Source organism: Molossus molossus, unplaced genomic scaffold, assembly GCF_014108415.1.
Source record: "Molossus molossus isolate mMolMol1 unplaced genomic scaffold, mMolMol1.p scaffold_m16_p_14, whole genome shotgun sequence".
NCBI classification, from domain to species: Eukaryota; Metazoa; Chordata; class Mammalia; order Chiroptera; family Molossidae; genus Molossus; species Molossus molossus.
In genome coordinates, this window is record NW_023425349.1 from 56,974,058 (window position 1) to 57,109,111 (window position 135,054).

The 135,054-nt window shown below is 39.4% G+C and overlaps 3 protein-coding genes across 15 annotated transcripts; 1 reads left to right on the forward strand and 2 right to left on the reverse strand.

Moving 5' to 3' along the window:
- Positions 1-7,745: 7,745 nt before the first annotated feature.
- Positions 7,746-92,107, reverse strand: LOC118629888 (prorelaxin-like). The gene is made up of 2 exons (XM_036261599.1): positions 92,020-92,107; positions 7,746-8,149 (listed from the first exon to the last, which is right to left on the reverse strand). The coding sequence occupies exon 2, from the start codon at positions 8,142-8,144 to the stop codon at positions 7,806-7,808; it is 339 nt and encodes a 112-aa protein (XP_036117492.1). The 5' UTR covers positions 8,145-8,149; positions 92,020-92,107; the 3' UTR covers positions 7,746-7,805.
- PLGRKT (plasminogen receptor with a C-terminal lysine) lies at positions 33,983-96,063 on the reverse strand. Of its 5 annotated transcripts, XM_036261593.1 has the most exons (5): positions 95,950-96,063; positions 92,020-92,106; positions 41,823-41,953; positions 40,411-40,520; positions 33,983-34,376 (listed from the first exon to the last, which is right to left on the reverse strand). In XM_036261593.1, exons 2-5 carry the CDS (start codon positions 92,098-92,100, stop codon positions 34,255-34,257), a joined length of 444 nt encoding a protein of 147 aa, XP_036117486.1. In that variant the 5' UTR covers positions 92,101-92,106; positions 95,950-96,063; the 3' UTR covers positions 33,983-34,254. The 5 variants fall into 5 exon arrangements, with proteins under 5 accessions (XP_036117486.1, XP_036117488.1, XP_036117487.1 ...); XM_036261595.1 differs by lacking the exons at positions 92,020-92,106; positions 95,950-96,063 and adding an exon at positions 60,627-60,789 and having other exon boundaries at positions 34,222-34,376; XM_036261594.1 differs by lacking the exons at positions 92,020-92,106; positions 95,950-96,063 and adding an exon at positions 53,184-53,305 and having other exon boundaries at positions 34,222-34,376.
- An 8,658-nt stretch (positions 96,064-104,721) lies between these two features.
- On the forward strand, positions 104,722-125,027 carry CD274 (CD274 molecule). 9 transcript variants are annotated; one of them, XM_036261587.1, is made up of 8 exons: positions 104,722-104,937; positions 107,199-107,276; positions 111,001-111,060; positions 112,479-112,820; positions 119,105-119,389; positions 122,060-122,164; positions 123,252-123,311; positions 124,629-125,027. In XM_036261587.1, exons 2-8 carry the CDS (start codon positions 107,249-107,251, stop codon positions 124,649-124,651), a joined length of 903 nt encoding a protein of 300 aa, XP_036117480.1. In that variant the 5' UTR covers positions 104,722-104,937; positions 107,199-107,248; the 3' UTR covers positions 124,652-125,027. The 9 variants fall into 9 exon arrangements, with proteins under 9 accessions (XP_036117480.1, XP_036117478.1, XP_036117477.1 ...); XM_036261585.1 differs by having other exon boundaries at positions 107,203-107,276; XM_036261584.1 differs by lacking the exon at positions 104,722-104,937 and adding an exon at positions 105,001-105,129.
- Positions 125,028-135,054: the final 10,027 nt, after the last annotated feature.

Genomic DNA, 135,054 nt, shown 5'->3' on the forward strand with positions numbered 1-135,054 from the left:
CTGGGGCTGGGTGTACATGAACACCAAGGTCTGGGTTTCCTAGCCCAGGGCACAGGAGCAGGCAGGCGAGACTGAAAGCACCCAGAGGTTCACCTCCACCTACAGGCTGACTTAGTCTTAGCCACTTAAGGAGCCTCAGGTTGTAGTCCTCAGCCAGGCATAAACTCCACAGGGCAGGGTGAGAGAATTTCCAATGGGTGGGGTATTTGTTTCCCCTGGGCTAAAGCTGCTTTGATGGGAAAACTCTGCCTGAGAAAGATGGCTTCTGCAGTGTGGGGGAATGACAGCACAGGCATCTTGGCGGCTGCCTTCCCATTTCTCTCCCAAGATCCATCAATTCCAGATTTTCCTCATGCAGCTCTAGTCCACTCTGCCCTCCCTCTGCAGGAGCCCAAGGTGAGTGGCTGCAAATGGAATTTAATGTTTTGGCCATTTAAGAGGGTGCCTGTGTTTCTAGTCATCTCTCCCTGCCCGACAGACCCTCTAGTGCTTTTCACAGCCAGATGTTATGTAAGTACCTTTCCCAGTTTTGTTACTCTGAGCTAGGGAGCCCAGCTTGGGGTTAGCCCCTAGCCTTCTTAGGGGGAACCCCCTGCAACTGAGATATCCCTCTGGAACATCAGCTGCTGCCTGTGGGAGCCCAGCTGGCCCTCTCACGCCTCCACACTTCCTACCAGTCTCAATGTGGGCTCCTCTTTATGTCCTCGGTTATAAGGGTTCTCTCCAGCTAGTCCTCAGTTGGTTATTCAGGATGATTTTTCCATATTCCAGTTGTAATTCCAGTTTGGTCATGGGAGAAAGTCAGTGTAGCTTACACTTTATCTGCCACCATTTGGGAATGCCCTAAAGCTCTTCTTCCTAACTCATTCTATGAGGTCGGTATTATCTTTATACCAAAGCCGGACAAAGATACTACAAGAAAAAACTACAGACTAAAACCACTTATTAATATCTATGTAGAAAATCCTCAATAAAATATAAACAAGGCAAATTGAGCAGCATAGTCAAAAGATCATACACCAGTACCAATTGGGATTTATTGTTGGAATGCTAGGATGGTTCAATATCTGAAAATGTTACATACCATATAAATTGAAATGACGGAAGAGATCCACAGATCATCTTAATTGATGCAGAAAAACTTTGACAAAATTCAACATCTTTTCATGACAAAAACACAACAAATAGGAGCAGAAGGAATATCTCAACATAATAAAGGTCAAAAATGAAGAAAAAAACCCCCACAGTTATTATGTTCAATGAAACACTAAACATTTTTCCTTCTAAATTAGAAACAAGGCAAAGATACCCTCTTTTGTCGTTTCTTTTCAACATAGTATTGGAAGTTCTAGCCAGAACCTTTAGGCAACAAAAAGAAATAAACGGCATCCAAATTAGGAAGAAGATGTAAATTTTTCTCTGTTCACAGATGACATGATGTAGAAAATCCTAAAGATTACATAGACACACACACACACACACACACACACACACACAATTAGGACTAATAAATAAAATCAGCAAAGTTGCAGTATGTAAAATTAATACAGAAAATCAGATTTCTATACAGTAACAATGAACAGTCTGAAAAAGGATATTAAAAAACAATCCCATTTAAAATAGCATAAAAAGGAATATAATATTTAGAATAAACTTGATCAAGGAGGCAAAATATTTGTATAATGAAAACAACAACAATACATTGCTAAAGGAAATTGAAGAAGACATACTAGGTGAAAGATGTTCCATGTTCATAGGCTGAAGGACTTAATATTATTCAGATGTCAATACTACTCAAAGCAGTCTGCAGATTTAATACAATCTCTATCGTAATACCAATGATATATTTTGTCAGCAATAGAAAAGCACATCCTAAAATTTATATGAGATCTGAAGGGACCCAGCATAGTCAAAACAATCTAAAAAAAGAAGAAGAACAGAATTCAGGAATGGTCGCAAAGTTCCTGATTTCAAAACTTTCTACAAAGCTACATTATACAGTGTGGTGGAGGCATTAGAAAAGATATATAGACCAAAGGAATACAGAGCCCTGAAATAAAAACCCTCACATACATGTTCAAATTTTCACAAAGGTGCCAAGACCATTCAGTGGGAAAATGACTTTTCTTTTAACAAGTAGTACAAGAAAACTGGTTATTCACAAAAGGTAGATGAAATTTTATCTTTACCTTACACTATATACAAAAATTAATTCAAATAGGTCAAAGACCTATATATAAGAGCTAAAACTATAAATCTCTTAGGAGAGAACACACGGTGGAAACTTTATGACATATTGTTTGGTAATGATTTCTTGGATGTGGCATCAAAAGCACAGGAAGCAAAGGAAAAACAGATGATTTGACTACATCAAACAAATCTTTTGTGCATCGAAAGACAGATTTTAATAATAGGGGAAACTTTTTGTGGGTGAGTGGGCAGATGGGAACTTTCTGTCCTTTTCACCTTTTTAAATAGAAAAAAATAAATGCGCTCATGCATACAGCTGGTAAATACTGGAGCTACAATTCCTACCTATGCCTACTAGATTCCAAAGACTTCTTTCTTTTTCTCATATCTCTCAGATCCAACTCCAATTGGAGTTACTCCTAATGGTGAAGGCTAATAAATAAAGATTAATGTCTTTGAAACAGTAATTATAGGCATAGGAGCAGCAAGCATGAGCAAAGCTATAGAATGACTGACCCAATCTCCTTTCTTGACCCTACTCCCTTTCCTCCATCAGTTCTCTAGACTGTAAGTGCTAGAACTGATTTCCCAGTGTCTCCTGCAGGTAGCTGTATCACAGCTCTGGCCACTGTGAAATAAGCACACATGTGGAGGTGTCTGGCAAAGACTTTGCTTTTCTGATCCAGGCACTAACTCTTCTTCTCTCTCCTTCTTTTCTTGCCTAAAAATGCACATTGAGATCCAGAGGTGAAGCAGCCATTTTGGGACCATGAGGTGGGGAGCATAAAGAGGAAGGCCTTATGCTTACGCACAACTGACTAGAAAGGTGAGAGGCGCCTGTTGACCTCATCCCCATGCTAAACAATGCTCAATGCTGAATGCGTACTCCATAGGCTTCTTTGAAGCTATGTAAGGTTTTTGTTATTTACAGAGAACACAATCCATATATATATATATATATATAACATGCGGGAGGCGGCCAATCTGTTCTCGCTCGTTAATGTTTCTATCTCTCTCTCTCTCTCTAAAATCAATAAAGAAAAAAAATTAGATAAAAAACAAAATTACAACTAAGCTACAGAACAAACATCCTTCAGAACTGCCTGAAATCAAGCTGAATGGGAGTCCTACAACTATGAAATTAAAGCAGCCACATGGAGGCTGGAAGGAGGGGCAGAGGGGCAGAAGGGAAGAGGTGTAGAGATGCAGAAGTGCAGACAGTCTGGTCCCACACCCACGTGTGGCAGATAAAAATCAGGAGGGCTATGTCGGTTGTGAAGGTCCTCCCTGAGGAGTGAGGAGTCCCCATTCCACACCAGGTGCCCAGCTCAGGGTTCTAGTGCCAGGGAGAGAAGTCCCCATAACTTCTGGCTGTAAAAACCAGCAGTAACTGAGGCTCAGGGAGGCTGAGGCTGAGGGAGCCCTAGGCAGCTCCTCTTAAAGGGCCCACACATGGACTTACTTTGACCTGCTCCCTCTGAGCTCCAGCATGGAGGGGAGGCAGCTTGAAAGGTACCAGAGACATATGGGGAAGAACTGAGGTGCTCGGCATTCAGGCGAGTATTGGAGAGGCAGCTTTCTCCTGGACAGACGTGCTGGTGGAGGCTGTTCTTCCTTCGGTGAGCCCTTCCCCACAGGGCAGGCAGACAGCTATCATAGATGGGACTCCAGCAACCTGGCTTACACTTTTTGCCCTGCCCTGGTGATTCCCTGTGGCCCTGTCCCACCCAACCTTCAGGCCCACCCAAGTGGTTTTACCATAGGCTTGGCCTATTTTAGCTCTTGCTTGAGATTTTCCTAAATTCTCTCAAATAAGCAGCATCTGGCCACATGATAAGTAGCCCCAGGCCCAGTACTAGAAGCAGCCAGCCTTGGTTCACAGCTTGGCTTCACCTGGGTACCTCCAAGCCCAGCACAAGAAGCAGCCATCGGCAGATTGCTTTGTAGCTTATGCCTGGTGGCCCTGGGTAGAACACAGGCAGTGGCTGACCTTGCCCCAGAGCTAGTACACCCAGTGGACAGCTTCAGACCACATCAAAGCGCCACCACCCAACCACCTCCACAAGTGACACACTGAAGGAATGGACTCAGTGGGTACCAGAGCCCTGATGAAGTAAGTCTTTGTGTAGTGGGCCTCTTCTCAGCTGATCATCCAAAGTAGTCAGAGGCCAGTGGTTAGTGGGCACAGCCAGTCCTTGCAGCTAAACAGGCTCAGTCAAACCCTCCCATTGATGTGCCAACAGCAATCAAGACTCAATTACAACAGAAGAGTGTAAAGTCCACACAAGGGGTACACCTTGAGAGCCCAGCTGGGTGATCAGGGAGGCTTTATCACTGGACTCTACAGGACACCTACTATAACAGGCCACCCTAGGAAACCTAGGAGACACAGAAACTGTACCTAATACATAGAAATAAACACAGGGAGGCAGCCAAAATGAGAAGACAAAGAAACATGTCCCAAATGAAAGAACAGAACAAAACTCCAGTAAAAGAACTAAACAAAATGGAGATTAGCAATCTAACAGTTGCAGAGTTCAAAGGACACTCAGTGAACTTAGTGAGGGTCTCAAGAGCATAATACAGGACCAGTCAGAAATGAAGGATGCACTAACTGAAATAAAGAATAATTTACAGGGAATCAATAGTCGAGTAGGTGAAGCCAAGAAGCAAGCCATCGAATTGGAATATAAGGAAGCAAAAAAACCCAATCAGAACAGCAAAAAAAAAAAAAGAATCCCCCAAAAAAGAAGATAGTGTAAAGAACCTCTGGGACAACTTTAAATGTACCAACATTTGCATCATGGGAGTGCCAGAAGAAGAAGAGAAGGCAAGAAATTGAAAACCTAGTTGAAAAAATAATGACAAGAAACTTTCCTAACATGGTAAAGGAAACAGACATACAAGTCCAGGAAGCACAGAAAATCACAAACAAGATGAACCCAAAAAGGTCCATACCAAGACACATCATCATCAAAATGCAAAAGGTTAAAGACAAAGAGAATCTTAAAAGCAGCAAGAGAAAAGCAGTTAGTTACCTACAATGGAGCTCCCATAAGACTATCAGCCGATTTCTCACAAGAAACTTGGCAGGCCAGGAGGGAGTGGCTAGAAATATTTAAAGTGATGAAAAGCAAGGACCTACAACCAAGATTACTCTATCCTGCAAAGCTGTCATTTAGAATCGATGGCATATAAAGAGTTTCCCAGACAAGAAAAAGCTAAAGGAGTTCATCACCACCAAATCAGTATTATATGAAATGTTGATGGGTCTTCTCGAAGAAAAGATGGAAAAATAGGAGCAATAAAATGGTAATAAATACATAATCTATCAACAATTGAATCTACAAACAAAATGAGCAAGCAGAACAGAAGCAGACTCATTGATACAGAGAACTTTTTGTTGCTTGCCAGATGGGAGGGGAGTTGGGTGAAAAAGATGAAGGGATTAGGAAGTACAAATTGGTTATTAGACTGATAAACCTCAAAGGGAAGGGGGGAGATGGGGCAGGAAGAGAGAAACCAAAGGACATATAAGCATATATGCATAACCAATAGACAGACAATAGTGTGGGGAAAGCAGGAGGGGGATGGATTGGAGAATAGGTGGTCAAGGGGGGATAAAAGAGGGACATCTGTAATACATTCAACCATAAAGATAAGTTAAAAGAAAACTGAAAGAAGCAGCTAATTAAAGCGGTCATCATATTTAAAAAAGAAAAGAAAAATAAATTAAGCATACAATAACCAATTTTTCTTGAGAGTTTTAGAACTTCAGTAACACAATAATTGGATATCTTTTGTTTTTAATTATCTTTATTCTTGAGAGCATTACAGATGTTTCCCCCTCTTTTCCTTCATTGCCCCCCTCCACCTGGTTCCTGCTCCATATATTAGTAATGTTAACTGATTATTGAGCGTTTACAGTACATGGTTAACTAGAGATTGTCTTTTACCACTTAAAAAGTGGTCATATCATCAGAAGTAGTGAATGCAGATTCTGGACCAGAAGTTCTGCCTCCAGAGCTTTTATGGAGGAGTAGATGAAGGACATAGGCCAGGGCAGGGTCTGGGGAGATGCCTTTTGTGTTCAAGGATGCCTCTTTGTCCTATCTGGGCACAAAGTTTCCTGGTCACTGCTTTTGGTCTCCTGGGTTGGACTTTTCATTTCAGATAGCACCTTCCTGGTTTTGTCCAAAATGGCTTATGGTTTCTAAGGTTCTGCAGCCATTTATGAAGATTTATAAGTTGGCTGCAGTGAGGATTTAATAAAGCCTGGTTATTATTATCATGTATGGGGATTTGAAATATGGGAATTATACTCTTAATCCCTTTAAATTCTATTTACAGACATTTAGTGGAGATTTACTTGGTATTTAAGTGCATTTTTCTAAAATTTTATGTGTATGTAAGTTGAAGGAACTGGCTAAATAGTAAAATGACAACTTTGTTCATTTACTATTCTAACAAGTTGTCATATAAATTTAGAGTTACTTTGTTACAGAAATGGTTTGTAAATTCTAAAATATTAAACGTAAAGTACATACCCTTGCTAAACCACTTTTTCTATAATATATGACACTGAATTGTTTATTTTCTTTCAAATATAGCTATTCATTTTTCTCCTTAAAAAAACACATTTTACTTTTTAGTGTCTTAGTAGAATTAAGAGAGGAACTCTAGTTTAAAAATACTTAAGTTTATTTGGTCCTAACTGAATTAAATAGTGTCCAATCTGATTGTTTGCAATTAATAGTTTAATATGACACAAAAATCTTTAAAAATGTACTAGAAAAGTCCCAAATTTTGTGACTCTTTGTATATCTGATATGAGATAATATCAGTAAAAATATTTTGGTCCATTTTATGTACCCGGTGTTAGGCATTGTGTACCCAGAGTTATTTTTAATTTTTTCTTTTGCTATTAAAATAATTTGCTTAATATTAAATAGTGAAAGAAAATTTGGATATAAGTTCTGGCGGGAAAAGTAGGTGACAGATCATAATTTATCAAATATAAATTTCAAAAATAGACATCTACTCTTACTAATGCAAGACATAGAGTTTAACTATCTTGTGAAAAAAAATTTAAAAAGAAATTTTTTTTTAATTGATTTTAGAGAGAAAGTAAGGGAGACGGAGAGAGAGAGAGAAACATCCATGAGAGAGAGCATTGATTGGCCACCTCCTGCATGCCCCCCACTGGGGATTGGGCTCACAACCTGGGCATGTGCTCTGACTGGGAATTGAACAGGCAACCTCTTGGTGCATGGGTCAACGCTCAACCATTGACTGAGCCACACCGGCCAGACGTGAAAAAATTTTTAAATTATTTATGTGTGGTGAAATGATAAACATTGTACTGGCATTTAAGTTATCAGCATTAAAAAAGCAATTAACATAGTTATGCCATTAATACAAAAGACAAAAATACTTTTTAGCATTAAAGTATTTATTAGCAGAAACTACAAAAATGCAAGGAATGCTTTCTTATACACAATTAAAAACCCAAACACTAATAATGATTTCTCATATTCTAATAATCAGTGGGGTGATGGAGGCATCAGTGCATGTGTCATTGAGAATTCATGTGATGAAATATAGTTAGCTTCATCTCAGCAGAAGACAGCCACCTCTTTTTTGGTACAGCCTACATAACAACACTTGTGAGATAATAAGGAAGGGACCTGTCGCTTTTTTAGGAAATGTTTAATTAAGCGTATGTTTTTTAATTCTGAAAGACTTTTGTTTTCTGCTTCACTTTGTCTATGGAGTCTATTTTTCTTAAATTCTTCAAAGTTAAGATTTATATCCTTTGATGTAGCTTGTTGTAGTAGCTCTTTCAATAACGGCTGCCTCTCAATCAGTGTTGTCTTCGGCTCCTGTGGCAAGGCAGGAATGAATTCCATCCTCATATTTAAGGTATCTGCATTTTTGGCAGTGGAAAATGGCATGATTTCTAAGTTAAAAAAAGAGGGGGAGGAGAAAAATATTCATATCAATGAACGTCAGGAAAACTAAAATTTTGCATAGACATAAAGGAAAGCATCACCTCAATAAAATTAAATATCAAGACAATCAGTAAGTATCCTGATAGCTAAATAATTTAGTTTGGCAGCTTAAAGTACTACAAATTTACCAAGGTTGTAGTGCTTTATTTCACTTGGACCATCTGTTACCTCTCCTTATGTCTCCTTAATGCTTTCATCAAAGCCCTTCAACTCTATCTGACATAGCTGAAGTCATCTTGGTCATTAATAACACTCAGTTTAATCACATATTGATTTTTCTTACCTGAGTAATTTTCTTCTATTTCTAAGTAACCTCTGAGTTATAATAACCAGTGAAGAGTATATGAATTCTTTTCAGCTATCAAATGTTCCGCAGTGGAAAATTACTGCTTCAAGATAAAGTTTAAAAAGCAGAATTTTCATCTGATCTCTTAGGGAGCTGATACCAGTCCTTGACACCCTCATACATCTACTAGTTAACAATTTCTCTTCCACAGAATATTTAATCCAAATTGTAGCTAAGCCACTTGTGATTTTAATTCCCCTACTGTTTTTGACAGCTAGCATTAAATAATTTAATTCTTAATCAGGCCCTTGTTCATACGTTAACCTTGTTTTCTTCTCAGCTCCTTTTGTTCTCACAAGTGTACTCATACGTTGCTGTTGTACTGTCTCTTTGTCAAGCAAGAAATAACTTCAGGGTCGTCAGGAGAATTTGAGTTTGTTTTGCAGAAGGAAAGAATGTCCTCAAGGTAGCTGAGACCAGCTGCTTATGCCCAGGAGTCTGATATGGAAAAGCATCATCTGTGACTAAAGAAACACAAACTTCTTTCTCAGTTCCCTGGAACTCTCCCTCCCCTACTCCCTAGCTGCATAAAAGCTCCCTAGTTTTGCTTTTAGGGAGAGATGGGTTTGAGCGAACTTGCTCTCCCATCCTCTCACCTCAGCCAAATTCACTAAACCTTTCTCTATCTCCAAGAACCAGTGTCTCATTGTTTTGGCTTACTAGCACATTAATACACAGACTTTTGGGAGGTGATTCTGCAACAAAATCAGTAGTTTAGCTGTGTTTGTCTGGAGGGCAAAATTCCTTTGACTTTTGGTCCCTTTCACTTTCTCCTGGAGGTGACGGGGCCCTTTTAAAGAAAATCTTCAATCCCTTCTCTCACAAATGATTTTCAAGACCCAGTTTAAAGCTGTGGGGTCCAGGAAGTATGGCTCAGTTTGTTGCACCAAGAGATCATCCCATGCACCAAGAGATTGCTGGTTCGATTCCTGGTCAGGAAACTTGCTCAGATTATAGGCTCTATCCCCTTGTAGGGGGCATGCAGGAGGCAGCCAGTCTTTGATGTCTCTCTCTCTCTCTCATCGATGTTTCTCTTTCTCTCTCTTCCTCTGTTTATAAAAAAGCAATAAAAACATATATTTTAAAAAAGGCAGTGGGAGGCTAGGCCATCCCCTTTGGTGAAGTTTACAAATAAAAATAAAATTAAAAGAAAGAGGAGGTTTTCAATGGCATGGGCCATGCCCCAGAGAAAGGAAGTCTTTATATCCAAGGCCCTGCATGTCTACCTCTCCAAGACCCTATGGGAGGTCTCTTGAGTTCTGCCTCAGACATGCTTGATAATGAGCTCATACCTCACTGTCTCCTGTCCTCTCAAGATGCTCTATCCAGTTGCTCCAGCCACCAGCACTCCCACTGTCCAGCCCACAGACCTTGGCTCTGGGATCTGGCTCCAGTTTGCCCGACCTCTTATGGGTCTTTGGGCAACCTTATCTCCTCTGTGGCTACCCCTTCTTCCCACAGAGTCACCCTGGCTTCCAGGATGTGAAGGACACCACATACCTCTCAGATGAGAGCGTCTGCTGGTCCCACAGCTTTCCCTCACTCTAGTGATATCCCTGATGAGACCCTTACTAGAAAAGCAAGTTATAAGGGAACAGCGCAAACTTTTAGGCATCAGTAGCTCTCACCTGCAGATGATCCAGATCTTGTCTTACGCTGCTCACTCATATCCTCTGCTTGCTGCTCCTTCATTTCTTCTGCCCACTGGTCCCTCGTATCCTCTGCCCAGGCATGAGTGCCACAGACATGGATGAAGAAACGGACTAATTCGAGGTTGCACTTAGTATAAACTTCCATTTCCTGGCTTTGGATCTCTCTGGGAAGTTGACTCAGTAGCAGCCAACTTCCTAGCAGGTGGAAAAAGAACAGGTGTGGCATCTTGGACCTAATCTCTCTTGCTCTGGGCATTTCAGCCTTTGTCTAGAGACGGCAGCTACTGCCACCTACCAGCCTCTGCCAGTGTGCCAATCCTGAACTTCAGGATGCTTTCCCTTGCTCCACCAAACTTTTATAGCCCTCCGGCTACCACTTAGACCTTGAGTCAATGATTCAAGCTCCACCCCTTTCCCCACCCTCCTCCTTTGAGTCCACCTCCTACCTCTTTCCCTCAGCTATATTTTATCCTTCTAATCTTTCCTCCATTTGCCCATCTTTCTGTTCTTGGTCCTCTTACAGGTGTATTTTTTTTCTTTTGTCCTCAAGCTGTTTTTGTATACTGATGTAAAGTTAGTCAGCATTTGAAGCCTTTCCTTTATTATAAAGCTGGCTGGCCATTACACTAAATTATATATCAACAAAAATAAAACAGACATTATTCATATTCTCACAACCTAGAGTTTTCCAGTATGAACATTTGCTGCATAACATTCTAAATGAGATTATAGTTGAATTAATTAGTATAATATGTGATGAATCAACCCATAAAAATATAATGAATGAAATGATAAATTGTTGACAAGAGAGAGGAAAAAAACTGATGAATTTTTATCTAAATTGCAGTAGAAATAATAAAATTCTCAATGCATCACATTAGGCTTTTACAATATCTTAAGTTTGCCATGTACTTTCTCCACTGACTTTCCTTCAACTCATCTGGGAGGTAGTTTGATAGTAACCCAGTTTCTTGAATATTTTAACTTGAGATTGTATTTTATGTCTCTAGAGACTAGAGAACACACACGCACACACACACACACACACACACACACACACACACACTCTGGAAAAGAAAAGGAAAAAAGTAGTGGAATCCCACAATTCCAGGAAGAAAATTTTGGTGGTACATGTTACAGTACAAAAAGCATATGTTTTTTGCTGTATTTGGTGAGGTCATTTTTTTCAATGATACAAGCCTTTTTATTTTAGTTTGTTAGAAACATCCCTGTATAACATGTTAGGTAAAAGAGGGTTTGGTAGAGAAAAACAATAGTTGGATATGGAAGTCATTAAACGTAAGACCTGGGAATCACGTGTAGCTCTTAAACCAGTTTCAAAATACTTGCTTCTTTCCAGGCACAGCAAAAATGTATCTGAAGATTTTCTTTTAACTATGTTTTTATTGATATATTTTTTTTATGTTTTATCCTCTCCCAAGGACATTTTTCCCATTTTTTTGTTCAGATAGAGTGGAAGGGAGAGCAAGGGAGGGAGGGAGACAGAGAGAGAGAGAGAGAGAGAGAGAGAGAGAGAGAGAGAAACATCAATGTGAAAGGGACACATTGAGTGGTTGCCACCCGCACAACCCAACCAGGGCCGGGGACAAACTGAAACCGAGGTACGTGCCCTTAGCGGGAACCAAACCCAGGTCTCTCTGGACCGCAGGCTGACACTCTAACAGCTGAGCCAAACCAGCCAGGGCTTGATATTTTATTTTAATAATTATTTTCTTTATTGATTCTAAAGAGAGAGGAAGGGAGAGGGAGAAAGAGAGAGAAACATCAATGAGAGAGAACATCGATTGGCCGCCTCCTGCATGCTCCCCACTGGGGATTTGGCCTACAACCTGGGCATGTGCCCTGACCAAGAATGAACTGGCGACCTCCTGATGCAAGGGGTCGACACTCAACCACTGAGCCATACCAGCCAGGCTTTTATTGATATTTTAGAGAGAGAGAGGAAGGGAGAGAGAGATAGAAACACTGAAATGAGAAACATTGATCAGCTGCCTCCTGCACGCCCCCTACTGAGGATCGAGTCCTCAACCCTGGGCATATGCCCTGACTGGAAATTGAACTGGGACCTCTCAGGCCATGGGACAATGCGCAATTCACTGAGCCACACTAGGTGGGCTGATGATTTTCTTTTTTAATATGATATACATTATTATGTAAAATAATTTTATATATACATGTAGTTAGAATCTTTCTTTTGTCCACATTTCAAACTTAAACATTTAGTTGTGAAATCTTCCCTTGGTATACTCTTGAAATACAAAATTACAAAGATTATATAGTTTTTCTAATGGACTTGGAGTCAGTATAATATATAACTATTAAATTACATATTGCTTCAAAAAAAGTACAGTAGGAAAAGATATCAGGGCAACCAGTAATTTTTACACAGCCTTCTCTTTAGAGGTTTTAAAAATAAAGGATCTTTTCAAAATTTCAAGAAGAATCACTAATAAAAATAAGCAGTGGGTTTGGTAGGCAAAAAAGTAAAAAATAGTACCCCTGGCTGGTTTGGCTCAGCCGTTAGAGCGTCGGCCTGCGGTCCAGAGAGACCCGGGTTCATTTCCCACTAAGGGTACGTACCTTGGTTGCAGTTTGTCCTCAGCCCTGGTTGGGTCGTGCGGGTGGCAGCCACTTGATGTGTACCTTTCACATCGATGTTTCTCTCTTTCTCTTCCTCTCTCCGCCTCCCATTCTATCTGAACAAAAAAATGGAAAAAATGTCCTCAGGTGAGAATAAAAAAAAAGTAAGTTAACAAGAAGCAAGGAATGTGTATCTTAGGATCATAGTATTTAAAATATTACATACACTGGCTTATTTCTCTTTTGCTGTACCTAGTATGTGTGATCGTAGTGAGCAGGGTTGTAGGAACGCCATACCTGATACCATCTCCTCCATAGCCACCTCACCCCCAATTTGTATGATTTAGGCGCCTACCAGTAGGGATATGTGTGATCAAAAGTTATAACCTGTTGAGAAGTGTTTGATATGGCCGGGCTGGTGTGGCTCACTGGTTGAGTATTGACCCATGTACCAGGAGGTCGCCAGTTTGATTACCGGTCAGAGCACATACCCAGGTGGTAGGCCAAATCCCCAGTGGAGGGCATGCAGGAGGCGGCCAGTTGATGTTCTCTCTCATCAGTGTTTTTATCTCTCTCTTCCTTTTCCTTCCTCTCCCTCTAAAGTCAATAAAAAAAAAAAATTTAAAAAGAAGTGTTTGATGATTTCCCTGTGCATTCAGATTATTCTCAGGTGACTTACTCCCCCCACTTAAGTCCACTGAATTAAGTTCTAGAGAAATTTATACTGGAAGTCCTGGAGCACAAAGTTCTTTGCCACTCTCTGATTATCAGGATAGGCCAGGGAGATTGAGGAGCAAGAATTTGGTGAAAGATTTTGTGAATCCCGAAAAATTGATAAAATTAAAATTCCCAAGTATACCAGTCTTTAGCATAAATGGGTTATGCAATACTTTAAATGTCTTGTAAAGAGCTAATGTCAGTAATATAAGGTATGCTAATTAATATGGTATAAAACAAATGTGTATTATGGAAAAGGAAATATGTTTCATAACTTATCTAAGATTTAAGCCAATTTTTCTTTTTGAAATCCTCATCTGAGAATATTTTTCCATTTATCTTCAGATAGAGTTGGGGTGGGGGGAGAAAGAGACAAACATCAATTTGAGAGAGACACATCAACTGGGTGCCTCCCACACAACTCGACCAGGACCGGGGAATGATCAGAAACCGAGGTACATAGCCTTGACCAGAATTGAACCCACAACTCTTTGGTCCGGAGGCCGGTGCTTTAACTGCTGAGTCAAACTGGCCAGGGCATAGCCAATTTTTTTAAAAATTAAATTTATTGGGGTGACATTAGCTAATGACATTATATAAGTTTCAAGTGTACAGTTCTATAATACATCATCTATATGTTGTACTGTGTGCCTACCACCCAAAATCTAATCTCCCTCTCACCATATTTGACCCCCTTCATCTTTTTTATTCTCCCTGCATTCCCCTTCCTCTCTAATAACTACCCTTCTATTGTCTGTGTCTATGAGTTTGTTCATTTTTTGCTTTCTATTTTATGTCCCACATATGAGTGAAATCACGTGGTTTTTATCCTTTTCTGTCTGACTTATTTCGCCTTAGCATTGATACTCTCAAGATCCATCCATGGTGTTGTACTGATAGTATTTCATCTTTTCTTATTCCAGCCAATGTTTTAAAGATATATTTTTATTGATTTTTAGAGAGAGAGTAAGGGAGAGGGAGAGAGAGAAACATCAATGAGAGAGAAACATCAACATATGCTTCCCACACACCCTCTACCGGGAAGTGAGCCTGAAACCCTGGCATGTACCTTGACCAGGAATCGAACCAGCGACCTCTTGGTGCATGGGTTGGTGCTCAACCACTGAGCCACATAGGCCAGGCTAGCCAGTGTTTTATATAAACCCATTAATTATTTTATGTTAACTTTGTAACCAAGGTACACATGAAAAATTAGTACAAAGATGTTCAGTCGTGGATATAGAACCTGAACAATCATACTTTATTCCTTCTTGCTTGACTTTTATCATTAACCTTTTATTTTGCAAGGATATCAAATGCCACCTATAATCTGCATATATTTGAGGAGATTAACAAGTTATGTTTATATTTACTTGCACCTGGCTCAATATACCAACTTTGAAACATCTCAGAATAATTATTACTAAGTGTTCTCAAACAATTCTCAAGCACTTATTAGCATGCCAGAATGACATGTTAAAGCTTTAGAAAAACATATAATTCGGTTGATTTTCAAGAGGTATTATTTCATAGCAGCAAGTTTGAACAGAATTGTAAATTGCCCTTCTCATAAAATGAAGTTTAATTCTCCATTTTTTTGATAGGTGTGATGGGCTACATTTTTTTTTTAAGTAAGGGGGTGTTGACCTTAAATAAATTGCCATGTATTCCTCCAGCAAAATAGGTTTATTTGGGAACAACAAATAATTGTGATTCAGGACATGCAGTCTAATGGCACACCACACACATTGCCATGAATGAATTCCAGAGAAACAAAGGAGAGGAAGACTTTGAAGGGGCTGTTGTAAACAAAGAGTCCATTGGAGAACACAAAGTTGGAAGGATTGTGACTTTTCAGTAGCTGAGTTATGGCAGTCTTTTTTTTTTTTTTTTTTTTAATCCTCACCTGAGGATATTTTTCCATTGATTTTCAGATAGAGTGGGAGAGAGGGAGGAAGATAGAGAAACATTGATGTAGACACATCGATTGGCTGCTTCCTACACGAATCTGAGGTACGTGCCCTTGACCGGGATCGAACCTATGATTCTTTGGTGCACAAACCAACACTCTCACTGCTGAGCCCAACCAGCCAGGGCATATGGCAGTCTTTCATTAGCTGAGCATTTACTGGGCAAGAAGAGATCTGTTCTTCTTCGGGCTAAGGTAGTAAAGTAACATCACTTCCTGTCAGAGATGTAAGATAGTCTCTTCCTGTTGGGGTCAGTATTGTGCTGGTAAGTGACTTTGTCTATGAGCATTCTCTCTTAGAGCCTCCTGACTCCATTTTAAATGAGGTTTTTGTTTATTAATTTTCACAGGGGATACCCATAAGAATTTGACAAAGAGAATCATTCTGGACTAAGCTGACTGGTGGAGAAGAACATTTGTTAAGTGTCTAGGGACAGTTGTGTACACTTGTATAATTATAAGTTCTCTTCATCTATGATTCAGTGGTTTCAAACATGATTTATTAACTTTAGATGAAGGTGTTTTTCTTGATATTTAATGTGCATAGAATATCTGCTCATTTCATCACAATGATGAAGAGAGCTCCTTCTCACTTGCTTCCAGAAATTGAGTGTTCTAGTTTCAATAATCAGCTGTTTTGAATGGCTAGACCACTTCCCTAAAAGGTACAATTTTTTCTGAATACCCTATTTTCCTGGTTTCAGGTTTTCTTGTCTACAGGCCCAGATACCTCACATTCTGGATTTTCCAGGATAGTCTTGATTTCAGTTTTATTCTTTTCAGTAAATACCATTTGTTTAATGCATAACTAAATGTTAGTTGAATTTATACCATTTTGTGAGTATGAAGTATCATCTAAGTGAACCAATGAAACATGGCCCCTTATTACATCACTTACTCTAGGTTTAGTTCTAAATAATATTAGGAAATATTGAGTACTTATTATCCGTCGAACACTTTATCTGCATTATCTCATTTTCATCCCTCTCAGCAGTACTCTGAACTGAGTAATGTTAGTATTACCAAACTACAATTAGTAAGAGTCTGTGGTGGGGCTCAAACAAAGACTTCAGATATCAAGTTCAGTGCCTTTTTTAATCACATAAAAGTTTCATGTCCTCTTAGTGCCTACTGAGCAGTCAACACTGAGCAATAACAAATTTGATTTTGAAAATTAAGTTTAATTTAGATTTTTATGGTAAACACATGCACATATATAACACAAGCCTTCATCCTTTGAGGATGAATGCCACATTTTATGATTTTTTATACACTTCAAGCAAATCAACAAGTTTAAGATACCAGTTCTAAAATCCTGCCCTAGTTAAGATCCCTGTGGAGAGATGTGGACTCTTCTTGTGTACACTTTGAAAATTTGAAGCTTGAGAAATAAGTTAATAAAAAGAATAGATCATTAAGAAAAATATCTATGACATTACTTTTAAATCATAGCAGGAATAATATTTTAATTAAGTGTATTGCAAAATACCAATCAAATATTGGTACTTAAACATACAAGACATGAACATTGCCAAAACAATTGAAAAGTGGCCTTTTTAAAATTCCAAAATGACTTTGAGGTTAATGTATTTCATACAACTCCAAACTAAGTAAATGAGAACCTGGAGCTCTAATGAAATAGTTTTAAAATTAAATAATTTATTTTAGAAAGTGTTGACTATTTTGAGTTTGACAGATCAAGTTTCTTCCTGGAATGTGTTTTAAAAATCCAGTACCTTTTTTTGCTCAGTATTTTGCTTTCAGTTGCCTTTTAATATGATTAATTAAAAACAGGTGAAATAGGAAGTCTTGGAACTTAATAGATAAAAGTGGAAATGTTACTATATAAGCTGAGTACCTTTTATTTTTATTAATTTAAATGTCTTTATTTGTTACTTTCCAAATATTTTGGTTAAACAAATATTTCTTGCAAATGTGTGTTCAAAATCCTTGCTTAGATATATAACTTTCCCTCTTTGCAATTATTAGGCAAATTAAGCTGAGTACCTTATAAATTAGCATTTTATGTTGCTAGCATCACCAGCAATCTTTCTTTTTTTTTTTTTTTTTTATCCTCACCCGAGGATATTTTTCCATTTTTTTGTACAGATAGAGTGGGAGGGAGAGAGAGGAAGGGAGAGAGAGAGAGAAACATCGACATGAAGGGACACATCGAGTGGCTGCCACCCGCACGACCAACCAGGGCCGGGGACAAACTGCAACCGAAGTACGTGCCCTTAGCGGGAACTGAACCCGGGTCTCTCCGGACCGCAGGCCGACGCTCTAACCGCTGAGCCAAACTGGCCAGGGCACAATCTTTCAAAAATCATCTGTTAATTTTGTGTAGTTGGGAAGGTAGCAAGTAATGGTTATTAATCACTCTTAGGAAAAAAATACACATTTCCAACAAAGATAGACTAGAGTCCACATGATCGAACTATAAATTCAAAGCAGTGGTTCTCAAGTAGGGATGATTTATGGATATCTTTGGTTGTCCAGCTGGGATAGAGGAGGGTTCTATTGGCATCTAGTAGTGGGTGAAGCCCAGGAATGCTGCTAAACATACTATAATGCAAAGTACAGCCCTCACCACAACGGATTATCTGGTCCCAAATGTGCCAAGGTTGAAGCAAGAGAATAGTTTCATTTATACTATTAAAGTTATACACTATTGGAATTATCCATGTAGTTACAAATGCCTACATGGTGATGCATTTAATAAATAAACTTATGAGGCTAATGGTATGGCATATTGAGTATAATAGTACATTTTGTTGAGTCCTAAAATATACTGCTTTTTAAGGCTGGTGTTTAGACTTAAGTTCTCAGTTGATTGGCAGAATATAAGATATTCAAATATTTCAAGAGCCAACACACTTCTCGAAAGTGTCTGCATCCATACAGAAACGGCAATGGCTTAGGACTCAATCCTCTTTTTTTGAGGAGGTGTTCCTTTGGTCACCAGGGTCTTTTTTAAAAAATTATAGTTGACACAACATTATATTAGTTTCAGGTGTACAGCATAGTGATTAGACATTTATATAATTTACAAAGTGATTCCCCCTGATAAGTCTAGTACCTACCTGGCACCCTACATAGTTATTACAATATTATTGACTATATTCCCTATGCTGTACTTTATATTCTCGTGACTGTTTTTATAACTTCCAATTTGTATATCTTAATCCCTTCCCCTTTCACACATGTCTCGATTCCCCTCCTATCTGGCAACCTCAAAATGTTCTCTGTATCTATGCGTTTGTTTATTTTTTAGATTCCATATATAAGTGAAATCATGTGGTACTTGTCTTTCTCTGTCTGACTTATTTCACTTAGCATAATACCCTCTAGTTTCATCCATGGTGTCACAAATGGCAAGATTGCATTCTTTTTGATAGCTGATTAATATTTCATTGTATAAATATATAAAATCTTCTCTATCCATTTATCTTTTGTTTGGAGCATTTAATTCATTTACATTTAAAGTAATTGTTGATAGGTATGTAGTTACTGCATTTTATTCATATTCTTTTTTTTTCCTTCCTCTTTTTAAAGAAGTCCCTTTAACATTTCTTATAATACTGGTTTGGTGGTCATGAACTTCTTTAGCGTTCCCCCCCACCCAAGGAAGCTTTTTATCTATCCTTTGATTCTAAATGATAGTCCTTCTGGGTGATCTCAGTTGTAGGTCCTTGCTTTTCATCACTTTGAATATTACTTGCCAATCCCTTCTGCCCTGCAAAGTTTCTGTTGAGAAATCAGCTGACAGTGTTATGGGAGCTCACTTGTAAATAACTAACTGCTTTTTTCTTGCTGCTTTAGAGATTCTCTCTTTGCCTTAATCTTTGGCATTTTAATTATGATGTGTTTCTAATTATGATGTGGGCCTCTTTGGGTTCATCTTGTTTGGGACTCTCAGCGCTTCCTGGACTTGTATGTCTATTTTATTTGCCAGGTTAGAAAATTTTTCCATCATTATTTCTTCAAATAGATTTTCAGTTCTTATGATGCAGATATTGTTATGTTTGATGTTGTCCTGGACATCCCTTAAACTGTCCCCTTAAAATCTTTTTTTTTTTTTCTTTTTTTTTTTCTGATTGGATGTTTTCTGCTACCTTGTCTTCCAAATCACTGTTTCAACCCTCTGCTTCATCAAATCTGTTGATTTCCTCTAATGTATTAATTTTTTTTTTCTTTTTCTTTTTAGAGAGAAAGGAAGGGAGAGAAAGAGATAGAAACATCAATGTGAGAGAGAAACATTGATCGGCTGCCTCCTACATGCTCCCTACTGGGGATCGAGCCCACAACCTGGGCATGTGCCCTGATGGGGAATCGAACCAGGACCTCTCAGTCCATGGGACAACACTCAATCCACTGAGCCACACTGGCCAGGCCCTCTAATGTGTTCTTTATTGTGTTTTCATTTCTGACTGGTTCTTTTTTATGGTTATCTCTTTGTTCAAGTTCTCACTGAGTTCATCTACTCTTCCCCTAAGTTCATTGAGTAGCTTTACAACCAGTGTTTTGAACTCTGCATCTAGTAGATTGCTTGACTCCATTTCGTTTAGTTCTTTTTCTTGAGTTTTGTCCTATTCCTTTATTTGGGACATGTTTTTTTGTCTCCTCATTTTAGATGCCTCTCTGTTTGTTTCTCTGTATCAGGAAGATCTGCTACGTCTCCCAGTCTTGGCAGGGTGACCTTGTGTAGTAGGTATCATGTGGGGCCCAGTGGCACAGACATCATGATTACCTTTGCCAGGTACACCAGGGGTGTCCCTTTTATGGGTTGTGTGTACCCTCTTATTGTAGTTGAGTCTTGATTGCTGTTGGGAAGTCAGCAGGAGGGATAGACCGTTGGCTGATTGGCTGTGAGAACTGGCCTAGACTACATTAGAGGAGTTGTTATGCAAGGTCTGGCCCCACAGAGTGGGATTTTTTTTAGCAGGACTTTGGTGCCTGCCAAGTTCACTCTTTGGGTGTGGTTTATGGAGGTATTCAGGTGGTGCTCTGGTGTGGTCTGAAGCCAGCCACCAGGTGGGTTGGTTCTGGGAACTCTTGAGAGGGGCTTTGGTGCAGGCCAAAGTTAACTGCTGCCTGTGACATCTGGTCCAGGGTCTTTGATGCTAGGTTGCTTTGGCCTTGAAATCCTGCTCTCTGCTCACTGGCATTGCCAGAATAACTCACTGGAGTACTTTTTTCCAATCAGCATGAATACTCTTTAGAGAAATCCTCTATATTCAAATTCTAAATAAAAGGGTATGGTGTATTAAATCAATACCATTAATATATAATTTAAAAATAAATTTTTTCAATACCTGATGAACATAGTTGCTAAAATTCAATAACATATTAGTAAAGCAGATCCAGCAATACATTAAAAAGATCAGACACTATGATCAAGTGGGATTTATTCTGGGGATGCATGGTTGGTACAATATCCACAAATCAATAAGCATGATACAGCACATAAATAAAATAAAGGATAAAAGTCACATGATCACCCTGGCCAGTTTGGCTCAGCAGTTAGAGCATCAGCCTGTGGACCAGAGAGTGCCAGGTTCGGTTCCCGCTAAGGGCACGTACCTCGGTTGCAGTTTGTCCCTGTCCCAGTTGGGGTTGTGTGGGTGGCAACCACTCAGTGTGTCTCTCTCCCATCGATGTTTTACACTCTCTTCCTCTCTCCCTCCCTCTCTATCTGAAGATAAATGCAAAAATGTCTTCGGGTGAGGATAAAAAAAAAGTCATATGGTTATATCAGTAGATGCAGAAAAGCATTTGATAAAATCTAGCACCCATTTATGATAAAAACTCTCAGAAAAGTGGAAATAGAGGGAACATACCTCAGCATAATAAAGACCATATATGACAAACCCACAGCCAGCATCATACTCAACCACAAAAACTAAAAGCTTTTCCCTTAAGATTGGGAGAAAGCTAGGGATGTCCACTTTCACCACTCTTATTCAACATAGTACTAGAAGTCCCAGCCACAGCAATCAGACAAGAAGAAGAAATAAAAGGCATCCAAATTAAAAAGTAAAAGTAAAACTGTCACTATTTGCAGATGACAAGATACTGTATATAGAGAACCCTAAAGATTCAACCAAAAACTACTAGAACTGATAAATGAATTCAGTAAAGTAGCAGGATACAAAATAAATATCCAAAATGCAGTTGCACTTTTATATACCAATCATGAACTATCAGAAAAGGAAACTAAGAAAAACAGTCCCATTTACAGTTGCTTCAAAAAGAATAAAATACCTACAAATAAATTTTAAAAAATGTTTTTATCTATTGATTTTAGAGAGAGAGAGGAAGAGAGAGATAGAAACATCAATAAGAGAGCACATCAATGGGCCGCCTCCTGCATGCCTCCCACTGGAGATCTGGCCCACAACCTGAGCATATGCCCTGACCGAGAATCACACTGGTGACCTCTTGGTGCATGGGTCGACATTCAACCACTGAGCCACACTGGCCAGGCACTTAGGAATAAATTTAACCAAGGATGCAAAAAACCTGTACTCAGAAAATTATAAGACACTGAAGAAAGAAATTGAAGATTATATAAATAAGTGGAAGAATATACTGTGTTCATGGATAAGAAGAATTAACATCATTCAAATGTCCGTACTACCAACAGCAATCAAGAGATTCAGTGTAATTCCTATCAACATACCAATGGCATATATCACAGAACTAGAACAAATATTCCAAAAAAATATACATGGAACCACAAAAGACCCCAAAGAATCACAGCAATCTTGAGAAAGAAGAACAAAGTTTGGAGGTATCATGCTGCCTGATAATCAAACTATACTACAAGGCCATAGTAATAAAAACAGCAAGGTACTGGCATAAAAAAAGACATATAGATCAAAGGAACAGAATAGAGAGTCCAGAAATAAACCCACAACTTTATGCTCAATTAGTATTTGACAGAGGAGTTAAGAACATACAGTGGGGTAAAGACAGTCTATTCAATAAATGGTATTGGGAAAATTGGACAGATACATGCAAAAAAATGAAACTAGACCAAATCCTTACACCATACACAAGAACGAACTCAAAATAGATGAAAGACTTAAATGTAATACTTAAAACCATAAAAATCATTGAAGAAAAACATAGGCAGTAAAACCTCAGACATTGCTCCTAGCAGTACTTTTTCTGATATATCTCCTCAGGCAAAGGAAACAAACAAACAAAAATAAACAAATGGGACTACATCAAACTAAAAAGTTTTTTCACAGCAAAAGAAACTATAAACAAAATGAAGAGACAACCCACTGAATGGGAGAACGTATTTGCCAAGATACATTTGATAAGGGGTTAATTTCCAAAATTTATAAAGAACTTATACAACTCAACGCCCAAAAAACAAACAATCCAATTAAAAAATGGGCAAAGGATCTGAATAGACACTTCTCCAAAGAGGATGTACAGATGGCCAATAGACAGAAGAAAAGATACTCAATGTCACCAATCAGAGAAATGCAAATTAAAACCACAATGAGATATCACCACACTTGTCAGAATGGTTATCATTAATAAAATAAATGTTGGCAAGGATGTGGAGAAAGGGAAACCTTCTTCCACTGTTGGTAGGAATGCTAATTGGTGCAGCCACTGTGGAAAACAGTATGGAGTTGCCTCAAAAAATTAAAATTGGAACTGCCTTATGACCTAGCAATTCTACTTCTGGAACTATATCCAAAGAAACTTAAAACACTAATTCAAAAGAACATATGCACCCTTATGTTCATTGCAGCTTTATTTACAACAGCCAAGATTTGGAAGCAGCCCAAGTGTCCATTGGTAGATAGAGGAGTGAATAAAAATGTGTGGTACATTTACACAACAGAGAACTACTCAGCCATAAAAAAAAAAAAAGAAACTCTTACCTTTTGCAACAGCATGGATGGATCTAGAGCATGGATACTAAGTGAAATAAGCCAGTCAGTGAAATGACAGTTGCCATATGATTTCACTTATATGTGGAATCTAATGAACAAAATAAACAAACAAACAAAATAAAAGCAGACTCATAGATACAGAAAACAGACTGGCAGTTTTCAGAGGAAAAGGTTTGGGAGGGGCTGGGTGAAAAAAGTAAAGGGATTAAAAAGAAAGAACTCATAGACACAGATAACATTATGGGGATTATAAGAGAAAAAAGGGTGGTGCGGGGAGGTAGAAAAGGATAAAGAGTGTAATTGGTGATGGAAATAGACAACTTTGGATGGTGAACACACTATACAATATACAGATGATGTATTATAGAATTGTACACTTGAAACCTATATAATTGTATTAACCAGTGTCACCCCATTAAATTCAATGGAAATTAAAAATAAGGGTTACTTGAACACATACAAAAATTAATTTTGTTTCAAAATTCTATATATATGTATTAGATGACAAATATTAAAATTCAGTTCTTTCCCCTTCTCCTTCTAGATAATTTCTTGCTAAATCCATGAATTGGGACAGAACAAAAAAGGTATCCATGGTGGCTAAAGAAGGATGAGTTCCAGCAAATGAGGGAGCACAACATAGAATATAGGAAAAGAACCAACACAGGAGTAAGAAGAAAGGAACCCTCACCATGGTGGTGAAGGGAGAACTCAGGTTGAGAGCTTCATATCAGTTGTAGAAGGAAAACAATACAGGTGAGAGCAGGTAAGAAGCCTTTACATTTTTTCCAAGAAGGTATTGATAGAATACCTGATGTGAATGGATGTCTTTGGAGGATATTTAAAAACCAATAAAGAGTTTGAGGTTAAAGAAGTGATATTGATCATTAAACACATAAAACAACAATAAGATTCACTAATTCCAGAGAAATCAGGAAATTGAACAAAAAAGGGAAAGCAATTATTTTTTACTATATGACACAGTTGTGAGAAATGTTTACATCATCATTATAATGTAAACAATGAATATTGATCCAGCCAATATGATCACATAACAATATTGAAAGGATGGGGAAATGGATGCATGTGTGTGTTTTTGTGGTGGGGACAGAGCGTTAAGAGACCTAATTCTTTATGATATTTTTGGTATATCAAGAAATAATAAACAAAGAGCTGGTTTTTCGAAAAGATTAAAAAGATTGGTGGACCCTTAACAGACTCACCAAGAAACAAAGAGAGAGAACCCAAATACACAAAATCAGAAATAAAAGAGGAGAAGTACCAACTGACATCACAGAAATACAAAAGATCATTAACACTACTATGAACAATTATATGGCAACAAATTTGACAATCTAAGCGAAATGGACAAATTTCTAGAAACACATAGTTTCCCAAAACTGGACCAGAAAGAGATAGAAAACTCAAACAGACCAGTAACAACATAAGAAATTGAAGATGTACTCAAGACTGTCCCAGCAAACAAAAGCCCAGGCCCGGATGGCTTCATGGGGGAGTTTTACCGAACATTCAAAGAAGAACTAACACCCATTCTCCTCAAACTATTTCAAAAAATTCAAGAAGAAGGAAGACTTCCAAACTCATTTTATGAAGCAAGCATAATTCTAATTCCAAAACCAGAAAAAGACACTACAAAGAAAGAAAACTACAGGCCAATATCCCTGATGAACATAGACGCCAAAATCCTGAACAAAATACTAGCAAATTGGATCCAGCAATACACCAAAAAAATTATCTACCATGACCAAGTGGGATTCATCCCAGGGATGCAAGGCTGGTACAATATTCGCAAATCAATAAACGTGATACACCACATAAATAAAATGAAGAATAAAAACCACATGATCATATCAATAGATGCTGAAAAAGCCTTCAACAAAATCCAGCATCCATTTCTGATAAAAACGCTCAGCAATGTGGGAATAGAGGGATCATATCTCAACATAATAAAGACCATATATGAAAGACCTAGAGCCAACATCATACTCAATGGGCAAAAACTAAAAGCATTTCCCTTAAGAACAGGAACAAGGCAAGGATGCCCACTTTCACTACTCTTATTTAACATAGTACTGGAAGTCTTAGCCACAGCAATCAGACAGGAAGAAAAAATAAAAGGGATCCAAATTGGAAAGGAGGAAGTGAAACTGTCATTATTTGCAGATGACATGATACTATATGTAGAAAACCCCAAAGACTCCATCAAAAATTTACTAGACTTAATAAATGAATTTGGCAAAGTAGCAGGATACAAAATTAACATCAAGAAATCAATGGTATTCTTATACACCAATGACGAACTCACAGAAAGAGAAACTAAGAAAACAATCCCATTTACTATTGCAGCAAAAAATTAAGATACCTAGGAATAAACTTAACCAAAGAAATAAAGGACCTATTCTCAGAAAACTACAGGTCATTGAAAAAAGAAATAGAGGAAGATATAAAAAAGTGGAAGCACATACCTTGTTCATGGATTGGAAGAATTAACATCATTAAAATGTCCATGTTACCCAAAGCAATGTATAGATTCAATGCAATCCCCATCAAAATACCAACGGCATACTTCACAGAATTAGAACAAGTATTTCAAAAGTTCATATGGAACCAAAAAAGACCTCGAATAGCCACAGCAATCTTGAAAAAGAAGAATAAAGTTGTAGGGATCACATTACCAGATTTCAGGTTATACTACAAAGCCACTGTAATCAAAACAGCCTGGTACTGGCACAAGAACAGGCATATAGACCAGTGGAACAGAACAGAGAACCCAGAAATGGACCCAAGGCAATATGCTCAATTAATATTTGACAAAGGTGGCAAGAGCATACAGTGGAGTAAGGACAGCCTCTTTAATAAATGGTGTTGGGAAAATTGGACAGCTACATGCAGAAAAATAAAACTAGACCATCAACTTATACCCTACACAAGAATAAGCTCAAAATGGATAAAAGACTTAAATGTGACTCATGAATCCATAAAAATCCTAGAAGAAACTGTAGGCAACAAAATTTCAGACATCCTATGCAGCAGAATTTTCACTTATACATCACCTAAAGCAACAGAAACAAAGGAAAAATGAACACATGGGACTACATCAAACTCAAAAGCTTCTGCACAGCGAAAGATACAATCATCAAAACGGAAAGGCTACCCACTGTATGGGAGAGCATAATTGCCAATATATCAGATAAGGGGTTAATTTCCAATACATATAGAGTGCTCATACAACTCCACAAAAGGAAGACAAAGAACCCGATTAAAAAATGGGCAGAGGAACTAAATAGACCCCTCCCCAAACAGGACATACAAATGGCCAAGAGACATATGAAGAAATGCTCAACATCACTAATCATCAGAGAGATGCAAGTTAAAACAACAATGAGGTATCACCTCACACCTGTCAAAATGGCCGCCATCAACAAATCATCAAACAACAAGTGTTGGCGAGGGTGTGGAGAAAAGGGGACTCTAGTCCACTGGTGGTGGGAATGCAGACTGGTGCAGCCACTATGGAAAACAATATGGTGTTACCTCAAAAAATTAAAAATTGAACTTCCATTTGACCCAGTGATCCCACTTCTAGGAATATACCCTAAGAAGCGTGAAACACCAATCAGAAAAATATATGTACCTCCTATTTGTAGCAGCGCTGTTTACAATAGCTAAGATCTGGAAACAGCCCTAGTGTCCATCAGTAGACGAATGGATAAAAAAGCAGTGGTACATATACACAATGGAGTACTATGCAGCTGTAAGAAAGAAAGATCTCTTATCCTTTAAGACGACATAGAGGGACCTGGAAAGTATCATCCTAAGTGAAACAAACCAAACAGACAAAGACAAGTATCATGTGATCTCACTTATTTGTGGAATATAATGAACATAAGAGTCTGAGGAATGGGGTAGTCCCAGAGACATGGAAGTGGGGTACAGACTGGCAACCCCCAGAAGAGGGGGTGGTGGGGGAGAGATAAACCACAGAACTTATATGCATGTATGCATGAACAATGGACACGGACAACAAAGCTGGGGACAGGGCAGGGAGGGAAGGGGAGGGGGGGGAATCAGTGGGGGCAAAAGGAGAAACATCTGTAACAAAAATTAATAAAAAAAAAAAGAAATAATATTAATTTTTTTGAAACAATAAGAAGTAATTAGACTTCTGGTCAAGATGGTGGCGTAGGTAATTGTGGTATTTGCCTCCTCCCGCAACCACATCAAAATTACAACTAAACTAAAGCACAACCATTATTCAGAACTGCCTGAAATCAAGCTGAATGGAAGTCCTACAACTACAAAATTTAAAAAGCAGCCACATCAAGACTGTTAGGAGGGGCAGAGGCAGAGATGGGCTGGTCCCACACCCACGTGTGGTAGATAAAAATCAGGAGGGGCACCACAGCTGTGTAGGTCCTCCCTGAGAAGTCCTTAGCTCAGGGTTCCAGTGCCAGGAAGAAAAGTCCCCATAATTTCTGGCTATAAAAACCAGCAGTGCCCTGGCCAGTTTGGCTCAGCGGTTAGAGCGTCGGCCTGAGGTCTGGAGAGACCCGGGTTCGGTTCCCGCTAAGGGCACGTACTTCGGTTGCAGTTTGTCCCTGGCCCTGGTTGGTCGTGCGGATGGCAGCCACTCGATGTGTCCCTTCACGTCGATGTTTCTCACTCTCTCTCCCTTCCTCTCTCTCCCTCTCACTCTGTGCAAAAAATGGAAAAATATCCTCAGGTGAGGATAAAAAAAAAAAAAAAAACAGCAGTAACTGAGGCTGAGGGAGGCTGAGATTCTGGAGTCCCAGGCAGCTCCTCTTAAAGGGCCCTGGCATGGACTTACTTGGACTTGCTCCCTCTAAGTTCAGAGGGGAGGCAGCTTGGGGGGCGCCAGAGACATATAGGGAAGAACTGAGCTGTCTGGCCTTGGGATAAGGGCTGGAGAAACAGTTTTCTCTCAGTCATGAGGTCAGAAGCCTCTGTTCCTTTGGTGAGCCCTTCCCTAGGGCAACAGACGCCTGCCATATCTGGGACTCCAACAACCTGGCTTACACTGTTTACCCTGCCCTGGTGATTTCCTGAGGCCCTGTCCCACCCAACTTTCAGGCCCACCCAAGCTGCTTCCAAAGGCTTTACCATAGGATTGGTCTGTCTTGGATCCTGCTTCAGTTTCCTAAAATCTCTCAAACAAGCAGCATCTGGTCTCAGCCATCCCCATATCTCTTGTTAAGTGGCCTCATGCCTGGCACTAGAAGCAGCCAGCCTTGGCTCACAGCTTGGCTTTTCCAGGGCACCTCTAAGCCCAGCATAAGAAGCAGCAGCCATCTGCAGATCACTTTGTAGCTTATGCTGGGTGGCCCTGGGTAGAACACAGGCAGAGGCTGACCTTGCCCCAGAACCAGCACACCCAGTGGAAAGCTTCAGACCACATCAAAGCACCATCACCTAACCACCTCCACAAGTGACACACTTAATGAGCGGCACAGTAGGTACCAGAGCCCTGATGAAGTAAGTCTTGCTCTGTGTGGTTGGTTGGCCCTTACACAGATGATCCTCCAAGGTAGTCAGAGGCCAGTGGTCAGTGGGCATAGCCAGTCCTTGCTGCTGATCAGCCTGAGTAAATCCCTCCCATTGATGTGTCAACAGCAATCAAGACTCAGTTACCATAGAAGGGTATAGAGTCCACACTAGGGATGCCCCTTGAGGGCCCAGCTGGGGTGATCAGGGAGGCTGTGCTACTGGATCCTACAGGACACCTACAACAATAGGCCACACTATGAAGCCTAGGAGACATAGCAACTTTACCTAATACATAGAAACAATTACAGGGAAGCAGCCAAAATGAGGAGACAAAGAAATATGTCCCAAATGAAAGAAAAGAACAAAACTCCAGGAAAAGAACAAAACAAAATGGAGATGAGCAATCAATCAGATTCAGAGTTCAAAACACTGGTTATAAGGTTGCTCAAGGAACTTAGTGACACATTCAAGGAACTTAGTGAGACCTTCAAGGAACTTAAGGAGAACTCCAAGGAACTTAGTGAGAACATCAATAACTTAAAAAGGACCAGTCAGAAATGAAGGATGCACTAACTGAAATAAAGAATAATTTACCAGGAATCAATAGTAGAGTGGGTAAAGCCAAGAAGCAAACCATCAATTTGGAACATAAGGAAGCACAAAACACCTAATCAGAACAGCAAAAAGAAAAAAAGAATACAAAAAAATGAAGATAGTATAAGGAGCCTCTGGGACAACTTCAAGCATGCTAACATTTGCATCATAGGGGTACCAGATGGAGAAGAGAGAGAGCAAGAAATTTAAAACCTATTTGAAATAATAATGACAGAAAACTTCCCTAACTTAGTGAAGGAAACAGACACACAAGTCCAGGAAGCACAGAGAATCCCAAACAAGGTGAACCCTAAGAGGTCCACACCAAGACACATCATCATCAAAATGCCAAAGGTTAAATACAAAGAGAGAATCTTAAAAGCAGCAAGAGAAAAGCAGTTTGTTACCTACAAAGGAGTTCCCATAAGACTGTCAGCTGATTTCTCAAAAGAAACTTTGCAGGCCAGAAAGGAGTGGGAAGAGATATTCAGCATAATGAAAAGCAAAGACCTACAACCAAGATTACTCTATCCTGCAAAGCTATTATTTAGAATCGATGGACATATCAAGAGTTTCCCATACAAGAGAAAGCTAAAGGAGTTCATCACCACCAAACCAGTATTATATGAAATGTTAAAGGGTCTTCTTGAAGAAGAACAAAAATACGAACAATAAAATGGCAATTAATACATGTCTATCAATAATTGAATCTACAAACAAAATGAACAAGCAGAACAGAAACAGACTCATAGATACAGAGAACTTTTTGTTGCTTGCCAGATGGGCGGGGCCTGGAGGGATGGGTGAAAAAGATGAAGGGATTAAGAAGTACAAATTGGTGGTTAGACTGATGAACCTCAAAGGGAAGGGGGGAGGCACGGTGGAATGAGATAAACCAAAGAACTTCTATGCATATAGGTACTGTATAACTAATGGACACCAACAATAGCGTGGGGAAGGTAGGAGGGCGGTGGGATTGGGGAGAAGGGAGTCAATGTGGAAAAAAAGAGGGGACATCTGTAATACACTTAACAATAAAGATAAGTAAAAAAAAAAGAAGTAATTACACCGATTCACTTACTACATTTCAGGAACTTTTCTAAGGGTCTTATTCTTTTAGGCTCATTAGATACTTAGAAGATATCCATAATTTGATATTACCATTATTTATGTTCCATAGATGAGAAAACTGAGACACAGACATCATACTCCAGCTACATCTCTTTATTAGGAGTCCAGATTGTACAGAATTACATGTGGGCAAAATCTTTTCAGATTTGTACCCTTACTGGTAGAAAGTATGGAAGCAAGAGCATGTGTGAAGAAATGACATAGACAAAACCATAAAATCAATTAGCCACAAAGACTGGAGAATGGAGATACAATGTTTGCACAATTATCACCTTTGAATTAGAGAATGAAATACCAAAAAAAAGCAATAAAAGCCCTGGCCAGTTTGACTCAACAGCGTGAGCGTCGGCCCACAGACCAGAGAGTCCTGAGTTCGGTTTCTGCTAAGGGCATATATCTCAGTTGCAGTTTGTCCCCGGCCCAGTTGGAGTTGTGCAGGTGGCAACCACTCGATGTGTCTCTCTCACATCGATGTTTCTCTCTCCTTTTCTCCCTCCTGCTGTACCTGAAAGATAAATGCAGAAATGTCCTCGGGTGAGGATTAAAAAAAAAAAAAAAAGCAGTAAGATTCTTCATATATGAAAAAAAAAGTAATTACACCAGAATGTTACTTAGAGATGTAAAGTTAAAGTAACAATATTGGTAACTAAAATATGAGTTGCTTTCAACTACTTATTAGCCCTTACTATTTCAGTTTGAGCTGATCTGACTTCCACTTTCTAAACACTTGCATTTCTTTCTTTTATCCTCACCCGAGGACATTTTTCCATTTTTTTGTTCAGTTAGAGTGGGAGGGAGAGAGAAGAAGAGAGAGAGAGAGAAACATCGACATGAAAGGGACACATCAAGTGGCTCCCACCCGCATGACCCAACCAGGGCTGGGGACAAACTGCAACTGAGGTACGTGCCCTTAGCGGGAACCAAACCTGGGTTTCTACATGCCAACGCTCTAACCACTGAGCCAAACCGTCCAGGGCAACACTTGCATTTCTTGACTGAGTTTTTTTCTGGTTTCCAGAGCCCACTTTGCCTGAACACTCTTAGTCCTGGGAAAATTTCACTCCTTGGGTGGGATAACTCAGGTGGGGATAGGGGATGTTTTAAACCATTTCCCAGAATGCTTCAGGAGGATTAAGCTCCAGTTGTCCACAAAGGTCACTTTCTGGGTCAGACTTCATTTACTAGCTTTCTTCTGTGTCATATATTACTTCTGCAGTTCCCCATCAGTGTTTCTGGGATTAGATCCCAAATCAATGATTCACTCAAGTCATTGGTGCAAAATCTGCTTCAGGGAAATTCTACACTGAGATAGCTAAAAGAGATAAACATGAATATCTGTGGGGGAAAGGAGATGGGAGGGAGAACAGAATGTCTTAACTATAACCCATGAGCCTGTTTGAACTTTTCCTTTTCCTGTAACCTCCTATTCTAGTAGGAAATTGATGTTTCTGCTTGAATTGCTAAGAATAATTATGAAAGTCAATAGCTGAACAAAACCCTTTTCCTGTCTAGTTAGACTTTCCGGCTATTTCAGAGGTGGCAGGATTGTCCTTCGCCTTCAGTCCTTACAAGGAAACTGAGTGGGAGGTCAGTCTAGCTTCCCATGTTTCTCATGGCTGTTGAATTCAGAGAAGTAACTATCTAGGGGCACAAATTGTATTCCCCAGTTGTCTTTTTGTTATTGCTAGTTTGAAATAGGTAGTATTAGTTGGACTCCTTTCAAAATTCTTAGTTCCTGGAAGATGAAAAGAAAAGCATACCTGAGGCCAAATCTTCTCTAGACTATTTTAAGATGTAAAATTGTTGAGTATTTCAGAATCCATGTTGGGTTTTTCTGTAATGTGAGTGCTCTCTCTCCCTCTTCTTTTTCAAAATCACTTTGGTGGATAGAGTTGGTACTACCTTCTACTTGAGGCAGATCTTCATCAGCAGAAAATTAATGGTGTGGGAATGTTGAGAAGAGAAGGAAAAACATGTATTTCTCAAAGCCCAATCATATTATCCTGACATCCTGATAGCTTTTCACAGACCTTCCTTATCACATTTCAATTGATCAAAATCCATGTAATTTCACATAACCTTCAACAGCTGTTTCCTTATAGTTTTTTGAAACCCTCACCAAGCTAGAATCCCAGATTGCCAGTCTTCCCTAGGACATGAATTCATGAGACACATGGTAAACCCTGTTCTCCCTCCTAATACCAAGTGAAATGTCAAAACCAGCTCAGGCTCAGGGTTTGCCTGTCCCTCATGTTCAGGCAGAGCAGAATCATCCACAGAGTGCTACTGACCACAGGTGAAGTCCTCCAAGAGAAAGAATAAACTGAGGTTAGCAATCTACCATTCCACCCTATGACACTTGTGGACTGAGAAACTGTAAACCAGAAATGTTATCTAAACCTCAGACTCAGTGACCACTGAGTATCAGTGGGATATAGGTTTCCAGTTGCTTTTATCAGTGGTTATGATGCATTTGTGTTGCTCCAGCCACACTTCTTACTGCCATCCAAGTAGCCAGACACACAAGTTAGCACAGCAAAATAAACAGGCCTGTGAGGGGATCCCTTGGGTGACTTTGGTCCCTGGGGGCTCAGCTTCCCCAAGCAAGCCAATAATAGAACCTGGCAGCTTTTCTTGGGCTATTTACTGTGAGAGGCATTTGAGTCAGCTCCATCCCTTCATGAAGACTACTCTTCCTTGGCTTTCTTATTTTATAGGCCTTTCTCACCCCTCACTCCCCCCCACCCCCAGCCCCCTCTTCTTTTAGACAGCCTGGGCTTCCTGGTATACCTGAAGCCCAAGTACTGCTCCAAGAGTGACCCAAAGTTACCAGGAGAAAAATCAGTAGAGAAGCTAAATAGTCAGCCCTGAATATTAGAAACTACTCTCTGAAAATTGGACATTTGGTAGTATACAAGGTACTTCTGAAATCTCCTGTAGGTGTCCACAAGGCCAAATCTAACGGAGCATTTCCAACCCTCTCCCAGAACAGATACACTCCAAGGCCAAGAGATACCACAATGCCTGAGTAACAGGGCTTATATAATAATATTTTTCCAGCAAGAGTTTGTACCTTTCCCAGAAGAGTGGAGCAGAAAAACTATCTAGGTTCTGGCTAGTGTCTCTAAAATATCACATTTTAACATGCATATATTAAGATTGTTGAAGTCTATAAAATACAGTATCGAGTTCAGATTACTTATATTCCAGTTACATTTGTTATAGATTATTTTTTGCAGTCTGAGTCTGCACCCTCCGAATAAAAGACTGAATGTGATGGTTCAATGTGTGAGACAGAGAAATGAGAGCAGCAGGACATTTGCTTTCAGGAATTCAAAACAATATAGTTTATTAATTTTACACTTAGATATTTATAATATACATATATAGGACATCTGAAAGTTATTTAAAAGAGTACCTCCTTTCTTGTTGAATGTTATAAATTTTATTTTAAAAAATAGCTTAACAAAAATGATCTTGCATTGTAATATTTTTTTAAAAATCCATTATATAAAAATCTTAAGCATTTAAAAAATTGCGAAAACCATGATTCAGGTCAACAATTTTGTGTTTTGAGATTCAGTGGGTAAACATGATATCATTTGTCTATGAAGAATTTACTTTGTTCCCTTCTGGCTTTTTCAAGGCTTTCAAAAGTAATCATTCCTTTCGGCAGCTGTAACTTGCTCTTTTCTGTTTCCAGTATGTTCTCAGCTTCACCTTAAATAAAGTACAGACATATGCAATGTGACAAAGGAGTATCAGCATTTTGTGAGAAGACCTACTTGCTATGTTCCAGTGACAAGCTGTAACACTGTGTGGTGGGATGCCCTCAAGTCTTACAGTTGAATATTTCACCCATTGTCCTCAGAAGTGACCCCCCAAAGGAAATACAGTGGTGAGTTCTGAAGACTCACAGAGAGATAAATCACATAACTTGGATTTTATTTGACAGAAGACAGCATTTTAGAATGTAGAGAAAGCATACCAAATAATATATTTTTTTTTCCTTGAAGGAAAGTCAGGATGCTAACTATTACTTGTGTTTGGAGGGGTTTGAGGTAGTCCTCTTCCTATTGCCTTTTAATATAAGTGACATGAAAGAAATAAAATTTACTAGAAATTCTAAATTTTTAGGAAAGCTAAACTTTGACCTGAAACAACATGTAAATACCCCAAATAGTACTAAATATTTTTTAGTCTGCATACATACATACACACACATCTATACATTTTTATAAATAATTCCGCTTTCAGATAACAGCTAGTAATTTCTTAGGCCCATTGACATTTGCCAACTTTTAATGTTGAAGACTAATTAGCAAAATTAATTTTAAAATTGTGTTATAATACACATTGACATTTTACAAATTCTGTTTAGTAATGAAGGCAAATGTTTAAGTTCTCTTTTAGCACACAATTAAAAAAATTTTTTTTCTTTATTGATTTTAGAGAGAGAAGAAGGAAGAGGGAGAAAGAGATAGAAACATTGATGAGAGAGAATATCGACTGGCTGCCTCCTGCATGCCCCCCACTGCGGATTTGGCCCACAACCTGGGCATGTGCCTGACCGGGAATCGAACCGGTGACCTCTTGGTGCATGGGTCTATGCTCAACCACTGAGCCACACTGGCCAGGCTAGCACACAATTAATTTATACTACAAACCCAAATGGGCTGACTAAAATTTTCAGATTTTAACAGCATTTCAACCATCTGCAAACATTCCTTTCCTCAGTCTTAAATAGTAAGTAAAGATCATTATAACTTGTATACAATTAGGCAGGCCATTGATGACAAGACTAGATGCTTCCATATGAGAATGTCTCACTCGCATATGGCAAATCTCAGTATATGTTTACAGAATAACTGATGATAAATTCAAACAGGGATTGTATATCTTGGCGGTCATCACTCGTTAACAGGGCTAAATGTGATAACCTAGTTTCTAATATGGTAAGTTTCCTGGTGAATTCTAAAGATTATTTCTTTTCATAAGAAATGTCCACAACATGCCTTGAAAGTGTAAAATTTTGTTTTCTGTAGACTCTGACGGACCTGTACTAAAATTACTTCCAAAATATATAGTCAAAATGTTCCCAGAAAATAAACTTGCTCTCCATTACTGATATGTTCAAAGGAATACTGTGTAATAGAGTTGACATATCTTAATACCACATAATTTTTATGAGGCACTGACAATACTAATGTCCATGTAAAACAATGAGACATAGTTCAGCTCAAACTTATGAATCCTTAAGCAGATGTGTAATGTGAAAATGAATTATTGAAATGAGTTTTAACATTAGTCAATCAGTTGTGTACAGTTAATTTTCAGATTCAAATAGGACTATACTCCAAAAATTAATTTGTAGGTCATTGTTTTAGTACTCAGAATACATTTTCCTGTAGTAATAATGCTATAAATCAATTTCTAGGCCATCAACAAGAACTGTTTAACCCATAATATAGCTGAACTATGATACCAGTAACGCCTGACTGCAGAGCACATGTTTACATAGTATCTATGTGGGAATATATTTCCATTTTCAAATGGGCATTTTTAAGACATTTAATCCCTCCATCTTCCTAGGCCTAGGAATGAAATGTTCTAATTCCTAATCTCAAGTCTGTGCCCCCTTTTTTTCTATACCAAAGCAGTCCTCACAGAGCCTATAGCCCAGGAGACAGCAGGATGGCAAAAATGAAGGCTTGGGAAAATACTGTTTCCAATATTCTATGGGTTAAAGGCTCGAAAAGTGGGGACACAGGGATCCTCATGTGAGTGTAGCTCCCAGAGAAGTGGTGGGAATTCGGAAGACATGAATATCCTAGACCCATGGGAAACCCTCTTCCCCGGACAGGAAAGGCGTCCGAGGCAGCAGTGCTATTTGCTAGGCAGGGAGAGCCAGGGTTCCATGAGAACGCCACAGTGCTAGTGAATAGGTAACTGCCAGCTCTCTGGAAAAAACATGTAAATAAGTTTGTTATATACATAAGTTTATTATAGATGCTACTTATATAAAATATATGTAGTGCACGATTTATAAATAATAAAATGTATAATACATTGTATCATAAATTCCATATAGCAAATTGATTCTCACAGAATGTTTTCACTGAACTCTTATAGTCACAGCTAACCTATAGTAGCAGTTGATGAATGACTAGAATTCCAATGTGAATAATGATTGGCATTTTCATTTATGTTAATGAGTATGACAGAAGTGAAACAATGACATATGTTGGAACTTTACTTATTTGAGAGTGATGTGAACAACTCTGCTGAATCAGATAACAGTTTTTAAATATTGGGAGAATATCTCCTCATTTTAAAGCTATTCTCAGTGTAATGGCTATGGACACAACACACTTTTAAGCATAATCTGTATTATAACATATCCTTCCTCACTGTCTTAAGTGTAGACCATGGGTTGGCAAACTCTGTTTCAATGACTCAGCTCTGTCATGGTAATGGAAAAGCAGCCAAAGACAACTCAGAAATGATGGGGGCATGTCTGTGTTCCAATAACACTTTATTTTCAAAAACAGGTAGCCAGCCCACAGGCCATAGTTTGCCAGTCCCTGGTCTAAACAATCAACAAAAATACAAATGAAGGCTTCATTTGACACTTGTAGGTTTCCGTGGTGTAAATACTATACCACGATCAACTTCAGGGTAACAACGGATGTTACTAAAGTCAGAATTGTATCTGTATTTTATTGTATTTGTATATTTTATCTGCATTTCTGCCACACAGATACAATAAATATTCGTAACTTAAAAGTAGATATATATAACCTAAAAGTGTAGATTATAGGATAATAATTAGAAACTGATCAGTCCTGTGTACTTTTTACCATTGTTTTTAATATAATTTAATGTTTTTTTTTGTAATTTATTTCATTGTAACTTTACATAATTTAATTTTTTTAAAAAATCTTTATTGTTGAATGTAGAATGTATTACAGATGTTCCTCATTTTTCCCCCATTGACCCCCTCCTCCCCACACCCACCTCCCTCCCGCCTTTTCCCACATTATTATCTGTGTCCATTGGTTATGCATATAAGTTCTTTGTTTTCTTCCCACCTCCCAACCCCTTTCCCTTTGAGGTTTGTCAGTCTAGCAATGAATTTGTACTTCTTAATCCCTTCACCTTTTTCACCCATTCCCCCAACCCCCCTCCCATCTGGAAACCAACAAAATGTTCTCTGTATCTATGAGAATGTTTCTGTTCTGCCTGTTCATTTTGTTTGTAGATTCCATTGTTAATAGATGTGTATTCATCGCCATTTTGTTTTTTCATATATTTTATCTTTTTCTTCAAAAAGACCCTTCATCATTTCATATAACAACGGTTTGGTGGTGATGAACTCCTTTAACTTTTTCTTGTCTGGGAAACTCTTTATATGGCCATCGATTCTAAATGACAACTTTGCAGGATAGAGTAATCTTGGTTGTAGGTTCTTGCTTTTCATCACTCTGAATATTTCTTGTCACTCCCTTCTGGCCTACAAAGTTTCTTTTGAGAAATCAGCTGATAGCCTTATGGGAACTCCCTTGTAGGTAACTAGCTGCCTTTCTCTTGCTGCTTTTAAGATTCTCTCTTTGTATTTAACCTTTGGCATTTTGATGATGATGTGTCTTGGTGTGGGCCTCTTGGGGTTCATCTTATTTGAGACTCTCTGTGCTTCCTGGACTTGTATGACTGTTTCCTTCACCAAGTTAGGAAAGTTTTCTGCCATTATTGTTTGAAACAGGTTTTCAATTTCTTGTTCTCGCTCTTCTCCTTCCGGCACCCCCAAGATGTGAATGTTGGCACGCTTGAAGTTGTCCCAGAGGCTCCTTACACTATCCTCATTTTTTTTTATTCTTTTGTCTTTTTGCTGTTCTGATTGGGCGTTTTTTGCTTCCTTATATTCCAAATCGATGGTTTGCTTCTTGGATTTACGTACTCTACTATTGAATCTGTGTAAATTATTCTTTATTTCAGTTAATGCCTTCTTCATTTATGACTGTGCATCCATCATTTCTGACTAGTCCTTTTTTATGCTCTTGAGGCCCTCACTAAGTTCACTGAGGTTCTCACTAAGTTCATTGAGCATCCTTATAAGCAGTATTTTGAACTCAGCGTCTGTTAGGTTGCTTATCTCCATTTCACTTAGTTCTTTTCCTGGGGTTTTATTCTGTTCTTTCATCTGGGACCTGTTTCTTTGTCTCCTCATTTTGGCTGCCTCCCTGTGTTTGTTTCTGTGTATTACTGAACAAGAAGTATGGGGCTAGCTGAGACCAAATGCTGCTTGTTTGAAAGAATTTAGGAAAAACCTGAAGCAGGATCCAAGACAGGCCAATCCTATGGTTAAGCAAGTGGCAACAGCATGGGTGGGCCTGAAACTTGGGTGGGGCGGGGCCTCAGGGAGTCACCAGGGCGGGTCTACCAGTGTGAGCCAGGTTGCTGGAGTCTCAGATATGGTGGCTGTCTGCCGCCCCAGGGAAGGGCTCACCAAAGGAACAAAGGCCTCTGACAGAACGTTTGTCCCAGAGAAAGGCCCCTCTCCAGCCCTCGCTCCAGTGCCAAACAGCTCAGTTCTTCCCTGTATGTCTCTGGTACCCCTCGAGCTGCCTCCCCTCTAAGCTTAGAGGGAGTGAGTCCGATCAGTCCCTGCGCTGCCTGGGGCTCTAGCCGAGTCAGCTTCCCTGAGCCTCAGTTCCCGCTGGTTTTTCCAGCCAGAAGTTATGGGGATTCTCTTCCTGGCGCTGGAACCCTGAGCGGGGCACTTGGTGTGGGATGGGGACCCCTCAGTCCTCAGGAAGGACCTTCCCAGCCGAGGTGTCCTCCTGATTTTCATCCGCCACACATGGGTGTGGGACCAGCCCATAGCGCCACCGCCCCTCCTACCAGTCTAGATGTGGCTGCTGCTTTAATTCTGTAGTTGTAGGACTTCCATTCAGCTTGATTTCAGGCGGTTTTGAATGATGGTTGTTCTGTAGTTTAGTTGTAACTTTGATGCAGTTGTGGGAGGACGCGATACCACGTTTACCTACGCCGCCATGTTGACTGGCAGTCTCACATAATTTAATTTTTTTTTTTTTTTTTTATCCTCACCGGAGGACATTTTTCCATTTTTTGTTCAGATAGAGCGGAAGGGAGAGAAAGGAAGAGAGAGAGAGAGAAACATCGATGTGAAGGGACACATCGAGTGGCTGCCACCCGCACGACCAACCAGGGCCAGGGACAAACTGCAACCGAGGTACATGCCCTTAGCGGGAACCGAACCCGGGTCTCTCTGTACCACAGGCGGGCACTCCAACCACTGAGCCAAACCGGCCAGGGCACATAATTTAATTTTTTTTTTTTTTTTTTTTTTTTTTTTTTTTTTTTTTATCCTCACCCGAGGACATTTTTCGATATTTTGTTCAGATAGAGTGAGAGGGAAAGAGAGAGAGAGAAACATCGACGTGAAAGCGACACATCGAGTGGTTGCCACCCACACGACCCAACCAGGGCCGGGGACAAACTGCAACCAAGGTACGTGCCCTTAGCGGGAACCGAACCCGGGTCTCTCCGGACCGCAGGCCAACGCTCTAACCGCTGAGCCAAACCGGCCAGGGCTAATTTTTAATAATTATTGTATTTAACAACCAGGGAGAGGGACTTGTCAGAATCTCCCTAAGTCAAAGGATCATAAGAAGGGGATAATTTAATAAGATAATGAATCAGAAATAGAGAGTCTGGTTTATCAAAGACTTACCTTTCATTCTTTGTAGAAGGGTTCCATAGCCCAAGTCATACTGGTAGGTAAAGACAAAGCCTAATGGAATAATAGGGAAGAGAAAGGCTGGATTCTTCCTTTTTATTGCTCTGGTTCAAGAACAAAGAAGAATAAATATCAAGACATGACCTATAAATACATATCTCTATACTCGATAAAAAAAATTTTTTACCTGCTTTTTGAAAGAATATTTTTTAAAAAAAATCCTCGCTCAAGGATATTTTTACATTTATCTTCAGACAGAGTGGGAGGGGGAGAAACATTGATGTGAGAGAGACACATCGACTGGCTGCCATCCGCAGGACCCCAACCGGGGCTGGGGATGAACCTCAACCAAGGTACGCGCCCTTGGCTGGAATCGAACCCTGGACTCTTTGGTCTGCAGGCCAACGCTCTAACCACTGAACCAAACTGGCCAGGGTAAATATTCTTCATTTCGAAAGTTACTTAATTCATTTGTGTCTTCTTTGAAAATAGGCTTTCCTTACCTATAACCCCTCACCAGATTCTGCAATTCTCCGGGCAGGCAGAGTCTATGACTTGCTCATCTGTATTTGATGTTGAGGCTCAGATTACTCATTTTATAAATGGTTAAGTATTGCCCAGTCAGTGTGGCTTAGTGGATTGAGCATCATCCCATGGACTGAGAGGTCCCGGTTCAATTCCTGGTCAGGACACATGCCCAGGTTGTGGGCTTAATCCCCAATAGGGAGCATGCAGGAAGCAGCCAATGGATGTTTCTTCACATCAGTGTTTCTATTTCTCTTTCCCTTCCTTTCTCTCTAAAAAATCAATAAAAACATATTTAAAAAGATAAATGGTTAAGTATCGATATCTCCCTTTTAGGAACTGTAGAGATAAACTTGTAGAAGCCTCATTCTAGCTTGGTGTCAAATTAGTTCTCTAACTTATAAAATGGAGAAAAGAATAGAGAAAATCTAATAAACTAAAGGCAGAATTAACTTGTACTACCCTGTTTCTACAGAATTACCTCTGAGGACTAAGCAATAATGGGTTACTTAGTTTACATATACACTATTTGAACTGAAGTCCTATCTTGGACAACTTAATAATAATAATATAATGGCAAAGATGAAATAAATAAATTATTTAAGAAAATTCTAGCCCTGGCTGGTTTTGCTCAGTGGTTAGAGCGTCAGCCCGTGGACCAAAGAGTCTCGAGTTTGATTCCAGCCAAGGGCACGTACTTTGGATGTGGTTCGCCCTGGCCCTGGTCAGGGTGTGCGTAAGGCAACCAATCGATGTAACCTTCTCACATCAATGTTTTTCTCTCTCTCCCCCTCCCACTCTGTCTGAAGATATTTGAGAAAATATCCTTGGGAGAGGATTAAAAAAAGAAGAAGAAAATTTAAAGTAAATAACAAACATACCCAGTTGTTAAAGAGATGGCTGCAATGCCATAAAATGTTCCAAAATATTTGAGGAATTCCCGAGACCAAGCAATCTGCATGGCCATTTGTCTTTCTCTCATTTCATTCTGCATCGTTAGCTGCCTTTCCAGCTGAGGAAAAAACAAAGAAAAAGTGTGGTTACTCATCTTTTGAATCTGAGCTGAATTAATAATTAATAATCTGCTTTTCCAGTGGATCTGCATTCTTCAGTTACTTTGATTCTTTATTTTAAAAAAATTTCAATAGACTTTTACTAAAGTCCCTCTGGACAACTATCCCCAACTGTTACTTTGGCAGTGAAATCTTCCTGGAATATATACAGAATAGATATAATATTTTTTTTCTGTGTCCTGAGGTATTGAACACATGTGGTCTGAAGCTTTTATCCAAGCCTAATATATATGTTCAGCTTATTATATCACATGTGAGAAAAGATCTACGTGCCTTTAAATGCAGATACATCTTATTGGCCTTTATTACAAGTTGCACTGAAGTAATTTTGCCTTCCTAATCTATCCAACTCCAAATTGAAATTCATTTGGAGTATCAGATCCATGTCACACCATGATATAATGTAATGGTAGTGAGATATTATTTTGAGACATCAGTAGAGATTTTTATTTGCCACAATTTTCTTGTTGCCTCGAGACCTTTACCACTTTAGTCAGTTCCTTTCACTGCTTTGGAGCAGAAATCAGATAAAGCTCAGAATACAGGAGACTCCATTTCTGAATGGATTTTTACAAAATGAGAGAAGCAGCAATCTGAAAGCTCAAGCCCATTATTTTAAGTCGGTTTCTTGAGAGAGAAAAGTTATCATTTTTTATTTTAAAATCTTGGCACAGAGTTCTTACCAAAGCATAGAGGATAACAAGCATAGAATTTATTATATCAACCACAGGGTGGGGAGGCATGGAATAATAATGTGACAGTTTCCCTTCCCTATCTTCTTTTTACTGTGGGAAGAAACTGGGAGAGGAAAATGAGATTTTAGATGTAAAGGTAAGGGTTGGCTCCTTGGCCCCTCTTGAGGATTGAAGTCCCAGGGCATGTGAGAGACTTGGGGTTTGGAGACCTCAGAACTGAGAGCCCCAAACATGTGTTTGCTCCATTAGCACACATGTAGATTATTTCTTCTTCTTCAAATGCAAAAACCATCTCTTCTTTTTCATCATTATCAAATGCACCATTCCTGGTTAATTTCATCATGAGCAAACCACGCACTGGAAGTAAACAGGTCCTTAGGGATTAAGATTGATCATTCTTGTCATGGTAAAAATCTAGTAATGTGTTGATCTCTCCTAGATTCTTATGGTTGCCAGCAATCCTTGGAATTCCCTAGTTTGTGATGAATCACTTTAATCTCTGCCTTCAATCTCACACAGCCTTCTCTGTTGTCTCATGGTCTTCTTCTCTGTAAGAATTCTAAACATTTTAATAGTTGTCTAAAAGCTATCATATACTGCTGCCTTCATAATAGAATATAGCAAATCAAAGTTGTTTGACTGCTTATTTACTTATGAATTTAATTAAATAGCGGTAATATAGAGGGTGGGCAAAAGTAGTTTGCAGTTGTTCATATGGAAGGCAATACAATATTTAATAAATAATAATGGAATAAACTCTATGTTTCACATACTCACAATTGTAAGCCTACTTCTGCTCAAACCCTACTTTGCTCAACCTTCTTCCAGGAAGGACTGGAAGAAATATAAGGAAACTTCTTTTTATAAAGACATAGAGTCATGATTTGCTCTCCTGTGCTGTAATGCAGTGGTGCTATCAGAGTTCACCAGATGGTCCCAGGCCTCTGTGTCCATTTTCGGTCTCCTCCTCCATCAAGCTCTTGTTTCTCACTCTTAGCAGTAAGTCCTTCTCTAAGCACCGATCTCTCCTGGCTTGCCTGTCTCCTTTCTCTCTTCCTCTCTTTTTCAATGATCTGTTGCTTTTCATTGTCTAGGGGCAGTGAGAGAATAAAATTTTTCAGAACTGTGTATAAAACCAAAGTCCCTAAGTTCCCAATGAGCACCTGAAAGCCATGGCTTCCTATGAGTATGCTGCATGCATTTTAGAACATGGCCTTATTATAATCATTTGGTTCTTTTGACTTTAAGTATTTCTTCTTGCTTCCTCATCATGTTCCAAATAAGAGGCTATCAGTTATATGACTTTGGTCTAATGAGATGTCAATACAGTCTAAATAAAATGGAGAGCAATATTGTTTATACCAATTATAGTAATAGCCAGAAAGTTATAAAGTGATTATTTTAAAAATACAAGTCAAGCAAAAGAGAAATAAAACAAAATCAAAAGGCAAAACTAAACCCAACTGACTACAACTATGACCATGTAGAACGTTCTTTATTTAGCTTCCTTTCTATCTTCTTCTTTTTTTTTTTTTTTTCCATTTATTGATTTTAGAGAGAGAGGAAATGAGAGGGAGAGAGAGAAAGAAACATCAATGAGAGAGAACATCATTTGGCCGCCTCCTCCATGCCCCCGACTTAGGATTCAGGCCCACAACCTGGACATGTGTCATGACCAGGAATTGAAACCGTGACCTCTTGGTGCACAGCTTGACACTCAACCACTGAGCCATACAGGCCAGACTGACCTCCCTTCCATCTTCTTAATGAGTTATGCTTTTCTAATCCTACATTTCCATATCTTCATGCATCCTGAAAACTAAAGGTTTTTATTAAATAAAAAGTACTTTTTGTACTTTTATGTGGGTTTGTTGCATTCAGAAATGTTCTAAATATAAAATAATTCTCCAAAAATGCTTTAAAAGATGGAGGAATCCTAAGCAAGAAACAAGTAAGGGGGATTAATGGCCATGTTTAACAAAGGCCTTTCCACCTGGTTGACAGGAATGTATTTTTTTTAATTTGTTTGACAAAATGATTCTAAAATTCCCTTAGAGAAAATATGCTACATGGTTGAGCCTTAAAAATATTAGCTAAGTAAAAGAAAGCAGACACAAAAGACGACATATTTTACAATTCCATTCATGTGACATGTCCAGAAAAGACAAATCTTTAGAGATAGAAAGTAGATTTGTGATCCCCTGGGTCTAGGGTCAGGATAAAAGATATGCCGTAAATGAGCACAAGGAAATTTTGGGAAATGATGGAAATGTTCTAAAACTGGATTGTGGTGATGGTTGCACAACCCTATAAATGTACTAGAAATCATTGAATTGTACCATTATAATAGATGGATTTTATACTATGTAAACTATACTTCAACAAAGGTGCTTTTAAAAAATAGAAGCGGGACAGGGTACCCTTTCAGCATCAGTCATAATAGGTAAATAACAGCATGTGTTTATTTTAAATCACTGTGAAAAATAAGAAAGATTTGTGGTATAGTTACCTGACCATACAGTTATTCCAGATCTTCCACGTTCTACTCTAAATAATTGTTCAAAAACATCTGGACCACTAGGTAAGATATAATTTTATTCAGATGCAAAGACTTTATAAATAATTTTATAATAAAATATTCCATCATTATATTTATCAAAGAGGGAAGGAAAGACTTTAGCATTATATGTATTCTTTTTCATAAATAATTAATTTTAAGCTTCATGTTCCATATTTTTTCTATTCTTATACTAAAATTACACTACCAGAATTTTCCTTGTAGTGGCAGGAGGTGGGGGGGGATATTGTTTTTTCCTCTGTAAATGTTTCTATTTTCTCTTCAAGCTTCCCTATCCCTAATGCTAATATCACCTTCCATGGGTGTTAGAAGTTACTTGCCCTAGGTAGTCTACACCAAAGCAAAGTTTTGGTCAAGAGGGTGAGTTGAACTGATCAGTCTTCCTTTAAAACATTGCTCAAATTTCAACCCACCATCACTTTTGCAAAGTATTTTGGGAGCTCAACTTGGATTGCTATTAATCTGGAGATACTTTTATTTAGAAGGAAATGCATTTATGCAGTAGAATCCAGTTAACATCAGATACTTAATCTAGTGATATAATAAGAAATCCTAGGGCAAGTCATCATCTCCAATTCTAACTAATTTTAGCCAAGGCTTTAACTTAGAAATTTCTTTTTTTTTAATCTTAGAAACTTCGTTTTCTTTTATCATTGAATTTATTGGGGTAACACTGGTTAATAAAACAGTACAGGTTTCAGGGGCACACTCAGTAAAACATCATCTGCACCCTGCATCATGCTTTCACCACCCAGAATCAAGTCTCTTTCCATTCCCATGTATCCCTGTTTTGCCCACTGTCACCTCCCCCCAACCCCTTTCCCTCTGGCTGTCACCATGTCCATGTCGAGATATATATATATATATATATATATATATATATATATATATATATATATATATTTACTGTTGTTGTTGACTTTTTTGTTACAGATGTTTCTCCTTTTTTCCCCCATTGACACCCTCCTCTCAATCCCGCCACTCCCCACCCCCCAGTATTATTGACTATGTCCTTGTGTACGCATACATGTGTATAAGTTCTGTGGTTTATCTCTTCCCTCTCCACACAGCCACACCTCTTCTGAGGTTTGTCAGTTTGCACCCCACTTCCGTGTCTCTGGGTGTATTTTGTTCCTCAGCTTGTTTTGTTCGTTATAGTCCACAAATAAGTGAGATCTTGTGATACCTGTGTTTCTCTGACTGGCTTATTTCCCTTAGCATAATACTCTCCAGGTCTCTTCATGTTGTCTCAAAGGATGAGAGATCTTTCTTTCTTATAGCTGCATAGTACTCCATTATGTATATATACCATTGCTTTTTTATCCACTCATCTATTGATGGACACTTGGGCTGTTTCCAGGTCTTAGTGATTGTAAATAGTGCTGCTATGAACATAGGGGTACATATTTCTTTCTGATTGGTATGTCAGGCTTCTTAGGATATTTTCCTAGAAGTGAGATCACTGGGTCAAATGGCAGTTCCACTTTTAACTTTTTGAGGAAACACCATATTGTTTTCCATAGTGGCTGCACCACTCTGCATTCCCACCAGCAGTGTATTAGAGTCCCCTTTTCTCCACACCCTCGCCACACTTGTTGTTTGATGATTTGTTGATGGTGGCCATTCTGGCAGGTGTGAGGTGATACTTCATTGTTGTTTTAATTCGCATCTCTCTGATGATTAGTGACATTGAGCATTTTTTCACATGTCTCTTGGCCATTTGTATGTCCTGTTTGGAAAGGGGTCTAATTAGGTCCTCTGCCCATTTTTTAATTGGATTGTTTGTCTTCCTTTAGTTGAGTTGTATGAGTACTCTATATATTTTGAAAATGAACCCCTTCTCTGATGTATCATTAGCAATTATGCTCTCCCATATAGTGGGTTCCCTTTCCATTTTGATGGTTGTTTCTTCTGCTGTGCAGTAGCTTTTCAGTTTGATGTAGTCTCATGTGTTCATTTTTTCCTTTGTTTCTATTGCCTTAGGCATTGTATCAGTGAAAATTCTGCTGCCTGTTATGTCTGAAATTTTGTTGCCTACATTTTCTTCTAGGATTTTTATGGATTCATGAGTCATATTTAAGTCTTTTATCCATTTTGAGTTTATTCTTCTATATGGTGTAAGTTAATGGTCTAGTTTCATTTTTTTGCATGTAGCTGTCCTGTTTTCCCAAGACCGTTTATTAAACAGGCTGTCTTTATTCCACTGTATGCTCTTGCCACCTCTGTCAAATATTAACTGAGCAAAATGACTTGAGTCAATTTCTGGGTTCTCTGTTCTGTTCCATTGATCTATATACCTGTTTTTGTGCCAGTACCAGGATTTTTTGATTACTATGGTTTTGTAATATTACCTGATATCTGGTATTATGATCCTTCCTACTTTGTTCTTTTTCAAGATTTCTATGGCTATTCAAGGTCTCTTTTGGTTCCATATAAACTTTTGCAGTATTTGTTCTAATTCTGTGAAATGTGTTGTTGGTATTTTGATGGGGATTGCATTGAATCTATAGATTGCTTCGGGTAGTATGGACATTTTAATGATGTTAATTCTTCCAATCCATGAACAAGGTGTATGCTTCCACTTTTTATATCTTCCTCTATTTTTCTTTTCAGTGACCTGTAGCTTTCTGCGAATAGGTCCTTTACTTCTTTGGTTAAGTTTATTCCTAGGTTTCTTAATTTTTTTGCTGCTATGGTAAATGGGGTTGCTTTTTTCAGTTTCTCTTTCATTGAATTCATTGTTCATGTACCAGAATGCCCTCGATTTCTTGATGTTAATTTTGTATCGTGCTACTTTGACAAACTCATTTATTAAATCAGAAAGATTTTTGATGGAGTCTTTAGGGTTTTCTATGTACAGTATCATGTCATCTGCACAAAATGACAGTTTCACTTCCTCCTTTCCAATTTGGATCCCTTTTATATTTACTTCATGTCTAATAGCTGTGGCTAAGACTTCCAGCACTATGTTAAATAAGAGTGGCGAGAGTGGGCATCCCTCTCTGGTTCCTGTTCTTAAGGGAAATGCTTGTAGTTTTTGCCCATTGAGTATGATGCTGGCTGTAGGTTTTTCATATATTGCCTTTATTATGTCAAGATATGATCCCTCTATTCCCACAATGCTCAGCATTTTTATCAGAAATGGGTGCTGGATTTTGTCGAATGCTTTTTCAGCATCTATTGATATGATCATATGGTTTTTATCTTTCATTTTGTTTATGTGGTGTATCACATTTATTGATTTGCAGATATTGGACCATCCTCGCATCCCTGGGATGAATCCCACTTAGTCATGATGAAGAATTTTTTTGATGTATTGCTGGATTCGATTTGATAATATTTTGTTTAGGATTTTGGCATCTGTGTTCATCAGGGATTTTGGCCTATAGTGTCTTTATCTGGTTTTGGAATTAGAATTATGTTGGCCTCATAAAATGAGTTTGGAAGTCTTTCATCTTTGGATTTTTTGGAATAGTTTAAGGAGAATGGGTGTTAGATCTTCTTTGAATGTTTGGTAAAACTCCCCTGTGAAGTGATCTGGCCCTGGGCTTTTGTTTTCTGGGAGTATCTTGACTCCGTCTTCAAATTCCTTAGTTGTTATTGGTCTATTCAAGTTTTCTGTCTCTTCCTGGTTCAGTTTTGGGAGACTGTGTGTTTCTGGAAATTTGTCCATTTCACCTAGATTGTCCAATTTGTTGGCGTATAATTGTTCATAGTATGTTTTGATGATCCTTTGTATCTGTGGTGTCAGTTGTTACTTCTCCTCTTTCATTTCTGATTTTATTTATTTGGGTCTTCTTGTTTCTTGGTAAGTCTGGCTAAGGGTCCATCAATGATGTTCATCTTTTCAAAGAACCAGCTCTTTGTTTCATTGATTGTTTGAATTGTTTTTTTAGTTTCTATGTTGTTTATTTCTACTCTGACCTTTACTATTTCTTTCCTTCTACTTGCTCTCGATTTTTCTTTTTCTTTTTTAGTTCTTTGAGTTGTACAGTTAGAAAATCAATTAGGAATTTTTCTTATTTCTTGAGGCAGGCCTGTAGTTCTATGAACTTCCCTCTCAGGACTGCATTCGCTGCATCCCGTAGATTTTGTGTTGTTGTGTGTTCATTTTCATTGGTTTCCAGGAAGTTTTAAATTTCTTCCTTGATCTCCTTGGTAACCCATTAGTTTTTTTAATAACTTGCTATTTAGCCTCTGTGTGTTTGAATGTTATTGCGTGTTTTTGTTGTAATTGATTTCTAGTTTCATGTCATTGTGATCTGAGAAGTTGCTTGATATATTTTCAGTCTTCTTGAATTTGTGGAGATTTACTTTGTGTCCTAACCTGTGGTCTATCTTTGAGACTGTCCATGTGTCTTTGAGAAGAATGCATATTCTGCAGCTTTGGGGTGAAATGTTCTGTAAATATCAATTAAGTCCAGCTGATCTAGTTCATTATTCAAGGACTCTGTGTCCCTGTTAATTTTTTTGTCTAGAAGATCTATCCAGTGGTGTCAGTGCGGTGTTTAAGTCACCCACTATAATTGTATTGCTATTGATCTCTCCTTTGAAGTCCCCCAGAAATTTTTTTAACATATTTTGGTGCTCCTTTGTTTGGTGCATATATGTTTACCAGGGTTATATCCTCTTTTTGGATTGTTCCTTTTAATATTATGTAGTGACCTTCTTTGTCTCTTATTATGGCCCTCATTTTGAAGTCTATCTTATCAGTTATGAGTATTGCTACAACAGCTTTTTTTTTCTTATTTTTTTTCATTTTCTTTTGCCTGGGAAAAACTTTTTTTCCATCCCTTCACTTTCATCCTGTGTGAGTCTTTTGTTGTGAGGTGGGTTTCTTGTAGACAGCATATATATGGGTCATGTTTTCTTATCCAATCAGCTACCTTATGTCTTTTGATTGGGGCATTTAAGCCATTTACATTTAGGTTATTATTGATATATACTTATTAGTTGCCATTTTTATTTTATGCCTGTGTTCCTCTCTCTCTCTCTCTTTTCTTCTTACAGTAGTCCCTTTAGCATTTATTGCAGTGCTGGTTGGTGGTGATAAATTTCTTTAGCTCTTTTTTTTTTTTTTTTTTTTTGTCTGTGAAGCTCTTTATTTCACCTTCAATTTTGAATGATAGCCTTGCTGGATAGGGTAGTCTTGGATTCAGACCTTTGCTGAGCCAAACCGGCCAGGGCTCTCTTGCTTCCTTTAAGATTCTTTCTTTGTCTTTGATGTTTGCCATTTTAATCATGATGTGTCTAGCTGTGGATTTTGGGGGGTTCATCTTGCTTAGGACTCTGTGTTTCCTGGACTTGTGTGACTTTTTCCTTCTCCAAGATAGGGAAGTTTTCTATCATTATTTCTTCAAACAGGTTCTCTACTCCTTTCTCTGATTCTTCTCCCCTGGTACCCCTAAGACGTGAATGTTGTTACGTTTTGTGTTGTCCCAAAGTTCCCTTAAACTTTCCTCCTGTTTTTTAAATTTTTCCCTATTTGCTGTTTTATTTGAGCATTTTTTTTCTACCTTGTCTTCTAACTCACTGCTTTGTTCTTTAGCTTCTTCTAATCTACTACTGTATCCTTCTAAGGTATTTTTCAAATCGGCTATGTCGTTCTTTATTTCCTCTTGATAGCTTCTACCTCTTTTTTAAAGCTGATATAGTTCCTGCTGAGCTCTCTATAATTCTCATTAAGTTGGTTATAGTTCTCACTGAATTGTTTGAGCACCCTAAAATTATTGCTTTGAATTCTTTATCTGACAAATTGCTTTCTTCCATTTCATGTGGTTCTTTTTCTGGTGATTCTTCCTTTTCTTTCATTTGGGTGTTATTTCTTTGTCTCCCCATTTCAGTCATCTGGTAGTTCTAGACCTGGTGAGGGATGTTGGGAGGTATAGTAGGCAGGTCAGCATGTATCAAATAAGGCTGCTTTGCCTCCCAGACTGTTCTGTTGCGTGTTGCCTCTTGTCTGCTGTGGGTCCTGGAGAATTTATAACTGGCGGCTGGCATTGGTGTGTCCTGGTAGGTGCTGCTGCTGGATCACATTGGCCCCAGTAGAGCCATGCTCCTCACTGGTGCCATGCTCCTCACTGGTGCCATAGATAGTTGTATCACATGGGCCCCGCAGATGCCACAGGCAGCTGTATTGCGCAGGCCCCTCTGGAGCCCCAGTCCCGCCACTGGCAGCTGGGGAGTGCTGCTACCTGGTGGGGCTCAGCTCCTGCTCAGCCTCTGCTGATGTTTTTGTGGATGGGTCTTAGCTGCTTATCTGTGTTGCTGCTGCCTGGGGATAGATGTCTGCTCCCAAGCAGAGCTGCTGTTGCTGGGGGTGTGTCTTGGCTCGGATTGGGCTGCTGCTGTGGGGGATGGTGCTGGGTTCCCAGCTGCTTACAGCTTCTGCAGCAGGCACCTTGACAGCTCAGCTACTGTGCACTGGTCTGTGTTGACACAGCAGGGTCCACTGGTCCGATGGTGTGAGGTGCACTGGTGGTCTCAGGATGCTGGGCCCAGGTTGCTGGGCCCTAGCTGGTCCTGCTGCCTCCTCCCAGAAAAGACCAGGGATCTTCCAAAATGGTGGGGCTTCCTGGCCATGCAGAGAGAAGTGCCCTGACGAGCCGCTTACTGTGGTAGCTGGCTGCTCCTCATCCATAGCACAGGAACCTTCTGCTCCACGTTTCTGCACTGCTCGGGGTTGCTATTTTACACTCATGTCCACTCACACTCTCTCTCACACTTGCTCACTCTCTCACACACTCACCCTCCCTCCAGTCCTGCCCGCCACCATCTTTCTCCAGAAATTTCTTATTTAAACCTGATTTCAATATAAAAAGAAACGTAGATTGTGGGAATAATTTATTATTTAGTTATCCATTTCTGGGAAATAATACTTCCAATTTCATGTTCACATGTGGTCTCAAACATAAACTATCATCTCATTATTATAAGGAAATAAACATTAATTCCTGAAATGGAAAAAATAGTTATTTTTACATTCTGTCCTATTCTGATTTGTATGGGCCTAAGAGTTTTACAGAAAGATGAGTCTGGCCCAGTCATAACCAATAAATTTTAATTTGTTGCTGCCTAATCTTTGTAGTGACAATCATTTCTCCTCCAATACAGTGCTAAATAAAAATCCAAACTGAATTGTCACAGATATGGAGAAGTCAAATTGAGAACATCAATGTAATTGTTTTACATAATTAAATGTTATTATATAAATTGAAAAACTTAAATGTAACTAACTTTTATGTCAAAATTTTTTTATAATCCTACTAAATTTTTTTCTTAGGATGAAAGAGGTACATTTTTTATTATGGGCTGTCTATTCACACTGACTTCTTTTGCTGAAAACTAAAGCCTAATTTGATAGTACCGACAAGCAAGCTAAGATATGAAGTATTAAAAGCAATGGTGGCTCAGTTTCTGCCCTTGGTGGGCAGGGGCTGAAAAGAGAGCACAGATGAAAGGGAAAGTCGTGAGCTTTCATGAGCACAGAAACTAGCATCACCGACAGTATGGAAGAAGATAGCACTCCCTATATTAAATCAAACAGAAAATGAATTCCAGGTGAATCTAAGCACTAAATGTACCAAATAAAATGATAAATTTATAAGTAAAATTTGTAGACTGCTTGTATAAGCTTAGGGAGGCAAAGACCTTTTCAAGGAAGAGAGGAAACATGAAGGAAAAGATGAACAGATTTTATACATTAAAAGTGAAAAATTCACCACTTCATACCAATTAGGATGGCTTTATTGAAATAAACAGAAAATAACAAGTGTTGACAAGGGGCAAGGATGTGGAGAAATTGGAACACTTGTACATTGCTGATGGGAATGTTAAATGGTGCAGCTACTGTGGAACGTGGTATGGAAATTCCTCAAAAAAATTAAACAGAATTACCATATGATCCAATAATCCCACTTCTGGAAATATACCCAACAGCAATGAAAGCAAGGACTTGAACAGATGTTTGTACATCCATGTTCATAGTAGCATTCTTCACAATAGCCAAAAGGTGGAAGCAACCCAATGTCCATTGAATAGCTGAATGAATAAACAAAATGCAGGAGCTTCTGGTCAAGATGGTGGCATAGGTAAATGCAGTATCGCCTCCTCCCACAACCATATCAAAATTACAACTAAGCTACAACATAATCATCCTTCAGAACCACCTGAAATTGAACTGAATGGAAGTCCTACAACTATGAAATTAAAGAAACAGCCAAATGGAGACTGGTAGGAGGGGTGGAGGCACGGACAGGCTGGTCCCACACCCATGTGTGGTGGATAAAAATCATCAGGATACCTTGGTTGGGAAGGTCCTCCTTGAGGAGTGAGGGGGTCCCTGTCCCACACCAGGTGCCTAGTTCAGGGTTCCAGTGCCAGGAAGAGAATCCCCATAACTTCTGGCTGAAAAAACCAGCGGGAACTGAGGCTAAGGGAGGCTGAGGCTGTTGGAGCCCTAGGCAGCTCCTCTTAAGGGGCCTGCACACAGACTAACTCGCTTACTGGGACTTGCTTCCTCTAAGCTTGGAGGGGAGGCAGCCTAAGGGGCACCAGAGACATACAGGTAAGAATTGAGCTGTTTGGCCTCAGGATGAGGGATGGAGAGGTGGCTTTCTACTGGTCAGATGTGCTCATGTGCTGGTGGAGGCTGATGTTCCTTTGGTGAGCCCTTCCCTGGTGGGGGGGGGGGGGCGCAGCACACAGCCACCATATCTGGGACTCCAGCAACCTGGCTCACACTGTTAGCCCTGCTGCAGTGATTCCCTGAGGCTCTGCCCCACCCAACTTTTGGGCCCACCCAAGCTGTTTCCAGTGGCTTTACCATAGGATTGGCCTGTCTTGGATCCTGCTTCAGATTTTCCTAAAATCTCTCAAACAAGCAGCATCTGGTCTCAGCAAGCCACATACCTCTTGTTAAGTGGCCCCGGGCCTGGCACTAGAAGCAACCAGCCTTGTTCACAACTTGGCTTTTCCAGGGCACCTGCAAACCCAGCACAAGAAGCAGCCATCGACAGATCACTTTGTAGCTTATGCTGGGTGGCCTCGGGTAGAACACAGGCAGAGGCTGACCTTGCCCCAGAGCCAGCACACCCAGTGGAAAGCTTCAGACCACATCAAAGCGCCACCACCTAACCACCTCCACAAGTGACACACTCAATGAGCGGACTCAGTGGGTACCAGAGCCCTGATGAAGTAAGTCTTGCTCTGTGTGGTTGGTTGGCCCTTACACAGATGATCCTCCAAGGTAGTCAGAGGCCAGTGGTCAGTGGGCATAGCCAGTCCTTGCAGCTGATCAACCTCTGTAAATCCCTCCCATTGATGTGCCAACAGCAATCAAGACTCAATTACCATAGAAGGGTATAGAGTCCACAGTAGGGGTGCCCCTTGAGGGCCCAGCTGGGGTGATCAGGGAGGCTGTGCCATTGGATCCTACAGAACACCTACAACGATAGGCCACACTATGAAGCCTAGGAGACATAGCAACTTTACCTAACACAGAGAAACAATTACAGGGAGGCAGCCAAAATGAGGAGACAAAGAAATATGTCCCAAATGAAAGAAAAGAACAAAACTCCAGGAAAAGAATAAAACAAAATGGAGATGAGCAATCAATCAGATTCAGAGTTCAAAACACTGGTTATAAGGTTGCTCAAGGAACTTGGTGAGACATTCAAGGAACTTAGTGAGACCTTCAAGGAACTTAGTGAGAATATCAACAACATAAAAAAGGACCAGTCAGAAATGAAGGATGCACTAACTGAAATAAAGAATAATTTACAGGGAATCAATAGTAGAATAGGTAAAGCCAAGAAGGAAACATTGATTTGGAATATAAGGAAGAAAAAACACCCAATCAGAACAGCAGAAAGAAAAAAGAATTTAAAAAAAATGAGGATAATGTAAGGAGCCTCTGGGACACTTCAAGCATGCCAACATTCGCATCATAGGGGTGCTAGAAGGAGAAGAGAGAGAACAATAAATTGAAAAACTATTCGAAATAATAATGACAGAAAACTTCGCTAACTTGGTGAAGGAAACAGACATACAAGTCCAGGAAGCACAGAGAGTCCCAAACAAGATGAACCCAAAGAGGTCCACACCAAACACATCATCATCAAAATGCCAAAGGTTAAATACAAAGAGAGAATCTTAAAAGCAGCAAGAGAAAAGCAGTTTGTAACTTACAAAGGAGCTCCCATAAGACTCCCATAAGTCTGCTGATTTCTCAAAAGAAACTTTGCAGGCCAGAAAGGAGTGGCAAGAGCTATTCAAGGTGATGAAAAGCAAAGACCTACAACCAAGATTACTCTATACTGCAAAGCTGTCATTTAGAATCGATGGACATATCAAGAGTTTCCCAGACAAGGAAAAACTAAAGGAGTGCATCACCACCAAACCAGTATTGTATGAAATGTTGAAGGGTCATCTTGAAGGAGAAGAAGAACAAAAATATAAACAATAAAATGGCAATTAATACATATTTATCAACAACTGGGTCTACAAACAAAATGAGCAAGCAAAACAGAAACAGACTCATAGATACAGAGACCTTTTTGTTGCCTGCCAGATGGGCAGTGGCGGGGGGAGGGGGGGAGCAGGTGAAAAAGATGAAGGAAGTAAGAAGTACAAATTAGTTGTTAGACTAATGAACCTAAAAGGGAAGGGGGAGGGAGGGCAGGATTAGATAAACCAAAGAACTTCTATGCATATATGCATAACCAATGGGCACCAACAATAGTGTGGGGAAGGCAGGAGGGGGCCGGGATTGGGGAGGAGGGGGTCAATGGGGCAAAAAAAGGGGGACATCTGTAATACATTCAACAATAAAGATGAGTTTTAAAAAAAAGAAAGAAAAAAATGGTAACACTGTGAGGGATGATTGGGCAGTTACTTTATGAATACTGTATATATTTAAGAATATATACAGTAATTTTTTTTTTGGTGCGTGCCCCTAGTGGGAACTGAACCCAGGACTCTCTGGTCTGCAGGCCAATGCTCCAACTGCTGAGCCAAATGGCCAGGGCTTAAAATATATTTTTAAGTGAAAAAACAAAAAACACACAAAATACAGCATAGACACACAATGGAGTACTTCTCAGCCCTAAAAAGGAAGGAAATTCTAACACATGCTACAACATGGATGGAACTTGAGAACATTACGCTAAGTGAATGAAACAAGCCAATCACAAAATAATATTACATAATTCCATTTATATGAGGCATCTATAGAAGTCAAATTCATAGAGTCAGAAAGTAGACTGGTGGTTGCCAGGGGCTGTTGGGAGAAGGGAGTACAAAGTTAGTATTTGATGGGTACAGAGTTTCAGTTGGGAGAGATAAAAATGTTCTGGAAATGAAAGGTGGTGATGGTTGCTCAAGGAAGAGACACAGTGGGGGATTAAGAGTGTGGGCCTTCCAATCAGGGAACGCCTGCATTTGAGTTCTGATGCACTTATTAACGTGCCCTTTGGAAAGTCACTTCATCTCTCTGTATCTCAGTTTCTTTATCTGTAAAATATGGAAAATAATAGTATCTACCTCATGGGGTTGTTTTGAGGACTTCATTATTAATAAGAAAAGCATGTAGAAATAATACCTCATGGTTGAATTTGGAAATATCTGTTAAAATTTAAAATGTACCTACCCTTTTATTTAGCAGTTCCACATTTGGGCAGAGTCAATACTCAATAAAAACTAGTTGTTTTCTAATCATCATCATCATTCCATGAAGCTATATATTTTGATGTGGAAAAATCTATAAGGTATATTGTTAAAATGAAAAAAGCAAGGTGTAGAATAGTGTATAATTTGCTACCATCTGTCATTTGTGTGTGTATACACACATACATATACGTATATACTTATATTTATATACTCCTAACTATGCACAGACTATCTTTGAAGACTGTTAAAAAACAACAACAACAACAAGTAATATTGATTGCATTTGAGGATGTGAACTAGATGGCAAGGACAGGGGTGGAAGGAAGTTTTCACTATATACCCTCTTGTTCTTTCAGAATTTTGCATCATGTGCACATAATAACTGCTCAAACATTTATAATTTTATAAAGAAAGAAAACAAAGCCCCTAAGCCCCATTTCAGAGTGAACTTGCATTTGGGCTGTCTGGAAAGCTAAGGTGTCTGTTTTCCTGCCCAAGAGCAGGGAAGTGGACAAGAGGTAATGCATAACCAATGAAATATTCTGCAGCCTTAACAATGACTGTCCACATTATGAAGACGATCCACAGCATTGGAAAATGCTTAGACGTGATATAAAATGTAAAAAGCATGATAAAGAGCATGATAAAGATTTTACAGAGAGTATAACAATTTGGTAGACTAAACAAAATATAGCACAGAAAAAAGACTGGGAAAAATATTAAGTAAGGTTGTGTTGGGACTATAGCACTATGATAGCTTTTCTTCCTTCTAAACATGTAAGTTTTTTGTTTATGAGTTTGTTCATTAATTTTATAAAAGAATTTTATATTAAAAATGTAAAAATGGCTCTGGCTGGTTTGGCTTAGCAGTTAGAGGGTCGACTTGGGGACAAAAGAGTCGTGGGTTTGATTCCAGTCAAGGGTATGTACCTCAGTTGTGGTTCAATCCCTGGCCCTGGTCAGGGTCTTGTAGGAGGCAACCAATCCATGTGTCTCTCTCACATCAATATTTGTTTCTCTCTCTCTCTCTCTCTCTCTCTCTCTCTCTCTCTCTTTCCCCCACTCCCATTCTATCTGAAAAATCAATGGAAAAATATCCTTGGGTGAGAATTAAAAACAAACAAAAACCACCAAAAACATAAAAATGTAAATATTGATTACTGGAACATGAGATTATAGACTATTCATTTTTAAATGTTTTATACTTATTTACATAAAAATAAATAACAATTTTTAAAAGAATAAATCCATAATGGTGCCTGGAAAATAAGAAAGGCTGCCATCAGAAAGCCAGCAATTTTGAGGAATTTCTGAAAGAGAGAAAGCAGGCAGGATCAGAATGATGATAAAACCAGAGTAGAAGAAACCACAACCTAAAACACTCAGGGGAGGACTCCTCTGCCTATAAGAATGCTGGGGAAGCTATGTGACTATAAATGTACCCTTTCCCTCTCACATACTGAGAGAGTTGGTAGTGTTTGTTCCTAGTTACATTTTTTTCAAAGCTTAAAATTTATTGGAGAAATCTCCTATTCTATGGGATCGGGTCAGAGAGGAGGTAATACTGAAGCAATACTGGACTTCAACAATAGGAAAGAAAGAAAAAAAGGGAAAGTAGGCCACTCAGGCCTGAATATGACACTGTGCTCAACTGCCAAATAAATCTGTGTTCTTTTTTAAAAAAAATTTTTTTCTTTATTGATTTTAGAGAAAGAGAGAGAGACAGAAACATTGATGAGAGAGAACATTGACTGGCTGCCTCCTGCATGCCCCCTACCGGGGATTTGGCCCACACCCTGGGCATGTGCTCTGACCAGGAATTGAAAGGGTGCCCTCTTGGTGCATGGGTCAATGCTCAACCACTGAACCACACCGCCCGGGCTATATCTGTGTTCTTTAACAGTTGTGAGGTTCTTAAGTCTGCTCCTTGCTCATCCACCCTAAAGAGAAGCTCTTGTGTTTGCACACGTTGCCCATCTCACAAAGCCCACAGAATGTAGAGGAAATCCATGTCAGTTACTTACATTAATCAACCTACTTCTTCATATATATGAACAAGCAACCAAGGGCTACTAGACATTCAAAGGAAACCAAGAATATATTAGAGAAGGATCAAGGTACATAAAGAGAGTAACTGCAATGGGGAATAAGAGACAATATAGGATAGAAGAAAAGAATGCAGTGATTAGAAACCTCTTTCTCTATATCTGGATGTGTTTCTAAATATATTTCTGTCTTTTTTAGGAAGAACAGAAAAAATACTTTTGTCTTCTGGACAATCTGTACTAGGAGACGTTTATATCATTATTGGTCTTAATGTAACAGATGGAAGCTAGCCTGGATAATTCTAAAGCTGCAACAAAGATTAAAACAGTTTATTTCACCAAAATTAGTACCTTTATTTTATAGTAAGTTGAAGGATCACAGAATGATTCTCATTTTTCTTTTTTTCTTTTTTACATGTATCATGTGGAACATTTTTATTCCTAATTTATATTTTGCAAGATATTTGACAGTGTACAGAGAATACTGTTCTAGGTGTTGATTGTTTTGTATTATGATTTATTTACAAAATATCACCACATAATGGTACCTACTTTTAAAAAAAATCAGCATTGGTCTATCAAGGCCATTAGGATAAATTGTTAAGCTTACAAAAGTCACCTTAGTACCACTGTTCCCAGGCATATTATTGCTAATTAAAATCTGATTCCAAAGCCCACCTATAGTTTCTAGTATGATTATGCACAGTAATTTTGAAGCTCAATCTAATTAGATTGATAGGGAACAGTGGAGGACCCAAGCAGTCCTATCAACCTCTATCAGAGATGTACATTAGCCTACTGGTTACATCCTTCTAGGTGTGCCACCATTTATTTATAATAGGACCACTTGGCCACCCCATTATGCTAAAACACGGTTCCTTTGGGGAAAAACCCAAGGTATTCTCTAGACTAGCTAGGCTGATCAGCAGGGTGAATAAAAAGTGATTGTCAGTAGTGAAAAATGGTTTCATTTCTTTGAAAATTTCCTTCTCTTCTGGAGTCCTTTATCTTTTTCTGATTTTGAAGGCCTTAAAGATTTTGTTTTAATCTCAGTATCAGTTTTCCATAGTGTCGTCTTGCTCTTTCTCATCAGATTAAGTCATCTTCATTTAACTCTTAGTTGAGCTCAGAATCCTGGGCCTGTGCTTGCCTGGATGTCTTTACTGCCTGAAGTGAACACAATAAGGTGTATTGCATTCATGTTTATTGTAATTACGCTCTTGTAAAGGCTGCTTTCACCTTGGCATCCAGCTTGGAGTAGGGACTAGATTTGCCATCCCAGCTGCTAATTTCCATGATATTCTCAATGTCTTCTTTTACCAAATAATATACATCCATAAGAGCAACAACATCCTGTAGTCCTTCTACCCTTTATGAGGTCAAGTGCTATACAAATACATCCTCTCTGTGTGACAGACATCCATATGTATAGTCCTTTGCTGGAATAAGTTCTGAGACTCATATGCAATGCTCAGTCCTGAACAATATGACTGTGTTTTCCCATAGACCAGTGCTTACTCAACCAGCTTGGGAAGGTGGGAAACTGGGTCATGTATCCCCTCATTAACTCCCCAGGAAGAACACTGGTAAATGGCCTCTGTGGACAGAAGACTCCAGTTTTGCTTACTCTGATCTGACGATCCACTAAGTTGCCATCACACATGCTATCTGCTGCCCTGCTTAAAAGCATCAAGTTCTTTTTCATGTCACCTCCTGTAGTTACAGACTTCAGCTGTATATAGTTCTCCTAGACAAAGAAGGATGCTACTGAATAATCATGGAAAAAGAGCTCTGATTTGTCCACATGTGACATATGAGCAGTCTACTCTCCAGCTGCAAACACTTTCTGGGCAACATCTAATGGGCCCAGTTTGATATCTTTTTTGTTTTTGTGAGGATCAGCCTTGGCCCGGTCACAGGTTAGTGCCTTACTTCATGCAAATCACATACTCAAATTGTGAAAAATATTTTTGATAACTTGATTGGATCTCCAAATTATTTTATACATCGTTGAAGGGGGAATCTTCAAACCCTCTTTAAATGCAATAGATTCATACCACTCTTTTTATTTTATTTTTTATTGTTGAAAGTATACAGATGTTTCCCTTTTTTCCCCATTGACCTCCTCCCTCCCACTCCCCCCCCCCTCCTGCTTTCTTCAACCTAATGCTGATTGGTCGTGCATATATGCATGTGAGTTCTTTGGTTTATCTCTTCCCACCCCTCCCACCCCCCATCCCTCTGAGGTTTGTTAGTCTGTTCCTTACTTCCATGACTCTGGATCTCTTTGGGTCGACAGCTCACTTTATTCATTATGTTCCACAAAAAAAAGTGAGATCGTGTGGTACTTGTCAGGCCTGGACGACTTCATAGGGGACTTTTACTGAATAGTCAAAGAACTAACATCCATTCTCCGCAAACTATTCAAAAAAAAATTCAAGAAGAAGGAAGACTTCCAAGAAACACTATAAAGAAAGAAAACTACAGGCCAGTATCCCTGATGAACATAGATGCTAAAATCCTTAACAAAATATTAGCAAATTAGATCCAGCAACACATCAAAAAATTATTCACCATGACCAAGTGGGATTCATCCCAGGGATGAAAGGCTGGTACAATATTCGCAAATCAATAACTTTGATACCCCACATAAACAAAATGAAAGATAAAACCATATGTTCATATCAATAGACACTGAAAAAGCATTTGACAAAATCCAGCAACGATTTCTAATAAAAATGCTCAGCAAAGTGGGAATAGAGGGATCATATCTCAACATAATAAAGGTCATATATGAAAATCCTACAGCCAACATCATTCAGTGAGCAAAAACTAAAAACATTTCCCTTAAGAACAGAAACAAGCCCTGGCCAGTTTGGCTCAGCAGTTAGAGTGTTGGCTTGTGGACCAGAGAGTCCCGGGTTTGGCTCCCACTAAGGGCACGTACCTCGGTTGCAGTTTGTCCCTGGCCCTGGTTGGGGTTGTATGGGTGGCAACCAGTCTATGTGTGTCTCTCACATCGATGTTTCCTTCTCTCTTCTCCCCTCTCTCCCGCCCGCTCTATCTGAAGATAAATGCAAAAATGTCCTTGGATAAGGATAAAAAAAGAATAGGAACAAGACAGGAATGCCCACTTTCGCCACTATTATTTAACATAGTACTGGAAGTCTTAGTCACAGCAATTAGACATGAAGAAAGAATAAAAGGGATCCAAATGGGAAAGGAGGAAGTGAAACTGTCATTTTTTTTTTTTGCCAATATTAGTTATTTAATCCAAGCTGCTATTATTTGAAATAATGCTTATTCTAGGGCACATTAGAAAGAAAACACCACTAATGCAGTACATTAATTAGAATTTTACATCATATTGGTGGGTTAAATTTTTTTTTTAAATTCTCACCTGAGGATATTTCTTCATTTATCTTCAGATAGAGTGAGAGAGAGGGAAAGAGAAAAGAGACATCGATGTGAGAGAGACACATCAATTGGTTGCCTCATGTATGACCCCGACCAGGGCTGGGAACCAAACCCAACCAAGGTATGTGCCCAGCTGAAATCGAACCCGCAACTCTTTGGCCCCTGGGCCGAAGCTCTAACTGCTGAGCCAAACTAGTCAGGGTTGTAGGTTAAAATTTTTTCTCAGCTTATTGAGATATACTTGATATATAACATTATGTAAAGTTAAGGTGTACAATGTGATGATTTGATACACATGTATATTGTTAAATGTTTAGCACAATGAGGTTAGCTAACATATCCTTCACCTCAAAAAATTACTATTGTTGCCCTGGCCGGTTTGGCTCAGCGGTTAGAGTGTCGGCCTGCGGTCCAGAGAGACCCGGGTTCAGTTCCCGCTAACGGCATGTACCTCGGTTGCAGTTTGTCCCCGGCCCTGGTTGGTCGTGCGGGTGGCAGCCACTCGATGTGTCCCTTTCACGTCGATGTTTCTCTCTCTCTCTCTCTCTCATCCTCTCCCTCCCTCCCACTCTATCTGTACAAAAAATGGAAGAATGTCCTCGGGTGAGGATAAAAAAAAAAAAAAATTACTATTGTTGTTGTTATGATGAAACCATTAAAGTTATACCCTCATACCAACTTTCAAGAATACAATACAGAATTGTTAACTATAGTCAAAATAGTGAATATTAGGTTACCAGAACTTATTAATTTTATAACTGAAAGTTTGTACCCTTTGGTCAACATCTCATTTCCCCCATCTCTTAGCCCTGGTAAACCACTTTTCTGCTCTTTGTTTCTGTGAGTTTGATGTTTTTAGATTCCACATAAAAGTGAGATCATATGTATTTGTTTCTCTGTCTGACCTTTTTCACTTAGCATAATATCCTCAAGGTCCATCCATGTTGTCACAAATGGCAGGATTTCCTCCTTTTATGGCTGAATAATATTCATATAATGAACAGAAAAGAGAATTTTAAAGTTTGTCATACAAAGAATTTAATGATATATATCTCACATTTTCTTTATTCATTGATTTATCCCATCAGGGTTCTCTTTACTCCACATCCTCACCAGCATTTATTATCTTCTTTTTTTGATAATAGCTATTCTAACAAATGTAAGGTGATATCTCATTGTGTTTTTAATTTGAATTTGCCTCATAATTAGTGATATTAAGTACCTTTTCATGAACCTGTTGGTCCTTTTTATGTTTTCTTTGGAAAAATATCTGTTCAGGTGCTTTGCCCATTTTTAAATTAGATTGTTTGCCTTTTATTTTACTTATTTTATTTTATCTATTTTTTAAATCTTTATTGTTGAATGTATTACAAATGTAATGTTTCCCCCATTGACCCCCTCCTCCCCATTCCCACCCCCCTCCTGCCTTTCTTTCCCCACACTGTTGTCTGTGTCCATTGGTTATGCATATATGCATATAAGTTCTTTGGTTTATTTCTTCCCACCCCAACCCCCCTTCCCTTTGAGGTTTGTCAGTCTAGCAACCACTTTGTACTTCTTAATCCCTTCACCTTTTTCACCCATTCCCCCAAACCCCCTCCCATCTGACAACCAACAAAATGTTCTCTGAATCTATGAGAATGTTTCTGTTCTGCTTGTTCACTTTGTTTGTAGATTCCATTGTCGATAGATATGTATTCATTGCCATTTTGTTTGTTCATTTTTTAAATCGTTTTCTTCAAAAAGACCCTTCAACATTTCATATAATAATGGATTGGTGGTGATGAACTCCTTTAACTTTTTCTTGTCTGGGAAACTCTTTATATGGCCATCGATTCTAAATGACAGCTTTGCAGGATAGAGTAATCTTGGTTGTAGGTTCTTGTGTTTCATCACTGAATATTTCTTGCCACTCCCTTCTGGCCTGCAAAGTTTCTTTTGAGAAATCAGCTGGCAGTCTTTGGGAACTTCCTTGTAGGTAACTAACTGCTTTTCTCTTGCTGCTTTTTTAAAATTATTTTTTTATCCTCACCCAAGGACATTTTTCCATTTTTTTGTACAGATAGAGTGGGAGGAGAGAGAGGAAGAGAGAGAGAGGGAAACATCGATGTGAAAGGGACACATCGAGTGGCTGCCACCCGCACGACCAGCCAGGGCCGGGGACAAACTGCAACCAAGGTACATGCCCTTAGCGGGAACCGAACCCGGGTCTCTCCAGACCGCAGGCGGACGCTCCAACCGCTGAGCCAAACCGGCCAGGGCTTCTCTTGCTGCTTTTAAGATTCTCTCTTTGTATTTAACCTTTGGCATTTTGATGATGATGTGTCTTGGTGTGGGCCTCTTGGGGTTCATCTTGTTTGGGACTCTCTGTGCTTCCTGGACTTGTATGTCTGTTTCCTTCATCAAGTTAGGGAAGTTTTCTGTCATTGTAGGTTTTCGATTTCTTGTTCTCTCTCTTCTCCTTCTGGCACCCCCAAGATGCGAATGTTGGCACGCTTGAAGTTGTCCCAGAGGCTCCTTACACTATCCTCATTTTTTTTTTTTTATTCTTTTGTCTTTTTGCTGTTCTGATTGGGCATTTTTTGCTTCCTTATATTCCAAATCGATGGTTTGCTTCTTGGCTTTACCTACTCTATTATTGAATCTGTGTAAATTATTCTTTACTTCAGTTAGTGCCTCCTTCATTTCTGACTGGTCCGGTTTTATGTTCTTGAGGCCCTCACTAAGTTCGCTGAGGTTCTCACTAAGTTCATTGAGCATCCTTATAAGCAGTGTTTTGAACTCAGCATCTGTTAGGTTGCTTATCTCCATTTCGCTTAGTTCTTTTCCTGGGGTTTTGTTCTGTTCTTTCATTTGGGACCTGTTTCTTTGTCTCCTCATTTTGGCTGCCTTCCTGTGTTTGTTTCTGTGTATTACTTAACAAGAGGTATGGGGCTAGCTGAGACCAGATGCTGCTTGTTTGAAAGAATTTAGGAAAACCTGAAACAGGATCTGAGACAGGCCAATCCTATAGTTAACCAACTGGCAACAGCTTGGGTGGGCCTGAAAGTTGGGTGGGGCGGGCCTCAGGGAATCACCAGGGCGGGGCTGCCAGTGTGAGCCGGGTTGCTGGAGTTCCAGATACAGTGGGTGTCTGCTGCCCTAGGGAAGGGCTCACCAAAGGAACAAAGGCCTCTGACTGAAAGTCTGTCCCGGAGAAAGCTGCCTCTCCAGCCCTTGCTCCAATGCCGAACAGCTCAATTCTTCCCTGTATGTCTCTGGTGCCCCACAAGCTACCTCCCCTTCAAGCTGAGAGGGAGAGAGTCTGATAAGTCTGTGCGCGGGCCCTTTAAGAGGAGCTGCCTGGGGCTCCAGCTGCTTCAGCCTCCCTGAGCCTCACTCAGTTCCCACTGGTTTTTCTAGCCAGAAATTATGGGGACTTCTCTTCTGGGCACTGGAACCCTGAGCTGGGCGCCTGGTGTGGGACGGGGACCCCTCAGTCCTCAGGGAGGACCTTCCCAGCTTAGGTATCCTCCTGATTTTTATCCACCACATGTGGGTGTGGAACCACCCTGTCCGCTTCTGCCCCTCCTACCAGTCTGGATGTGGCTGCTTCTTTAATTCCGTAGTTATAGGACTTCCATTCAGCTCAATGTCAGGTGGTTCTGAATGATGGTTGTTCTGTAGTTTAGTTGTAACTTTGATGTGGCTGTGGGAGGACACAATACCGCATTTACCTATGCTGCCATCTTGACCGGAAGTCTTTCATTGATGTTTCTCTCTCTCTCCCTCTCTCTAGAGTTACTGAAAAATCCAAGTTTGGCTGCTCACTGCTAGAAAACCAATAAATACTCACTTATTTTATTTTTATTGAATTTATTGAGATAACATGGGTTAATAAAATTATATAGGTTTTTCCCTGGCCCGTGTGGCTTAGTTGAAGCGTTGTCCCATACACCAAAAGGTGGCGGGTTCAATTCACATACCCAGGTTGAGGGTTCAATCTCTGGTTGGGGCCCATACAGGAGGCAACTGATTGACGTTTCTCTCTCACATTGATGTTTCTCTGTCTCTCTCTCTCTTTGTCTCTCTCTCCCTTCCTCACTCTCAAATCATTAAAAACATATCCTTGGGTGAGGATTTTTAAAAAATTATATAGGTTTCAGGTGTACAACTCTATAACACATCATCTGTATATTGTAGTGTGTTCACCACCCCAAGTCAAGTCTCCTTCTATCACCATTTATCCCCAATTTGCCCTCTTCTACCTCCCCCCATCCCCCAGATCATACTCTTAATCTGTTCAGTCCAAGGTGTTTGAAAACAAAGATCAAAACAATAATGAGCCAAAGAGTGAATTTTGGGATGATTTCTATCATTGCACATACAAATAATGGAAATGTTTGTATGTTTTATCAGGCCAATTAATTCCTGAATTCCTACCCTGTCCTCACTGCCTGCCATGCCATACTTCATGCTTATTGAATGGGCTGCTTCACTTGAATAAATGCCTTTGATGCTGGTATTACTCAGTAACTTAGCAAGTCTCCTTCAAACTGTTCTTACTCCAGGTATCACTTGCATTCAATTCCACATTGCCAACCTCTAGAGGGCTTGAGAGCAATGCTGCTTAAAACTAGAACTTACAGGCATATATGCATAACCCATGGACACACAATATGTAGTGTGGTAAAGGCTGGGGGAGGGGGCAGGAGCGGGCTGGAGGAGATCAATGGGGGGGGGGGGGAAGAGGGAGAACATATGTAATACTTTCAACAATAAAGATAAATTAAAAAACAAACAAACAAACAAAAAAACTAAAGCCATCATCTTTGTTGGCAAATTTACCAAACTTGGAATGTTTCTTATCTTCGGATGGACTCTTGTGCCAGTTTTAGAGGCAGCGTAGGAGTTTGTTGGCATGGCTGTGGTCACTTTGCTGTCCACTTATGGTCTTGAGTAAGCCTGGCTTATATTTATCCACCCAGAGCAAAGTTTCCACTTTGTTTTCACTGCTGTTATTGGCCAAATTCCTAGCTCAGCTGTCACCATTTGGCTGCCCAGCAATATGCTCCTTGAAGTCCAGGCCTCTCCGAAACACACTTGTTTTACTTTTTACTGACTTTATAGAGCTTCCCCCTTTGAGAGTCACTTTTCTAGTTTTGGATTCTGATTCCTTAGTTGGCCAATTTTTTTCTTGGTCATTTTTTTAGGGGTGATCTCTGCAACTTGAACTTTTTCTTATTTATCTCAGCTTCAACTGATATTTCATATTTGGACTCCTTGCCTGGTATAGTTTGAGTCAGATCCAGTAGGCCATCTTCATCAATAACTTTTGATCCCAAGGTTGCTGCTTTATCACCTTTGGACTGTCCACTATCATGACCTATGACAAGGTAGTTTGTTTTCTTGGTGACATTTCCAGTTACTTTTTCTCATAATGTTCAATTAGAGACTTGGCTTCATCCTTTTCAATGGACTCCAACACTCCTGTGATTATAAATATAATGCCTTCCAAGCAATTTTCAGCTCCCTTTGGTATTTCTTTGAAGCCCAGAGCTTTGGAACCTTCTCAATTTAAGTTAGTTTGATAAGCTTGATAATAAGTGTGTCTCTTTTCAGAATCGTTAGGACTTAGAGATTCTTTTTTTTTTTGCTGGAGAACTGTTGGCTTTCTTAGGAGTTTTTCTCAATTCAATGGCATTTTCTTTTCTTCTTGAGGTCATATGCTCTGCTTCTTTAGCACCCCTTCCTCCCCCCACCCCAAAAGCATCAGCTTGGAACTAGCTGTAGAAGTTTCTCCTATTTTGTGAACCTATGACTGGGATGTTGCTGAGATTCTTTTGAACTTTTTCACATTTAGTTTGCTTCTTCGGACAGCAGTTCTTTCATCCAGAAATTGTTCTATTTTTACTTTATGAGGATATTTATATTTTTCTGCCTTACTTAAATTGGCTTGGACAGATGAAAACTTTTCTCTCTTTTGGGCCCTTTTGAGCCTTTTTGTTCTTAGGTTCTTCATCCACATGGCTGACATCCTGGCAAACTCTTCAGTTTCACGTAGTTGTCTCCTCAGCTCTGCATCTTCATCAAGTTGCAATTGCCTGGCGATGGCTTCATCATTTAATCTGGAATCTTCTGCATTTTGTGAAGGCACTTTTCTTTTGCTTGCCACCATCTTCTTTCCTGATCTTTGGACACTTCCAGTTCCAAAATAATCAAGCACTGATGTGGGAGTAAGTTTTATTGGTGATAAAAGCTTATTCTTTTTTTTTTTTAAACACAAAATGTTGAACTTTTAATAATGTCCTTTAACATAAAGTTGTAAAATGCACTCCAATAAAATAAGGTTAAAATTATCTGCAAACTAGTGAAAGTTAAGTTATATATATTTAAAAAGGTTTCTTTATTTTTTAAATATGTTTTTATTGATTTTTTTTTTTTTAGAGAGAGAGGAAGGGAGCAAGAGATAGAAACATCGATGTGAGAGACAAACATCAATCGGCTGCCTCCCACACGCTCCCCACTGAGGATTAAGCCTTCAATCTGGTTGTGTGCCCTGACTGGGACTCGAACCAGGATCTCTCAGTCCATGGGACAACGCTCAATCCACTGAGCCACACTGGTTGGGCAAGGCTTATTCTTGATCTTAGTGTTTTCTTTATACTTTTTCCATGTTTGATGCTCCACAATAATTATTTGTAGATTCTCCATTCTTTTTGATTTAGAGCAGTGCTTCTCAACCTTCTTAATGCCGTGACCCTTTAATACAGTTCCTCATGTTGTATGTGAGCATATCTGCATGTGGGCGGACCTGCCTAGAGACGGATAGAGGAGCGGTGTCTCAGTTCCTAAGACCATCGGAAATACGTGTTTTCCGATGGTCTTAGGCGACCCGTGTGAAAGGGTTGTTTGACCCCCAAAGGAGTTGTGACTGACAGATTGAGAACCACTGATTTAGAGGCTGTCTTCTTACACATAAAGTTATCTGTTTCTAAAATGTATGTAACAGGATCCTGCCATAGAATTTTACCAGGTTTAGGAGATAATGACAATTTTAGTAGTTGCTTTTTGGCATTATTTTACCTGCACTGTCTCCTCTGATTCTGAATCTGAATCATAGATGATCCTCTTTCTCTTGTTTGATTGCTTCTGCTTACAGTCATCTCTTTATAAGAACTATCTACTTGATTTCCTTTATTCCTTTCTTTGCTTTTAAAGTTTCTTTAGCCAATTTTGTTTTCTCATTCTTCTTTACTATTTCACTTGCAGGTATCTTTCCACTTGCTATAACCCCAAATAATTTCAGAATATCCTTAATATGTTCTGGACTCTAGTGTTTCTTGAGGGTCCCAGAAGAGCCGATGTCAAAGACTGCACCCAGCCCCATGCTGCTTGCTGGAGATGCTGCCAGCTGCAGTGGCTAGAGTGACTTCTAGGCTGACCACTTCCAAGTCACGTCATTCGAGGCCTCCTGGGAACTGTCACGATTCTCATTCTTAAAGTTGTAAATTTTGAAATGATTCATGCTACATAGTAAGAATAAAGGCATAGTCCAGCTGGTGTGGCTCAGTGGTTGAGCATCAACCCATTGCACCAAGAGGTTGCCGGTTCGATTCCTGGTCAGGGCACATGCCCAGGTTGTGGGCCTGATCCCCAGTGGGGGGCATGCAGGAGGCGGCCAGTCAATTTTCTCTCTCATTGATGATTCTATCTCTCTCTCCCTCTCCCTTCCTTGCTCTCTAAAATCAATAAAGGGAAAAAAAGTAAAAAAAAAAAAAAAAGAATAAAGGCATAAGTAAGAATATTCTTCGACTAAAGCAGAATTGAAAAATATTAGTTTTAACAAAAATTTAAAATTTAATTTCTTTCTCTTTTTGTTAATGCTCACCCAAGGATAGGATGTTTTTCCATTGACTTTTAGAGAGAGTGGAAGCGAAGGAGGGAGGGAGGGAAGGAGAGAGAAGTAGGGAGGGAGGGACGGAGGGAAGGAGAGAGGTAGGGAGGGAGGGACGGAGGGAAGGAAGGAGAGAGGGAGAGGGAGAGAGAGAGAGAGAGAGAAACATACATCAATTTGTTGCCTTCTGCATGACTCTCAGGGTCAGGGATCAAACTTGCAACCCAGGTATGTGCCCTTGACTGGAATCGAACCTGTGACCCTTTGGTCCATGGGCCAACGCTCTAACTGCTAAGCCAAACTGGCCAGGGCTAAAATTTCATTTCATTCTTATTTTCTCTGTTGAATAAACTTCTACAATGGAAGCAAATATTTTAGTACTATGTATGTATGTGGGCTTCCTGTTGATGGCAACAGGCGAACCAACCTATCAGGAAATGAGATCATACTTTTCTTCCAGGAAAGATGAAGTAACCTATCTTACAGTTTGCTCTATCTTGCACATGGCTTTCTCTTCACTTTAGTCAGGCCTCTGGCCATATATGTCTTCTTCAGAGACAGCTCTTTCCTGGCTCCACATCCAGCCTTAGTGTTCATCATACTGCTTATCTCAACCAAACATATTTCCTTATGTGTCATCTCCATGACTGAATGAGCCATGACTTAGTTCAATTTCATATCTGCATCACTTAGCATAGGTACTCAATTAATATTTGTTAAATAATAAATAAGTGAATAAACAAAGGAAAGAATGAAGTAATGGCCAGGCTGTAGGAGGCTTGGAGAGATTTGGCTAAACAAGACCACAGTGGCTGGGAAAGGGAAATGCAGTAGCTGCAGGCAGTTGTCCAAGGTGCTGCCCTGGGGTTCACTGAACTAATGGGCAAGGCTACACTATACTCAGCGCAGTCATGGAACTTCAGCTTGCCAGGGAACTGCCCTCCCCCGGCAGCAATGGCACTTAATTATGGAAGAGATGTAGATATTGAACTGTCTAAAAGGACTACATCAGTGATCCAAGGGCAAAAGTTAATTCTGTTAAGTCATGAAAGTGGCACAAAGCATCCACTGGAAGAAGGAAAACAGAGAAGTGAGCACTGATTACCATTGGTGAAGTCCACAAGACAACAATTTGATTTTGAAGTGATTACTACTTAGATGCTTTAACTTTTCAGTTTGACAAAGCTATGAACATGCTGGCATATTTTCCCATGCTCTCCACTCCATGATAGAAAGTGAGGGTCATAAAGCAAATAGATGTGCCTTTTGGGATCATCTCACCGGAGAGTTTCACATCGAAAGTACCTCCTTTTACATTATAAATTTTAGGCAAAATTATATCATATTTAAACATGTATATATTCATTTAAACATATATATTCAAACATTATACAGAGCAAGAGAGGGAGATCACATGTGAGCACACTAAATCGTGTTATGGTGTTCAATGGCAGTAGTTTTTTGTTTAAAGAAATAAATAAAGTAGATAAAATCACTGCCATTCACATTTTATCATGCATCCCTTATTTCTGAACATTATTATTCTTCCCTTTTATCTATCATAACAGGCAAATTTTTCTTCATAGTTGTGTGCTTTGGGTTTCTAGTTCTTGAAAATGACACTTCTTGCAAATGAAGGTTCCAATGGATTTATTTATTAACGGTGTATAGCAACAAAAGGGAATTAATTTTAACAATATATTTTTTTTAAAAATCTAACCTAATAGAATTTCCTTTGCCTTCAAATTCCCAAAGCCTTTAACTATTCAAATATTTAAATAATAAAATATGATGAAAATATTCAATTAAAATATACATTCCTAATCACCACATATGGTGGATTGATTTTTATTATAATAAGTGAAAAAAAAAAAAAATCCACAACCTTTTACTAAAAACCTGTGGATAGATTAGCAGTTGCAAATGTTAAGGTATGGTGTCTACAGTTGTAGCTCCAACTGTGGTTTTGTTTGTTTGTACAAATTTCAAAGATATATATAATTGTAGAAAACTTTTCCAAGAGAGGAAAATCACCTATAATTACCCATTCCAATATCTTAAATTCTGAAGACTTCATGTTCAAATTTTCCTCAAAACAAATGTGGCTTCAAATTAATCTTTTTCTTTTTTGTGTACATAACAGAAAATAAATATTTTGCATTATATAATTTGGCATCCAAGCCATACAAGGATTTAAAAATCAAGTGAATATAATGAAAATTCACGGCATCCAAGCCATATATAAGGATTTAAAAATCAAGTGAATGTAATGAAAATTCATAATGAAACATACATAACAAAAATTCGAATCCTAAGTTACATAGTTATATTATTATTAGTGTAATAAATCCAAAATTTAATGGCTCACATATTTGTTCTAGTTTATCATCAGTAAGTGTATTTGAACTGAACCTAACCCTGAACTAAAAGTTAACACCATTAATTTATCAAACAGATTCAAAGAGAACACAAAATTTTTCTTCACTGAAAATGATCCAATCATTTCTTCTTCCAAGAAAAGCACTATGTGAAATAATGTGAACCATTTCAGAACATATAAATATTATAAAACTACTCAACTTTGTCTTTTCATCTTGAGGCCGTGGGTCTGACGGGCTAATTGGCCCCTGGGTCCCATAACCAGGATTGATTATTTAAAGGGAGAGGAAAGTAGATAAAGGGGAAAGAAGGGAACACTTATTGAGCATCTCCTTTGTCAAGCTAGGATTTGGGTATCCTTCTCCCCACCTTAGTGATGAAGTTGAGATTCACGGAGCCTAAGTAATTTATTCAACGTCATACAACCAGTAAGGGATGAAGCCAGGCTGGCCCCAGGTGTGTCTGACTCCAGTGCCTGTGAACTTCTCACTGCACCCAAGGAGAGTGAAACCATAGTCCCCAGCAGCCATGTCCTGGCTGTAAATCCAGCAGGCAGCAGCGAAGGGCCCAGTTTCCCCTTCTAGATTTCCCACTGTGCTACGCTACCCTGCCTGGAAGTTCTGCTGCTCTTTCCCTTCCTACTCTTCAGTCTCACGCAGTTCAGAGTAAGAATGTCCCTCTGTCATGTGCACTGCTAATATAGTCCATTGCCACTTAGCAAGGAATTCAACTGCAAGAATATTTTTATAATCATTTATGGGAAATTTTAACAAAATTTTTCTTTTTCCATACACAAAAAACTTTGGTTTAGCCTGTAGTTAATTTATAAACTCCAAGAAGATATAAAAATAGATGCAAACAAATGGGAAAAGATCCCCTGTTCTTGGTTAGGATGCCTCAACAGTTCTTCCTAAAAAAAAAAAAAAATTTACACATGCATGTAATCCCAATTTTTAAAAATTGATGAATTATGTTCTAAAGTTTCCGTGAAAAAGTAAACATGTAATAAACACTGAAAATGAAACATTGAAAAGATAAACTTCAATTGTATATACTAACTTAACTAGGCATCAAAACATACTAAAAAACACCTATAATTATAATAGTGTGGTACTGGTATATGAAGAGACAAATTGGCCAGTTGAACAGCATGTCCAGAGACAGACCCAAGTACATATAGAACCTCAGTAAAGGTAACATCTCAAAGCATTGGAGGAAAAGATGGTTTTTAAAATATATGTAGGTACTACAAGGTAGTCATTTGGGAAAAGATAAAATTAGATCTCACACCATATATGAGAAACTCCAATGGATTAGAGATCTAAATGTAAATAAATGAACCTATAAAAGTAATATAAAGAGACATGGTGGCTACTGCTTTAACTTTGGTATAGGGAAAACTTTCTAAATAAAGACTCAAAATGCAGAGGCATAAAGTAAAGGATTGTTAATATGAACACATAAAAATTAAAAATTTTTTTTCATGCAAAAAAACCTCATCATAAACAAAGACAAACAGCAATCTTGGAGAAAATAATGGCAATATATTCAACAGACAAGAGGTCAATATCCCTAATGTATAAAGAACTCTTAAAAATTGAGGGACAGTTGCACATATATAAGCATATATTGAAACTTATTCTGTTATACACTTTTTTATTTATTTATCTTTTAATTTTTTCTTTATTGATTTAGAGAGAGAAGAAGGCAGAGGGAGAGAGAGAGAGAGAAACATCGATGAGAGAGAACATTGACTGGCTGCCTCCTGCATGCCCCCCACTGGGGATTTGGCCCAAAACTTGGGCATGTGCCCTGACTGGGAATTGAACCAGTGACCTCTTGGTGCATGGGTCGATGCTCTACCACTGAGCCACACCCTGCCGGGTTCTATTATACACTTTAAATATGTAGTTTTCTGTAGGTCAATTATACTTCATTAAAGCTGTCTTAAAAAAATTGAGAGAAAGGGGACAAAAAACCAATGAACAGACACTTCACAAAAACAAGATATATAAAAGGCCCTCAAACATGTGAGAAAATGTTCAAATTTACTCATATTAAGTAAATGCAAATTAAAACAAGACTAAGATATTGTTTTCTTGCCTGCCACACTGGCAAAATCAAAAAGCAAGACCACAAACTCTGTTGGTGAGACTTTGGGAAAACAGGCACTCTCAACCCTTTGGAAGGGAAATGTGGCAATACTAAGGAAACTACGTAGGTACCTGCCTTTGGCACAGCAATCCCACTTCTGGAAATCTACCTTCAAGAATACCTCCACTAGTACAAAAATGAGAAAGCGCAAGGTTATTTATTGTAGCACTGTTTCTAATAGTAAGTATTGGAAATAAGTACCTGTGGTAGGCAGAATAATGCCCTTCCCCTCTCAAGAAATCTATATCCTGAACCTGTGGATATATTACCTTACATAGCAAAAAGGGATATTGTAGATGTGATTAACTAAATGTTGAGATGGGGAGATTATCTGGGATCATCCAGATGGCCCCAAGGTAATCACAAGGATCCTTATAAGTGAAAGATGGATGCAAGAGAGTCAGAGTTAGAGAGACATGAAGGTGCCCCACTGCTGGCTCAGAGAGAGAGGAAGGGATTGTGAGCCAAGGAATTCAGGTGGCCTTGAGAAAATGCTTCTCACTGTTTGAGAAAGAACTTGCAAATAAAGAAAGGGGAAAGGCTCGAATAAAATGTCAATCGAATTGACATTGGAATCAGAGGTATCCGTATGAACTCATGGTATAGAATACAGGTGGGGCAAAAATATGTTTATAGCTATAAATACATGAACCACAGTTTATTCCTGTATTATTATTTATTATTATATTGTTTTATTTTCCAATATGAATAACTGTAAACCTATTTTTGATCCACCCTGTACATATACATGCAGGTGGATGTAGAAACAGGTATGAGTATATGCATACACATGGGCTGGTACGTGTACACGTCCTTGCTGAGAGGATCGAGGAACAATGGCCATAGCAATAAGCACTCCTAGAGCCCTGATCTCAATTTCTAAATACCATTCTGCAACAAAAGGAACCAGACCTCCTTGAATAAGTGGTTGAGTCCAGGCCTGGGGAAGGGGCAATAGATGTGGAATATCTTATGACCCCCCAAAATAACCAAGCATTCAGTAAAAGATGGGATGTATCAAAAGGACATGGGAGCCAACTGGAAGGAGTTCCCAGTGGGGAAAACAACTTAAGCCATAAAATAAATAATGATGGTACTAGATTATAACCCATAGAATAAATGTCCATGAGACCATATTTATATAACTAATATAATAAGTAAACATAAGAGAAGATGCAACTTTTCCAGTGAATAAATATAGATGAAATGAAGGAGATAAAGAAAATCACAATTAGGCAAACACCACAGTAATATCTGTTACATGTAAGATCCCATCAATGAATGCTAAGATGAGTGGGCAAAAGATTGAAAAGGAAGATATTAACAGTCTCAAAGTATCTATCCAAAGATATTTATCAGTTAGAAAGGAAAAAAAGGTAAACTTTATAGTGAAGAAATCTGGTGGACACCACCTTAACCAAGAAACCAAGATTAACATCACCAGAAATTTGACATAAGATCAGAGGTCCTCTGGTATGATGCAGTGACAAAGACATAATAACATTCTGTGGTTTAAGAAAAATATGCCCTCCCAAAACCCCACAAACAAAACAAAACAAACCAAAACCATAACCTCAATCTAATCATGAGAAAACACTGGAAAAACCCAAAATGAGAGAACTTCTAAATAAATGACCAGTGCTTATCAAAACTACTTGTCATGAAAGCCAAAGAAAGGAAGAACATCACAGACTGGAAAAGAGTAATGAAACATAACAATTAAGCGCAATATAAGATCTTGGATTGGGTCCTGGAACATAAAAGGGACATTATGAGAACAATTGGTGACACTTTGAAAAGATCAGTAATCTAGTTAACAGTATTACACAGATGCTAATTTTTCAAATCATTGTAAACTGTTAACTTCACCTAGACAAGCGTACACGTAAACTTTCTGTACTTTCTAAACTTTTTGCAACTTTTCTACAAATCTAAAATTATTTCAAGTAAAATAATTCTTAAAATGTGGATTCATTATTATTCTGCATTTGGTAAAAGTATTCAAGAATAAATACACTTGGGATTTCCCCCCTTATGTTACAGATTAAGGATGTTTATAGAGGCTACTCTTGTTCTCTCAAATCCTCTTCTCCTGCTGCCTTACATTGTTAATTGTCTCAGGGAAGAAAATGCAGTAGAAACAAAAACACATGCGAGAAGCCTAAAGATTTTAACAGCAGCCTACCTGAGATTCTTTTAGGAATAAGGTGGGGTATGTGTGCATGTGTACATATTATGAAGATTTATAGAGAAAACAGAAATAATTGTTACAGCTATAGGATCATTTTTAATTCATACTTTTGTGCCCCAACTCTCTATATACTAGGCATTCAGTAAATGCTTTACTGAGTTAATAAGTGATAGTTGCTCAAGCAATGAAGAACTAAAAATGAATGAAAATTCACTCTGATTATTTTTATGAAAATAGAATTATAGTTGAGGGAGGAGAAGAAAAGGAAAATTTTTGCCAGTCTATAACTGGATTTACTGGTCTCATTGAAGTCTGTGAACAAACTTAACACCAGTGTGTCCCCCTTGGAGAACTGAGTGTAGAAAGGACCATGGACCCACTGTCATGGAAGGGCTAGGGAGCAAAAATTCAACTTGGAGGCTTGACCTTTCTTTATCATTTGTTTACCTTTGCAGAAGTAAGTGCCTATGGTACAAATGGCCTTCATTAATTATTTCACTTTCATTTCCTACTATGCCTGAACGTAGGGAGTACCCAGAAAATTAAGTCTTGAGAGTATTTTCATTACCTCTTCTATGTGATTCCAGACATGTTGATACCTTGCCCCAACTTTAAAGAGATTTGCTGAGACTTCCAGTCAAGATGGCAGCGTAGGTAAATGTGATATCGCGTCCTCCCACAACACATCAAAGTTACAAGTAAACTATAGAACAACCATCATTTAAAACCACCTGAAATCAAGCTGAATGGAAGTCCTACAACTACGGAATTAAAGAAGCAGCCACATAGACACTGGTAGGAGGGGTGGAGGTAGACAGGCTGTTCCCACACCCACTTGTGGCAGATAAAAATCAGGAGGACACCACGGCTGGGAAGGTCCTCCCTGAGGACTGAGGGGTCCCCATCCCACACCAGGTGCCCCGCTCAGGGTTCCAGTGCCCAGAAGAGAAGTCTCCATAACTTCTGGCTGGAAAAACCAGCGGGAACTGAGGCTCAGGGAAGCTGAGGCAGCTGGAGCCCCAGGCAGCTCCTCTTAAAGGGCCCGCGCACAGACTTATCAGACTCTCTCCCTCTCAGCTTGAAGGGGAGGCAGCTCGAGGGGCACCAGAGACATACAGGGAAGAACTGAGCTGTTTGGCATTAGAGCGAAGGCTGGAGAGGCAGCTTTCTCCGGGACAAATGTACTGTCAGCGGCCTTTGTTCCTTTGGTGAGCCCTTCCCTGGGGCGGCAATCACCTTATCTGGGACTCCAGCAACCTGGCTCACACTGGTAGACCCGCCCTGGTGACTCCCTGAGGCCCTGCCCCACCCAACTTTCAGGCCCACTCAAGCTGTTGTAAGTTGGTTAACTATAGGATTAGCCTGTCTTGGATCCTGCTTCAGGTTTTCCTAAATTCTTTCAAAGAAGCAGCATCTGGTCTCAGCTAGCCCCATACCTCTCGTTAAGTAATATACAGAAACAAACACAGGGAGGCATCCAAAATGAGGAGACAAAGAAACAGGTCCCAAATGAAAGAACAGAACAAAACCCCAGGAAAAGAATTAAGCGAAATGGAGATAAGCAACCTAACAGATGCTGAGTTCAAAACACTGCTTATAAGGATGCTCAATGAACTTAGTGAGAACCTCAGCGAACTTAGTGAGGGCCTCAAGAACATAAAACCGGACCAGTCAGAAATGAAGGAGGCACTAACTGAAATAAAGAATAATTTACACAGATTCAATAATAGAGTAGGTAAAGCCAAGAAGAAAACCATCGATTTGAAATATAAGGAAGCAAAAAACACCCAATTAGAACAGCAAAAAGACAAAAGAATCTAAAAAAGTGAGGATAGTATAAGGAGCCTCTGGGACAACTTCAAGCGTGCCAACATTCGCATCTTGGGGGTGCCAGAAGGAGAAGAGAGAGAACAAGAAATCGAAACCCTATAATGACAGAAAACTTCCCTAACTTGATGAAGGAAACAGACATACAAGTCCAGGAAGCACAGAGAGTCCCAAACAAGATGAACCCCAAGAGGCCCACACCAAGACACATCATCATCAAAATGCAAAAGGTTCAAGACAAAGAGAGAATCTTAAAAGCAGCAAGAGAAAAGCAGTTACTTACCTACAAGGGAGTTCCCAAAGACTTCCAGCTGATCTCTCAAAAGAAACTTTGCAGGCCAGAAGGGAGTGGCAAGAAATATTCAGTGATGAAACACAAGAACCTACAACCAAGATTACTCTATCCTGCAAAGCTGTCATTTAGAATCGACGGCCATATAAAGAGTTTCCCAGACAAGAAAAAGTTAAAGGAGTTCATCACCACAAATCCATTATTATATGAAATGTTGAAGGGTCTTTTTGAAGAAAAAGATAAAAAATGAACAAACAAAATGGCAACGAATACGTATCTATCGACAATGGAATCTACAAACAAAATGAACAAGCAGAACAGAAACATTCTCATAGATTCAGAGAACATTTTGTTGGTTGCCAGATGGGAGGGGAGTTGGGGGAATGGGTGAAAAAGGTGAAGGGATTAAGAAGTACAAAGTGGTTGCTAGACTGACAAACCTCAAAGGGAAGGGGGGTTGGAGGGTGGGAAGAAATAAACCAAATAACTTACATGCATATATGCCTAACCAGTGGACACAGACAACAGTGTGGTAAAAGGCAGGAGGGGGGCAGGAGTGGGGAGGAGGGGATCAATGGCAGAAAAATGAGGAATATCTGTAATACATTCAACAATTAAGATAAAAAAATAAAAATATTTTTAAAAAAAGATTTGCTGAACATTTTTAGCAACCTCTTTAAAAATCAAGTAACTTACTATATTCTTTGTATTTAGACCCAGTCCTTCATGGTGCAGCTCAATTAATGTGTTTCTATCTGTTCCAGTTTGGTAGAGAAAGACACCAGCAGGCTGGCAGTATTTTAAACATTTTGGTAGTCCTTAATAAGTCCAACATAAAATTACTCTATGATCTTGCAATTCCACCTCTAGCTATGTACTCAAAAGAACTGAAAAGCAAGTGTTCACATAAAAGTATGTACAAGAACTTCCATAGCAGCACTATTCTCAATAGCCAAAAGGTGAAAAGAACCGTGATTTCTATAAACCAATGAATGCTTAATAAAAGGCGGCATATCCATACAATGTAATATTATTTAGTCACAAACAGGAATGAAATGCTGATACATGCTATAACATAGATGAACCTTGGAAAGATTATGCTATGTGAAAGAAGTCAGACGTGAAAAACCTTATGTTAGGTTTTGTCTCTATAGGCAAGTCCATAGAGACAGAAAACAGACTAGTGATTGCCAGGGTCTGGTGGAAGAGGGAGGATGGGAGGTGACTGCTTGATGGGTATGTAGTTTCCCCTTGGGGTGATGACAATGTTATGGAATTTTATAGTGATGATGGCTGCACAACAGTGTAAATGTACCAAATGTCATGAGTTGCACACTTAAAATGATGAATTTTATATGATGTGTATTTTACCACAATAAAAAACAAAATAACTTCAGGACAATGATTAAGGTGAGGGACACAGGGAGACTACAAGCAGGAATGGGGAAGACGGTTGTGAATCCAAGCACAAGAGCTAGTCCACTGTAGCCCGTTGAACTTGTGCTGATCATTCTACCTTTGTTCAAGGCACTTCCTGGTTAAATCCCGATGCTTCTAGTTTTTGAACCAACTCCTAGTTGCTTATCCTGCTACCTATAGATATTGGGTTGGCTGCTTTCCTTCCCTCTTCACTGCATAAGCTACATTTTGGTTTCTTTGCCACCACAAGACTCTCTATAAAGCAAACGCTGTACTTTCTTGCTTTATTTCTTCTATTTACACTTCTTATTGAGGTGACATTTATTGGGAAAAGAACCCGATATCATAGTACGCTAAAGATATTAGTAGGCATAGTGTTTCAATCAGGACTTGAAAAATCTCCCCTTTGAAGAACTTACAAACACGTGTTGTCTTCCACCCCAGTGGCCCATTTCTTCCATTTGCAGAGTCCTGCTCAGTCCTCAGGGCTCTGGGACATGAGGTCAATTTTAGCCTAACTTTACTATTTGGGTTCACTCAACATGTGGGGAGGAACCCGAGGATAGCTCAGATTGAGAGGACATAATTCTTCAATTTAGTGATGGGGTCATTGGTGTTCATTTTATTATGCTTCAAAACTATATTCTTATCTATATCTATATCACATATTTCATGATACATTTTTTTTTTTTTCAAAAAGAATAGCTTAAACCCTAAGAATGATTCTACAAGTTTAATTCCCTTAAATGGGGAACATTTGCCCTGGACGGTTTGGCAGGCCTGCAGACCAAAGAGATGCTCATTCGATTCCTGGTCAAGGGCATGTACCTGGATTGCAGGTTCGATCCCTGGCCCCAGTCGGGGTCATGCAGGAGGCAACCAGTCGATGTGTCTCTCTCACATTGATGTTTCTCTCTCTGTGTCTCTCCCCCCCTCCTTCTCACTTTATCTAAAAAAAAAAAAAATCAATTAGAAAAATATCCTTGGGTGAGGATTTTAAAAGGATAGAATATTCAAGGACCAACCTGATCTTCCTAAAGGGCTACAGATGAGTGTGTTTCTCTCTGGGCTTCCCCAGTTAGCATCAGAGCTTAAGTAGCTTTAGGGTTGGAAAGCTGCTTCAACCATGTTGATCTATATTGTTTTTGTTTCCTTCCTTGAAATAAGAAGATAAATAATAAAGTATATCCTGACTGACAAGGAGAACTAATCATCTTAACCAACACATATGTTGAGAGAATCAGTCGGCATGGGCCCCAAGCATTCCTGTACTTTTTTGCTGGGTAGGCCAAGGATGAGGTCCTGATTGCTCTTTATCGGAGCCATTTCTCAGGGTTGTGCTTGCAGTGAGCAATCTTGAGGGATGAGGTAACCTCTGTTAGCAAAGAGTAGCCTTGTGGACCACTCACGATAAAAATCATACACTCCACAGCTCACAGTTCCTCAGTTAAGTCATAAACTTGCTGCATCCACCTGAGCTCCGACTAGGCCCCTCCATGCCCTACATGGACTTGCGGTGCATAGAAAACATCTCATGCTCATCATGAGCCTGCTCATACTGCTTGCTGCCACATGAGTAACAAACTCTCCTGCCAGCATCCCTGAAACAGTAACAAGCTAACCTGTTAACTGGCCAGTAGGATAAATCCCAGACCCTTCACACGGCCTGTCTGTTTTAGTGACAAAACTGAGATGCTGATAGAACATGGCATTCTGAAAGAGCAAGGACAAGAGCCCTCATGGGCAGGTTATCAGATGTCAGAAGACTTTGAGATCTGGTAGGAAATGCCCTCACCTATGTGGTGGAAGGTGGAAGGGTAGAGTAAGGGTCTCTCACTGTCCTGTGTGTTAGATGAGGCTGGACAACAAAAGGTTGGGTCAAAACAGGTCACCCAGATGGTTCTTTGGCTGTGGCACATTCTCCTTGGGTGGGAGAAGGAAGGATGTTATCGTGAACAATGGGGCATCAAGTCCACACCTCAGCCCAAAGGTATTCAAGCGTGGCTGTGGCTGATGGGTCAAGGGGACCCCAAAGCTGAAATAATGTGTAAGCATTGAGGTTACAGACTGTGGGTAGACTACAGGCATTAGAAACCTGTTTGTCGAGCCTAGTGGTGGGCGGCCTGTGGACTGAGTGAATGCAAAGGCCTGCTTACTGCACCGAGCTGCTCTCTCCCTTCTCTCTGCCAACTTCAGCTGCTTCAGGGAAGAAGGCAGAGTGTTCTGGGGAACTTCAGGGTGGAGAGAGAGGGACTCAAATGTTTATGGTTCTGTTGGATGGAGGTACCCAAGTCTACTTATTCCAATGCAGATGGGTTAAGCACCAGGTTGGCCCAAAGTGCTGAGGACACAGGTGTGGATGAAAAAGAGGCCACAGCCCTGGCTGGTTTGGCTCAGCGGTTAGAGCATCGGCCTGCGGTCCAGAGATCCGGGTTTGGTTCCCGCTAGGGGCATGTACCTTGGTTGCAATTTGTCCCCGGCCCTAGTTGGGTCATGCAGGAGGCAGCCAGTCGATGTGTCCCTTTCACGTCGATGTTTCTCTCTCTCTCTCTTCCTGTCTTTCCCTCCCACTCTATCTAAACAAAAAATGGAAAAATGTCCTCGGGTGAGGATAAAAAAAAAAGAAAGAAAAAGAGGTCACATACTAAATCTGACAAGCTCAGGGGAGGCCTGCATGGCAGGCCTTACAAACTCAAGAAACTGAAAATAACCACATAGAATTGTCTGAACATAAGAATTCCTAACTAAAAGCGGGTGATGGTAGTAGTTACATCCTAAGCCAGTATCTTCCTTGACAAAGGTCAGTATTTACCTGTTTACCTTAATGGAGCCTGTTTATCATCTTTATGCACTTAAGATGAAATGTCAGAGTAATTGTCTTTTCCAAACCCACAGCACTGGAGCAGGAGACCACAGAATCTCTCATTGTTACTTGTTTCCCCAAATACCATCTCTATGTGCTGTAAATGGTAATTTTTAACTATCTTGTACCTGCCAATGCATTTTGCTTTTTATTGAATCCCCCAGATTTTCCTACTTTTCTTTCTTCTGCCCTCCTAATCTACCACCAATGGATTTCATGTAAACCTACTTACATTTATTCTAATGTATAAAATAAACTACAAAACTGCCAATTTTCGAGCATTTTCTAATCTGAGATTTTGCTTCCCAGCAATTGTCCTCAGTTTGGCTCAAATAAACTCAGAAAACTCCTCTACAGGTTTGAAGTTTTCTTACAACACACAGGGCAGAGCAATGGCACCAGCAGAAGCTAAAAGAATGATCTCCTGAACCCCCAAGCTCTCAGAGGCCAGGGGTGCACTCGGAAGGAAGCAGCACCCATACCGGTCAGGCACCAAAGAGCAAAAATCTTCCTAGCCCCTTTCCACTCCCCAGTTTCCCCAGCTTGCTGGGAGACAGAATAATCTGAAACTGCTAGGATAACCCATGAATTACCCACGTTAAACTCTTTGGTCTGTGTTCCCGGGGGGGGGGGGGGGAGTGCTGGAATTTAACTGATAGGGTTGAACAAAGTTTGCAGTGAGGAAGGGATATCGAAAGGGACGTTTGAGCTGCTTCAAGATCCTGCAGTTGCTTCCCATTATATAAATGTATCATGAAATTGATGTGTTACTTGCTTATATTGTGAATATGAATAGTGACAAGAGGACACCCTTCCACTCAGGGATTCCCTGACTCCTTCCAGTGGTTTAATAGAAAATAAATGGAATCCCAGCATGAAAGACAGAAAATCACAGCTGATCTCCAGAGAGGCCCCATACTGCAGTGTCACCTGCTTGACACAGGCACCAAATACGTCCTGTATTCGTTTCTAGGACTGCTGTAACAAAGAGGCACAAACTCAGTGGCTTAAGCAACAGAAATTTATTGTCTCAGTTCTGGAGTTTGGAAGTCTAAAATTATGGTGTCAGCAGGGTTCCTTCCTTGCGAGGGCTACAAGGGCAGGATCTGTACAGGCAGCGGTTTTCAACCTGTGGGTTGCGACCCCTTTGGGGGTCGAACAACTCTTTCACAGGGGTCGCCTGAGACATAACAGTAGCAAAATTCCAGTTATGAAGTAGCAACAAAAATAATTTTATGGTTGGGGTCACCACAACATGAGGGACTGTATTAAAGGGTTGTGGCATTAGGTAGGTTGAGAACCACTGTTCAGGCCTCTCTCCTTGGTTTGTAAATGGCCAACTTCAAATTCACATGGCATTGTCCCTGTATGCTATCTCTGTGTCCAAATTTACCCTTTTTATGGGGATGCCAGTCATATTGGATTAGGGCCCACTCTAATGACCTCATTTGATCATCTCTGTGAAGCCTCTATCTCCAAATAAGGTCACATTCTGAGGCAGTGAAGGTTAGGACTTTAACATATGAATTGTGTGTGTGGGGGGGTGTCACAATTGAATCTGTAATATACCCCTTTCAATTATGTGTGGCAGCTTTTGGCCTACTACAGCTCTCTTGTTAAAAATGAAAACGTGACCCATGGAAGTCTTGTAACTCTCAGGCCTGACATCTCCATTTTGGGGTGGGTTAACTAGGACAGGACAGCTACAAGGTAAGGGCCAGTCTGCTGGTCAAATTAAAATATATTTGAGGGTATGGCTGGCCTGCCCTGTTGTCATCTCAATTTTGCATAAAGTAGTAGCTATCCCTTTGGGAAAAACTTTATCCCATTCTGTCACTTGAAGCAAAGCTACTGGCTCAATAGGGCCCTTGGATTCACAGAGATTCTTCTAAGTGCCTGGGCCTATTTCACCTCTGATTCAGCTAAGTCGAAAACTGATGTTGCCCATAGCGCTCCTGCCAGTTTTACCTCAGCACCAGTTATGGAGGTCGCTGGGATCAGTAGGCAGAAGTCAAGGTTGTTCCAAAAGCTCTGGTCAATCAGGCTGTGGGGCAGGTTGTTGGGAGGCGCCTATGCCATAGGCCCTGAATGTTCCAGCAGACTCTTGCTGGTAGGCCAAGAATGCAAGGCCCAGACTGCTCTTAGTTCGGGCCATTTCTCTGGGCTGTGTTTGTAGTGTAGTGAACAACCTTGAGAAATAAGGTAACCCTCCCCAACTCCAGCAGCCCACCACTCATATAAAAGCAGTAGATTCCTTAAGCTCAGTATTCCTCAAATGTGCCATAAATGCACTGAATGCCCAGAACCCATTTAAACCCATCTTTTCATCTCTGTGAGACTTGAGGGCAATGGGGAATTGACACCAATTTCAAGCTCATGCTGCTTGCTGTGTTATGAGTAATTAAGTTCTCTGTCTCTGACATAGGTGTCTCCTGTATTCTACCAGCACCTGTGAAATAGTGACAGGCTGATTTGTTAGCTTGCAAATAGGGTAAAATCTCAGAACTTTCACAGACCCTGACTTCATGGGGACTGATGCAAGAGTAAAAGCCCTACAGTTTCCAGAGGTCTTGGACAAGGATTCTCTGAGTATGTGACATTCTTGGCTAGTCTGTGTGCCTAACATTGGTCTTTCCTGGTTTACCTTGCTCTGTTACAATGATTCAGTTCCCCATTCTTTCAGTTGTTCTAGTCCCCCAAATGACATCATTATCCTGCACAAGACACTCTTATCACTCTTTAGTAACAATACTAACAGCAGCAACAACTAATACTTACAGGGCAAGAACCATTGTTCTAAAGACTTGAGGCATTGTCAAAAATTAAAGACAAAGAGAGAATCCTAAAGGCAATAAGGGATAAGCAACAGGTTACCTACAAAGGAAACCCCATAAGGCTCTCAGCTGATTTCTCAACAGAAACACTACAGGTCAGAAGGGAGTGGCATGAAGTATTCAAGGTCATGAAAAACAAGGATCTGAATCCAAGACTACTCTATCCAGCAAGGCTATCATTCAAAATAGAAGGTCAAACAAAGAGCTTTCCAGACAAAAAAAAAAAAAAAAAAGGCTAAGAGAATATATTAACAACACCAAACCAGCACTGCAAGATATGCTAAAAGGACTGCTGTAATTAGTAGAAGAAATAGAAAGAAAAATATAACCACACTAAACAAAAATGGCAATAAATAAGTACATATCAATTATCACCTTAAATGTAAATGGTTTGAATGCTCCAATAAAAAGACACAGAGTAGCTGCCTGGATAAGAAAGCATGACTCACATATCTGTTGTTTACAAGAGACCCACGTCACAACAAAAGACTCACATAGGTTGAAAGTGAAGGGATGGAAAAAAATCTTTCAAGCAAACAGAAAGGAAAAAACAGCTGGGGTAGCAATACTCATATCTGATAAAGTAGATTTCAAAATGAAGGCTGTAACTAGAGACAAAGAAGGCCAATACATAATATTGAAAGGATCTATCCAACAGGAAGATATAACCTTGGTAAACATATATGCACCCAATTTAGGAGCACCAACATATATTAAAAATCTTTTGGCCCTGGCCGGTTTGGCTCAGCGGTTAGAGCGTCGGCCTGCGGTCCTGAGAGACCCGGGTTCGGTTCCCGCTAAGGGCGCGTACCTCGGTTGCAGTTTGTCCCCGGCCCTGGTCGGTTGTGCGGGTGGCAGCCACTCGATGTGTCCCTTTCACATTGATGTTTCTCTCTCTCCCTCCCACTCTACCTGAGCAAAAAATGGAAAAATGTCCTCGGGTGAGGATAAAAAAAAAAAAAAATCTTTTGGAGGACTTCAAAGGAGAAATCAACAGCAATACAATCATAGCAGGAGACTTCAACACCCCGCTGACATCACTGGATAGATCTTCTAGACAAAAAATTAACAAGGAAACACAGACTCTAAATGAAGCGCTAGATCAAATGGATTTCATAGATATCTACAGAGAATTACACCCCAAAGCTGCAGAATTCACATTCTTCTCAAGTGCACATGGGACATTCCCAAAGATAGACCACATGTTAGGATACAAACTAAGTCTCTACAAGTCCAAGAAGATTAAAATCATATCAAGCATCTTCTCAGATCACAATGGCATACAACTAGAAATGAATTGCAACAAGAACATGCAAAGACATTTGAACACATGGAAGCTAAATAGCATGTTTTCGAACAATGAATGGGTTACTGAGGAGATCAAGGAAGAAGTTAAAAACTTCCTGGAAACCAATGAAAATGAACACACAACAACACAAAATCTATGGGACGCAGCAAAAACAGTTCTGAGAGGGAAGTTCATAGAACTACAGGCCTACCTCAAGAAGCAAGAAAAATTTCTAATTGACTGTCTAACCTCACAACTTAAAGAACTAGAGAGCAAACAAAAAGAAAACCCCAGAGCAAGTAGAAGGAAGGAAATAGTAAAGATTAGAGCAGAAATAAATGACATAGAGACCAAAAAAACAATTCAAAGGATCAATGAAACAAAGAGCTGGTTTTACGAAAAGATAAACAAGATAGATGGACCCTTAGCTAGATTCACCAAGAAACCAAGAGAGAACCCAAATACACAAAATCAGAAATGAAAGAGGAGGAATAATAACTGACACTACAGAAATACAAAGGATTGTTAACAAATATTATGAACAATTGTATAGCAACAAATTTCTAGAAACACATAGTCCCCCAAAACTAGACTGGGAAGAGACTGAAAACTTGAAACCAATAACAACAAAAGAAATTGAAGATGTAATCAAGACTCTCCCAGCAAACAAAAGCCCAGGCCCGGATGGTTTCACGAGGGAATTTTACCGAACATTCAAAAAAGAACTAATACCCATTCTCCTCAAACGATTTCAAAAAATTCAAGAAGAAGGAAGACTTCCAAACTCATTTTATGGGGCCAGAATAATTCTAATTCCAAAACCAGAAAAAGACACTACAAAGAAAGAAAACTACAGGTCAATATCCCTGATGAACATAGATGCCAAAATCCTGAACAAAATACTAGCAAAACGAATCCAGCAATACATCAAAAATATTATTCACCATGACCAAGTGGGATTCATCCCAGGGATGCAAGGCTGGCACAATATTTGCAAATCAATAAATATGACACACCACACAAACAAAATGAAAGATAAAAATCATATGATCATATCAATAGACACTGAAAAAGCATTTGACAATATCCAGCACCCATTTCTGATAAAAACGCTCAGCAATCTTGAAATAGAGGGATCATATCTCGACATAATAAAGGCCATATATGAAAGACGTACAGCCAACATCATACTCAATGGACAAAAACTAATAGCATTTCCCTTAAGAACAGGAATGAGACAGGGATGCCCACTTTTGCCACTCTTATTTAACATAGTCCTGGAAGTCTTAGCCACAGCAATCAGACAGGAAGAAAAAATAAAAGGGATCCAAATGGGAAAGGAGGAAGTGAAACTGTCATTATTTGCAGATGACATGATACTATACATAGAAAAGCCCAGAGACTCCATCAGAAATGTACTAGACATAATAAATGAATTTGGCAAAGTAGCAGGATACAAAATTAACGTCACAAAATTGATGGCATTCTTATACACCAATGATGAACTCACGGAAAGAGAAACTAAAAAAAATCCATTTACCATCGCGGCAAAAAAATTAAGATACCTAGGAATAAACTTAGCCAAAGACATAAAGGACCTATTTGCAGAAAACTACAGGACATTGGAAAAAGAAATAGAGGAAGATATAAAAAAGTGGAAGCATGTACCTTGTTCATGGAATGGAATAATTAACATCACTAAAATGTCCATACTACCCAGAGCAATCTATATGTTGTTCAATGCAATCCCCAACAAAATAACAATGATATACTTCACAGAACTAGAAAAAATACTTCAAAAGTTCATATGGAACCAAAAAAGACCCCTAATAGCCACAGCAATCTTGAAAAAGAACAAAGTTGGAGGGATCACATTATCAGATTTCAGGTTATACTACAAAGCTACTGTAATCAAAACAGCCTGGTACTTGGCACAAGAACAGGCATATAGACCAGTGGAACAGAACAGAGAACCCAGAAATGGACCCAAGGCAATATGCTCAATTAATATTTGACAAAGGTGGCAAGAACATACAGTGGAGTAAGGACAGCCTCTTTAATAAATCGCGTTGGGAAAATTGGACAGCTACATGCAAAAAAATGAAACTAGACTATCAACTTACACCATACAGAAGAATAAACTCAAAATAGATAAAAGACTTAAATGTGACTCATGAATCCATAAAAATCCTAGAAGAAAATGAGGCAACAAAATTTCAGACATCATACACAGCAGAATTTTCACTGATACATCACCTAAGGCAACAGAAACAAAGGAGAAAATGAACACATGGGACTACATCAAACTCAAACGCTTCTGCACAGCAAAAGATACAATCATCAAAATGAAAAGGCAACCCACTGTATGGGAGAGCATAACTGCCAATGATATATCAGATAAGGGGTTAATTTCCAATATATAGAGAGTGCTCATACAACTCAACAAAAGGAAGACAAAGAACCCAATTAAGAAATGGGCAGAAGAACTAAACAGACACCTCTCCAAACAGGACATACAAATGGCCAAGAGACATATGAAGAAATGCTCAACATCACTAATCATCAGAGAGATGCAAATTAAAACAACAATGAGGTATCACCTCACACCTGTCAGAATGGCCACCATCAACAAATGATCAAACAACAAGTGTTGATGAGGGTGTGGAGAAAAGGGGACTCTAGTCCACTGCTGGTGGGAATGCAGACTGGTGCAGCCACTATGGAAAATAATATGGTGTTACCTGAAAATATTAAAAATAGAACTTCCATTTGACCCAGTGATCCCACTTCTAGGAATATACCCTAAGAAGCCTGAAACACCAATCAGAAAGAATATATGTACATGTTTGTAGCAGCACTATTTACAATAGCTAAGATCTGGAAACAGCCCAAATGTCCAGCAGTAGACGAATGAATAAAAAAGCAGTGGTACATATACACAATGGAGTACTATGCAGCTGTAAGAAAGAAAGATCTCTATCCTTTGAGACGACATGGAGGGACCTGTAAAGTATTATCCTAAGCGAAACAAGCCAAACAGAGAAAGACAAGTTTCATATGATCTCACTTATTTGTGGAATATAATGAACATAACAGTCTGAGGAATGGGGTAGTCCCAAAGTCGTGGAAGTGGGGTACAGACTGACAATCCCCAGAAGAGGCGGTTGTGGGAGAGAGATAAACCACAGAACTTATATGCATGTATGCATGAACAGTGGACATGGACAACAAAGCTGGGGACAGGGCAGGGAGTGAGCGGGAGGGCGGAATCAGTGGTGTGAAAAGGAGAAACATCTGTAACAAAAATAAATTAATTAATTTAAAGAAAAGAAAGGAATAAACGTAAAAAAATAAAAAATGATGACTCGAGGCATTGTTCTATACACTTTTTATACACTACCATCTTTGCTCCTCAAAATAACCCTATGAAGAAATACTTTCACCTCCACCTTACAGATTAGGAGACTGGGGCATAAGTCATACAGTTAGGGGCAGAGATGGGGTTCAAACCCAGACAATCTGGCTTTAGTCCTCACTTTTAACTATTCAGTATACTGCCTCACAGAAGGACCTTCTACTCTCAGAGCCATAATGAATCAGAGGCCTAGAGATCTTTATTTGAAATCTTAGGAAGATAATTCCACTAAACCATTTAACACTTCATTTTGATATACAACATTTAAAAATACTTTTTGACAACCTATATTAGGCAATTAAACAATCTTCTACTTTGCTTTGATCTTTTCTATCCAGCCTATGTATAAATCCAGTGTAAAGTTCTCATACTCTGTATTAGTTTCACAAATCATCAAATTTAATGGCTTAAAACAACAAAAATTTATTATTTTACAGTTCAGGAGGTCAGAAGTCCAAAAATGGGCTGGTGGGAGGCTCCTCTGGAGGCTCCAGGGGAGAATGTATCCTTGACTTCTCCATTTTCTAGAAGCTGTCTGTGTTCCTTGGCTCATGGTCCTTTACTCCACCTTCAAATCCAGCAGTGTAGCATCTTCAAATCTCTCTCTCTCCCCCTTCTCTGGCCTTCTTGCCTCCTTCTTTTCCTTATAAGGACCCTTGTGATTATATTGGGCCCATCTAGATAATCCAGGATAATCCAGGATCTTCTCCATCTCTAGCTCCTTAACTTAATCACATTTCAAAGTCCCTTTGACATGTAAGGAAAAATAATCACAGGAGATCAGGATACAGACAGCTTTGTGGGGTGGGGTATCATTCTGCCAACCCTATATTCTAAGCAGTTACCTCTTCCTATAGCATGGGAATTTTTACACAAATATCTGAATTGGAGATTTTAAAAAGCTCATTCACCAGATAATTATTAATCAATTTCTTCTTGGCTTTGAGGATGGAGCCCCAAGAGCATTTTACCCTTTGGGGTTAAAGAGAACATACTGCTGGAACACATATGTTAGAAACTTGAACCACTGTAACAACATAAAAGCTTAATTACTTAAAAATGTACCTGAAGTCGAGCATTCATAAGCATGAACTCCTGTTGGTTTTTCATGTTTTCATTCATAGATTTTGAAAATATAAACCCCATCTTGACCTGAAATATAATAAAAGCAAAGAGGTTTAAAACACTATATTCTACATGCATCCTCATATGCTCTACTTTGGGATATTGTGAACTTATGACAATGTAAAACAAAGAAAAGACTCTGACCTGGGAACACAGTGTAGATTGTAGTCCTTGCTCCTAACTAGCTGTCTGATCATGGGCAAACTTAACTGGTTTGACTGTCATTTACAAAGACCAGCTGATTGAACTAGATGACTTCCAAAATCTGCTAAGTATGTGGCTCCATGTTTCCTGATTTTGTTTCCCACTGTAAATCTTGAAGAACTGAATACTTAAAAACAAACAGAAAAAACCCTTTGTCTTATTGTGAGGGACAGGTTGGATACCATCTATCCTTTTACGTTCTGTATAGTTGGGTGATAGAATCTTTGTTTCTGAGGAAGGGTGATTCAGAAGATGCATCATGCATTTTGAGAACAGATTTTTCTGTGCTCCTTGCATTTGTGTTTTAGGAAGTTTGAAGTATCTCAAGGTTAAAAGGGTTAGTAATGTTTTAAAGGGTGAAGGTAAAAGCTTGCAAAAGGCGGAAACTGAAAAACGTGTTGCTTGATTGACCTTTGCTCAGCCTTCTGTTAAGGATTCTCAGATTATTCGCAAGACACTAAATCACCCAGCAGATGCAAGACGTGATACCAGACCAGTCCAACTGTGAAGTGGACAATGGGCCAGGCAGAGTACATCAGCAAGAACTGCTGGAAGCTAGAAGCAGAGTATATAACCTACACTTCAACTGTTATTTGGGGCTGACTCCTTTTCAGGCTCAGCTGCCTGCCCCCAGGAGCATGTAATAAAATTGTTTTGCTCTACACTGGCCTTGTGTTGCAGATGTGATCTCCCACTGGCTCAGACCTTTTAAAGTTCACTATATCAATACTCTTCTTGTAATCCCTGCCCCTCTCCTACATACCATCTATTTTCATCCACCCAGTACTAACATCCCTTAGCCATCCTCCTCTAACTTCACCTTTGTTCTCTTCAAGCTACTACTGAAGTTCTCAAGGAAGAAAACATAAGGATAATTAAATGTCCTGGGAAACACAATTTTTAAATGAATATATGATATTGTCTATTTTATTTATCTTAAGAAGTTCTTAAGTGGGTTGTCAATTCTTGGTAGGCCAGAACTCCAATTTCTTGTTCTTAATCCAATTGGGTAGGTACAGAAGCCCTTCAGTTATTGATTTTACTTTCAGAATGCAAAGCTCAAGGATGTTACAATTGCTCTACCCTCTTCAACAATGTTGCTGATTCTCTTTGGTAGGCTGTTGAGCAGGGTTGTGAACCTCGGGTCAGAGTGGTCAGTATTAATGCTTCTACCCAGGATTCACAGTATTCTGTGAGAAGCCACTGAGTTCCTATTTTCCATATCCCTATGGGGAAATCTTGGAGGGAGAGCATTTCACACCAATGGAATGAGTTATCCCTGCTAAAGGGGCTCCTGGTGAGTGGGAACTGCAAGCCAGTCTTCAGTGGCTTTCCTGTATTCTAGCCAGAGACACACCCTGAAATTACAGGGGTTTCTGATCCAGAGTCAGCTTTAATGTTGGGAATAGGAGGCCAGTCACTCACCAGAGAGAAGAGGCATCACCTTGAATAGGCCTGTGAGGTTATGAGGTTTCCCTCTGCCACTGCTCCACTCCATCCTGTGACCAGAGCTGGGAGACCACCCACTGAGAGTAGGGCTATATGGCATAAGTTCTCTCCTTTCTACAAACTCTGACAGCCCCATGCCAATTGTTTCCAATAGTAGACCAGAACTTGCCTGAAGGCAGAATCAATGTATTATCCATCTTGGCAGTCTCCATAGTGTCTCTTTCCCACAGAGTTTGCAGAAAGCAATGAGTGGTACTAGAGAAAGGGGTAGCCCAGGTCACTTGCCATTTCTTATTTTTCTTCTGCATATAGGAGTGTATAATTGAATTTTTACATACGTTGCAAACATTTATAAAGAAAACAATTGTGCTCTAATCCATTCCTACACACACACACACACACACACACACACAGAGGGAGAGAGAGAGAGAGAGAGAGAGAGAGAGAATGTCACAGACCTGTGTCTCTTACAGTACTCCTATTTATGAAGGAATGGGATCTTCCCTGAAGTACAGGGAGAGTCCTCATGTCAGCCATTTAGGGAAGAGAAACTATCTGGAAAGTTAGGATTTAGTTTTACCTTTTTCTGGGCCTTGCTTTCTTGGGCATAGATTGTAGTTTGGATGCTAGTCTACACTTCCAAGGTTTAAAGCTAGAAGCCAAGCCAGGAGATGGGCTTCCCCGTGGTCCTCAGGGGAGATCACACCTGAAAATGGGTGCACCACACCTTGCAAACTGCACCCTAGAGTTCAGTATTTTCAACATTTCCCACCCTAACAAAGCCATTTTCCAAAGTCTGGAAAGTTTCTTAGAGTGTTCAGAATACTCTCAATCTTCTCTGTCCCTCTCAAAAAATATACATTAGAAAAATGATGACTATAGTTCATACTGATATATGATATATAGGAAAGTTGTTATGAGAATAAATCCTAATAGTTCCCATCACAAGGAAGAAAAGTTTTTCTTTTCTTCTTTATTTTCTTTTCATTGTATCTGTATGAGATGATAGATGTTAGCTGAACCTATTGTGGCGATCACTTCACAATATATGTAAATCAAAATCCATCATGCTATGTGCCTTAAACTTATACAGTAATGTATGTCAGTTATTTCTCAATAAAGCTGGGGAAAGAGAAGAAAATAAGGAAGAGTGATCTTGCAAAAAGGATAACTGAATTCACTAAACTGTATAAGTCTTTCAAAAATTCCAAAACTATCATTGGTGACAAATTTCTTGATACTTAAAACTTAGACACCAGTGTGTCTCAGAGGGCTGAGAATGCTGATTTGAGTTCCTAATGCCTGCTTTTTTCCGTTGATTACTCCTGAGACCTTAAAAAGGGCTGTTTAATACTCCAGCCCTGTCTCAGTGTGCTATAGATTACAATGCGAAGGGACATTTTTTTCATCCTCACATGAGGACATTTTTGCATTTATTTTCACACAGAGCGGGAGGAAGAGAGGGAGGGAGAGAGAGAAACACCGAGGAGAGAGTGGCTGCCACCCACAGGACCCCAACCCAGTTGGGGTCAAACTGCAACCAAGGCACGTGCCCTTAGCGGAAACCGAAACCGGGACTCTCTGGTCCACAGGCCAATGCTCTAACCACTGAGCCAAACCGGCCAGGGCAGACGGGACATTTTTGAGGAGTGTTGGGGCTGCGACTTCCAGACACCCCTGGGAACCTGGATTTGATTTTACTTGTTAAAAAAAAAAAAAAAAAAGATAATCCCATAATCCACAACCTGTCATCCAAATTTCTGCAGTGACTCACTTCCTGATCAAATTACACATTACCTACATATAGACTGGTTGCATAAGTACAATCATTTTCAATGAGTCGTTGCGTTCCACTTCCCCTGCAAATTCCAGCCCATAACCCACAGCTTCCGGAAGGTTTTCCCTAATTTAACTGCACCCGCCCTTCATGGACCTTACTGTAACTTGGGTATTTCCTGAATGGTAGGCTCATTTCTGTTGATAACGCTCTGTATACTCTCCCAACTGGATTACGGTAGAAAGGGATTCTTTCCGAAACCAGGTTGGAGATACCCGTTTCCAGTAGGGGCGGGACGCGAGCCGAGGGCGGGCGCTCCCACGGAGCGTGCGCGGCGCGGCCCTGCGCGCCCGGCCGGCAGCTCGGCGCCGGGAGCCGCGGACCCGCGCTCTCCACCCACCCGTGGCCGGCCTGGTCCGGAAAGGCTGGCGCTAACTCACTGGGCAGAGGGCGGCGGAGGAGCCGAGACGCGGTGATCGCCGAAGGGGCCTCAGGCTTCGGGTCCCCTAGACCACCGCAGGAACCGGGCCTCGCCTCGCAGATTGGCAAGCTGACAGTGGACTCCGACCCTCAGCCAATCAGCGCAGCCCTTGACTTCCTTAAAGGGCGCGCGCGTATGACCGAGGCCTACTGAGTTCTGCACCTGGCGCCGGGAAAGGGCAGGTCAAAGAGGCAAATTCCAAACAGTAGTGTCTGAGCTGTCAGATTTTGAGGGGAGGCAGAGGAAGCAGAATGACAGTCTCACTTAAAGGCTTCAGTGAGCTTTGTCAATAACCCATGTATAAGAGAATCCGTGCTCCTGCGCCATGCCAAGTAAGCCTTGATACACTTTAATGAGATTATCTTACGTTATTCTCCAGATATAGTTTCAACCACCACGTTGGATCCGTTTCCAGGAAGAGAATGTATCTCGTGAGAGGTTGTCACTTAAACATATAATCCTCAGTTATAAACATTTTTAACGGCTATTCTACTTGTGGAATAGGTTTAATGTCGAGGGTGGACAAGAAGCCAGAAGATGAAGGAGACAGGTCAGTGAGACAAATGGAAAATATCCAGCACACCTCTCCTACCACCTTGGGTTTATCATTTTGGAAGTCCTACTTCAAAGGAAAAAAATGCTACTACTAGAGGGCGCAGCCATGGTTTATTGAATTGGAAGCTGAAATTGCCCCCTGATTATTTTGGTTTCTCACAGTGATAGAATTGAGATGACTGATCCCAATTACTGAGAGGAAATTGGATTGCAGCTATACAATGAAGGCAAGGGGAACTGTATATGCCACCCAGGGATTCACTGGGAACTTCTTTATACTCCCATCTGCAATAATAATGATCATTAGATAACTGCAGTAACCTGATGAAGTCAGGACCACTTAAATTTTAGAACATGCAAAAATTAAAGTGTTGCATTGCCACACCAGGTAAAAAATCCTGATCTACCAAGGTAGTGCATAGGGCAAGGGAAACATAAGTGAATAAATATAGTATTTATTCATAGTATTTTTGCAAAATTCTAATTTTTAGCCTAACAACAAGATGTAGAGACACATAACTCTGCATATAAAATGTTAACGGGTTGAACTTCCCTGCCCCTCTTTCCCTGTACTTTGTATAAAGAGTAGTGGTGGAGCCCTGGCCAGTTTGGCTCAGTGGTAGAGCATCGGCCTGCGGTCCAAAGAGACCCCGGTGTGGTTCCCGCTAAGGGCACATACCTCGGTTGTGGTGTGTCCCCGGCCCTGGTTGGGTTGTGCGGGTGGCAGCCACTCGATGTGTCCCTTTTGCGTCGATGTTTCTCTCTCTTCCTCCCCACTCTATCTGAACAACAACAAAAAAATTATTTTGCATTATAGCATAAGGATTTTTATGTTAAAGAGCATTCATATGTACCATTTTAAAAGGTGTCAGAGTTCCAGGAAGTATGTATACAGTTTCGGTTGTTGGATATTTCTGTTTTTTTTTTGCTATTGTCAACAATATTATAATGACCATATGTGTGTGTGTGTGTGTGTGTGTGTGTGTGTGTGTGTAGGAAATACTGAGTTAAATCCATTTTAAAAGGTGTCAGAGTTCCAGGAAGTATGTGTACAGTTTCGGTTGTTGGATATTTCTGGGTTTTTTTGCTATTGTCAATAATATTATAATGACCATATATATATGTGTGTGTGTGTGTGTAGGAAATACTGAGTTAAATAGTATAAATATTTTAGAGAGAATTGATGTAGAATCCTCAACTCATTGAAAGTCTCCTATCCCAGGAAAGGAAAATTACTCAGTATTTCCCTGTATATCCATAAAGCACTTTAAAACAAAACAAAGGTTTTTTTGTTTTGTTTTGGTTTTTAATTCTCGAGGATATTTTTCCATTGATTTTTCAGATAGAATGGGAGGGAAAGAGAGAGAGAAAGACAGAGAGAGACAGAGAGAAACATCTGATGTGAGAGAAACACATAGACTGGTTGCCTTCTCGCATGACCCTGACCAGGGCTAGGGATCAAACCTGCAACTGCGATGTGTGCCCTTGACCGGGAATCAAACCCAAGGCTCTTTGGTTCGAAGGCTGATGCTGTAACCGCTGAGCAAAACTAGCCAGGGTAAGTTTTTGAAAGTTTAAGACATGCTTAGAGGTATGTCTTTTTCATAGAGATGCTTTGTCAAGAAGTGTGAATTTCTCCATTAATGTGAGAACCAGGGTTTAGCCAAAAACTGCAGTCTGTGATGGAGGGCAAGTAGTTCACAGTGTGTGAGGCTGAGGCTAGAAGATCTTCCGTCTTCTCTGGAATAGTGTTTCTCATGCTCTGGGGAACATGGTCTGAATTTTAACCTTACACTTCAATCATGGGACACACCTGTAGCCTGAACATGATCTGAACCAGCAGAGTATTACAGAGCTTTGTACAAACCTTGTCTGGATTTGTCCCACTCCTCAACAGTGACACCAAGTGGCAGTATAATATAATAGTAACAGTGGACTAGAGATCTTGTTCTCTCCCTACCTTGAAAAGTTTCAATTGAGATATAATTCACATACCATAAAATTCACCATTTTAAGCATACATTTTAGAAAATTTTAGTATATTTAAAAGGTTGTACAACCATCATCACTATCTAATTCCATACCATTTTCATCACCCCAAAAATAAACCCCATACCATTACCAGTCACTCCCCATTCTCCCCCTTCCTCTAGCTCTGGCAACCCCTAATCTGTTTTCTGTCTCAATAGATTTGCCTATTCTACACAGTTCATATAAATGGAATCATATAATATATGACCTTTTGTCTATGGCTTCTTTAACTTAGCATAAGGTTTTCAGGTTTCATCCATGATGTAGCATTTTTTTAGTACTTCATTTCTTTTTGTGGATAAATAATATTTCAGTGTATGGGTATACCACATTTTGTTCATCCATTCAAAATTGATGGAAATTTGGATTGTTCCCACTTTTTTGCTATTATGAATAATGCTGCTATGAACATCTGTGTATAAGTTTTTGTACATGTTTTCAATTCTTTTGAAAGAAGAGAATATGTAGGAATAAAATTACCAAGTCATATGGTAACTCATATTTAAATTTTTGAGGTTGAAAAAATTCACAGTGCCACCAAGTGTGAATAAGAATACTAAATTTACCACACGCATTGTATAGCAGTTAGGAGCATAGACACTGGAGCTAGAGTACCTGGGTTCAAATTTCAGTTGTGCCATCTTCTAGCTATGGAAGCTTAGTCCAGTTATTTAAACTGTGTGCCTCAGTATCCACATTTCCAAAACAGGGGCAATAATAGTATCTTTCTCATAGTATTGTTGTAAAATTTAAATGAGCTAGTATATGTAAATCACCAATACAAAGTTCTGATATATAAAGAATGCTATATGTTTTATTGTTACTGCTATTTTTATTTTTATTATAATTATTGATTGCATTTTGTTTTGTTAATTTGATAGGTGAAAAAAAGTAATGCTATAGTTTGTTGAGTTGTGTCATTGAAATGGAGTAATCAGAGAAGACAATAATTTAAGAGAGCAGCACAGTCAAGAAAAGCCTTTTTTGAGCAGGGCGTGATTATATTTCATAGTAACCTGAATAAAACTGAGGCTTTACATGATTCAGTCCAAGTATGTAATAGCATTCAAAACATAGATTGACTGCTGAAGCATCGAAGAAATTACTTAAGCCTTCTTAAGAAGTCTCTGCAAATGTTCTGCCCAGCATATTGAACAGGACATTCTTAAAAACCTTCTTTAGGTATTTCTCTTTTCCATTTTTTTTTTCACCCACAGTAGCTGCTTATTATCTCTCTTCTTTCTCTACCACGTGGTCTCCATACCACTAGACTAGCCCACTGTAAACTTCCTCCTCCTATAACCCATGCCACTCACATGACCCTCTCAGCCTGTGACTCTTAGCCTCCTGCACTCCTAAGAAATTCAGCCTGGTCTCCTACCCAGAATCACTTTTTAAAAAAATGGAAAATAGCCCCTGAACTCTGATGAATAAAATGACCTACCTTATTATATATCCCCTCGCCTTTACAGCTCTTCACAAGATACAACATCTGTTTGTGCCACCCAGGACACAAAAAGGCCATACCCTGACCTCAATCTTCATTCTGTTTCTTCTCCTTCTATGGCAAGCATCCCTGAAAGTGCCACACAGCTTGGCATGGCAGGGTCCATCAAATTTCTTCCAAGCAAACCTGGGAACAGTGTGTCAGTGTTAGAATTTATTCCACCCTATGCCAACTCTCCATCTTCTTCTTGCCCTCAAGGAGACATGAAAAATAATGCATTGACTGTGTTAAATGTTTGTCATTATAGCAAGCATTAATTACCCCCTTTACAAAAATGAATCAAATGAGGATTATACGTGATATGTGTGTGTGTATTTCATATATGTATATATCTTGATTTTAATATGGAACAACAAATTAAATTATATACAGGGTGTGGCAAACGTAGGTTTACAGTTCATATGGAAAATAATACAATAAGTAATAACACAAGAATAAACTGTTTTGTGTACTTACGACTGTAAACCTACTTTTGCTCCACCCTGTACACCATCCTTGATTCCCTTTTCTCCCTTATTTCTAATATCCATCAACAAGTTCCGTTAGTTCTAATTCCAAAATGTGGCTTACATCAACAGTTCCTGAAGGCCTCCCAGCTTCCATGCTAGCCCCTTCCTGTACACACCATTCTTTAGACCACAGTTAGAGTGACATTTTTAGAAAATCCATCAGGTAACTCCCCTGCTTTAACTCATCCAGTGGCATTCCACTGCAATTAGAGTCTAACCTTCTCCCTTGGATTTCAAAGCCTTTCATATAATCAGATCCACCACCACTCTCTTCCTGCTAATGCTCTTCCTGCAGAACTTTGCATGGTTGTCTTCATAATTCATGTCTCAAATAACACCTCTTAGAGAAGCCTTCCCTGGCCACCATAACTGAAGGAGCCTCACATCCAGGCATTATGCCATATTGGGTCACCCGCCCCCCCCCCCCTTTTAAATAGGACTTATCAGTATCTGAAATTTCTGTTTATTAGTTTATGTTTGGAATCTCTTTCTCTTGAAACAGAAAGGATATTTCTTATTATCCTTTTAGGGAAAGGTGGGGAAAAGAAAAAAAAAAACCTACTCATTTTTTTAGGATGGGTCTGTAGTCCTAAATAGCAGATTAATTAGGTTCACCATCCTGTTAGTCTGGATGTGACTATAATGGGTCTTTGAATAACCACTTATTCATACCAGAAAACAAAATCAATTGTCCTCTTCTAAGTAGGGGTTTTGAACACTTTTAGATTTAGGACTCATACTGTCCTTGGTTGAAAACCACTGGAGGCAGTTCCACAAGAGACATTGACCTCACTCATGTCCTTAAACCAAGGAAAGTGACTCACAAAGGGACTTTTATTTCTACACCATTCACTTAGGTTACTTAGTTCTAGGATGATAAAGCAAGAAAATGTTTCCCTGTATCCTCCGAAAGGGTATCTCCAAATTACAAACTCTATTTTTAGCTCCTTCAATTAATTTATTGATATTCCTTGAAATTAAATGATTTACCATAGAGTGTTCCCAAATTCTCACAGCATTTATCCGAGTCATAATTATTTGTGTCTGGGTTTGGGAATCCCTTGAGGATAGGGGACATTGTTAGAGGCCTCATCGTTGTTTTAAAGTACACACAGCAGCCCAGCCAGTGTGGCTCAGTGGATTGAGCGTCATCCCATGGACTGAGAGGTCCTAGTTCAGTTCCCAGTCAGAGCACATGCCTGGGTTGTGGGCTCAATCCCCAGTAGGGGGCGTGCAGGAGGCAGCCAATGGATGGATGTTTCTCTCTCATATCCATGTTTCTGTCTCTCTCTCCCTTCTTCTCTCTCTAAAAAAATCAAAGAAACATATTTTTTAAAAAAAAATACCCACAGCATTGAGCCGCCTTTTGAAGGCAAGAGCTCTTTTCCAGCTCAGGATAGGAAGGAAGGAGGCAAATACAGTGTAAATAAAGCATCTGAGCATGGATATCAAGTGATGACAGTTGCTAACCCCTGACCATCCACACATGTTAACTACTCCTGTATTTTAAACAGTCGTATGACCAGGGCAAAGTGTTCTGCTCTATGAAGTCTGTTTAGCACCAATCTGTGGGGGTTAAAATAGATGGCAAAGGTGGAGGCAACAGAAGGTGGGAGTCGGTGGATGGCAACAGAGAGATAGAAATAGGCATAACATAGGATAGTGGTTTACGACCCTACACAATCAAAAACAGAACACGGGAACAAACCTGGATATTGTCTTTATATAGAATATAAAATACTTTTAAAAATAGTCAATGCAAACAAAGCAGTTTGTCAGTATTTTTAAAGTATCTTTATATCTTGTTTTTAGTGATCAAAAAAGTTTACTGGAAATTGCTTCTTCACCAGGAAATTGCTAGCATTACTTCAGGCCTAATTGTAAGACCCTGGAATCTATCCTCCTCCTGAGATCAGGACAGAAAAGGATCACCTCTCTTGTTTTAGGGGTGAAAGTGGAAGTGGAATGGCAGAGGTAGAGTGAAGGGTGGCATTGATAACAATCAACCGAATTAGATGGATGAAAAGGAGTTATAACTGTTCTTGCCAAGAACTCTTAGTTCAATTTCCCCCCCCCTTGAACATTATGCAATCAGTATTTAAAACTTCAGTGTGCACATTAATCACCGCAGGTTGGTGTTGAAACGTAGAGTCCCAGGACAACTTCCCAGAGAATTGGATTCAACACGTCTGTGTTAAAGCCCCAAGGTCTGTATTTAAACACCCAACTCAGGTCAACTGTGATGCAAGTGACCCTCAGAAACAGCACATCAGCAGTGATGAGATTGTACCCCTAAAAAAGACAAAGTAAGAGGGGCATGACTGGGAAATGGCAATACTGGAGATGATCAGGGTGTCTGTTCTCCTATCTCAGCACTTCTCCATCTACTTCACCCAAATCACAAAACCCACACAAATTTTGGGGATTAATGCCCCCCAGCCCCACTGTTTGGATTTTCATATATTTTTTAAGTGATAAAATCCTTTTTCTAAACATATTCTGTTTTTCTATCTCCAGAGTATGTGTATCAGAAACTTCACTAAGAAGCTTGATAAACTGTATGGGAAAGTGAATGGCTGAAGGGTGGAAACAGGTGGGTGAGATGAACAAGGTCACAAACCCTCAGATGACTAATATGTACATCAATGAGCCACCCAAGATGAGCAACACATTCCATTTCCATTAACAACTTCAGGGAAAGCTCAGTTTCATTTGCCTCCTGTCTTTCTTATTGATCATATGTATACCCTGAACATTGCTTGGGTCAAAGAAACAAGCAAAGAAACTAAATACACCCCACCAAAGTTTTATTTTTTTTTTAATTTATTGATTTGAGAGATCAAAAGAGAAATGTGGATTTGTTGTTCCACTTATTTATGCACTCATTGGTTGATTCTTTTAGGTGCCATGACTGGAGATCAAGCTCAAAATCTTGGCAGGTGTATCAGGAGGATGCTCTAACCAACTGAGCTACCCAGCCAGGGCTCCCCCAAGTGTTTTAAAAACCGTTCATAGATCATAGAGGCCATATAAGAGGAGATGTCTTAATCCTGACTACTCAGTAAATTCTTTGCCCAAAATTACTCAGTTACTGGTAGGTGGCGCTGGAGTCAGTTTTTTCAGATAGGCAGGACCACACTAGCAGGTCATGACATATATGTTCTGGGGTCTTGATGGTCATTGAAACAGATTAAATAAAAAATATCAGAAGAACTAAATTTGGAAAAACACTGCTCCGTTCCACTCTGTGGCCTCAAAAAGAGATTTGCAAGAGGGAGCATTTTGAGCTAAATCTCCAAGTCTATTGTGATTTTATTGAGGCTAAAGAGAATTTCACATTTCTCACCAGATTTTTTTAAATCCTCACCCAAGGTTATGTTTATTGATTTTTTTTTTTTTTTTTGAGCGAGCGAGAGAGAGAGAGATATTAATGTGAGAGAGAACCATCAATTGGTTGCCTCCCCTATGCACCCTTACGGGATCAAACCCACAACCTTTTGGTGTACAGAATGATGTTCCAACTAACTCCCCACAAGATTTTAAGGCAGTATCCGAGTTAAAAATAAAAATAAATATGTGCTATTCTGAGACTGTAAAAATTCTTACTTGGGAATGAAATGCCATAACCAAGTTAATGGACATCTCAGTACTCATTCATTATATAGTATTTTCCATTGCAGTTGAAATGAATAAGAAGGAAAAACAAACAATGAAGAGTTCAACATAACAATTTAAAAATTACAAAGTTTACAAAGAAAGAAAGAAGAAGGAGGGAAAGAGAAAGAGAGGCAAGCACCTAAAAGTCTACTAGTGGTTACTGCTTAAGTAAATTATGCCACTACCCTCAGTGTGAGTCACATGTTTCAGTTGGGCTCATCTGATCCTTACCAGAAGGATCTTCTTAATACTCACCTAGAATATGCTATCCCAGCCTCAATAGCAAGAGAACAGTGGTCCAGAGCATTCTTACAAATCGTAACTCATGATGGGAAGTTCTTTTAATGACGAGGCAATTGAAGTTTCATTATGTCGAGGAACTCTGAGGAAGTATCACAAGACACCGTTTAAAAATGTATTTCCTATTATATACACACGCCCACCTTCCACAATAAAAAGCAAAGCCATATTGGCCTGCCTTTTACTTGCTGTATGTTGCAGAATTAAGTGGAGAACCTGATGGCAGAATTTAAGGTGTCCGAATTCTGTGAAAGCAACATCTGAAATCTTTGTGATGATTTCAGGAGCCGGTTTGTTATAAATCTTCTTTTAAAACATCGGATGCTGACTGTATTATTCCTGAAGCTTTCCTTTTCAGAAAGAAGATGATTTCTGGGAAACCTCGGTGGTAAGTTTCACTATTGGTTTCATGTAAATATATCTTCTCTTCCAGGAGCATAGAATCCGCTCTTTGGCCTGGAAGACAGCGGTGGGAACTCTGGCGGGGCAGGGCGGGGACTTAACCTCTTCCTCTCTGGGAGCTTCATTAGCCTGCCGACCTCCGCGGGCTCCGCTAGAGTCCCGGCGCGGCGTCCCGCAGGTAGGGAGCGTTCTCCCCGCGAGGGGCCCCCCGGCCGGAGTCCCTGTCTGTCTCGCCGGCACTTGAAGAATGTACGGCCTCTAGTCCCCCTTCTTTGAGGAGAGAGGATAAGGGAAAAGGGAAGCTCGATGGTTGAGAGTGGGGAGCGGGCACTAGAGCCCACTTGTCAAGGTTAATCAGAACAAGGTAACGCGTTTGGCCTTTCTCTAGGCGGAATCCTGTTTTGCTTAATGTCATCTTGTAAGTACATATTTCTGTATGTTCATAAATATGGTCCTGAGGTCGGTAGAGGGTCTAGACTCTAGAGGGAAATTTCTAGGCTGGGGGTTGGATCACCTGGGTCCAGGTCCATCCTCAGCCACTCACTAGCAGCATGCTGTGGGTAAGTCAGCACACAGGCAGCACCTCCTAAGGTCCTTTCCTGCTGTGTAAGACTCAGGATACTACAGCCTGAGTTCTTTGCCCTGTCTGCTCTGGGGACCTAAAGAAATCCTGAAAGGAGCCTAGGGGCAGGGCAGGGGGAGAGGATGGGGGTAAAACATTTCCTAGACATAAGGACCTTGGCTTATGTAAAAGTAGTTTGGGTTTGTCTTATAACACAGGGAGTACTCTAAGTACCATTGTTCCACCTTGTTTTTTTGCACCTAAAATGAAAATATAAACAACTGTGGATGATTTTCTATGGCTTAAATAGCCTTCTAAATTATTTATTTATTTTTTAAAAAGTTTTATTAATTTATTTTTGTTACAGATGTTTCTCCTTTTCCCCCCATTAATACCCTCCTCCTGGTCCCCCAACCCCCACCCCATCCCCAGCATTGTTGTCTATGTCCATGGTTCTGTATACATGCATATAAATTCTGTGGTTAATCCCCCCCCATCCCCTCTTCTGAGGTTTGTCAGTCTGTACCCTACTTCTGTGTCTCTGAATCTATTTTGTTTGTTTGTTTTGTTCATTATATTCCTCAAATAAGTGAGATCATGTGATATTTGTCTTTCTCTGATTGGCTTGTTTCGCTTAGGATAATACTCTCCAGGTCCCTCCATGTTGTTTCAAAGGATAAGAGATCTTTCTTACAGCTGCATAGTATTCCATTATGTATATGTACCACTGCTTTTTTATCCACTCATCTGTTGATGGACACTTGGGCTGTTTCCAGATCTTAGCAATTGTAAATAGTGCTGCTGTGAACATAGGGGTACATATATTCTTTCTGATTGGTGTTTCAGGCTTCTTAGGGTATATTCCTAGAAGTGGGATCACTGGGTCAAATGGAAGTTCCATTTTTAACTTTTTGAGGTAACACCATATTGTTTTCCATAGTGGCTGCACCAGTCTGCATTCCCACTAGCAATGTACTAGAGTCCCCTTTTCTCCACACCCTCGCCAGCACTGTTTGATAATTTGTTGATGACAGTCATTCTGACAAGTGTGAGGTGATACCTCATTGTTGTTTTAATTTGCATCTCTCTGATGATTAATGATGTTGAACATTTTTTCATATATCTTTTGGCCATTTGTATGTCCTTTTTGGAGAGGTGTCTCTTTAGGTTCTCTGCCCATTTTTAAAATGGGTTCTTTGTCTTCCTTTTGTTGAGTTGTATGAGTACCCTATATATGTATGAGTACCTTTTCTGATGTATCATTGGCAATTATGCTCTCCCATATAGTGAGTTCCCTTTCCTAAATGTGATTTTTTAAATGGCTATATTCCATGGTGTTAGATAACCAAACAGAAATAATCCCCCATGTTGTGCATAAAGATTATTTAGTTACAGTGATTTACTGTTTTAGCCATTCACTGGACACTTTTGTTCTCTGGGGCATGGCTGATTATTTCTTCAGGTAAACTCTTGGAAGCATAAGTACTTAGTCAAAGAGTCGGAATATTTTAAAGGCCTTTTGATTAAATGGTGATGGAAGGAGACTTGACTTGGGGTGATGAACACAATACAATATATAGATGATGTGTTGTAGAACTGTACACCTGAAACCTATATAATTTTATTAACCAGTTTCACCCAAATAACTTTAATAATAAATAAATAAAATGAAATTTTTTTCCCAGAAAGATTGCAACCTGATCGGGAATTGACCGGAAAACTTTTGGTGCACGGGATGACGTTCGACCAACTGAGCCACTCTGGTCAGTGGGGTTCTTTTCATTATACTACTCTCTCTGCCAAATACTCTGCAGCTTGGCAAGGTGAAATAGTTTATTAAATTTTGTTTTTATTTTTTTTACTGAGAATAAAAGTAAAACATAACCATTTATTTGAAAAACTCTAAAGAAATCTTTCACAATTTTATCTCCCCTGCCTTTCTGTTTGTTTCTTTCTTTTCTTCTGTCCTTTCTTTTTTTAAAAAAACTATAAGCATGGCCCTGGCCAGTGTGGTTTAGTGGTTAGAGCGTTGGCCCACAGACCAAAGGATTTTGGGTTTGATTCCTGGTCAAGGGCAGCACCTGGGTTGCACATTTGATACCCAGCCCTGGTTGGGGCACATACAGGATGCAACCAATCAATGTGTTTCTCTCACACTGATGTTTCTCTCTTTCCCTCTCCCTACCTTACCCCCTCCCTTCCACTGTCTCCAAAAAGAAAATATTTTTAAAAATCAATGGAAAAGTCCTGGCCAGTTTGGCTCAGCAGTTAGAGCGTCGGCCTGCGGTCCAGAGAGACCCAGGTTCATTCCCACTATGGGCATGTACCTCCGTTGCAGTTTGTCCCCGGCCCTGGTTGGGTCGTGCGGGTGGCAGCCACTTGATGTGTCCCTTTCACGTCGATGTTTTTTTTTCTCTCTCTCTCTCTCTCTTCCTCACACTCTATCTGAACAGAAAAGGAAAAATGTCCTCGGGTGAGGATAAAAAAAAAAAAAAAGAAAAAGAAAATCAATGGAAAAAATACCCTTGAGTGAGGATTAACAACAACCAAATAAACTATAAATATGTATGGACCTGGAGAACATTAATTAAGTGAAATAAGCCAGTCAGAGAAAGACAAGTATTGTATGATTTCACTCACATGTTGAATTTAATGAACAAACTGAATTAACAAACAAAATAGAGACAAACTAGTAGACAGAGAGCAGGCAGACAGCTAGGGTGGCGTGGGGTGGGGGGTTGTTGGGGGAGTGGAAGGATTGAGTGAAAAAGCGAGAACTCATGGACATGGACAGTAGTGTGATGACTGCGGGGGTTGGGGAGGGTGGAGGGAGGGAGGTGGAGGTGAAAGAGGGCATAGAGGGGATAGATGGTGATGAAAAAATAAATAAAGTTAAAAAAAAAAAAACTATAGAGAGGCGAAAACCTACCTATTCTTCCTCTAATTTCATTCCAAAAGATAACAACTGTCAGCATCTTGATATGGCTTACCCTGGACATCTATATTTAAATACACACACACACACACACACACACACACACAGATTTTGCTTTTAAAAAAAGTGATATCTGCTACAAATACTGTTCTGCAACTTACTTTCTACATCTCTGCACAATCAATACATATACATGTATTTAATTCTGTCCTTAATGGTATTACATTGTATGACTATACAAAAATTTATTTGACCACATAGGTTATCTAGGGTATTCCCAGTTTGGGGCTAATATAAGCATTCTTTTACATATGTTGTTATATGTGTTTGTTTTTGTTTTTGTAGGATATATTTCTAAAAGAGGAAGTGAAAGCTCATATGACATATACATTTACTTTTTTTTTTTAATCCTCACCTGAAGACATTTTTGCATTTATCTTCAGATGGAGCAGGAAGGAGAGAGGGAGGAAGAGAGAGAGAGAAACATTGATGTGAGAGAGACACATCGACTGGTTGCCACATGACCCCAACAGGGACTGGGGACAAACTGCAACCATGGGATGTGCCCTTAGTGGGAACTAAACCCGGGACTCTCTGGTCCGCGGGCCGACGCTCTAACTGCTGAGTCAAACTGGCCAGGGCTACATTTACATTTTTAATAGAGACTACCAAATTGCCCTCCATAAGGTTACACAGCTTTATATTCTCCCTACTATTAGAGGGTAAGAGGTTCATATCCTCAAAAACACTAAATATTAGGAATTTTTGTAATTTTGGTCAAGCTAATAAGTGAAAAATGGTATCTCATGTCTTAATTTTATACTTTTTTTAAATTGGTGAGGTTGAGCATTCTTTGTTTAAATGTCATATTCTCTGACCTGTATATTAGAACCTTTTGTTCATTTTCCTGTTGGGTTGTGGGTAGTTTTCTTATTGATTTTTAGGAGCTATGTGTATATTAGGAGCATTAATCTTCCACCTTATATATGTGTAGCATTGATTAATTGATCATTTGTGAGTTCTTGTATGTATGCAGAGGTCAAAGACACCCTAAGGTGGAAAACTGACTTTCTTCTCAAAGTGTATAAATGTATGTATAACACAAGAGATAAATTGTTTTATTAAATTAACAGCTTGGATGAAATCCAGTACAATTTTTTAAATTTACTTCCATACTTGAGTATAAACTCCAAGAAGAGAGTAAGTCTTCTTTTCTGTTTGCTAATTTATCCCCAGTGCCTAAAATAGTGCCTGGCACAGAGGAGATGCTCAATCAAAGTTTGCTGAGAAAGAATTGGGAGAATTTCAAGCATGATGGCAAAACACTAGGCAAACACCCCTGAAAGAATGGCTGTGAGTCATTCATATCTTAGTATGAATTAGGCAAATCCAACTGTTTCTCCCTGCTACTAGTGGAATCAGTTTATTGCAAGGACAGTATTTATTATCTCGAATAAGTGAAGGGCAGAAGAGAAGATTTTGAAGGATAGCATTTGGGGGAGAACTGGCATGGCTGGTTGGGTAGTGATGTGGAAGGCTTGAATAGTTAGTTAAAGGGTATGATGAAAGTATTCAGCTACTGCAGAGGTGGGATGAGAAGCATTAAGAGGTTGGATGATATAGAAGTCAGGTTCTCCCAGCCTTGACATTTTGCAAAGGGCAACTTTGGATTTCTAGATATGTTATACTGAAGAAAAAAACAAAACAAAACATGAAATAATGGAGAGTATTTTGGTGCAATATTTGCTTCTTGGCTTCTTTTGAGTGTACATTGTAATTTTTTTGTGAGGCTTGTAATTAAATTTAAAATTTTTCATTCATTGTAGCTTTTTTATTTTTATTTATTTATTTTTTATCCTCACCTGAGGACATTTTTCCATTTTTTGTTCAGGTAGAGTGGGAGGGGGAGAGAGGAAGAGAGAGAGAAACATCGATGTGAAAGGGACACATCGAGTGGTCGCCACCTGCACGACCAACCAGGGCCGGGGACAAACTGCAACCGAGGTACATGCCCTTAGCGGGAACCGAACCCGGGTCTCTCGGGACCGCAGGCCGACGCTCTAACCGCTGAGCCAAACCGGCCAGGGCAATTGTAGCTTTTTTAAAATTTGGCTTTAGATGGCTCTGGGATATATATATATATTAATCCTCACTCGAGGATATTTTTGCATTCATCTTCATTAGAGGGAGAGAGGGAGAACGAGAGAGAAACATTGATGTGAGAGAGACATATCAAGTGGTTGCCACCCACACGACCCCAACCAGTGCCGGGGACAAACTGCAACCCAGGTACGTGCCCTTAGTGGGAACTGAACCCGGGTCTCTCTGGTCCACAGGCCGATGCTCTAACCACTGAGCCAAAGCAGCCAAGGTGGCTCCTGGATAGTAAGTGACAGTATTGAGTTCTAAATCCCTGCTGCATTTCTGCACTTACAAATCTGTTATTATCTGGTTATCAGAAGACTATTTCAGTTAGAACCACTAGGTCCTGTAATGTCTGGGTATTTAATTATTGAGTAAGGCAGTTTCCTTTTTGTGTTTTCCATAATTAGGTCATTTCAGAAAAATGAGGATACTTTTTACAGTCATGGCCTACTGTCATTTGTTGAAAGGTGAGACACCAAATCTTAAATATTTTAACCATAAGTTAAAAACTAAAATAATTTAAATGCATATAATTTTTAATAGAGAGGGCATTCTATTTTTACTTCTTTGTTTCATAAACTTGTATCATTGGACAAAGATTTAGACAAGATCGACAAATGAAAGAAAACAGAATTAACTCATTATCCATTATCCATTATGCATTGTCCATTTCTCAGGTATACTTACTGAAAATATCTGAGGAAATGGCCTATAATATTTGTTTGTTTTCAGCAAGAGAAGGATCATTTTATCTACCTTGTTCGGTAACCTAGCTTTTCCCTGAACAGTATATTCTAAGGAAGAATTATGGAAAGTGTCTGGGTAACAACAATACTGGCATCATCCTAAGACCCTTCCTAAATCTCTATACCCATTTACCTCTGGCCAGACAGCTGATCAAGAGTTTCAGGCTACAGTCATGTGCTGCGTGAACATGTTTTCGTCAATGATTGATTGCATATACCATGGTGTTCCCTTAAGATTATAATGGAGCTAAAAACTTCCTATCACCTAGTAATACTGTAGCCATCATGTCACAATGCAACACATTACTCAAGTGTGTGGTGAGATTGGTATAAACAGACTGCCTGCCAGTTGTATAAAAGTATAGCACATACAATTATATAGAATACATAGTATTTGATACTGATAATAAATTACTATGTTGCTGGTTTATGTATTTACTATGAAATACTTTTTATTGTTGTTTTAGAGTGTACTCTTTCTAAAAAAAAAGTTTGTTTCTAAACATTATGCCATGTTAGGCCAATAGCAGCCTTATACATCTTGTTTACCATGTCTCTTGATTACATAATTTTCTCTTGTGCTTAATTTAATGTCATGCTGTTTGGTACAGTAACTAGGCTGTATCATTCAGCCTAGGTGTGTAGAATGCTGTTCTATCTAAGTATGTATAAGTGCACTCTATGATGTTTGCACAACAGCAGAATCACCTAGCAATGCAGTTCTCAGAATGTATCCTCATTATTAAGCAGTGCATGACTGTATTGGAATCTAGCATTCAGACTATGCAGAAAGCAAATAGGTATCCAGTCAAAGGACATTCTGGGGATGTCCACATGAGACAAAGTTTTCAGGTTTTAAGTACCCCGTCACCATATAATATTTCTACAGTAATGTATATATAAGAATTTTGGGACAACAACTTGTTTAGCTCATTTTATTATTTTATCTCTGGGATGAGATACAGCATCCCAAAATGCATGTCAAACCCACCAGATAAAATACATATTTTAGAGAAGTAAGTCCTTAAACATAATTGTCACATAAGTTACCAGGTACAGTGTTTGTAAACTGTGTACTCATTGTGTAAATTTTTTGAGGAATTTTTCGTGTTCTAAAGATTGGTCTTTTTTTTTTCCAGCATTTACTATCACAGTTCCTAAGGACCTGTATGTGGTAGAGTATGGCAGCAATGTGACAATGGAATGCCAATTTCCAGTAGTAACACAGTTAGACCTGTTTGCATTAGTTGTCTACTGGGAAAAAGGGCGAAAGAAAGTTATTCAGTTTGTAAATGGAGAGGAAGACCCGAAGTTTCAACACAGTAGCTACAGCCAGAGGGCCCATCTGTTGAAAGACCAGCTCTTTTTGGGAAAGGCTGCACTTCAGATCACAGATGTGAAATTGCAGGATGCAGGGGTTTACTACTGCTTGATCAGCTACGGTGGCGCCGACTACAAGCGGATTACTTTAAAAGTTAATGGTAAGAATTATTATAGATTAAGAGGCTCAACCTTTATTAAATCATATGTCTGTTGAGAACTTCTTGGAAGTCCACTCTTACTCTCCACTGAAGCAATATGTTCATTCGTTCATTCATACACTCATCCAATTAGCATTTCTTTTTCTTAAAAAAAATCTTCACCCAAGGACATATTTTCCTGATTAGTGAGAGAGGGGAAGGAAGAGAGAGAGAAAGAGAGAAACATCAATTGGTTGCCTCCCACACATGCTCCCATGGGGGATCAAACCTGCAACCTAGGCATGTACCCTGGAATCGAACTGGCAACCCTTCAGTGCTTTGGACAATGCTCCAACCAACTGAGCCACACTAGCCAGGGCCCAGTGAGCATTTCTTGAGCCTCTCCTACTTGACAGTCACTATAAATCCAGAGCCAAACATGGCAGAGCCATGTTCTACAGAATGTTCAGTTTTCCCAAAAATGAATTATCAGTTTTTATTTTATTATTAGAAAAGTAATACTTGTACTTGCAAATAATTCAGATACTATGGAAGGAAATAAAATGAATTATAAAAGTGTCCCTACTCCCTTCACCACCATCTTCCATGGCATGTGAAGATAACCAGGTAACCACTATTTGTGTGTTCCCTCTGGGATTTGTTATTGTTGTTGTTTTTGTCCAACAACTATTTTTATTTTATTAGGTCTGCCTGCATTTCCCTTCCTTTTAAACTATGTCAAACTCAAATAAACATATTAAAAGCAAACCTCACTAGCCCAGGCCGGTTTGGCTCAGTGGTTAGAGTGCTGGCCCACAGACCAAAGGGTCTTGGGTTTGATTACCAGTCAGGGGCATGTACCTGGGTTGCAGGTTTGATTCCAGGCCCTGGTGAGGGTCGTGCAGGAGGCAACCAATCAATGTGTCTCTCTCACATTGATGTTTCTTCCTTCTTCTCTCTCTCCCTCCCTTTCTCCATTCCACTCTATCTAAAAAGCAATGGAAAATTATCCTCAGTAAGGATTTAAAAAAAAAGGCAAACCTCACTATAAGGTTCATGTTTTAAAAACTTAAAGTCAATTTATGAAAGCAAAATATAATTAGTATCAAGTATAGAGGATACTGTTCTTCCTTAGAGATGGTATAAACGATGCTCACTAGGCGTTCATCTTGAAAATCTATACCAATGTTATCTTAGAATGTTAAAGAGGAACTGTAAGTGACAGATCCCTGGGTTCTGAACCACATATATGTCATCAGGTCATCTGGGTTCAAAGTTTGAATGGCTGCTAGCTAAGTAAAGGAAAACACCTTAACTGACCACCTCTGCTCACTGCTAAGGTTCTTAGAATTGAGAGCTGAAAGGATCCCAGGCAAGAGCAGCTAACTTAAACTCCCAAGGAACAGAAATTCCCCCAAAGGGTCTTCTGCTCACATGCTTCCCACAATGACACCCCTATTGAAATTACTTTCTGATCTTAAGCTGAAATCTTCCCTCTTTACTTACAGTTTTGAAATTATCTGCCTCCTTTTTTCACCTTATTTTTTTTCTTTATTGATTTTAGAGAGAGAGGAAGGGAGAGGGAGAGAGAGAGAGAAACATCGATGAGAGAGAACATTGATTTTCCACCTCCTGCATACCCCCCACTGGGAATTTGGCCCACTACCTGGGCATGTGCCCTGACCAGGAATCGAACTGGCGACCTCTTGGTGCATGGTCAACACTCAACCACATGGGCAGGACTCTTTTTCACCTTTTAATATGTGACTAGAATTAAATCATCATCACTTGGTCTTGTTATTCCTGGGATAACTACCATCAATCTGAAGGTAAATAAGTAGAAAAGCTTGAATTTATCATAAAAGGATAACTGATCATTATAACATCAAAACCAAAATTATATAAGAATTAGGAGAAATACATCTATTTTATGTTGTATTACTGGGTCTTTGATTCTGGCTCAATTAATGCTATTGCTGTTAAGAAAATGTCACTTGTGTTGTGAAGTAGATTTAATTTTAATTGTATTTTACCATATGCTTCTCCAGAAAAGTCATATTTGTGAAAATAGAATAGTGAGATTCTAAGTTGGGGTTTTTAACTTCTCTTCAATCCATCAGCAAATGTCAGGCACTTACTGTGTTTCAATGCATGAAGGAAATTATCAAGACTTAACTCTAGAAACAGCCAGCATTGCTGGATCTGTGGTGGGGACGAAGAGCATAAAGCCTGGCAAGTAAGGTAGAAAGAAGTATAGAAGGTAAGTTTCTGCTTCTAGAAAAGGTCTCTCATTAGCCAGTAAGGAGTGTGTAGAGAGTGGGACAGCTGTCTCTGTAGTGAGGAAGGGCGTTCTTCCAGTTCACCCGGGCTCTGTAATGTCCCTGATGGAGCTGCAATTTCCTTTCCTATGGTTTGACACAGTGGGAAATCTCTGGCTCTGATGGTTTCTCCAGGGAGAGGTCCCTGGTGGAGTAATGCACATAACCAACATCTGATTTGTTTGACCCTTTTATTTTGTATTATAAATTAATAAATTGGCATCCTACTCCCCATTCATCTTGTTGTCATACAGTGGTCTTGGGGGTTGAATTGAGCAGCCACCAAGTTTCAATTGAGGCAGTGCCCCCAGTAGAAGTTTAGAGTCCAGGTCACATCAGCTATATAATTCAAGGAGCAGAGCTTCTAGTCACCTCCATATGCAAATGATTTCACAGTAACACTTTCAGGCTTCTCTTCCCATCATTGCAACCCTGGTAACATAGCTTCCCCACCGGGAGTTGACTCACCGTGGCATTTTAAAGGTGAAGTATTTCAAAACTGAAATTTGAAAGAGTTTGGTTTAGGATTAACTTAATCATTACTATCACTTTGAGTGTGGATATTATTGCACCTTTCTTGTTTTTTAGTTTAAATACCAAATTTTCAGGCATCTGACTTTCCAATGAAAATGTTGTTTTCCTTTGATCATTGAACCTAATAGCAGGGAAAATGAAGTGTCCTTTTATACATTCAAGACCTTAACTGAAATTGGGCTTCATCATGTCTAAGATGCATATTTTTTACATTTTATATCTTTGAAGTCTGAAGGTATCTGTCAATGTGGCATCTTAGATTCAATGATATGTGATGTTATTATTTTATACATAAGGAAACTGAGATCCAAAGAAATTAAGTGATTTGCCCAAGTTTATTTTATTCAGCTATTAAGTGGTGAAGCCAGGTTCTAAACAAAAGCAATCTGGCTCTGATATGTGCCCTTAACAACCAGGTTTTACTGCCTGTGTTTATACCTCCAGAGTGTGTATCGAGTTGTGTGTTGATTTTAAATCCACCATAGGGAATATATTGTGCTAATACATAGGTTATATCATAAGAATTTGACAATTTTAAAAAGCAGAATAAATTGAGCATCACCAATTTCATATGGTTCAAACTAATACATTGTACATTCTGTAATGTATAAAATTAGAAATTTAAAAGGATAAAATAAAATGTTTCTTGGTAATTATGATGCTTTACTATCATTAGCTAATATTTTAAGGCATAACATATCTTAGATGAAATTCATCATTAATAAAGGTGGATGGTCTTGACAACCTTGAGGTTTCATTTTAACCAATACCTTTCAGTTTCAATTAGGTACTTACTGGTTTAACTTCATAAAGTGATGATAAAAAGTGTTACTCCTGCTATTTCCTTTTGCTTTATGCTTGAATTATTAGTACTATCTTCAATCCTCAGTTTCTTTGTCGGGAACTTTTCAATTAGTTTTTTATTTTGCAGGCAGGTTAGTTAAGTTAAAACCAGATAAGAGAATCTGAAAATCAGTAATAAGCCCAAACAAGTCACTGCCCTCCCTTTGGTATTACAAACTCCTCTCTTCCCACAAGACCTACTGTGTCACACAAAGTGAGGCCCAGTGTCAATCAGTAAAGCTTATAAGTTTAGATTATTTCTTAATTGTTACAATAAAAACACATATAAGTGGAAGTTCTAATATTTTCTTTCTATGTCCCAATACATATGCCTCACTTTAGAGACTAATGTAGGGGATATTTAATCAATGAGTAGAATGAATCCACTCATTTATTGGACCCTTATAGGTGTACCACATTTATACATATGCCTAGGCATGAAACAACATTCTCCTTTATTCTTATACCATTAAAAATGATAATGGAAGAGTAAACAAGCAAACATTTTACCTTTAACTCTTTACCATTAACTGTGATTTTAGGCTTGACATTTTAATTGCCCAGAAATCAAGCTATGTGCTATATGAACTAGACCCTGTTATGGTAATGTTATTTTATGAAGTATAATTAGTAGATTTGTTATTTTTGATGATTCTTCAACATAACAGATATAAGATTGAGGATTCAAGTACTCATGAAAACAATATTTATGTGCTTTCAAATTGTCATTATGTTGATTTTCAATGTTTTCATTTGTGGTTTTATTCATTTAAGAGCACAAAAATAGCCCAGCCAATGTGGCTCAGTGTTGAGCATCAACCCTTGCACCAAGAGGTCACTGGTTCAATTCCCAGTCAGGGCACATGCCCAGGTTGTGGGCCAAACACCCAGTGAGGGGCATGCAGTAGGTTGCCAATTGTTGTTCTCTCTCATTGATGTTTCTATCTCTCTCCCCCTGTCTAAAAAAATCAATAAAGGAAAAAAAATTTTTTGAAAGTATAAAAATATAACATCATTATTTCAGTTTTGCTTATTCCTGGCTATATTAAATCTCTGTAAATATATCATGTCTCGCCCTGGACAGTTAGGCTCAGAGGTTAGAGCTTTAGCCCACAGACCAGAGAGGCCCAGGTTTGGTTCCCACTAAGGACACATACCTCAGTTGCAGTTTGTCCCCAGCCCCGGTTGGGGTTGTGTGGGTGGCGACCACTCGATGTGTCTCTCTCACATCAATGTTTCTCTGTCTCTCTTCCTCCCCATCTCCCTACTGCTCTATCTCAAGATAAATGCAAGAATGTACTCAGGTGAGGAATATATATATATATATATATATATATATATATATATCTCATATCACAAAGCCATTGTTATGACTTCATGAAAAAAATACAGAATTAAGGCTCTAGGTGGACCAGTAGTATTATAGGAGTAAAAGAAAGATCATACAAACAGAATAACAAGATGTTAACATGCTTGTAATGAATAAACATGAATAAATATCTTAGGTGATAAATGCACTAAATAATAGTACACTGGGTATCTTAACCCTAAAAGGGAGCCAAACCAATGATCTATAATTTAATCAAACTTTCTTCCTTGCATATAATTATTTAAATGATTTATTAAAATAGCCAGCATAAACAAACTTTAAAAAAATAAGTATTATAATGTAGTATTCTGGATGAGATCCTACAACAGAAAAAGGACATTAGGGAAAAACTAGTGAAATGGAAATGGAACAAAGTGTGAAGTTTATTAATGGTATCGTACCAATGTTGGTTCCTAGTTATAAAAAATGTACCCTGGTAAAGTAAGATGTTAACAGTGGGGGAAGCTGGGCGAGAAGTATATAAGAACTCTTACGCCCTGGCCAGTTTGGCTCAGCGGTTAGAGTGTTGGCCTGCGGTCCGGAGAACTCTTACTATCTTTGCAACTTTTCTGTAAATCTAAAACTATTTTTTGAAATATTTAGATTTTTTAAAGTTTCATCCAGGAACATGTGTCAGTTTTTACAACATCATACTATTTTCATACCTAATTTCTGATCATTGACCTAACGTTGAAAAGTGAATGGCACATCAGGATCAGATTTTTTGTTTGTTTAGTCAGTAGTCTAAGAAACAGTGCTTGCCATCTGGAGAGGTTCATGTTTATGAAGACAACATTATAACAACAAAAACAAAATATCCAAGAATAAATTTAAGAAGAAATGCGTTCTATGTAAAAACTATAAAACTTTACTGAGAAACACATGAAGACTTGAATAAATGGACAGGTGTAGTTTTTATTTGAATAGAAGGACCACTGGTTTAAAGATGACAATTTAAAAAATTAGTCTTTATATTTACTTTGAGCCCAATAAAAATAGCAATATGATATTTATAGCAAGATAGTGGTTCCTTTAAGCCCAAACTTGGCCCAAGTATGAATAGAAGAGTTGAAGCAGAACTAACAGGGGTTCTCCACTGCTGAGACATCTGAACATTAAGCTGATTTCCGTGAGAACCAGCCTGGATGTATATTCTTTCTAATGTGAGCACCACCAAACCACATGTCTAGTTCTGTGCTAAGTGAACGCCCTGACTTTTCTTCTTTTTGCCCATACCCTAGCCCCATACCGTAAAATCAACCAAAGAATTTCTGTGGATCCAGACACCTCTGAACATGAACTAACATGTCAGGCTGAGGGTTACCCTGAGGCTGAAGTCACCTGGACAAGCAGTGACCACCGAGTCCTGAATGGCAAAACCACCATCACTAGTTCTGACAGAGATGAGAAACTTCTCAATGTGACCAGTATACTTAGAATCAACACAACAACTAATGAGATTTTCTACTGCACTTTTCGGAGATCAGGTCTTGAGGAAAACAGTACAGCTAAGTTGGTCATCCCAGGTAATATTCTGAATGTCTCAATTAAAATGTGCCTAGTGCTATCTCCTGGCACCAAGCATGATACCTGCTCATCGTAGGCATTCATTGTTTGTTGAATGAATAGCTCTATATTTATAAAATGCATCCTACTTCTTCATCTCCATTCATCCAAATCATAGTGCTATATTTATTATTTATTTATTTAATATTTATTTATTTTTTAATTTTTTTTATCCTCACCTGAGGACATTTTTTTCCATTTTTTGTTCAGATAGAGTGGGAGGGAGAGAGAAAGAGAGAGAGAGAGAAACATCGATGTGAAAGGGACACATCGAGTGGCCGCCACCCACACGACCAACCAGGCCCAGGGACAAACTGCAACCGAGGTACGCGTCCCTAGCAGGAACCGAACCCGGGTCTCTCTGGACTGCAGGCCGATGCTCAAACTGCTGAGCCAAACCGGCCAGGGCTATTTATTTAATATTTATATGTCAACAAATAGTTATTGAATATGGCCTATGTGCCAAGCATTTGGGAGCTCATAGAAGAATAAGATGGTTCACGATCTTCAAGAAACAGATAAGAAAACAGGTAGTCTCATCCATGCAGGAAATGCTCTTGTGACTGGGGGACCTGGGGGAGCACCTGAGAGGAATAATCAACTCATGCTATGATTCAGGAATCCAAATCTGAGTTTATAGAGCAACTCCTTTCTTTCCAGGGTTTTTATGGCAAGAAGCAAATGGAATACTCCTATTTTATTCCAAATGGGAGAGGTCCTTCCTAGCCGTCTGCCTCCCCTGAGGTAGTCTATGACAGTCCAACTCAGGGCAGTCTGCTTAGTGTATAGGACATAATAAGGCTGGGTGTCCCTGGGCAAGTAACTCAGCCTCTACATGCTTTACTTTCCCTATAAGGTTATAACCTGTTGGGCAAGATTATCATAGGAGTAAATGAGCTATATTGTCTGACAATGATCTGAGACTCTTGCCTGTACAGAAATGGGTAAAGTGGGTAACACAGGATACAGTCTGGTGAAGGGCTCAGACCTTTAGAAACAGCGAGGTGGGGGAGCATGATGTTAATATAGAACCACAGGTGTTCTGAGCAGCACTTCTCACTACCCTCTCCCTCACTAGGTGTTGACAGTAAAGCTTTAGGTACTTCAGAGAAAACAATTAAAAATGGGTAGAAAAGTCAAGCAATAGGACAATCCAGGACCGTCCGATGAATAAAAAGAGGAAAAAGAAAGCTTAGAAATTGAAAGAGATGCCCTTGCTGAAGTATGAGTCACTTTGGGAGGATCTGTATTAGTGGGTTCCTGCCATTTAATAGCTGTTTTATGACAACTTATTTGTGGGATGACTTAGGATAACTCACCTAATTGCTTGGAGTTTCCTCATCTGTAACCTGGGATTTTTTTGTTTTTTGATACCTGACACACCTAAGTCATAAACTTATTTTGAAATTCAAATAAAATAGATATGAACAGGCTTTTATTAGCTGTTTTATGACAACTTATTTGTGGGATGACTTAGGATAACTCACCTAATTGCTTGGAGTTTCCTCATCTGTAACCTGGGATTTTTTTGTTTTTTGATACCTGACACACCTAAGTCATAAACTTATTTTGAAATTCAAGTAAAATAGATATGAACAGGCTTTGTAGACTGTAAGCTACTAGCTGAAGGCTGACTGCTATTGTGGCTTTAAAACTTGAACAAGGTAGTCAGAGATCAAGGCTAGTGGTGGGAGGTTAGCAGTCTCTAAGCATCATGTGTCATGAGATCCCTTTTTCATCCTGCATGAGACCACAGACAGACAGACTGGGAGACTGGTGAGAGGTACCAATGGTTAGACATCCTGAGATTCAGACTGTGGAGAAAGGAAAGATAACAAACACTGGCCCCTGATCATGACCATGGAAATTGGGAGACAGGCATTCTTTGGCAGTATTAGCTGGCCTTCAAATTCCATCTTTGCCATGTACAGTGGGCTATTAACTTCTGTATTAAAGAATATAAGAGAGCCCTGGTCAGTTTGGCTCCGTGGTTATAGTGTCAGCCCGCGGACCAGAAAGTCCCGGGTTCGGTTCCCACTAAGGGCACATACCTCGGTTGCATTTTGTCTCCGGCCCCAGCTGGGGTCGTGTGGGTGGCAACCAGTCACTGTGTCTCTCTCACATCAATGTTTCTCTCTCTCTCTCCACACCCCTCTCCCTCCTGCTCTATCTAAAGATAAATGAAAAAAAAAAAAGAAATAAAAATTATATATATAAAAAAAAGAATATAAGAGAAAGTGAAATAGTCGAGGCTGCCATTTAGTATTGAGCAGCCACTCCCCAGGGTGCTGTGCCAAGCACTTGACAAACATTGGTCGAGCAGAAGTATTGTTTCCATCTTCTAGTCTGGTTAAAGGACTTGTCAGAGAGGGCAAAGCTCGTGAGTGGCAGAATTAAACCAAGGTCCATCTGTCCAGAGCCTGGGCTTCCCCCGCTTTTTCATGCTGCTCTCATCTTCACATTGGAGGTCTCTCACCATTCCAGCCACTCGCTAGCCAGGAACTTTTGCTATTTAAGAAAATTAACCTAGAGTTAAACTCAATTATTTTCAAGGATGATTATTCTCTTGACCCCTTCCCATCAAAATTTTATCTTTAGTCTATTTATTCATTCATTCATTTATTTTTCAGAACCACCTATAGTTCCAGGAAATCCAAGGACTCACTTGGCAGTTCTGGGATCTGTCCTGTTGTTCCTTGTAGCCCTGGCAGTGGTCTTCTGTCTACAAAGAGATGGTATTTCCTTTATTGCAAGGGTCTCCGCTGGGGATGTGGGGAGGTGTATAGGGTGCTACTGTTGTCCCACTAGGCAGAGCCAAGGATGCTAAATCTGCTGAAATGTGCAGGGCAGCCCCACAGAACAGGGAACAGTCCTACCCCAAATGCTAGCAGTGCTCTCACCAGGATGCACTGATTTATAAAATGCTGTCTTCCTATCAGTCTTTTCTTTCAGGGTTTATTTTCAATTATGCAAAGTTGATTTTAGCTTTGCCACTGTGTGACCCTGTGTATCACCTTTTCCTGCAGTCCTGCTCATTTTGCTGTCTAGCAGCCCCACCTTCGTGGGAGGGCAGCAGTGGATGTTTCCATGAGCGTATCTCTCTGTTTACCTGTGGCAATGATTAAAATGCAGGAAAATGAGTCCATTCATGTAGTTTCTTCTCAACTTAAGATGACTCAGAGATAACATTTCTCCAGTTCTTTGAGAAGTATACCAAAGGATCCAGTGATGGTTTTCACAGTTATCTGATGTCAATAAGGAAGTAGAAAATGGGAGGGAATTCCAGTAGTTGTTAAGAAATTCCCCACAACTCTGTAAGAGGGTGGGTGGATCTGGGAAAGTAGTATAATTGAGGGAGTGGAGGTTGCTGATTCTAAAGACTAAATTCTTAACAGAACATGAACAGCCAGAATATAGGGAGCAAGTTTCAATGACAGGAAGATCTTGAGATGGAGTTAATTTGTCCAAGGAAGTGGCTATTACGAACTTGGATTTTGAATGTCTTCCTGTGAAAATTAATTAGTTGGCATCAGGAATGGCTAGAAAACCAATGCATTGTAAAGTATCTCAGAATACGGTCCATCTCTGAGGGAAGGATGAAGAATAAAAGTATATATTTCTAAAGAAAATCTAGGAGCAAAATCACGTGCCCTAAACTGTTGAATTAACCTTAGGGGTTGAGATCTGTGGAAGAAGGAAGTCTACCAGATGTCCTAGGGGATTAAAAATGTTTCATAGGAACCTGGAATTTAAACTTAAGTCACTGTGTGAGATGTAGAGTTGTGTTTTGTGGAAATAAAAAATGCTTTTTTTTTTTTCAAGTTACAGTGACAGATGTGGAAAAATGTGTCACTCGAGACAGGAACTCAAAGAAACAAAATGGTAAGAATATTAGCAGGGGTGTAGACGCTGAAGGAAAGGGAACAAAAAGCTAAAGTGATATCAAAGAGAAATCTATCAGCCATAATCCCTCTTCTTTTTAAAGGATGCTAGCTGTTGGAACTGCTGGTTCTTTTTGCCTCACAACTCTAATATAAGAACTCCTCTCCTCCCACAATCAGAAGGTTTAGGGATGGCCCTGGAAAGTAAAGAATGACTAGCAGCCCTGGCCAATTTGGCTCAGCAATTAGAGCATCTGCCCAAGGACCAAAGGGTCATGGGTTCAATTCCCAGTCAAGGGCACATACCTGGGTAGCAGGTTCGATCCCTGGCCCCAGGCTCGTGAGGGAGGTAGCCAATTGATGTGTCTCTCTCACACTGATCTTTCTCTCTCTCTCTCTCTCTCTCTCTCTCTCTCTCTCTTTCCCTCCCTCCTTCCATTTCACTCTATCTAAAAAAAAGGGAAAAAAATCAATGGAAAAATGATGTCTGCAGGTGAGGAATAACCACAAAAAGAATGACTAGCAGTTTTGTGTGTGTGTTGAGCTGGGGAGAAGACAGTTTCTATTGCTCTGTGTCCTAACCTCCCTGCAATGGGGGACCAAGTTGGCTTATGTAGATAGCTCGATCAACAGAAGTTGTATATCAAGAACTGTGTTCACTGCTTCATGTACAGTACCTCCTTTACTTCCCTCCCACCCCTCAAATCAAGGAGTTAATACTAGGATTATCTCCATTTTATATTAGAGAAAACAGGGCCACGGAGATCAAATAAATTGCCCCAAAACATACAGCTGATAAGTGACAAAAAACAGGCCTTGAGGCCCTCTGGCTTGACCATGAAACCTTATTCTTCACCTATGGGCTTGATTCCACTTTAAATGTCTACATTTATGAAAGGTCAGAAAGACCTCATTCAACTTATTGAACTAAGAAGAAATTTATATTAAGATTTTCAATTCTTTTTAATGTGGGTGGAACCCAAACTTCACAAGAAGCCCAAGTTTAAAGTAGTCTAATCGGCTTGGACAAACTCAGGCAGGTTTCATTAAGTGGTTTCATAACACTCCTCTGTGCTGTAAAGCTAATCAGTGAATGTTGTTTGAGTCATCCTAGGATGATCAACCATCCCAATTTGCCCAGGACTAAGGGGTTTCTCAGGACATGGACTCTCAGGACAGTCCTGGGCAAACTGGGCTGATTGGTCACCCTTTATCAAGCAAAGGTATTTGGGCAAAAATATAATCTGCTTCTTTATCTTCTTGCAAATGTATTATGTTATCCAGAAAATATAAAGTGCTTCTCATTATTACTCTCCAGATACACAGTTGGAGGAGACGTAATCTGGCATTGAAACTTCTGATCTTAACTCAGGGATTCTCAGCCTGTGGTTCGAGTTTGTCAGGGCTGAGCATCACCAAAGGTGCTCACTGGGCCAGTGCGCTGCAGACAACGTAGACAGAAGGCTCAAGCACTGAAGCTGGAAGCTGGAAAAGGAGACGAGAACAAGGAACGATGGAGTTGGAAAGCATAGCGTGGAAGGAAACCTCAATGCTTCAAAATGACTGGGAGACTCATCAGTGCATATGAAAGGGAGAAAGGACACTTCTGTATGATGAGCCTCCGTGCAAATTGTCCATCACTCATCCTAAGAAAACAAGTTGAGATTCCCTGATTTAATGGTCAATTCCTGCAAAAGTGCCCTTTGCCTTCACTGTTTTTTTTTTTTTTTAGTTATAATACCAATCAGATTTTATTTATTTAATCTTTAATCATATTTTAATATATATTTTTTTATTGTTGACAGTATTACAGATGCCCCCCTTCCCCTTACCTCTTAGGTCACCCTCCCCCCACCCTTTTTACCACCTTCCACCCAGTCCCTACCCACCCCCAGGCCTTCACCACACTATTGTCTGTGTCCGTGGGCTATGCATAAAAGTATATAAGTTTTTAGGTTTATCTCTTCTTGCCCCCCCCCCCCATCTCTGAGATATGTCAGTCTGTTCCATGCTGCCATGCCTTGTGACTTGTTTTCTTAGTCAATTTATTCTTTTCATTATATACCACAAACAAGAGAGATCATATGGTACTTGTCTTTCTCTGACTAGCTTATTTTGCTTAGCATAATAATCTCCAGGTCCATCCATGGTGTATCAAAGGGTAAGAGGTCCTTTTTTACAGCTGCATAATATTCCATTGTGTAAATGTACCACCACTTTTTTATCATTTCATCTACTGATGGACACTTGGGCTGTTTCCAAATCTTAGCTATTATAAATAACACTGCTATGAACATAGGGGTACATATATTCTTTCTGATTGGTGTTTCAGGGTTTTTGTTTGTTCTTTTTTATCCTCACCTGAGGAGATTTTCCCATTTTTTGTTCAGATAGAGTGGGAGGGAGAGAGAGAGAGAGAGAGAGAGAGAGAGGAACATCGATGTGAAAGGTACACATCGAGTGGCTGCCACACGCACAACCCAACCAGGGCCGGGGACTAACTGCAACATGTCCTTAGCGGGAACCAAACCCGGGTCTCTCTGGACCACAGGACGACGCTCTAACTGCTAAGCCAAACCGGCCAGGGCTGTTTCAGGGTTTTTAGGATATATTCCCAGAAGTGGGATCACTGGGTCAAACAGCAATTTCATTTTTATTTTTTTGAGGAAACTCCATACTGTTTTCCATAGTGCCTGCACCAGTCTGCATTCCCACCAACAGTGTACTCAGGTTGCCTTTTCTTCACACCCTCAGCAGTACTTGCTTGTTGATTTGTTGATGGCAGCCATTCTGATAGGTGTGAAGTGATATCTCATTGTGGTTTTAATTTGCATTTCTCTGATGATTAGTGACTTTGAGCATTTTTTCATATGTCTCTTGGCCATCTGTATGTCCTCTTTGGAGAAATGTCTGCTCAGGTCCTTTGCCCATTTTTAAATTGGATTGTTTATCTTCTTTTTGTTGAGTTGTATGGGTTCTTTATATATATTGAAAATTAACCTCTTATCAGATGTATCATTGGCAAATATGTTCTCCCATACACTGGGTTCCCTTTCCATTTTGATGGTGGTTTCTTTTGCTGTGCAGAAGCTGTTCAGTTTGACACAGTCCCATTTGTTTACTTTTTCCTTGTTTCTCTTGCCCTAGGAAATGTATCGGTGAAAATTCTGCTATGTCAGCTATCTTAGGCTTTACTGCTTATGTTTTCTTCTAGGATTTTTATGGTTTCACAGGTTACATTTAAGTATTTTATTTATTTTGAGTTTATTCTTGTGTATGGTGTAAGTTGGTTATCTAGTTTCATCTTTTTGCATGTGCCTGTTTAGTTTTCCCAGCACCATTTGTTGAAGAGATCGTCTTTACTCCATAGTATGCTCTTACCTCCTTTGTCAAATATTAATTGACCATAATGGTGTGGGTCGATTTCTGGGGTCTCTGTTCTGTTCCACTGGTCTATATGCATCTTCACTCAATGTCTTGATTTGTCTTCTGCATAATTGAAAGTCCTGATGTTGCAACAGCATTTAAGTATAAGTTATTCCTATTTATTTCGAGTCTGTGGGGTCTTATCATGTGAGTGTGGTTGTGAATTGTTTCTTTTGAAGATATATTGTAGAAGTTAACATTTTGTCACCCAACTAAACTTGCTGCTTAATGACTTGTATGTGTCTAGGAAAATGTATAGTATTTGTAAGGGGATTCGTATGTTCAATAATTATTGTTGCATAGGAAGCACATAGAACAAATAATTGGTTTGTATTGGATATTACCTTATTTACCTCATTGATACCTTAGATGACATAAATAATCTTATTCTCAGACCTCAAGGTAAGATACGTTGCCATAGTATCTGTTGCATTTAAATATCAGCTTTATAACTATGTGGTATCCTACATACATAGTTCCATTTAATCCCTCTAATAACTGTGTTGTGGAAAATTCAATTTTTACTTATTTCACAGTTGAGAGAGTGGTAAATAGCAGACCTCAGATTTCCAGGACTGCCACCCACTGTCCTTTTAGAGTACAATTTATAGCCGTTATACTTTAAGAAATTCATCTATTCAACAAACATTTAGGAAATGCTCTTGCATGTCAATCACTGTGCCAGGCAGTGAGTCTACAGATGTGAGCAAGATAAAGTATCTCCCTCACAGGAGCTGATAGCATAATGGGGAGATTGATAAGAAAATTTATTATTATACTTAATGCAGTGTCACAGCATAAGGTGTTGGAGGAGAATGAGTGTCTGAGGGAGAAAGTCTAGAAGGGCTGCCAAACGGAGAGGTACTCTGGGTAGCCAGTCAATGTATTCCTGGTCAATTAAAAATTGTCCCTTTATTTTAATAATCAAAACAATAGCCCGGCCAGTGTTGCTCAGTCGTTGAGTATTGACCCATGCACCAAGAAGTCGTAGGTTCAATTCTCGGTCAGGGTACATGCCCAGGTTGTGGGCCAAATCCCCATTGGGGGGCATGCAGGTGGTGGCCAGTCAATAGTTTTTCTCATTGATGTTTCTATCTCTCTCACCCTCTGTCCTCTTCTCTCTCTAAAATCAATAAAGAAAAAAAATAATAAAAAAAATAACCAAAACAATTTCAGTTTATGAGAAGTTGAGAGCATTTTTATCTTTGTTTTTTAAGATGTCAATATTTTTATAAACTGCAGAAAATAACTCTTGAATTTCTTTTCTATCATTATAATTACTCCTGATATATTTGTCTTTGTTGTGCAATCAGATGCTTATTTATATAGTGTCTGGTATTATTTAGCAGTTCTTTCTTATTTAAATGCAATTGACGCCCTGGCCAGTTTGGCTCAGCGGTTAGAGCATCGGCCTGCGGTCCGGAGAGACCCGGGTTTGGTTCCTGCTAAGGGCACGTACTTCGGTTGCAGTTTGTCCCCGGCCCTGGTTGGTCGTGCGGGTGGCAGCCACTCGATGTGTCCCTTCACGTCGATGTTTCTCTCTCTCTCCTTCCTCTCTCTCCCTCCCACTCTATCTGTACAAAAAATGGAAAAATATCCTCAGGTGAGGATAAAAAAAAATAAAATAAAAAAAAATAAATGCAATTGAATTTTGAATTTATAGCTTACTATGATTCAAAATTTAGAGAATCCATTAGGAGACATTAAAAAAGTCTCCATTCCATTCTTGATTCATCCAGTTTCCCTTTCTAGAAGAAACAACTCTTGCCTTCTGTTTATTTTTCTTCTGAAGATATTCTCTGAATGTACATGGACATATGTATGCATATATGTGTCTATGTATACACACACATACACAACGTATATATTTTTTCTTTCTCTTTTTCACAGAAGTGGTAACACATTACTTGCCTGCTGTGTACTTTACTATTTTTATTTAATATATTATTTCTTATGTAGCAGCCAGAACAAATTTGAAGTTCCCAGAGGTCAGGCACTATGTCTTGTTGGTTTCTAGATCATCTTTTCTGTAGCCTCTTGGTATCTTTCATGAGACTTAGTACATACTAAACATGTACTATGTCTACATTTAGACAACCAGCATTGAGTACTTGCTTTATGATAGTTTAAATTTGATTTATTTTGTCTTTCTCAAAATGTGAACCATGGGTTCTCTAGGATATACTGGGTTAACTTAGTATTAAAGGGTGACTTTATTATTAATTCTATATGACAGAATATCATGTCTGGAACTTGTTTTTTGTTTTTGTTTCTCTTTTTTCCTGTTTTCTCTTGAGTATAAACCTGACTTTGATGCTGCATTTGCAAAATTACATGTTGTTTTTGGAAATTCCAGTAGAGTACCTCGACCCTAGACCCCTATCTTTTGAAGGTAAAGGCCCATGAGCTGTGCTTAAACACTTGAGTCCTGCCAGTTCTCATCATTACGCTGGCCTCTTAAGATGTTGTTTTCCAGGGGTGTTGAGATTCAGATGCCTTCTCAGGAGCTCCCAGAGCATCCCTTCCCTCCTAGCCTTTCACCTGGATTGACAAGGAAAACCTTAGCTTTTCCACATGCCAAGGCTGAAGAAAGAGACTCCGCAACAGAATGTCTTCTGTTATCTTTGTGCACATGTTCTTTTGTACAGAGTCCCTTGTTTGTGTGATGTACAAGCAAGGATCCAGGCTGTTTACTCCATTCCTAAGTCTTAATGCCTTTTCATGGTGATTTATAAAGCACTTTATACCTTTGTCTTGTGTTTCATTGTGATTGAGGTGGGCAGACATTATATCTAATTTTACATTTGATTGTCACTGTATATGTCTACAGTAATTTAATAAAATTCTCTTATTTATTTTGTTTCCAGTGCACCAGCATGACCATTTTTTTATTTCCACACTTCTTATAAAACCATGCCTAGTTTAACATCCCAGAGGAGACAGTTACTTGAAAGATCTGTAGCCACCTTCCTAGTTCTTTTCTTTTCATAGCTTCTGTGTTTACACAGCATGCTCTTGAATTCTTCATGATGAAAAATATCAAAAGAATTAATTTTAAAATAATATATTGGAAAATTTTATTCTCTTCTTTTTGGAGAATACCAAAAAAAAAAAGTCAAAATTGTGTCATCCAAATCAAAGATCTGAGGGAAAGAGGATGGAAGAGAAGGAGTGGTCAAGATAACTGCAGGGAAATGAAGGGGCTTTCCTTGATGCTAGTACACTGTTTGGATCAGTAAACATGGACATGAAACCCAGCGCCTATGAAGCTGGATGTATTTCAATCATCAGGTTCTAAAAAGGAAGTGAGAAACCTAGAACGAAGCCAAGTTTAGGACCGAGGTCTGATACAATGTGGCACCATAAGAAGGTTTATGATTTTAAAACAAATGACAACAATTCGGCTGGTGTGGCTCAGTGGTTGAGTGTCAACCCATGCACCAAGAGGTTGCCAGTTCGATGACCAGTTAGGGCACATGTCCAGGTTGTGGGCCTGATCCCCAGAGGGGGCATGCAGGAGGCGGCCAATTGATGTTCTCTCTCCTCGATGTCCCTATCTCTCTCCCTCCTCCTTCCTCTCTCTGTAAAATAAAGAAAAAATATTTTAAAAAAATAAACAAATGACAACATTTGTCATTCAAGGAAGCGTATAACTTTTAATGTGTCATCTAGCTTAATTAGTCATCAATTTCACTTTATAGAGACACTTATCATTTCTCTGAATCAGATACTCAAAAAGTGGTGGTGATTTCTAAGAACATATGTTAGATTCTACATGTTTTTAAAATATGTTTTTATTGACTTTAGAGAGAAAGGAAAGAAAAGGGAGAGGGAGAGAGAGAAACATCAATGTGAGAGTAAAACATCAATCAGCTGCCCCCTCCCTCCCCACTAGTGATTAAACTCACAACCCAGGTATGTGCCTTGACCAGGAATGGAACTTCAATCTTTCGGTGCATGGGAATGACAGCTAACCACCTGAGCCACACCAGCCAGGGCTGGATCATAAGCTTTTGTTAAACTTTCACTCCAATCCTTTTTACAAGCATGTAACTATCTGCCACAGTGAGCCAAATACATTTTCATCTAAAAATCTTAGAAAGCATATAGATTATTTATCATTTAAAACTTAGAATTTAAAATTAACTTTTGCACTATTGATAACCCTGGCCAAATTTGTGAAGACAGATATATTCTGTTTCTATAAAATTTTCCTACCCCAGGACCCCAAAGTTTCAAGGAAATTAATATAATAAACCAACTAATCCCTGTTATAATTTAAATATTTCTAGAATTATTTATATTTTAAAAGAAGTTAAAGTTTGGCCAAACTGAAGCAATTGTTAGTTGGGTTCTATCATTAACAATCATGATAATTGCCATTTACTGAGCATATACTCTATGCCAGACACTGAGATTTATATACATTATCTCATTTAATGCCTTGAACCAGCAATGAGGTGTACCAAACAAGGGAACCACATTTGCTGGATGTGTGCTAAATCAGCAAAGTTAAGGGAATTTGGAGCACTAAAAGGCAAAAATAAATAAGACTATATAATCACAGTGATATTATGGGGAAGCTTTTGAAAAAGAGTTTTGATTGTAATTCTTGCTTTTTACTTCCATCTTTTCTCTCAACAGAAAAATATAAAATGGCCATTTAAAAGTATTTTATTTAAGACTATGATATTAATTTTGAATGGACAGTAAGTAGCCAAACATTGGCTGAAATATATACTTCTTAGTTTCTTAATTATTGTGAAGATATCATATTTTGGCTCTATTTTTCCACTAATTGATTATCTGATTGCAGATTCTATAGTAAAAGAATGCAACTGAATGGACAGGAAGTTTAGGATATCTATTTGCATTCAAGGTAACAGTATGAATAAACACAGATTGCTGATCTCCTCCTCCCACTCAGTGTGACCTCTGCAGGAGATCTCTTCTTGCAGAAAATGAGTATCTAATCCTGTCTTGCTGAGGAGAGAGTCAGGCTGGGGAGCCAGAGGCAGCTGTCTGCACTGTGGAGTGAAATCTCACCCACAACCCCAGGATTCAATCCCTCATCAGAACCTTTCTGGCCAGGTGACAAACCAGGGAATGATCTGGAGGTTGGGGATAGGGAAACCCACTGCAGAGACAGGCCTGAGGAAATGGGGAGCAGCAGCCTTGTTGAAGGCGAGATGAAGGGAGGTGAAGATCCACCCAGTCCCTAAACTTGCATTATCTCTAGGCTGGGGACCGGCCAAAGGATCACACAAAGGATCTCCATGCTTTGAGAGCTCTGGGGATGACTACGATGGTAGTGTAATGAGTTCAGACAGTGTTTCAGTGCCTACATTTTGAGGGGTGTAATTTTCAAGATCAGAAAAAGGGTTTTCCAGAAGAAGTCTTTGTGGCAGGATTGCAGGACACCTGTACACCTCTACATGTTAACCTGATTTTTCTCTGTATATTTCCCTCCACCTCTGCTCTCTGTCCTTGTAGCCTGAAGGTTGATTTCCCTCTCCAGCCCCACGCTAAAGTTCAGACATAGGAAGTACCACAATAATACCTGAAATTTCATTCACAATTCCCCACAAACAGCTCAGTGGGTCACAGTGATTCATTGGGCATCTTCTACAGGCCAGGCATTTACAGTGCATTGTGGGGAAGTTGAAGAAATATTAAATGTGGTTCATGCAGTCATGGAGCTTATAATTTGAGGAGATGATACAGAAATTTATGAAGAATTAAATAATAATTCAAGTGTTAGAGAACATGAGACTTTAAGAAAATGTCTCAAAACAGTGAAAAGAGGGGGCAGCAAATGCTGTGAAACAGATGAAGGAGGAAATCCTAGGTGCTCGGAAACCTTCAGCAAGGAGGCCAGATGCAACTTGGACCCTTAGAGTGACGTGTGTCTCTGATGGTGTGTGTCTCAGTCCACTCAAGCTGTCATAACAAAACACCACAGACTTGGTGGCTTGTAAACAACAGACATTTTTATTTCTCACATTTCTGAAGTTTGGGAAATCCAAGATCAAGGCGCCAGCAAGGCTGTGTTCCACAGGACCCTCTTCCTGGCTCATGTGTCCTCACGTGGTGGAAAGGACAAGGGATCTCTATGGCGTCTCTTTCATAAGAACAGTAATCTCATTTATAACAGCTCCACCCCATGACCTAAGCACCTCCCAAAGGCCTCATTGTCCTAATACCATCATCTTTGGGGTTAGGATTTCAACATGTGAATTTGGGGGGAGGGATGGACCAAAACATTCAGACCATAGCAGTGTAGAAAGCAGTTTTTTTTCCCCATAAAGGATAAATTTAATGATTGAAGAAAATCTGTGATCCCTTAGATTTCTAGTGGAAATCTAAATTAGTACAACCTTCAAAAAGGAAAACTTGGCAATATCTACCAAAATTATAAATGACAGAGCAATTCCATTTGTAGAAATTAATCCTACAGCTATATTCTCATAGGTTCAAAATGACCTGTGTATAAGGACTCATTGCAGCTTTATTTATAATAGCAAAACACTGGAAACAACCCAAGTGTCCATCAATAGGGAACTGATTAAGTGTGGTGGCACATCATAAAAATAGAATATTATATTAGATAATCACAAAGACTAATAAGGAAATTCTTTGTACTGATATGAAATAGATCGCCAAGATATAGTTATTATTTATAAAGGAGGTTATAGAACAGAGTACAGTATGCTACATACACTATATTATGCATACAACATGCATACTATGAACTTTGCATACTAGGTACTTAGTATGTGTACTATGTACACTTAGTTTGTATATTATGTACACTATGTATACTTCCAGATATACATTTTGCACTTTTGAAAGAAAAAAATGTAGCCCTGGCCGGTTTAGCACCGTGGTTAGAGCATCGGCCCGCAGACCAGAGAAACCTGGGTTCAGTTCCCGCTAAGGGCATGTACCTTGATTGCAGTTTGTCCCCCGCCCTGTTTGGGGTCGTGTGGGTGGCAACCAGTCAATGTCTCTCTCTCACGTCGATGTTTCTCTCTCTCTCTTTTCCTCCCTCTCTCCCTCCCGCTCTATCTGAGGATAAATGCAAAAATGTCCTCGGGTGAGGATAAAAAAAAATGTAGCTGTACATTTGTTGTATATGCAAAGTATGTGTATCAGAAATGATCCATAAGAAACTGGCAAAACTGATTGCCTTTGGGGTGGCATGTTAGATTCCTAGCAGGAGAATTTTACTGGTATAAGCTCTTTTGAATCATGTGAACATATTATCGATTCTAAATAAAAAATTTAAAAGTCTGAGTTCAATTACTTATCTTCTAGGGACTTTTATGTAGTTTGAAGGAAATGAGAGCTCTCGATGCATAAGGCCAATCCAAACCTCAGTGGTGAAAAGGTCTGAGCGACCAAACTCAACCACCACTGGATTTCAGTCTGGATTCGAACCCAACTGATTTAATTATTTTTTCATTTTATTTTCCCCTATTTTTCACTGGTGAGACTCCCAGCACAGCTCTAGTCTGTGAACGTATGACCAGGTCACGTATGGCCTCTGATTAAGCCGCCAAGGGTTTGGAATCACATGATATAAATGATATTATTATAAACAACAAATGAACCAAATCAACCCATTATATTTATATTGCCATAGACATGACAGATGCTTCCATAGATATGAGATACCTAAAACATTTGGACCTTGAGAAAGTTTGCAAAAATGACCCTAACTTATATTTATCCAGTCTGAGAACTGAGTTTAGCACGTGAAGTTTTTGCATAAGAGTGAGGTGAAGCTTTTTGGTCAGCATTTTAGGGGATATTGGTGACTATCAAAATCCCCCAACTTAGGCTTCCCCTTTTAGCATCTTGGCTTCTCCGTGGGAAACTTTGGCTACCTGCCCTCAAATCAAGCGTCCAGCATTTGACAAGACCCAAAAAGCTGTTTTTGCTCAATGCCCTGCAGTTGTGAAAACTGCAAAGGGAAAGATCGTGGAGAAGTTACTCAACAGAACAAAATTTACATAACTGAAACTGATGAGAACTGTTGTGAGAATTCAAGAAAATGCTACGTCAAGCTTGACTAATGAAAAACAAACAAGCCTAATACCAACAACAGCAGCTGACCAACAGCAGCTGACCAACAGCAGCTGACCAACAGCAGGCTTCATCTGTCAACCAGCTTTCTTCCTTTCTGGACACAGATGACTTAGCAAGCTTGGGGCAAGTTGTGAATACTAATGTATATGAGATCAAATAAAATGATCTCTTTCTAGGACACTATAGGTGTTTGGGGATTTTAAAACATGATTAAAATAATTCAGGCT

Bases quoted from the DNA above. Each gene is read 5' to 3' on its own strand.
- CD274 (XM_036261587.1), top strand. From the start codon at position 107,249: ATGACGTTCGACCAACTGAGCCACTCTG. The intron at 111,061-112,478 runs GTGAGACACCAA...TTTTTTTTCCAG, and splicing joins CTACTGTCATTTGTTGAAAG to CATTTACTATCACAGTTCCT. The intron at 123,312-124,628 runs GTAAGAATATTA...ATTACTCTCCAG, and splicing joins GAACTCAAAGAAACAAAATG to ATACACAGTTGGAGGAGACG.
- PLGRKT (XM_036261593.1), bottom strand. From the start codon at position 92,100: ATGGGGTTTATATTTTCAAAATCTATGAATGAAAACATGAAAAACCAA. The intron at 41,954-92,019 runs GTACATTTTTAA...TTTTTTCCTCAG, and splicing joins TTATGAATGCTCGACTTCAG to CTGGAAAGGCAGCTAACGAT. The intron at 34,377-40,410 runs GTAAGTCTTTGA...ACTTTATTTAAG, and splicing joins CCTTCTACAAAGAATGAAAG to GTGAAGCTGAGAACATACTG.
- LOC118629888 (XM_036261599.1), bottom strand. From the start codon at position 8,144: ATGCCATTTTCCACTGCCAAAAATGCAGATACCTTAAATATGAGGATG.